The sequence below is a fragment of the Xiphophorus maculatus genome, chromosome 20 (genome assembly GCF_002775205.1).
Source record: "Xiphophorus maculatus strain JP 163 A chromosome 20, X_maculatus-5.0-male, whole genome shotgun sequence".
NCBI classification, from domain to species: Eukaryota; Metazoa; Chordata; class Actinopteri; order Cyprinodontiformes; family Poeciliidae; genus Xiphophorus; species Xiphophorus maculatus.
The window spans coordinates 25179364-25323248 of record NC_036462.1 but is presented as its reverse complement, the minus strand read 5'-3'; the positions used below and the strand labels follow the sequence as shown (position 1 = coordinate 25323248).

The 143885-nt window shown below is 39.2% G+C and overlaps 7 protein-coding genes and 1 long non-coding RNA gene across 10 annotated transcripts; 1 reads left to right on the top strand and 7 right to left on the bottom strand.

Annotated features, from left to right (window-relative positions):
* Positions 1 to 33542: 33542 nt before the first annotated feature.
* myorg (myogenesis regulating glycosidase (putative)) lies at positions 33543 to 41871 on the bottom strand. 2 transcript variants are annotated; one of them, XM_023325111.1, is made up of 3 exons: positions 41769 to 41871; positions 39026 to 39391; positions 33543 to 38175 (listed from the first exon to the last, which is right to left on the bottom strand). In XM_023325111.1, the coding sequence occupies exons 2-3, from the start codon at positions 39286 to 39288 to the stop codon at positions 36384 to 36386; spliced, it is 2055 nt and encodes a 684-aa protein (XP_023180879.1). In that variant the 5' UTR covers positions 39289 to 39391; positions 41769 to 41871; the 3' UTR covers positions 33543 to 36383. The 2 variants fall into 2 exon arrangements, with proteins under 2 accessions (XP_023180879.1, XP_014323873.1); XM_014468387.2 differs by lacking the exon at positions 41769 to 41871 and having other exon boundaries at positions 39026 to 41759.
* Positions 41872 to 42549: 678 nt separating this feature from the next.
* Positions 42550 to 45914, bottom strand: LOC111605911. The gene is made up of 6 exons (XM_023325608.1): positions 45888 to 45914; positions 45573 to 45735; positions 43963 to 44240; positions 43835 to 43885; positions 42998 to 43123; positions 42550 to 42886 (listed from the first exon to the last, which is right to left on the bottom strand). The coding sequence occupies exons 2-6, from the start codon at positions 45690 to 45692 to the stop codon at positions 42796 to 42798; spliced, it is 666 nt and encodes a 221-aa protein (XP_023181376.1). The 5' UTR covers positions 45693 to 45735; positions 45888 to 45914; the 3' UTR covers positions 42550 to 42795.
* Positions 45915 to 46569: 655 nt separating this feature from the next.
* Positions 46570 to 51920, bottom strand: LOC102219549 (nicalin-1-like). The gene is made up of 16 exons (XM_005797935.2): positions 51839 to 51920; positions 51444 to 51600; positions 51128 to 51318; positions 50901 to 51045; positions 50210 to 50307; positions 50018 to 50095; positions 49767 to 49870; positions 49202 to 49290; positions 48964 to 49103; positions 48703 to 48881; positions 48434 to 48521; positions 48282 to 48320; positions 47792 to 47964; positions 47652 to 47705; positions 47492 to 47570; positions 46570 to 46835 (listed from the first exon to the last, which is right to left on the bottom strand). The coding sequence occupies exons 1-16, from the start codon at positions 51857 to 51859 to the stop codon at positions 46779 to 46781; spliced, it is 1692 nt and encodes a 563-aa protein (XP_005797992.1). The 5' UTR covers positions 51860 to 51920; the 3' UTR covers positions 46570 to 46778.
* A 4018-nt stretch (positions 51921 to 55938) lies between these two features.
* On the bottom strand, positions 55939 to 70119 carry LOC102219800 (protein FAM219A-like). 2 transcript variants are annotated; one of them, XM_005797936.2, is made up of 6 exons: positions 69884 to 70119; positions 64278 to 64374; positions 63052 to 63145; positions 62339 to 62419; positions 59318 to 59393; positions 55939 to 57525 (listed from the first exon to the last, which is right to left on the bottom strand). In XM_005797936.2, exons 1-6 carry the CDS (start codon positions 69941 to 69943, stop codon positions 57367 to 57369), a joined length of 567 nt encoding a protein of 188 aa, XP_005797993.1. In that variant the 5' UTR covers positions 69944 to 70119; the 3' UTR covers positions 55939 to 57366. The 2 variants fall into 2 exon arrangements, with proteins under 2 accessions (XP_005797993.1, XP_005797994.1); XM_005797937.2 differs by having other exon boundaries at positions 55940 to 57525; positions 59339 to 59393.
* A 384-nt stretch (positions 70120 to 70503) lies between these two features.
* Positions 70504 to 91526, top strand: dnai1 (dynein axonemal intermediate chain 1). The gene is made up of 20 exons (XM_014468368.2): positions 70504 to 70650; positions 70768 to 70821; positions 71474 to 71611; positions 71944 to 72024; positions 72331 to 72454; positions 73746 to 73801; positions 73947 to 74102; positions 74250 to 74309; positions 74407 to 74526; positions 74697 to 74781; positions 74869 to 74986; positions 75337 to 75380; positions 75474 to 75721; positions 76287 to 76376; positions 76552 to 76639; positions 76769 to 76848; positions 78251 to 78399; positions 82027 to 82126; positions 89022 to 89204; positions 91336 to 91526. Exons 1-20 carry the CDS (start codon positions 70636 to 70638, stop codon positions 91429 to 91431), a joined length of 2085 nt encoding a protein of 694 aa, XP_014323854.1. The 5' UTR covers positions 70504 to 70635; the 3' UTR covers positions 91432 to 91526.
* On the bottom strand, positions 83960 to 86296 carry LOC111612334. Its single transcript, XR_002754557.1, has 3 exons — positions 86120 to 86296; positions 85754 to 85871; positions 83960 to 84789 (listed from the first exon to the last, which is right to left on the bottom strand). It is a non-coding gene; the product is annotated as an uncharacterized LOC111612334 (long non-coding RNA).
* A 15768-nt stretch (positions 91527 to 107294) lies between the features above and the next one.
* Positions 107295 to 110075, bottom strand: tmem233 (transmembrane protein 233). The gene is made up of 3 exons (XM_023353389.1): positions 109610 to 110075; positions 108515 to 108649; positions 107295 to 108310 (listed from the first exon to the last, which is right to left on the bottom strand). Exons 1-3 carry the CDS (start codon positions 109793 to 109795, stop codon positions 108299 to 108301), a joined length of 333 nt encoding a protein of 110 aa, XP_023209157.1. The 5' UTR covers positions 109796 to 110075; the 3' UTR covers positions 107295 to 108298.
* Positions 110076 to 110995: 920 nt separating this feature from the next.
* On the bottom strand, positions 110996 to 143106 carry LOC102220933 (RNA-binding protein Musashi homolog 1). Its single transcript, XM_005797941.2, has 14 exons — positions 142956 to 143106; positions 142339 to 142379; positions 141460 to 141541; positions 140302 to 140386; positions 128469 to 128510; positions 128002 to 128094; positions 121859 to 121907; positions 121172 to 121254; positions 120346 to 120463; positions 118721 to 118801; positions 118176 to 118232; positions 114312 to 114365; positions 113984 to 114138; positions 110996 to 113893 (listed from the first exon to the last, which is right to left on the bottom strand). The coding sequence occupies exons 1-14, from the start codon at positions 143018 to 143020 to the stop codon at positions 113852 to 113854; spliced, it is 1047 nt and encodes a 348-aa protein (XP_005797998.1). The 5' UTR covers positions 143021 to 143106; the 3' UTR covers positions 110996 to 113851.
* Between the last annotated feature and the right edge of the window lie 779 nt (positions 143107 to 143885).

The following is a 143885-nucleotide window of genomic DNA, read 5'->3' as shown; positions in this document are numbered from 1 at the left end:
GAAAACAAATTGCTTTTACCACACACACAATCTCTCTCTCTCTCTCACCCCTACACACGTACACACACATCGTTGAACTTTATGTAATTAACGCCTGAATGGACCATGTTTTTCAGATGCGCCAGTGCTGATGTGGAAAATAAGAGGGGATTAAAGCAGCCTTCTGTTAATTCCACTGCCTGCTTTTACACAAAAGACAGACCAGAGATAGACAGTCAGTTCTATGTAGTTAATAGGGTAATTAACACTTACGTCCTCTTAGCACTGTACCATTTTCTATGATACTGTGACACAACACCTTGAGGCCAGGCAAGACATTAAGGGATTTTAATACAATCTTCATTGTTGTTAATATCCAATTAGAGAGGTCTCCAACACCTATATGTTATATAGTCCTACTTAGTGTTTCAACAGGTTACTTCATTAATAGCTAAAAATGTATCCAATACTTTAACATCCCAAACCAGGCTTGCCATTTGTATATATAAAAAACAAACAAACTTCTACACAGCATTTCATCTTTCATGGTGAGGTTTGCCGAAAGTTCGATCTGTGAGCAAGGTTAAGAGTGACACGTGAAGGACTTGCATGAGTGAGATAGAAGGGAAAGGTCTCCCTGATCAAACACAGAGAGATGGGTGACAAAAGAAAAGCGTGGTGGAAAAGACAGGGAGGGGAAAGGAGGTGAAGCAGGGAGAAAGAGAGAGGAAAGAGAGCTATTTGCTGGGCGACAGAGCCCCACAGCAGACGTGTTGGGAATAGCAGGAAAGCAGCTCTGTGGGAAGAGGCTGAGTGCTGTTACTTTCTATTTATTTCATCACTTTACCCGGTGAAGCTCGCTTTGTGGATAGATGCATTGTTTATCCAGAATAGCTGGCAAACAATAAGTAGGGTAAACTCTTTTATTCTCACTGGTGTATTTTCTCTAAGTGGGAATTTACTGATCAGACCCAGGAATGATTTTGGACTGTCAGCTTCATCTGAGGCTTTTCAGGAAACAACATGCACAATAGGCTACCAACACCAACAACAACAGTCTTATAATAGACACCCTAAAAACATCCAAACGCTTTGTGTTGGGAATCAACCAGATTCATCATTTTCTACTAATATAACAGGCGGCTCAATAAGAAACCCTTCAGACTTCTGCGGTTTTACCGTGTAAACTAAAAGCTCAGGCTTAAATGTCTACACGCTCCTTAGATTGTCTATTTAAAAGTATTCATGAATATTTTATTGTGTGTTGTTCTTCTCTTTCTAATCCCCACAGGTGAATGGTTAAATATTCATCGCTGCATACTGACTGGATTACATAACCTCCTGGAGGTTTCTGGAAGCAACATGATATCTATGATTAATTTAACTTTGTCTTTTGGTGCAGGAAGATGTATCGCTCGATTAGATTGTTCTTCAAATATCTGAAACTATTAGTGAATCTGTTATCCAGGTTGTATTCATTGAATGCTCCGCAAATCCGCCAACAAAAAACATCTTTACTTTTAGTAAATCCGGAAAATGTTAAATGGCCAACACTTGAATATCTTTATCAAGAATAAATTTCCACTATGATCAGTCAGCTACATATTCCTCACACTAATAGTCGCAATTTGTAGCCACATAAGCAAGACTGCCATTCAATCCAGGCCAGGCCCTCTTTTCATCTGATCCAAACCAGGCAAAGCATCTCAGCCATGGACACAACTGAGACGGTTGTAGTCGGGGTTGGAACCAGCAACCCACCAGTTGCAGGATTAATCTTTACCTCCTGAGCTACTGCTGCCCCTGTGTGTGCACATATTCATTCAGGATGTGTGTGAGGTGTGTGGGGGGTGGCACTTGACGGCTTGTGAGTAGAAGCTTTTGTTCAATCTTTGTGTCTTTGCCCTGAGTGTCCTGTAGCATTTGCCAGAGGGGCGGAGGGAGAAGAGTGAGTATCCAGGGTGTGAAGGGTCTTTGATGACACAGTTGGCTCTCTGCTGGAGTCTACCGGTGTAAATGTCTTTCACGGGAGGCAGTGCGGTCCTAATCACCCGCTCTGACGCTTTCACTGCCCGCTGCAGTTACTTCCGGTCTTCTGCTGTACAGCGGCTGTATGTTGGGATGTTCTCGATGGTGAAGTGGTAGAAGTTGTTCAGCAGCTGTTGGAGGAGATGAACATGGCGTGGCTTCCTGGAGAAGTAAAGTCTTTGCTGTGCCTTTCACCACCTGGTGAACATTGTGTATGGAACAGGTGAGGTCAGTGGAGACGAGGACTACAGGAAAGAAAGCTCTCCACCCTCTAAACCTCTTCTCCAGAAATAAAGAGGGTGGTGTGTTCAGAGTGCATGGATCTCTTGAAGTCCCTATCCTGGAGCGATCTCCGGTCCATTTGGCTTTTACTTTTACATTTGAACCGCACCAGAGTTCAACTAAATCAAACCGAGACCTACGTTTCTACGTTTGTCGGGCCGCATCAGAGCACAGTTCCACATTCATACCTTCCCAAACAAAACACAATTTCTAGGCAAAGCTTGATTAAAGTGAACCAAATAGGACTGGTGTGAATGCGCACTTAAAGATGCAATAAGTAACTTTATTAAAAATGTTAGTTTTTTACATGTTTGTTATAACTATCTCTATGCCGTGACTGTATGGCATGAGACTGATAATCTGAAAAGCTTGAGCTCCTGTTTCCCACAGAACATGCTGCTCACACCCTCACCCTTACTCTCTGCAAGGCTACAGCTTCTTCTTCTCAGCTTTACAGCTGAAAAGAAATTTAGCTTAGGCTAGATAGCATGGGCACCGATGATGGCAGATAAATAGTTTTCCTGTAATAGTAAGTTGAGCGGCGCATATATGGAGTTTATTTTCCAGTAAAGTAATATTTTGTAGGAGAGGCTGCAGCTTAGTCCAAAAAACCAGGATAGATTCTAAGATGAGGATGGACGAGTGGGTGAGTTGCGGAGATTTAACTCAGGTGATTGCCAAGAGGAAGATGGTAATTGAAACTGACCCTGAATACAAATACATGTGACCCTTTTCAGCTTTTCATTTGCAAAACATTTTGAAAGAAATGCATCACTTTCCTTCCACCTCACTCTTTATGTACTGCTCGGTGTTGTTCACATAAAATCTCAACAAACACATTGAAGTTTATGGTTCTACTGAAAATTCTGCTAGGCATTTTATGCAAATGCATTAGTAATTTTCCTGAACTGAGTACGCCAGTTTGGAGAATCTGTGCAACATCCTTAAGTGAGTCACTCGGCTGAGAAGAAATTTAGCCTCAAGTGTGAAAATTACGACACAACTTAACAGGCTTTGTGAAATAGCTCTGAAAATTTGCCATTTGCAAAACCGTGATGTGAGCTGAAAGCAGCGTCCCACTGAGGATGACCACAGATGTATGAGACATGATGAGTCAGACATTTAATCCAACGAAAGAGAGCAGCTGAAAAGGCTAAGGTTGTTAACGAAATGGCCACAATACTCACACTGTTCAACATCGGCTGCAACGTGTCTGGGGAGCTGGAGCGTTTTCACCGTTTGAATATGACACATCCAAGGAAAAGCTTATGAGACGAGTGTGACCACTCTCGACTGTGTGTTGCCTCGAAATGTGATGAGTACACACAAACCTTGCAGCATGGCAGTAAGTAGCATAGCTGGGTCCAAATTATCAGCTGAATGAATGCATCTTTCAGACCCCATTATTCAGATTTGGCGATGCGCACACAACAAACGTACCCCACAACAAACTGAGGCATCTGGAGAAACGGAGGGAGAGAGAGAGAAAAAAAAAAGTTCCTTTCACTGAGCTGGCATGATAAGAGCGTTTGTATTTCCACTCCCTTTATCACGTCTCATCCCAGACAATGGATTGGATTTCAAAAGCCAATAAACAAGGGAGATGTCCATTCTGCATGGCAGTTATCACAAACCAGCGCCCCTCTCTCATTTGCTCACCCCTCTTGTCCCCCCTTTTTCTCCTTCCCCTTTCTCTGAAATAAGCAGGAAAAGAGAGATGAAAATTAAAAGTGGGGAGGGAGAGCTGGGAGAGAAGAAAGGGAGCAGAGGAGATGAGACGCCTTCATGCTCCGGCTCTTCTTTCATTGGACTGATAAAGGAAAGCATCAAGGCCACGGGTGGATGTGGGGTTTTTTTTCCTGTTAACTGAATGAGGCTTTTGAGGGTGATAGTGAGGAGCCGCTCCCCTGAGAGATGTTTGGAGGAACGGGGAGTGGTGAGCCAACATAATAAATATTCTTATCTGTTATTGTCATTGTAATGGGACAGGGCAGAGGGAGGGAGGAGGCGACAGAGGATAGCTCTGTTGGTGCCAGGGGACCTGACAGTGTTGACATGTGGAGCTGAGAAAATCAAGGGAGAGGCAGAAAGTGAGAAGGAAAGAGACGGAAAAAGAAAAGATTTTAAACCAGAGGGAATTGGAGTGTAATTATCTGTGGTTCGTCCTGGTAGGGAAAAAAGATATAAACAAGGAAAGGTGACAGCGGTGCTTCACTGTATCATTCACAGCCAGATGTTCGTAACAGGCAGCAGGAAATGTCTTTAACTTTGAATAGATGTCCTACCATTATTGAAAATCCTAACCATTTTCCTCTGGGATTACGAGAAGGAACTTCAGCTGGAAAGTTTAAGTGCAAAGGTCTGAGGATTTTCTTTTTATTATGATGATTACATTTGGCTGGAATAGGCACCAATAGACAAGAAGTGAAATAGAGCTTTGAGTACTTATGATCACTAGGTGACTTCTTGGTGCATCAATTAAAATAAAATAACAAGAAAAAGTGCTCAAACACTACACCTAGAGCTAATGAACATAACTTGTAGTGCAAATAGGGTTTAACAGATTCATATATATATATATATACAGACCAAAAGTTTGGACACACCTTTCTAATTCAATGGGTTTTCTTTATTTTCATGACTATTTATAAGGCAAGAAATCCCACTTATTAACCTGACAGGGCACACCTATGAAGTGAAAACCATTTCAGGTGACGACCTCTTGAAGCTCATCAAGAAAATGCAGAGTGTGTGCAAAGCAGTAATCACAGCAAAAAGTTGCTACTTTGAAGAAACTAGAATATAAGGGGTATTTTCAGTTGTTTTACACTTTTTGTTTAGTGCATATTTCCACATGTGTTATTCATAGTTTTGATGCCTTCAGTGTGAATCTACAATGTCAATAGTCATGAAAATAAAGGAAACTCATTGAATTAAAAGGTGTGTCCAAACTTTTGGTCTGTACTGTATATATACACGTGTATATATGGGTACGATACATTAGATCTGACAATGCAGCGTGACTTTTGAATACTGATCTTTGCTACAGTACATCAGTTTGACTGTAAGTGGCTTTGTCTTTGGCTTGTAATAAAGTAAAAGTAGAAGTTACTGATGATTTAAGATTTCTGTATTTATTCATACAAATCAGTTCAATTTGTAACATATTCTAGGAGTATTCAAGAAAAATAAAATCAGTCCAACTTTGTTAGCTGTTGTAAAAATTTAAATGAACACAAACAAAATAAATTCCAACAAATAATGGCAAATGTTGAAGTTTGAGTGGTTTTTTGTTGTTTTTTTATGTTAAAGCTGAAATCAAAACTTATTACACTACGCCTTGACTTTCCAGTCTAATTTTGTAAAATTTTTATGAAGCTGTGTTGATTGTAACTTCAGTTTATCTCTTTTTTGCAGATGACGGTGTTATCTTCTGCTGCGGGGGCCCGTTGGGTGTTTTCAAGTTTTCGAACTATTACTTGTCTGTATGTTTGTCAGGACACTAGAGATGAAAATGGCAACTGGAACTTTTCTGCTTGGAGTTTGAAGTGGTCCCTGTGCACAAATGGGTACTCCAGCTTTCTAGCACAGTTTAAAAACATCCGTGTTTTGGGACTACAGTCACAACAATTTGTTCTTAAGTGTGAGTATTTGCTTGGATGGTGTTTTGTTTGTTCGGCGTGTCTGTCTAGGTGACTTTCTTCTGCTTTTTTTTTTTAACAAACTCAAGACTACTGGTGAAATTTTGCAGGACAACCATTTATTACTGGTTAAATATTCCTGCCATCTTGTTTCAGTCGACTCTACTTGACTTAAACAAGATGATGTTTCAGTCAAGAAAATTTTAACTTTCCAGTATACAACAGTAACTTTTATAATTGAACAAATGGTCCAGTTTCAGACCATACTACTGAAACCCACATAAGAAGCATCCTAGCATGGAGTTAAAATGGTTCCGGGAATTAATATGTGTATTTATCCACATTATGTACCTTCTTTTGGACATGTGAACCAATCCCTAATGGTTCTGCATGGCTTAAAGCAGTATAGATGAATACATGTCTAAGGTAACTAAAGACCTGCAAATCATTTCTTTCCCATCTCTCTGATATTTTATTGTTTTGTCCCGAAGCGTTTTCTGAGTTGACCTGGTGATAGTGAACGTCGGGGTCATGAGAATTGTGTGGCAATGAAGAAAATTTAAAAGGAACAACCCACTAATGATATCATGAGATATGAGTTCAAACTAACGTAGTCAAACACCATAAAGGTTCACTCCAAGGATCAATGGAGGGGCAGTGGAAGAGTCAGGGGGTAGATCCATTTAGAGAAGCGGCTTCCTCCTCTGCCCCCCCAATGAAAAGTCATTTTGCACATGTTCATACGTTATCATCCTATATATTGATTCATCATTTGTACACACCACTCTGCAAGATGGCGCTCCGGCTCCCCGTGTTAAATGGTCAGCTGTGGACAGTTAGTGTGAGTTATCAAGGCAGGTTTCCACATATAGACTCAACATACTACCGTCTCCAAAGTCCAGTGGACAATTACGGTGTCCCACGTGCAACAATGCATCCTCGGCTAAATGGACTCGCTGTAACATATAGTTTCAGCAGTGGGACTTAAAAGTACATTTTCTTAACAAGTTCTTGATATATGTGATGTGTATTCCATTTAAAGCAAGCCCTAACTCTTGTCTTAATAGACAAGACGTCACGTGGAGCTTTTAAAACACAGAACAACCTCGCAGACTAATACGCCGCCATGTCAAAGCTCCACCTGGGGACTGCTTTCCCTCGTTTTCTGAAAATATTGTGGTTCGTTGGATCGGAGAGAACAAGTCCATGTTTTCCTTAAGTTTCAAAATTTATATTGCAAACAAAATAAAACAAAACAAAAAAATACCTGTGGTATTGATTGTGTGGTCAAACTCCAGAACAAAGAGTCCCGAAACAGACATGAACATGGAGTGTTGTATCGTGTGATTTTCTTGTTGTGTAGGGCGAGTCGGCTGCCAGACTCCATGCTCGGTCTGATCAATTATTTAAGCTACTCTGAGCGTTCTAGGTTTTCCCCGGGATTCATCACGTCCAGCTGGCGGAAGTGTGGCGTGAGGAAAAACGAGATGCGTAGGGAAAGATAAATACCAAAAGAGGCTCGTCAGCTGGGTCGTCGCCTAACGCCACGCAGCAACAGCATGATGGAGGAAAATTTTGGTGCATTTGGTCCCATGTTCTAATGCGTGTGGTGGCGCATTCAATATGACATCAGGCTGTATGTATTAGAGGTGTGCTACTTTTATCTGGAAAGATAGAGATATGAGGAAAAATAGACAACCTTTGTGAGCCTGCTTGCTTGCCTGAGCACAGTGTCTGTGAATAGATGCGAGAAGAAGCTGCTTAGCATTTGTATGCGTGCGTATGTGTGCACATATTTTCTCCCACGCAGTGGCAGCCTGCAGCTGTAATGAATGGGGCCTGGGGAAAGCTGAGAGGATGGGAGGTGGCAGATCATAAATAATCATTTATCCCACCGTTTCCCCCGCTTCGCCGCCTGACAGACCACTGGGTGCAGGCAGGGAGCAGACAGCAACGCGAGCTGAGTCGCAGCTGCACCACCTAGAGCACATATGTGTCCTCGGTGCTTTGGGTCAGATTTTCCTTCACAGCAGGTCCATCTCGCCCATACACCAGTGAAATAGGCAAAAAAAAGAAGCAGAAACTATTAAATAGTAAAGATGGGTGGCCTGTGGGAAACGAGAAAAATAAAACAAAACAGCGCATTGGCGAAGAGAAGAAGTGCAGGAAAACAAACCAGCAATAGAGGCTTCCTAGAACTTGGAGAGAGTATAAAGTAATGAAAAGAGAAATGAAAATTAAATGCCAGCCTATATTGTTATGTGTGTTATTTATCTTAAAGTCAATAGCCTTCTCACCCGTTAACTTTTAATGTGTACTTCCAATTGGAGCCTGAAATTAAACAGTGCTGGAGGAAATCAGCAGCACATAATGACATAGCCCTGAGGGGAAATTCACTCATAAACAAAGGTTTGCTGTTCCTGCAGGGGGGAATGTGTGTGCGTGTGCATGTTTGTGACGATGGCGTGTGTTTGTGTGTGTGTGCGTGGGAGGAGGCGGGTATGGTATCGTGAGTGGCAAAAATTAATCCGAAACAGAGAACCGATACACCAAGCATCTGTGTTGCATTCAATATAATTGGTAAAGCGAAGTGTTATCAGTCAGGCAACAATAATCCCACTGTGCCTTGCAGCAGCATGTACGTCCCTTAAACGTCTCCACATTTTGTCACTTTGCCATGACAAACTTCAATACGTTTTTCAGGACTTTTAATGCAGATCACCATAGATCATATCACTGTGAAGCAGGAGGAAAACAAAATATGGTTTTTAAACCGTAATACAACTAAACGTTTTAATTGCTGTGTCTGGTGGACACACAACATTTGCGATAAGGTGGCATTATGCTGTTGGGTTGCACTTCTTCAGCAAGGGCAGAAAACCTGTTGAAATGCAAAGTTTAATGGGAAGAAACACTTGCTGAAGGCTGCAAAATACTTGAGATGGCAGTAGAGGTTAATCTGCCTAAAATAATTATTTACCAAAATAAATAAGTAAATAAATAAATCCCCACTAATTTATTGCCAAAGGATAATTTAGGCAAAAAAAAATATTTTGCCAATAATGACTTGGGCTCTTATTATTTGAAGGGATGAAACCCAAACATACTGCCCCCTCTGTAGCTGAATTGGTTAAATCAGGGGTGTCCAAGTCCAGTCCGTGTCAGCTAGCATCCTGCAACAATCAGAGGCATTCCTTCTCCAACACACCTGAATCAAATGAACTGCTTATTATCAGGCCTCTGCAGAGCTGAATGACTGCTGGTGAGGGAATTCAGCTATTCGATTCAGACATGTTGGCGCATGGATCTATCTAAAAGTTGCAGGACTCCAGCTCTCCAGGACTGGGGCCGAGCAGAGGTTTAGATCAAAAAATAATCATCTGTCAGAATGACCGAGTCAAAATCCAGGCGAGACAAGTTTTGAAATTGCACAGTCGCTCTTGATTGTCATTGGACAGAGCCTAGGCTATTTAGGAATTGTCAGAAAGTCGGTGGGAAGCTGATGGCGACGTACTCCAAAGGAATTGCAGCTCTGACTGCTGTGAAAGTCTCTGAATGAGAGTTGTATGAAGCATTGGCTCTTAATAATGCACCATTCTCTGTTGGGCCTTCGCATAAAATCTCGATAAATACATTCATGTTTGTGGTTGCGACATGACAAAATGTGGAAAATTGAAAGGGTAAAAATGCTTTTGCAAGCCTCTGTACACCGTCAGTGAAGAAAGCCAACTGCAGCATAAAATTATACAGAATGATTTGTGGAATAAACTTCTTTTTTTGTTTTGCTTTAACATTTAATGAGAATGGTCTAGGGCAAAAACACAAGGATAAAAGTTTTCATAGAAAATCCTATTAATTCAGACCTGTATAGGCTTCAACTGGCACACTGTGTTTTTTTTTTTTAATTATTTTTCTTATTATTCGCTTTTGAATCTAGATTTGATCTTTTATTCTTTGTTTTCTTTTTATCTACAGTCAGACTGACCCCACACAGAGGCATATGCAAGCTCTTACTAATACATAACACCACGACTGAGCTCAACACTCAAAGAGCAACATTCATCGCACCTCCTGCACCTTGGTCCTCTCCAGCCAAGCAGAGTAAAACAGAAAGAATTTGGGCAAGGAGAAAAGACAAAATGGCCGGGGGTTAAAGTGTGCGTTCTGTTGTGATTACACAACAAGTGTTAAGGTGGAGTTGATGAAGAGTAACATTAGATCGCAATGCAGAAATGTTTCCCCATTTTCAGTTCTTTATTACTTAACGCAGCAAAAATTCATATAGCAATGCAACATCTTTGTAAGGTTCTCAATGAAACTCAAATCTAGCAGTGCATTTGAAGCAATAAACTTTAACCTTTAACCCAAGTCTGAATGATGACTACAAATGAGCTTTTTGTTGAAAATGTCGTTTTGTGTTGCACAGCTTTGAAAGAGACGTCAATGATATTATGAAAGACCACAAACGCCAAATCTCATATTTATTTTGTTTAGCTGAATACTGAAATTTAAACAGCGAAAAACTGGACATGTAAGTGTAAGTACGGTAAGTGAAAATTTAATACATAATGTGTAAAGTACTCTTTGTTGAGAATAAATCCAACGATAAACCTTTGGACATAAACTGGGAAAAATCAATCTTCTAAACATTTTCTTTTTTGTGAGTTTGTCGGCATGAATTCTAGCCGAGGGATTTCCTTCAGGCTTTTTCTTAGCGAAACGTTCATGGATTTTGTGTACAGTCACACAGAAAAATATTTTTAGGTAAATGGAATCAAGACAAAGCTAAATGGAGCAGAATACTCAAAGTTGCTGTTTCAAGTTGAGCGTTTCCAACCAGATGGACTCGACACTATCATCAGCCCCTCTCCAAATCCTGAAGAGGTTCTGGAAACTTTCTCTACACACAGACTTTTACCCAGGAAAAGAGGCTTGAGGCCGGTGTTGGGAAGTTTGCCCCAATGAGTAAAGGGTATTCTCTGAGTAACTCCAGGTTGCAACAGGGACGTTTCTGACTGTTGCCTGTGGTTATGAACCGACATCGTCTTCTTGTAGGTTATGGACGGTGTCCTGGGTGGGATGCTGTCAGGATTCTGTGGTGCTTCTGGGGGACTTACTGTGTGTGTGGCCATGTGAGGAACAATGAAGTTACCTGGAAGGGGGTGTTTGGAAGGGATGGCCTCTCTGATCTGAGTGTGGCAGGATCTCACGGCATACTGGAGGAAGAGGAGGATGTGTGGTTTCAGAACCTCCAGACCTCAGCTTTGCTTGTTGGAAATCATGTGGGAGTCTGTGCATGGTTCAACCATCTACTTCATTTATGTCTACCTTCTTAAATTTGCAGAACAAGTACTTACATTTCTGATGTGCGTGCTGTACTTATTTAAAAAATATATATATTTTTTAATATGTTTGACACTAAATAAATGCAGACAGTAAGAGGTTCAGGGGTTATTAATGCATTGGGCAGCTATGTGCCTCAGGAACAGCTCAGTTATAATCGATTATGATCGTCATCTTCTGGATTCAGCTGAAGGGAAAAACATGTACATCTATTCCACCATTTATTGTTTTGATGTGTGTTAACATGTCAGTTTTAGATTTCATAATTCATTTTTAGTTGATTGATGTTTGCCTACCATTCAAACATCAAATCTTTAAGAAACTCTTCATGCTATGAGGGGCAGCATGTGAGTTTCGGTGATAAATTTGAACAAATTTCTGTTTGTAAAAACGCTTCTTGCTTACAAGGATTGTCACGAGATCTGCTTGAAGTCAGTCTACAAACTTATGATTGTGAGGGGTTTTTTTGTTTTTTGTGTGGATAAAATGTAAAGATAAATTATGAGATGCTGTGTGTTGCACAGTTATCCAAGTAAAACAAATACTTAGATACTATCTGTAAGAATTTATGTTTTCATCTATGCATGTTCCTTAATTTTTTAAAGGCTCGTTTCACATTACAGAACAACAGATTTAAACATTTTAGTCGTTTTTTTGTTTGTTTTTGAATAATTTAAGTAAATGAAACATAATTCTGATAGAAATTTGTCTTATTCTTCCTAAACGTATTTGAATATTTATGTGATTTGATTTTCCTTTATACAAAAAATTACAAAAATTAAGGGGTTACATGTCACCAAATAAAATTTATCTTTAGAAACAAACCAACTAAAATAATATGCTTTTCTAACTTATATTGCTCTGTTGGTAGAAATTAAAGTTTTTCCTAGTGGGTCACTGTTGCATCTCTAAGCTACGTTTTGTGTTTAAAACTAAATGTAAGTAATGCACACCGGTTTGTATCACTGCATACCTATTTAGCGGCAACAGGTGTCTGTCACCGAACCCTAATTAACAGAGATTTTGTTCAACGCTTAGCGGTGACAAGAGGCGTTAACCTTGGGCTAAACTTCATCCCGGCCCTTCCGATCTGAATAATGAGACTTTGTCTAATCCCCCGTTTCTAACGCTTGCCCTCGTTTCTCAGTGCTTGGAGTCTTCCCTCCTTTAATTTACCTGTTTCTTAATCTTGTTCCTCTCTGGCTTCTTTCGGATGAAAATCTGCTGAGTAACTCCTACGCTTCCCCTCCCTCTCCTCCTTTCTCACTTGAACTTCTTTCTCCCCCGCCTGCACGCGCGCACACACACTGAGCGCCCACAGTGTGTGATGGGAGGAAACGGGGAGTGGAGAGTAAGGGCGGGGTTGGTGCTGCTGCTGCTGACGTTACGCGGCTCACAGGACTTGCCCGTAAATGAACTCATTTTTCATCCTGCCTCTCTCCCTCCTGCCCCTCCTGTTAATGACTGGCACTTTCCTCATACCGAGCGCCGGCCCTCTGAAGAGCCTGGCGCGTGACAGAGCACCATTCATCTCCTCATGATGGAGGACAGTGGGGTAGGGTAAGAACGGGTGGTAGGGCTGGCAGACAGACACGTGGACAGATGCAGCGGAAGAAAAAGAGAGACAGGGAGGAGATTTAAAAAAAAAGTAGAAAAGGAGCAGTCCACTATAAATAGGACACACCAGCTCAATCCCAAATAACCAATGAATTATATCAATCATCAGTGTGTTTTTGTCATCATTCATAAGAACGATAGAAAGTACAAACTTTTTCCAGCTAAGAAAATGTTTGTATTTTCCGATCTGAGCAAACTGCGCTCCAGCAGCTTGGTGGAAAATCCTTGGATGTTGTTCATGTTTATGTCTCCAAAATAAGAAACTTTGATGTTCCTATTGTGTTATGTGTGTATTTTGAAATGTCAAGGTAAAGAAAAAAATAAAGAAATTTCTGTTATTTGCTTCAGCTAATTAAAACAGTCAAAGGGAGTTTAGTGTGCCTAAAGAATTCAGTCATTTCCAACCACTTTAAGTCAGAATCACTTTGTCATTTAAAAATTACAGAGCACTTCTAATTTGACAATCAGATCAAGTGAATGTTTTTGCAATCAGATTTGAGCTAATCTTATTTAAACCGTGCCAGTTCTGTTTCTCCTGACTTGATGTTTTGGATGCTCAGATTCTACGCAGAGCATAGAATAATCTGAAGATGCCAGATTATCACAGAAGGCATCGATGAGAAGAATGTCACAGGCAGCAGCTCTTCGGTGGAAAATAGCAAAAGTTCATGAGCAAATACTGAAATAAACAATGTAATGGCATCTTGGGCACGCTCCGTCCAAACCTCAGCCTGAAGTGGAAACAATGCTATTACAACTGAAAACAAATAAGCAAAAAATAAACTTATATTACTATAGTAGTAAAAATGTTCATTTTACAGATGTGCAGACATTTTTGTGAAACATATCTACTGTAGTTTCTTCTTTGTGCTTCTCAACACTTTAATAAGAATAAGAGCTCAGTGTGCATTAAACGTATCACTTTTGAACTTATTTATGAGGTAGTAGCCCTTTTAGAACCAGTTAGAAAATTCCACCAGGGAATGGAGCGTTGCGTGTTTCTGTCAACACTCTTATTGGTATTTTGAAGTATTGCGTTAGAAAAATGTATGGAAACCACAAAATTCTAAATAACTAACTCGGTTTTGCAAAAAAAAAAAAATATGTTTTTATGTTCGCTTGAGGAGGTGTTGCGATTTTCCAAAAAAGAGTTAATGCGCTACTGTAAAGGGGGAGACGGAAACACGTTTTCCAAATAAGCTCTGGCGCAGCAGACTGTTAACTCACATGACTGATAAGCGGTTTCTGCCATTAGAATCATTAGAATTGCATCTATTTCTCCACGTCTCTGGAAGCTTGTAGCATCACCAATATGAGCTGACCGATAGCAGCACATTCCTGAAAACCTCTTTCCATTTTTCTGAGCTGTGTGGTCCGTGCTAATTTGCAGCCTCTACTGCGAATCGTGAGCAAATTCACCATTCGCATGACGGTCAGATGAAAACATAGCTAATATCACACAGCTATTTGTGCTACAGGTTAGTTTTTCTTTGTCAGACATTAACATGGTTGCAGAGTCAGTTTGCAAGCAAAGCATCAATGCTGTTTTGGAGATCTTGTCTCTGTTTTCTGATTATGTTGCTGACTTGGAAAAAGAAAAAAGAAAAGCAGTGTCTCCCTCCAACAGCATCACAGCTCTTCTGTTCTCAAAAATGAGATTTGTAACTTCAGGAAAGAGCAGAAAATCTGCAGGTGGTGGAATATACTTATCACAGAGGCCCTGTGGAGATTTCTTGTAAACATTCAGAGTTGCTTTTTTTCTGTTCAGTGATTTTCAACCCGACACAATCTGAATATTTCCGAGATCTAAGAAGCACCGAGGGCGTTTTCATCTGTGTAAAAGTTTTGGGTCTATTTGTACATTTCTTAAACCTCAGTTGTTTTACAGTAATCTTTTCTTTTGAACCTCAACAACTACTGTATCTTCCTAATGTAATATCTTTTTTTTCTATATAGTAGATTTTGTCTCATAATGGCATAGATTAATCTCAATGTATATTATGATAAATGCTTGGAAGCCGTCTGTGACTGGTAAATGGAAATTACCCAGAGTTTTTGTGCACATCTTACCACCATTACATATCATTATAAAAGGCATAAATATGCATGAGTCGACGACGAGCGTCTTCTTCTCCGGTCACGCTCACCGACAACCTTTTGCTCTTTCACAAACTCTTAGATGTTGTCAAGCCAGGTGTGTTCGAAAATGAGAGAGCACTGTGATAAAAAATGCAAGCATGTGGCGAAAAAACACGCCCCACTGTTCAACACAAATCTAATTGCTCTGCCTGTTTCTTCAGCTATCGCATTATCTGTTGGTGGGATGACAGATCACTGAGCCCAAACAATGCTATTAGGATTCAGCGCCAGTGACTCATATCCAGGATTGGGTTTTGCGAGTAAACACCATTATTGTGATACGAGAGAGTTTGATTAATTCTGATTACACAATTATGATTATTAAAGAGGTAATATTTTACCAATGTGTTCTATTGTCTTGATTCTGTTAATGATGGCGTGTGCATGTGTGGGTGTGTGGGTTGGGAGGTGGGGGACTGGAGGGGATAAAAACAAAAGAAAACTGGAATTAAAAATGTAGAATCCACAAACTCTTCTCCTCCTCCTGTCTTCATGCTCTACAGATTTAAACTATGGTTACAAAGCATCGTGCCTTTTTTTTATGCTTCTGCTACAATTACTGTCTTAATACATAAGTCATGGCCAAAAATATTTTTAATGTAAAATTTAGAGGGATAAACTCAGCTCATCGTTGAGATCAATTGACTGAAATTACACATCCAGCAGGCATAACAAATGGGGCCGTGTATCATGTGGTCCGCATGTAGAGACCAACAAGCAGCGCACACTCACGCTCTCTCACAAGGCTCCCCTAACACAACATGTAGTTTCTGCATGAAGAAGTTTATGTCTGTAATAATGTAAACAGGTCCAGGGAGAACATGCAAATAGAAGCACTAACTACCATTTTAAAAGTCTGTTAAAAAGAGCGTAACGTGAAAGTATAAGAAGAGACTTCCCTAAATGCTCAGGTTTGCTCTGTAGAATCTCTGTAGAACATGCTTTTGTGTTTATATGACCATTGGACATGGTGTACTTGGTAAATAAATCTGGATTTTCTTTTTTCTTTTTTTGAAGCACAGACTGTTTTTTCTCCTGCTGAGTGTGACAGATGGACTCAAGCTCAAAGTGACACAGCTATAAAGTAACACCTGGTGGAGACGGGCTGGTCACAGTTACATCTGTGGCCGTCAGGATAGCATGTGTGCACGGGCGGGTGGGCGGGTGGGTGTGTCGACAGGTATGTGTGCCCTGTGGCCAGAAGACGTGTTGGCACATCGTGACCAGTGTGGGGGTTGCTGCCAGATTCAATTCTCTGTGAGATTCACCTAAAGAAGCAGAAAAACACATCATTCTCCACAGGGTGAAGTAAAAATATGCCTGACCAGTTAATATTATATGCTAAAGTCTCATTTATCATCTGTGTTTGTCGATCTGTGATGATATGTGAACTGCACTGTATGTGTGGTAGGTAGTACTAAGTAAAATAAAGTATTTGCAAACATTCACTCCTTTTAAAACGGTCAAATTTTGTCATTTGTTTTGATTTATTTTCTATGCGCTCTTCTCATTCTAATGAGTCAATGACAAGATAATTTTTTCCCGTTAAATTTCTTTTTAAATAGGCTTGTTTTTTTTCAGTGCCTGTTTAAGCTCTATCTATTTCTGGCTGCATGGTTATGAATGGCGTATTAAATGCACCCATTCAAGTTAAAGAATAAACAAAAAGTTGAAAATAATACAGACAAAAACATAGGGAATGTTTTAGATTTCTTACAAGCAAATAGTCCTTTTCAAAAAAGCCGTGTTTTTTGAGCCATCAGAAGGAGATCTGAACGTTGTTAGTTGAAAGTTGCGGTATGTCGAACTGTTCCTAACAATCATATTGACAAAAAACATGTTTCGTACTTTTGCTAAAAGAAGGAAGTAAGAAAACGTCTATAAAACTACACATTTCTATTTATAAAATAGATTTTTGTTTTTGCAAGACTTGTGTTAAGCATCTATATGAAAAACTGAAATTACAACAGAGAGAAATATTTCAACATGTATCATTCTGATTGTGCCTTAAATATAATTTTTTTTCTAAGATAGTCGGTCTTTTGTTTCTAATTTAGTCCTTGCTACTTTTACATAAAGGGAAACAATTGTACACTAGTGCCCAGAAATGATGCCAACTCTCATACAGTCAAAACAACATATCAGTACAAATACGTGCATCACCGCATGTGAATTACTCCTTGCGGTTTGCACAGAGACTGAGTCTGGCTTCTCCTGCTCCGTCTTCCACAGACTGCCCTCCTTACTCCACAGCTAGCCATTCAGAGCTCTTTCATGTCCCAGCAGCCCACAACCCAGTCAGTCAGAAGTCATTACACCCGCTATTAACTCCTGCTCAGCTTCATTAGGCATGCAAATTGAGGAGGGACAAAGACTTGAAAAACTTTACTCTATTTCACACCCTCCACCTCCCCTCTCTTTCACTCTCTTTCTCCCTGCTGCCAAAGTTCCACCTGTGTTCAATTAAGCCTGAGTTTGTATTGAACGGCCTGATGTGCGAATTTGTCTTGTGCCTCATAGCGTGGAGAATCTTTCTGCTAAAATATCTGACAGTGGAGAGATTCGATCTGTTACTTAAAGTTCTACAAAAAAGAAAAAAAACTACTTCTAGTTCATACAAGCTGCTGCATTTAGGAGCCACAAGACACTACTTCTATTAGTTACTGAGAGTTTTTAGCTGTATGTTTGGGATCATTATCCTTTTAGATGACCCATTTTATGTGATGAGGTTATCATTACTATATTATATATTTACTCTTTGCATTATCTTTGTTTTGCTTATTTAGTGTTTAGTGATTCTTCTTTGCTATATATGTATTCACTCTTGGTTTATTTTGCTAGGAATTATTTTTGCATTTCTTGATTACATTGATAGGAATCAACCTTTACTTATTTATTGATTTCCAGACATAGAACGGTTTAGAACAATGGACATGTAGATGGTTGAACTGGAAGCTGACACATGAGACCTCATGGTTTGTGAAGAGGTTAAAGTGTATGGGTCGTTTCCCGTCAAGATAAAGATGCATAGTTTGGGGTTTTTTCCAGAACTGAAGGGACCACCGCCTCAATGTATGTGTAGACATGTGTGAAGGTGACTGACGTACTGTAGCTCATTGTTTCCTCCTTGATCAAGTAAAGCCTTGAAATGATCATTTGTGAGTGTGATTCTGGCTTGAATGTTTCATTTTCTCACACTGGGCATTATGTTCCACTCAACGATGAACTTAGCTGTCTTTAGACTTCACTGTTCCCTCAAGTTCATGGTTTCACAGTAGGTATGGCTTTCTGTTTTCTTTATCTTTTATTTTTCCTACCGATGAGACTAGTGGTCTTGTGTCATCAGTCCAAAGAATATTCTCCCAGAAAACTTGGGTATAATAAGCATGCATTGTTGTGTATTTCTGAATAGCAGAGCTGTATGGATCTTCTTTTGTGGAGTCCGTTATGTTTCAAAATGTCACCAGTAGTGTGATGAGAAGACCAGCTTTAAGGTCATCATTACACATTTTTCCTGTTCATTTTTGTTAAGGCTCATTCACAAGTCAGTTCTACTAATTTCCATGTCTTAAAAGGATTTTTTTTTTAATTTTTTGCAATAGGATTCAATAAAAAGGACTTTTAAGACTGCAGCTAAAAGTTACCAAATAATAATCAGTAAAGTGTCCATCCAAGACAAAAGCAAAGTCTCCAGCTCCAATGTGAGTGCGTGAAGTAAATATTTACATGATGGTGTATCCAGCAAAGAGGTTGAAGTTAGTAGAAAATTTGTCTGAAGGAAGGGTTACCTTGAAGATCTACCAATTAGGAACCCTACGGTGGAATTTAAAAGCACTCTATGGCCCGTCTGAATCTAATGAATCACTGTGTTGAATGATCACTTTTGACTAACCCTGTTATTTAAAACACTAAAAGCAGGTGAGGACTCAGATAGTCATAAATTCTGCAAATGTTCTTACCAGTATTTTTACTTTCTCCAATAGGATTCAGTAGCACATTATTTCCAACAACTATCGCCAGAACAGGTTACTTTACGTTACCAGTCTTCGTTTTGCTCCATGACGGTTTAGCTGCACTACAGGAATGTAGTCGTTGTAATGATGTTCCAACGACAGCATCCATATCAATACCCTAAAGTTTGGGTCCAAAATATGTTGTTTTTGGCCCTAAAGAGTCACTTTAAACTACTACATGTGGTAGATGAAACAGAAACTTAAAATGCTAATATTAAATTAGACTGTAGCTTGTGGGTTGTCACTGACAGCCAATTAAATTAGGAGGATGTATAAAATAGGATGTATGAATCTGATGTGATTTCAGGACATCAGATTCCTGTCGAATTTATTTATATAGCACTTTTAAAAAAAATGTGCCAAAGTGCTGCTCAAAAATTATAATAGAATAAGTTGACGGAGAAAACCCAATCTCCTTTTCTCTTAAGTAGAGTCCGAGGGACTTTCAATAGCAGCTGATTATTTGATCTTAGGTTTCTGGATCTTAAAAACACAGAAAAAACACTGTGAAGGAAATCATTTTCTTATCTAGCCATCTTTATTCTCATAAACTACAGTTATAGTTGCTTTGGTAGTTTACTTCTTCAATAGTCTGGCTCAAGCTATCGGTCAGCCATAGCATGAACTATATTGTGTGTTCTTCGTTCCTTGAGTTTTGGGTTGCTTATTCCTTTAAATCAAAGATTTCAGTGTTTCTAGCGAAGAGTTTTTGGTGGGTTATAAACATAATCGTCTTCATCTGTTTACTTCTACAGAGTTCACTTATGTTTCCTGTGAAGATGACTGTGTTGCCAATAAGTTTCCAAACCTCCATTTGTCCGATTTACAAGAATAGTCCTTTAGTCAACAACCATTTATGTTACTTACTTTATCTCTTTCTGGGCAATTTGGCTGTACAAGCTTTATTGTAATAAAAAAAAACTGCTTTTAAAATTAAAAACTATGGAAAGACCGATTATGATTCTTTCATTCAACATTTATAGGTTTTATAGCTTGAGAACACAGTAGTTAATGTCTTTTGAATTGGTTCCTTGTTTTAACCACAATTTGTTTATTGAAGCTGGGATTCAATTTTCTCTTGGGTCTAAGACTTGAGAGGTTGGCTATAGTGCAATAAAATTTATACTTTATAATGATCTGGACAACCTTGGTCACAAGAAGAAAAACTTATTTGGAGATGACTTTGTGGACGTTATCTTTAATACTGATATTGTCTTATTTCTTGTTTCTGAACTCTTCAGACAGATCTAGCCTTCGCGTTCTCTGGTTCATGTTCAATGTGTTGCACACAGTCCTACCTAACAACCCAATGACCTGTTTGTTCCCATTAAATCGCTGGGTAGCAACAATTAAAGGCTGGAGGGAGCTTGTGGTACTGATCAGGGTTAAAAAAAATAAAAAACAAAAAAACAAGGTTTAGTCACTTTAGGGTTAATAAAAAATCAACCCATACTGTTTTGTAGTCATCCATCAGGCCAGTGCTTCCTAAACTTTCCAGTTTCCTGACCTACAAACAATATTGAAAGAAACTCTTGGCATTGCTGCAACACATTGGCTATTTATATTTGGCATTTCTGTTTTTAGCTCTTCTACAGGTTTATTTTTTTAAGAGGATCTCAACACCAATATTGGGAACCACTTGATGACTTAATTGCTTTTAACTTAATCGCTTTTCACCGAAACTGAAGCACCATTTCGCCGAGCTCTCCGAGTACCACTGAATCTGTCATCTATACTTCAATTTTATACACATTTTAAGAAGTGTATGTTCCCCTTTCTACTTTATGGCATAAAACCCTCTTTAGTAACCCTCTCTATTTTTTTCTGGCCTCCTCTGTCTAAAGCCACCAACATCAGAAGCAAGGCCAACACGGGTCAGGGCCAATCCCTTGCTCTAACGGAGCATAAATGTGTTTTACCGGTGGGTAGAATTACCAAGGGATAACACAGTGTGTCACTCTGTGCCACTGTGCATCACACAACGGGCTCAAACAGGTGGAAAATGTATTCAGAGAACAGGTATGAAATCAACCTCTGTCACTAAAAAAGCACGTCCCACTTACTATCATCTAGATTCGAAATTATATTGTACATTTTGATCAGTAGTTAGGAAATAAAGAGACAACCGGTTAATTGAGGAGATTCTAACAACTTTAGTAACTGAATTTGTTTTTTTATGACTAATCAGATTGCAAGGGTGCTGTGATTTTACCAAAAAACAGATGAGATTATTCGACTTTGTGCAGGAGGATTAAATGGTTCTGATTGTTCAGCAGTCAGCTGAGCCTTCAAGCATCTATTCTGTGGTAAACAGCGCCTTCCTCTGATTCTTATGGGAATTACACTCAAATGAATGTCATGTAAAACAGAATGAACTTAGTAAATCAGGGGTTATGGAGTTCATCATTATGATCTGAACTGCGGCACGCTCTGTTTACTCCAGCATAGGTGCTCTGCATTTGTCAACTTTAAAGCTTCACAAAACATGATTTATACATTTTCTCAAAATGCGAATAGATTATGTGCAGAGCAAAGATTGATCCAAGATTTAATTACAAAGTTGGAGCATTACCAGACCTTCAGCTACACTCAATAAAATGACACACACTCTTCCTTTTTACTGTCTGACACAAAATCAGACTGAACTTTTCCTCTTTTAGGTCAGTGAGGTTTTCCACATTCATTTGTAATTTCTGGTTCAAATCTTTGTCTCAGTCACTTGGGCAAGACATTTCCCCCACTTGGCCTGCTGGTGGTGGTTCAGAGGGCAATGGCATGGCAGCCTAACTTCAATCAATCTGATCCAGGGCTACACTTGCGTATTATCGTCAGGGCGTGAATGGTGGTGTAAAGTGCTTTGGAGACCTCAGACTTGATAATGTGCTGGTTATTTACAATTTTACCATCATTTGGGCCCAAGATTCAACACCCTGGCTGATGTCTTGATATGTTCTTTCCTCGCGATGCCATCCACTTGGTGAAGTTCACCAGTCCTTCCTACTGCATAGCAACCACAGAACACAGTGGTGCCACGTCTGCACTCTATATTTAGAAGTGTGTCCTTAAATCCGTTTTGTCCTTTTACGTCCACTTGCAAAAATGCCCCAAACATTTCACAATTTCACTTTCATCAGACCAAGACCAGTGGACGTGTCCCACTGAAGAGGATCTCAACACCAAAAGGGAAGGTCTTTTTTTCCTCCATCCATTTGTAAACTGCAAAACTGGCTTTTATGTCGCTTTTAGAGTAATAGCTGCTTCCTCTCCGCGTGACCTTTGAGCCGCTCAGAGGTCACCACAGTACACCCAACTCTGGGACACATAACACTTCTCCCTCCTCAACAGGAAATTCCCAATCCCATTCGTACAATTCACCTCCTGATATTTAGCCCGACTTCTGTTGATTTTTCTACGATGTTACATAAGGAACAATGTGCTTTAGGTGTTGCCTCAACATATGTCTACAGAAGTGACTTAATTTAACACAAATGAGTCTGATTTAATGTAAGGCAGTGGGGGAGAGAAAAAAGACTTTGTCTTTTTATATAGTGGATGCAAATATGTTTGAACAGTGAAATCACTTTGAACTACAGTGTCTTGAATAGCGTGGGAGATGTTTATTCCCTCTGGTCCACAGTGATAAAGCATGTCTCTGTGAAAATCTTTTCTTGCTAAATGGCGGCGTGACGTGGAAGGCCCGGAGGCCAAGGGCCAGCCGGAGGACAGGTGGCGAGCTAATCATGTGGAAAATGAGAGCCTGGAAGGCAGTTGTTGAGGTGGGGATGGGAGCAGATAAGACGTGTCCACTTTGTGCTCAGAGGTCTTGGACCAACTGGGAACAAGACCAGCCTCACAGTTCTTTGCTGCGTCTGCCAGGAAACCCCTGTTCCCACCCAATATTCTCATATCGCTATTATCCACCCAGTGTGCCTCAGACCATCACCAAAAGGCTAAACTGTTGTTCTAGTGCGGGTTTTTTTCACGCTCATTACACAAATTACCTGAGAAGTGCCTCATCAACCTGTTCTGCTGAATGAAAGAGGATGTTTGATCATCTATCCATATTTTCTAGTCAACTTACTAACAGGTTTCATCATTTACTACATAAATAAACAATGCTTTTGTAACAAAGCCTTGTCAAGCAGCAATATTAGTCTGCTAAGAACATTGACGGAAAATGTTCTTGACATTTTCCGTCAAGAATGTGGCAAAAATGTCAGTTTTGGAACGTCTTTATTTAAGAGCAAACAGACGGCAAAAAACAAACATATGAGGTAATCTGGGTTATTTTTGCCTTACAATGTTCTTTTCTTCCATGTTTACGCAAACATGAGAATACAGTAATTTCTTAAAAACTAGAAATGAGAGATATGGAAGTAGCATGATGTGATTGAAGTTGCTGTAAGAGTATATTACCAAGATTATTGGATCCTGCCTTCCAAATCATTGAATTCAGCTGTTCCAATCACTCCTCAGGTGTATAAAGTCCTGCTATGCAGCCTGTTTTTACAACCCTTTGTGAAAGAAGTGTCACTCTTGGTATGCAGATGTGAAAAGCAAGTCACCATTAAAGTCAGCAGTGGAGATGTGTTTTTTAGCGTTCACAAATTATCTTTCTCTGGATTAAAAATTGGGATCCCACTCACGTTTATTAAAGTTGAAAAGCAAATACTTTTAGCAGGATGCTCCATTTCACAGACACAAATACCGTAATGTCAAAAATCCCACTTCTGAGAATAGGCTCGCTTGTGACCATCAGTTTTAAAATCACAGGGAAATGGGGTTTTTGTAAATGTAAGTTTTATTTGTGTATTCTCCATGGCAATATACAGATAAGAGGATGATGATCAGCTTATGTCTTTGTTATTTCCCAGCACTGTTTATTTGTTTGTTTTTTCAGAGCTAATATAGATGGGGAAATAGTCCCGGCTCTAACACACTCTGGCCCACACTTCCAGAGCCACAGGGACGAAGCCAGAAAATCCAGGAAACCTGTTCAGACCAAATGGCCACAGCAGCATTCGTCCCCTGGGCTGACTCTTTGACAAACCTGGAAGAAGCTGCAGGGCAGAAAAAGCTGGTCAATATTATTGTGTTTTTTTTAAGAGCGAATATTGCTGCATGTGTTTTGAATAACATCCTGAGGGGGGAAACCATTGATTGGAGCTACAGGTTGACAAGGAAAGACTCCTAAATGATTTCAAATTGTTCCCAAATTGCTGTCAAGTTAGTGTCACCCTCATTTAGAAAAAGGTGTTTTTAGGGAACAGGGGTAATAGAGATGCTGAATTTGCAAGTATTGATAAAATTTGTAGATTTTGTATTTCTGCAGGCTGTGGAAATCTTGCTACAACCTCTATTGGAATAAGATATTGAGCAATTTATTATAATTCAACAATCAATTTCCTCTTTTTGTCATGTCACTCGTGAAGTTAGCTTTGTTTCTAAGAACTCTTTGCATCTGTACATACTCCATTTCACAGACACAAATAACTTCATATGAATACCTCTTAATAACTGTGTGGTGCAGGCAGAGGAAATTAAAAGTTCTAACTCAAAATCCGAAATTAGAAAATGTGTTTCTCATCCTACACTTTCTGCTCATTAATATTTACTTTCTAGGAACAAACCAGAAAAGTAGAGCTGTGACCCAGTTTAAATTTTATACTTAGTATTAACGTTACAAAACAATAAATGAAAATAAAAAGGTATCCAAATAATTTGCCTTACAAATAATGTCTAAAATCTTTAGTTGGAAGGGATGATTCTCTGACCTGCTCAAATATTATATGTGTACATAAAAACAAAAAAAAAACATTTAAATGTGATCCTTCTAATTGAAACAGGTTTCAAAAACAGAGACTCATAAACTTCTAATATTCTATGTGTAAAATGCAGACATCCAGATTGTTTTTTTTACCCCTCCAGGGGGTCTTTTGTGGGCTCTAGTGTCCCTTAAATGACAGTAGGCTGACAGGAAACAGGGGGGAAGACATGCGGCAAATATCGTCGGGTCCGGGAGTCGAACCCGCGACGGCCACGTTGAGGACTCAAGGCCTCCAAATATGGGTCATGCTAACCACTACGCCACCACGGCACGCCCCAAGATTGTTTTTGACACACCTTTCAGACACTCTGCTTTTGTAAATTAATGCAGAAGTGCGCTGAGTAAAGAATTTGGCTGATGCAAACTTTATATGAGATTATTTACTTACTGTATTTACAGACACTAAGGGGTTTGGAGTGATGCTTTGAAATCTAAACATAACCCGCAAAAACATGGAGTTTAACCATCTACAACAAATTACGCTTGGCTTACGTTTAGCACAACATAATGTCTTCACATCACCCCTGTCTGTTTGGTGCTTCTAGCACAGCTTGACATCACTTGAACTCTCTGCAAACAAGAAAAGTGTGGAGCAGTTTTGTATTTCTTTTGCTGCAGTTATAAATTCACAACCAAACCTGTGTGGTTAACAAAAGCAGGTAACGTCTTCTTTCACAACTTAAGTTTAGTAGCATTATCCATTCATGCCAGCATGAATAGACTGTTTGGTCTGAGAACATCCCTGTCACTTAAAGATGGATCAGCAGCAAAGACATGGAGTGTAAAAAAAGAGAGAAAGCAAGGAGAAGAAAAGCTATTTTTCCCAGTCGCCCTATTAATTTGAAGCGAGCCCCCCTCCAACCCCACCTACGATTCTTTTTCTCTTGCAGTTCAAATTAAAGGCTGGAGGTGAGGAAGAGGAGGAGGGGAAGGGTTGGTGACGAGAAAAAAGAGAAGAAAGGTGTTAATTGCTTGCCAATCGATAATTCTATAATTACTTTGTGACAAATGGCTGGCTTGTGGTGCTGGGGTAGCTTCAGAGGAGGGTGGTCAGCAGGTGTGGATGCTAAAAGGGATTGGGAACGGAAATATTTGCTTTTGTGCCTTCAAGCCCACCTGCCCCCAGGGATTTGTGACGGGGAATTTATGTCAGGTTTTAAATGTGAGGCCGAATCTGCCTGGGGTTGCTCCTTGTCGTGGTTAAAAAAAAAAAGAGGGCGCAAGCACACGTGCCATACGTCTCAAACGACATTTTTCCTCCTGTTGCGTAAGTAAATCCCCTTATTTTACAGTACACAACAAAGTCTAAAGAGAATATTCCTCCAGATGATCGCGTTTGAGCCATTAAACTGTCAGAGCAATTCATGAGAGAAGCGGCGCTGTCAAAGCAATCCTGAAGCAAGAGGTTTGAATTTGGCTTGAAGACTTTGAGTCTACTACTGCCTGTCACAGTTCACTATCTTCCAATCACAGTTTCATTATGCCAGCCGGGCGTGAAGAGATGGGAGTCTCTCCTTGCCGTAGGGGGAGCTTTAGGCAGACAGCAGGTGGGCTATCTGGAGACCTGCACAGGTCAGAGCGCCCTGACTCCTAGCGCCCCCTAGCTGCTGCAGACGGGCGGGGGAGGGTCAGATAGGCCAACGGGAGATTGATGGCCCACCTTTGTTCATGTCAAATCACCTGTCAGCGCGCCCCTGGCACTGAATCCATTTTGTTCCAAGCCACCATTAACCTTGCACCACTTGGATTCATTCCTTCTCTCCATGGACCAGACCCCTCGCAACCTTTGTCCACCACAGCCGCCAAGCTAGTTGCTGGGCTCAACTTTTATCTCTGAACTTCCATCGGCGTGACTTACTTTTAAACGGCGAGCAGCTGAACGGGTTGAGCCCAGTAGATCTTCAGCGCACCAGGTCCAAATCGTGAGTGTTTGCGGAGCGCTAAGCAGCACTGATTCATTTTGAGATCTTTCTCAGAGGCTTTTGTGCTCACCAATCTACATGCATTTGAATAAAAACGCATTGTACTGACTATGTGCCGTCGCAGGATTTCATATTGTACGTGTGATCCGTCTGTATATGAAGCATGGTTGTGAGCAGATGTTTGATCATTTCAGAGGCCTATAAAAGGGTGATTGGGCTGCCAGTGGCCGCTGTAATATTGATTGATGGCGGGCAGGTGGGGGCCACAGTTTCTGCCCTCAGACAGACTCTGTTTATTTATACAGTCTGCCGTCTGCCCACCTTACCCACAATGAGGCTACATTCACTGAATTTACAGTCGTCAGGAGAGAAGAGGTATGGTAATGATGCTGGGTAGCCCGGAGGAGCAAAAAAAAAGAAACATTTTTACTTCATACTCTCCACACTCTGATATAAGTTATAGCAGGCTGGATCTAATGTATGTTTTCCTGCTGTAAAATACACAGGTAGTCAGGTGTCTAGGATCTGTTGGGCATATATGATCTAAATCCTAAAAGGTTGTAATATTAGAATAGAATAGAAAAACATTAATTGCATTTGTTAGCTTAATTAAGCCCAAGCAGTGAAAGCGATGCTGCAAAAGTATGATTACCCTAACCTTTTCTGGTTAGCAGCTGGCACAAGCTAGCAGCTATGTTTAGCATTCACCTTTTGCGTAAAATATTGGTCAAAATATCTACATGTACTTTGACCAAATGTATTAATTCTCTTTTGGATTAAGATGCAAAATATGTATATTTTTAATTTGATCAGTTCACTTCTTCTAACTGGTGGTAATATAAAATATAAAAGATTCAAGTCCTGACTTGAATCTGTGGCGGAGGCTGAAAATGTATAGTTTTATATTCAGTGTAAATATTATCTAAATTTAGCTGATCGTCAATAATAGTCTAATGTTTACATAATGAAGTCCTTACTATTTATTAATGCTACCAAAGAAGGGGAGGTAAAGAAAGGTTCAGAACCTCGGTTAGTAAATTTTCCACTCATCCATGTTCTGGACCTTCTGCTTATCTTCAACAGTCTTTTCGGGGTGACTGTGGTTAGAGTTCGTCCCATAATTGGTGGGACGAACCACCATATAAAAACAGCACAGCATGTTTTTATATGGTGGAAGGGAACTGGACTACCTAGAGACAAAACAATGAATTGAACAGCCCTGCCCAAGATTCAGATCTGGGACTTTCTTGCTAGTATAGTTTAATTCTGCATTAAAATGGTCTCATTAATGTTAGAAATAAGTTATGTTAATAAAATGGATGGTGATGCCAAGTCAAACCCATAAGACAAACCTGTCAAGTTAAATCCAAAAAAGGACTGGACAAGTCCAGAATTACCCAAACTGTTTTTTTTAGAGTGTATTTAACATAAACAGAACATTTGTTAACTAGGCCAGAAACTGACAGACGGTGAAAAAAGTTTCTGATAAAATAGTATGCCAAATACTGCCAAGCTATGAGCATCCTTCTTAAACGTGACAGATGAACACGGACAGAGAGGTAGTCCTCTCTATGCTAAACAATGAAGCCTCCTTTCCAGTATTCAGAGCTTAGAAGGAGTCAGTGGTTGGACGCAGGCTGCCTCTCAGAGCATGTCTTCTGTTCCACAGCAGCTCAGGGATCAGCTCATGTCCCTGACAGGACACCGTGCCACAGAGTGTTGGCCTGTCCGCTGAGCACGGCCGCAAGCCTCAGATCAGTGGCGATGCCTGGCCTGCGGGTTGTTCTTTATGGCTGTTCTGCTGAGTAGCTGGCTCTCCGCTGTGCACACGGCGGCTCTCCAGATGGATGCTGGGACAGCGGAGGCCACAGGGCTGAAAATCCCATCAAGCAACAGTTCCAGGCCCGTGCACTGAGAAGATGAAGCACGCCAGCGCAGCAGGGGACACAGGCCAAACCTTCCTACACCTCCATCACGCTCCCACCTTATGTACCCCTCATTCCTCCCTCTCTTCATTCCTCTCTTCCTCCACCACCTATTCCCCCTTTCTTCTTACAAGGCAAAACTGCATGGCCAACCAGCCAGAATATGAAGTGTGGCCCTCGGGGTCTGTGGCCCTCGCTTGTTAAATAAAGGAACTGACTGGCTGATTGATAGACCCTCAGCAGTCCCTGCACCTAACATGTTTCCCAGTTATCCGAATCCTTTGTTGGCCAGGCCTACGTTAGCATTTGTTAAACGCAGTGTTTGATGGATAGCACCAATTTTCCTCCTAAAGCCCAGATGAGCCGCCCAAGCACCTTTTCCACTCCCCAGGTTTGTCCCCAGGTAAACCCCACGAGGACGAGAGGACAGGAATATTCTAAAACAGTATCCATCAAACAGCCTTGTGCGCGGCTGCAGCAGCGACGCCGTGTTTCAATTATGCATCTGCTCTCAGGTGGCTAAAATTTTGTTCAACCTCTTACCTTTTCCGGGCCACATAGGGAGCATCCTGCATGCTGCTTTCACAAAGTCTGCACTTGTACTTTCTGGGAATTAATTTTCTTCTGTTGCTGTTTCCTCGGATTTCATTACATTATAATATACTACAACACATTACTGTAAACTGTAGATCTTGGACAGCTTTACTGCTGCTGTTTCCAACAACAGTAAAGCAGAATTACCACCCTATGTATGTGTGCCTTCACCAGCCTCTCAAGATCACATCAGTCTCACCTTCTGGTCCTTAGTTATGGCGCTGACTGATGGCCAGGATTGTATTATAATATTTATGAAATGGACCGTTGATTTTATAAATCAAAGAAATTGGAGTTTCTCTTATAGCCAGAAATGTATTAACAATGCTTTTCAAGAATATTGTTTCTCTTGCAAATTTCTTCTGTTTTTGCTCTTTTGTCACGTTAAAGGTTTCATCTCATCAGACAAATTGTATTGTTGCACAAATATACCCAGAGTAAATATAAAAAGCAGTTTTCAGATGCTGATTTTATCAAGAAAAAAATAAAATGGTTCAAAAGCAACATGAACTAATGTGCCTCTTTAACAGACCCCTCTTTAATCATGAGTTAACTGTGATTGACCACTTTTCTTTTTTTTTTCCTCAAAAGCTTAATTGAGTTTTTCTTGCAACCCCCGACCCGATTATTTCCAGAGATAAAATCACCTAAATAGAGTTTATCTGGCCTATCAGGCAACATGTCCAAGGCTATAAGGTCTCAAAGAGCTAAGGAAATTTGAGAACCAAAGACAAACAGTCATCAAACATTAAAAGTTTGAAAAGGACCACAAAGTCTAAGGTTAAGGCTTTGGGATGCCAGTGAACTACAGAGAAAGCCGTTATCCACAAACAGAAAAAAACATGAAACCGTCTCAGAGAACTGCAGCGGAGTGACACCCTAGAGCCACTAAGTATTTATAACAAGCTTTAGACAGTATATTTATACCTAGCAGTTGTTTGAGAGGCATGGATTCTTTTTCACCCCACGTCAAACACAGATTTCTACGAAGACTATTACTGGAGCTTTCTGCTTTAGTCGGATGAGAACACAGCAAGGCTGTTTGACCACAAACACTCCAAGCATGTTTGCTTATTTCCATTGTTAAGTATGGTGAACCTGGTTCATAAGTTTCTTAAAAAATAAAATTTAAAAGAAAAAAGAAAAAATTGGTCTAATGTGAATACTTAACTAGTAATGATTAATGTTATCATTGGCCTCATCACCTAAAACTTATGGCCAAACTAAGACTGAAATATCTTCCATGACCATCTCAGTCCTTAGAGAAGATCTGTGATGAGTTTAATAATCTATAGATGATGGCTGTAATTTTTCTTTCTCAAAGTGTTAGATAATGCCACAGCAATAAAAGAAGGATTTATTTTTAAGATCTTTTATATTCCAGGAGTTCAGGTAATTGTAGAGGAATCTGCAAACCCCAGTATAAAAGTTAGAAAATTCTCCTCCGAGGACGCCGCCCTAATGGCAGGGCCGTGTGCTCGGCAATCCACAAAGGCTGCGCAGGAGTGTCAGCGTGATGCAGTGCACCGAACAGACAGGTGAAAAAGATAAACAGTTGTGAGACGAGTCTCTGGAGTGCTGGGTTCATTTGTTACCTACCGAGGACAGACGCACTCCTGTCAGACAAGCCATGGCAACGCCAGATGCGAGGTCATTCCAGTTACGGAGGGAAAATCTTGGGTTAAGGACAAAGATTCTTTCTTCTCACAAGATGGTGCAGAGAGGTTTTATTTCCCCTGTGGTGTTCCATGGTAAATGCCCTGTCTGCATTTAATTTGAAGAGGCTGGATTCACCCCACCTCCACCCTCCACCCTTAAAAGTAAAGTCCTACTAATAGATAAATAATTAGCTCATTTTTGATTGTGTTTTTGCTCAACTCCAGATCAATTTAGCTACACCTCAGACACAGACCCCAAAAGGCTTTTTCTTGGATTTCTTATTTACATTACAGCTATGCAGTGACCCTAAGCACATAAATACACCAGCCATTTTCTTCTTGTGACTCTGCAACGTTAAGTTTACCTTTTCGACTACCCGTTTCTCTGTGCGACATGCCTGCTTCATCATGCATGTCAGACTGAAGATGCTCTCAGACAGAAGTCTTTTATTGAGGATGTGGACAGGTACTTGAGACACAGTGGCTCCTAACCAGAACAACTGGCATCTCTGCTTTGCAGATGGACATGCAGGTGGGCTCACAGGTGGAGAGGGAAGAGGGGAAAGGCTCTGCCAGTTATGTGTCCTGTTTGGCGAAAGCATCTGTGTGTGTGCAAGTGTGTGTGGACAACATCTGGGCTGCGGTCCACTGACGTGTCAGCCAAGGAATTAAAGAGTGAAGCTACACTGCACCCTGCTGGACAACTGCAGCTCTGCAAGGTCTGGTCACATAAACAGTTATTTTCTTTTTTACTTCATATCTCTGGTTAGTTTTGGAAATTCAAAAAGCTGGAGCGGTAAATCTTTAAAGGTTTAATAATCCCCCCAAAATACTGTAAACAAAAATAACTTATTAATCATGTTTTGCGTTGAATCTGTGAGATATTTCGAAAAGATTAGCGGACGTCACAATGTTTAATTAGTGAAGGCAAAAACCTTTGTCTCTCTCTCTCTCTCTGAGCAATGGTCGTGGTTCGCACAGAAACTTTGATCCTACATAAATTATTTGCTCTGCCTGTGAAAAGATGGACAGAAGCAAACAATGCGACTGCAGAAAGCACACCAACAAATAATATCGATCCCAGCAGCACACGGACAGCTAATCAATGAATGTATGTCCTCCCCACACAGGCTGCAAGTCAAGATCAATTCTGAAGACAGATGAGGCATCTGCAGATAAAGTGAACTAGTTCTAAACCATATCCCAGCGCTGCGAAACTGAATAAATTCCCCAAACATATGAAAGATTGACTGCAGCTTTGAGAAATGGAGATGCCAGACTGTTTGAACCGACTTTTGAACAACCAAGTATAATGACGTAACTAAGAGATATTGTTTCCGCAGCCTCTGAGTTTATCCCCCACCGCTTTTTTTCTTCTTCTACATTCTTGGTGTCTGGTCATGCACTTTTATATCACTTGCTCTCTGGCCTCACATCATGAACCACCAGATGATTTATTGATCTCAACAAAGTCTCCAAATAACCTGCATTATTGTTTCATCACCTTGTCATTATTGCCCCATGATGAATCTGGTATAAAAAAAGTTGGAGATGTCCCTCAAGGGCATCTCTCTCAATATGGGACCAACTGGCTCATTATTTTTCATGTCTTGCAGACACAGGAGAGGCTATAGGTGGTTATTGTCTCAGTGATTGCAAGGACAGCTGGCTGATTTAACCACTGATCGGTTTTTGTATTTACATTCTTATGTGATGGTAATTTAAAGCAGCCTCACAATTTAGAACGTGCCTTGCGAGGTCCATCAGGGGTCAATGTTTGGACCTGGATGATGTCTTTTGTTAGTGACTATGTATGTACAAGCTGCGAAGTTTGCAGGTGGATCTCTGTAAATTACATCATCATCAGAAGGTAAATTTATTTCTGTAATTCAAATCATATAGTGGGTCTTTACAGGTAAGTGGATGTATTTCAAGCGTTCGTCTTTCGTGCCGTTTTAAAATTATGGCTGGCAGCAAAGGAAAACTCAAAATACAGTTTGTTGTAAAGGTACTACACAAATTTAAGATTATATATTGGAGAAGCGTGACCATGTTCTTCACAATTATGTTTGTAAAAGAACAAGTCGCTCTTGGGAGCTCAGTCAATTCCAGCATGGCACCATCATATTATGCAATAAATCTGTAATAAATATTTGTCCTTTGTATTACAAAGCAAAGTTGTAGGCCATGTAAAATGACAACGTTGGGTCAAAAAACGCTGGATAATACTAAGACAATACATTTAACCATAAAGCATAAATCAGTTTCAGCATGTATGACTGTATATAACACGGAAATACATTCTTTTAAATAATATTCAAATTTATTAAAATGCAACATGTATGAGGACATAATTTTCATTAAAACATTTAATCTAATTTTCTGATATGCAGAATTTAAGTTTTCTTCTGCCGTTATCCATAATCCTAAAAATCATCTGAACAAAAACCAAAATATATAACTTTAGTATTAAATCATTTAAATTGTTTTTTCTAGTATTTTTTACGATGCACCTGTGAAACAATGTACTTCTGGTAAAAGAAAAATAATTAGGGATTAAATGCAAACAAAAACGATGGTCTCATAATTCTTTTAATACATTGATACAAAATTGCATTAGAATGAATGCAGCCTTTTAGTCACATCCAAACATATATTAAAAAAAATTTAAACATCAAAGGCACACACTGAGATCAAAGAATCAAAAGCAAAAATAGCCAGACCAGTCAGTCTAGCCATAAGACAGAAATGGTGTCAAAGATGAGCCTGGCACAGATGCTAAGTGAGAGCTGCTATAAATACGATGTTTTCTTGACAAGATGTCAAAGGACATAAACAAAGCACACTGAGGTCAGTGCCGAAGCAGCAAGCTGAAGGCTCAAGTCAGGTTAGCACCACTTTAAGGGTCAAAGGCACAAAGCATTAATATACAATATTTCAAAAAGGGTCAATTCACACATTAATAGAGAGGAGTGGGCCAGGTCTTGGTCTTAAATTTCAATGTCTTATTTTATTTCAGCTTCAACAAGGATCAAGAATTCACAATCATTTTTTAAAAGACTAACACAAAAAGAAAGTATGCTAAAAATCCTGTCATTAAGGAGTCCTTGAATTGTGTCATTTTATATATGCCTGAATACGTGAAGCACAAATGAAGTTGGCACTTGTTCACAGTATTTGTCTTATTTTATTTTGGGGTGGGGGAAACACAAGAGGTATTCTTGGGTATCCATTGGAGATGTCAGACGAACGGATTCGTCTGAAGATCCAATCCTGAATCAGATGACTGATATCTGTTTCATCTTTAGTTACCAAAAGACCCTATTAAAAAAGCTTATATTGCAACAACTGATGTTCCACGATCTAAAAAGGAACAGGGTAAATGAGCAGCTTGTAGCAACAAAGTGAAAAACATACAGAAACATTACATTAAAGAAATATGACAAGAAAATATTGTACCATTTAGGCTGGGAATCCAGGTCAGCTAAGCTATTGACTTACAAAATTCTAATTATTTATCATTTAATTGATAAAAAGCTGAATAAACACTTAGGATTCCAGTTACAGCCATCCACAAATACATTACATTATAATGTTTCTAGCTGTTTGAAAGCATTAATAGGGGTTACACACCTTAAACACAACAAAGCCATTACCTGAGTAAAAGCGTTAAATATTTAAAACATCTTCTACTTGTCTAAAACGTCTTGCAAGGCACCATGTTACACAGTGAGAGCAATGTAATGATTAAACCTGCAGCTTCTTGTCCTGATAACTGAAGCGTTAAACCTGGCTTCCTGATAAGAATCAACAAACGACGAGAAGAGCAGTCAGAGTCACGGGAGAACAGGATATCATCGTGTAGCCTGCAATCTGCCTAATGGCACTGATAAAACAGCTTTATGGCAAACAATTCTTGGCTTATATATTCCCTCTTTACCAAATGTTCAATATAAGACTTGAAGCGGCGCTAAATATGATAAATATCTAAAATCTGGATTCTGATTGCTTATTCAATAAGCTTGAGATTATACAGCGATTTAAATGTGTGCTTAGTTCTTTTGCTGCTCTTGGTAAGGCAGAATGGCATAAAGTGGCCAGTACTGGCTAAAGGTAACAGATTTCTGTTTTTAAAAAGTGCCAAATGCTAAGGAATATGGTAACAATAAGCAATTTAAAAAAAAAAACAGAATTCAAATAAAGACCAAACTTTTTATATCTGCTGCAATTTCACAAGTTAAATTCCTGTTCGCAGCTATTTTAGGGAAGGTGAACTTTCTTACATTTCACATCATGTCACCTGCTATACTTGTACAGTGGCAAACTATCCAAACCCCTTAAACGGTTTCACATTTTGTCACATTACAATCACAAACCACAATAAATTTATTGGAATCTTTGTGGCATAACACAAAGTAATTGTGAAAAGGTAGACGAGAGATGCATGGCTTTCAAGATATTTTACAACTCTGAAACGTTTTTCATGCAGCCCCCCTTTACTCTGATGTTCCTTAAGAAAATCTAGGGCCACCAATTGCCTTGAGAAACCACTGTGTCAATTTTTATGAATAAATCTAGGTGTTTTTTGAAGACAATTTGTTGAAGAACATAAGGGAACAAACAGCAACATAAAGACCAAAGAACATATCAATAAACTTGCTGATAAGCTTACAGCAGATTTGGCTTACAAAACTGTCTGTAGCAGTGAGGATCTAAAGAGGGCTGTTCAATCTGTGATCTAAAAATAGAAAATGTCACAAAACTGCAAACCTGCCAAGACATGACTATCCTAAAGTCAAGCAAGTGGAGCATTAATCTGAAAAGTAGTCATGAAATTTTGAGCTGTAAATGAAGGAGCTGCATAGATCAAAAACTCAATTCTAGAAGATTTTTATAAAAATTGTTATGCCCTCTACTAATCTGGACTTTACGGGGCAGCAACAGCAACAAACCCATTGCTGAAGGAAAGAAACATGATGTAATTTTGGAAGTTTCTCAAGTCATTTAGGATACCCTAAACCAAAACAGACACAGGTACATTGGAATGGGTTAGACAATCCAGACCTAAATGGAAATGAGAATCTGTGCCAGGATGCTCTACTTCAAATCTGATTAAGTTGTGCTATTTTGCAAAGACCAATGGAGAAACATTTCAGTCTCTAGATGTGAAAAACAAGAAGAAAAAAACCAAATTACATTTCCAGCTGCAGAATTCTTTTTAAAACCATGCATCCTTTTACTTCACGTTAGGTTACATAACACTGTGGGAAATTAACACATAAAAAGTTCATGAAAATACGTTGACTTTTATGCTTGTAGAGTGACAAAATATGAAAGGTGTTTGAATCTCTTTGAAAGGCACAAAAGGAGGGAAATAGGAGCATAAGATGATCAAGTCTTTCATTTTCTTTCTTGCTAAACCCAAAGAAAGAAGGCAATTTCATCCAGGTCTACCGGATAATCTGTGAGGTGCAGCGGCTCCTTGATGTCGAATCTTTCCCCCTTGTAGCTTCTCCAGTGCCCAGCGGGTAGATATATGTCTCGTTCTTGCTTTCCTGGCTCTAAAACTGGAGCTACCATTAGGTCGTCCCCAATCAGGAACTGGGAATCAATTTTATAGGCCGTCTCATCCCCAGTGGCAATCCACCACAGTGGCCGTATGATCGGGTCCCCGGTGTCCAAAACCTCCCCTGCCAGCTCGAGGACCCGCGGTGCCACAAGACTTTTGTGAATGGCTGTGTATTTCCGAGCAATTTCTACCACCTCATTATCGTATTCCCATGGAGGTATAGAAAACTGCATAGAAGGCATGAAGGCAGACAGCTCCAGCCAGCGGATGTACAGCTCTCGATCAGGTAATGCCCGATCTCCGCTTGTGTGGTTCAGGTAGGCGTTGCCCCCGATCATGTCTGGCAGGATGAACTGATACCCAAGGATGCTGATGGTGAGCACTGTGGGGATGAGAGATTTGAGGCCCAGCTCATAACCCCAGACAGAATCTCTATCAGTCGGTCTGAAGAAGCAGGATATGTTCTGGGATTGGTAACCACTGCGCAGCTCAGCTCGATCATTGTAGTGAACAGCCATCTCTGTGTAGCGCCTTGTGAAAAAACTGGGGTCACGAATGTGATTCTTTGTGCTAAATTTCCAAGGTAAGTAGTTTGTCTCCCCTGCATCAAATTTAAAAGAGGACACCCCATACTTTGAGCGCAGTGAACGTAGCTGGGAGGCAAACCATTCCCGGGCCTCTGGGTTGGTGAAGTCCAAAATGCCGCCAATGCCATTCCACCAATGAACCAACGCAGGCAGCCGTCCTGTTGGCTCTCGGACAAACAACCCTCGCTCTACCAGAGGATGAAAGTTTTCAGAGTCATAGTTAACGAAAGGATGAATCCATAGAGACACCAGAAATCCATCTGATTTTAACTTTTGGAACATTTCAGATGCATTAGGGAACTTGACTGGGTCAAACTCGAAATCTCCATAACGTTTTGTGTAGCGGTCGTCGAGTTCCAGATGACTACAGTTAAAATTGTATTTGCGAATGTTGGCAGCGTACGTCAAAAGTTTTTCTTGATCAATGTCACGCTTATATAAAGCCCAAGTCGACCAAATAGGATGCTCAAACATGACTTTGGCAGGCACTTTGTATGGTTTGTTGAAGTATCTCCGAACCATGTACTTGTGTATGGATGTCACATCCAAACCTACGCAGACTCTGTAGCTGAGTTCAGCACAAGGAGCCTCACCGGGGTTTGGCTTGAAAGGGGTATCATGATACCTTGCTTGGAAGTACATGGTTTTTTCCGTGTCATTCCAGCCAAGGTGAAAAGGCACAGAGTTGTTGATCTTGATGGCAGTGGCGTTGGATGACAACCAGTAACTTTCTAAGATTCCTCCAAATTCTTCCCGGTTTGAGTAAATGTCGCTCGTGACAAAGGGCTTGGGAGCCTGTTGGCCTGAAATAGAAATTGGCCAGTGCTGAATTGCTGACACTGCTCCCCCATACCAGTGCGCGAACTTGTAAGTCATGGCATGCTCAACAGGAATGTTGGGGACCAGTTCTTCCCAGCGCACACGATAGCACTGCACAGTGTCCTTGGGCCGCACTGTCTTTATGAAAAACTTAAGCTTCCTGTCAGTGGTCCGATCACAACGAAGGATTTCTTCCTCTTTGGAGCAGGAGTCCAAGTCCAGAGTCCCGGATCTGTCAAGATTAAAAAGTCATTTGATTTTCATTCTTTTGTTGATAACAAGAACACTAATGATATTGCAAAAAATAGGAAGATCATTAAAGTTAACTTCTATCGGTAATTAATTTCAAATTGTGATACTTGTCTTTTAAGCACTGAAAACACAACATTCAGTTCAGCCAAGTACTCTTGTCACATCTTGTACAGTACATGGAAATACATTTCTGGCTATTCTGTGTTAAAAAAAATTTCATTGTTAATCTAATTTGTGAGTTTGGGATTTTTAGTAGCTGTTTTAGGACAGTCATCAAAAACACTAATCCCCCGTCCTCATACAGGGTGTCAATGAATGTCTGCTGCACTACAGACAATTAACAACCTCTCCCCAGGTTGTGTAGGTAACAATCTGTGTATTAAATGGTCTTATGTTGGTCTTTTGTGATATTAGACTTTACCGAGGAACTGGATCAATTTTTCTCTTTAGCTGTAAGCCATAACATCAAATTAAAAAGTAATTTCTTTATCACTTTGTGTGTCTCCAGAAAATATAAGTAATCTCTTTTAACTGTTGTTTCATCTCCCGTACATGTTTGGAAGAAATGAATCAGTAAAATTTTGAGATTATGCTATGTCAGGAAAAGATAAGCGTCATAATCATTTCACAAGAAAAGGTAAAAAGCATTTTTATTTTAACATTTTGGGCAAAGGTGTGGATCATTTATAAGTTTTGCTTTTTGAATCTAATAAAACAGAGTTTCAGATAATATTCTAACTTACTGAGGTACAGCTTATGTACCGCAGTAAGTTAGAATATTATCTCATATAAATATATACACACAGATGCATTTAAAAAAAATTACCAACCTGAAATCCATTCTGAAGACAATGGACCCTCCCTGGTTGCGGATAATGTAGCCGTCCTTATTGAGATCCAGAAGCTGAGTCTTCAGCAGCTCAGCTTTGCGCAGGGAGGCTATGTAATAACACCAGGCAGTCACGGCTGCGATGACCAGAAACAGGCCGATAACTCCAGCTCCAACCAAGGGTCGAGAATCCTTGGTGTGTTTCTGCTTGGGGATAACATCTGTAATCGTGCCCCCGGCGCCGCCGGGCACCACTTGGTACATGGCTTGTGTTTTTCAGAGGCCAAATCCCTGAGGTGATGTTGTGCAGATCATCAAAAATGTTGAGCAGGGAGCCTCTGGTTGGACTTTAGGCGTGTCGTCACGTCTGTTTGCAGTTTGTCGGGGAAACAAGATAACAGAGGGGTTTAAAAATTTTTTATTTTTTTTAAACTCAACCATCTGAAAATTCTAGGAAAAATGTGAAGCACAAAAAAAAGACAAAAAACATGCTCTATGTTTTTTTTTAATACCGACTCAAAGCCTGTAATACACTTCAAGATCTGGCTTTTACATGCTCTGCATTGCTGAACAAAGTGATTTCACAGCTCTTGAAGGTATTAGGCTATCAGGTTGTAAACTTTAATGATGTATTTGAGATTTAAGAAAACAAATCTTTGTCAAATTGGCCCTAGAGAGACAAAGTGGATGCTGCTGAAAGTAATTCTAACACATGGGTTCGATTGACAACAACTCATTTGTATGGAATGAAGGGTAAAGAAGCAGAAAAGAGGGATTTTAGCCTTAAAGCCCTGCAAAGGCCAATGAGGCAAGAGAGAAATACTAAACGCTGTGCTGTATCACTCCTGATTAAGCAAACTGGACACAACCTGGATCACTGCAGTCAAATGTGACAACACAGGCTGACACTTAAGAGAATAAAGAAAAAGCTACATTACCAGTTTTATGCAAATGTTACTGTTCCTCACAGCAAATCAAACAGCAACATCTATTGAGCAACTTGGTTTGACACGCAGTTAATCAGAACAGACTGAATATGAAAACACAGAGGAATGAAGGTGGTTAAGTTCTCTCTGACTGAATGTTCTGTACTGCCAGCAGAACATAAAAAAGTCTAGGGAATACGGTGAAACATCAAAACTCTGTGAGATTTATTGGAATTTTATGACCCACACATAGTTTAATGTATAATTAAAGTGGGAGGGAAGCAATTTTTGTTTTTAAAAAGGCAAATTAAGGCGGTTTAGAAGCAGCAGCAAAAAGGCCCACGTAAACTCAGGAGGTGCTGCAGACACTCAAACACACGGCGGTTACAGGAATATGCTGAGGCGACACTTCTCTCCAGCAGGGACGATGAAGGATAAATGGATGGAGATAAATAAAGGTCGCACACCTAGAGGAAAACTTGTTAGAAATTGCAAAAGATTTGAGATAGGGGTGGAGGCTCCTGATTCGAAAAATGCAAGATAAAACATACTTTCCTGATTTGAATCTGCAAATGGTATAACTTTCCTTCCACTTTACAATTATGCACACTACTTTGTGTCAGTCTATCACAGACAATCCAAACGAAGCCTTTAGATGCGCCCCTTCTCAAACACACCTGAATCAAATGAATTACTTGCTGCCTGGTCTCTGCAGAACTTCATGAAGTGGTAAGGACAGGATCTGGAGACCCTGAGTTTTAATTCAGTCTGACAATAACAAGTTTTTCCTTAGCTTCCAGAGAATTGCGGACTTTAGAGTTCAACACAAACGCAAAATGAAAGCAAAAACATTCTCGAACCGAATCCTTTCTAGCTGTAAGTGGAAAAAATAAAAATAAAGGCTATGCTGGAACAAAACACATGACGACCTAGACAAGGTTAATTCGAAAACTTCTTGAAACTTTGATCAACCATCATTGGAAGTCATACATCTTTTAATATTTAAGAAATAGGCCATTTATTGGCTAATTTAAATCAATTCTATGAAGCAGAACCCTTTTTTTTTAACAATAACCTCATTTATACATTAGCTAACCAAGCACCAATCAAAATGAGTAATTCAAAATCTTTCACTCAGATGATTTACTGTACTGTAGAGAAGTGCTTTCCCATACAGTCCCTTTTAGTCTCATTTGTTTGTTTACAGTGACCTTATATCTGTCATTTCAGCTGATTTATTATCAGACATGGAGGGGAAACATAAAGAAGTGCTGATCTAGTCGGTGCAGCTGCTCCAGTCAGACTACTTCTTCCAGCGTTTGTGCCAGAGAGAGAGAGAGAGAGAGCTGAGGGCTCGGTGTTCTCAGCGTGTTCCTGCATGCTAATTATGGACGCAGTCAATAACACTGAACATGAACACGCAGAGCTGAATATTATAGACTTAATACACAGATTAAGCAAGCAAGAAATAAATAAAACAACGATCTTCACTTTTGATGTGGCTTTTTCCTCCCTCCCCACATATAATTATGTTTACGGATAACAATAAAACATTGATTAAGAAAATGTCTCCTTTAAAGACACCAAAATATGAGTTATGGATTAACAACATAAACTATTTATTTAGCAGCCAATGTGTGGAGAACGACCCGTTGTTTTATTTATCGACTTAATGGGCGGTGTAAGAAAGTTCAGTAAAGAAAAACAACACAGGATCTGTGCAAAATGCTCGTCTCTCTCATTAAAGTTCAGATTTTCGTTGCCGTTCGTTCAACAACAAAAAAAGAAGAAGAAAAAAGTTGTTTTTTCCCTCCCTACCGATCTGCAGCGATCTCCTCAGCGGCTTGGAGTCTGCTTGCTACAATCCTCAGCAAAATAAAAAAGTCCGACAGAAGAACCCAAACGCGCTGGGTTGACCCCGCCTTCATCTACGCCCACACTGACAAGGGAAATGTAGTCCAGGTGGAGAACTAATCTTTATTTCATCCTGCGCCGCTTACAGAAATGCTTTAAATTTAGCAACCCACAATGGTTTAATTACCACACAGAATTCACAGTTTTCAACATACAAAGTGCAACATAAACATTGAGCATGTTTAATGTTTTCTAATTGTTATTTTCAGATTTTAACAACACTTGCTGTTAATTTTATGTAACTCAGAAATATTTAAACTAAGAAAAACTTTGATACTTTGCTTACCTGTTGCATGCTGAATGAACAATGTTAGAATTTTTTTTTTTTTTTTAATGTCAATATCTATATTTTAAGATTCATTCAAGTTGAGTGGATTGGACAAATGATTCCCATAAAAAAGCAAACTGACATTTATTTAAGACTTGGACTGCTTAAACATGCTTCACCTGCAGATAAACAAGTTATCTTAGCTTTCTATGTCTTTTTTCACCTCGTTTTTTTTTAGGTGTTTAATACTCAATCACATATTAATATTTCAATTATGAGCTCAACTGTCTCGATGTCTTTGTATGTGTAGAGAAATTTTATGCCAATAGTCCCATTAAAAAATGTATTTACTTAAAAAGAAAAAAGTGAACATTTCCAAAAATAATTTTCTCTGCTGAACATATATTGGAAGAAATTTTTCAAAAAAAAAGTATAAATGCAATATAATATTCAGATGCACTGGTAGCACAACAGAGTGACTGCTCTTCATCCAACTTGATCATGACAAGCCAACCCTTTGAAAGACATTGCTGTTTATTTTAAAAAGTCTGCATGCTGCTCTGCAAGGAGTGGTGTGGTTAATTAGCAGAGCATAGGGAAGTAGCTGAACAGACTCTCGTTCTGAATCTCCCCAGCTTGGAAGACGGGAAACCTCCGGTGTTCCTAATAAAGGCTTTCAGAGACAAACTCTGGGTGTATGACGTAGTGAGCAGCCTGGCAGGGCCTCACTACATGAAAGCAGCTGTAGCAGTCGCTGTTGGCAAAGCACAGGATCAAAGTCAGACTTCAGGAACAATATTAAAATCCTCCTCCTCCAAAAAAAAAACCCAAAAACTAAACATGATACATGCAAGAGAATGTGCACCTAAAATCCTGAGTTCTGGTTGAGCAACATTTCCTGTAAGGCGTCCGCGCAAAGCAGAGAGGAGCTGCAGCTGCAGGAGGGTTGCTCGTTTGTGGTCTGGTCTGAAACTGAACTCCTGCTTGTGGTCTGTTGTAAGGCAGAGAGCTTACTGTCATTTAAAAAAAAAAATACAACTGCAATATTGCTTTGCAAAAGTATTTATGCTACTTGATTTGCTACAAAAAAAACTTCATTGTTTTTGTCATTCATTGTCATTTGTGTGTGTGTGTGTGTGCGTGTGCGTGTGCGTGTGCGTGTGTGTGTGTGTGTGTGTGTGTGTGTGTGTGTGTGTGTGTGTGTGTGTGTGTGTGCGTGCGTGCGTGCGTGTGTGTGTGCATGTGTGTGTGCGTGTTGGGGTTTTTTATCGTCCAAAACAAAATAGTTGACACTTGCAAAGTGGAAGGGACATGCGACATGATTTTCTCTAAATTTTAGAGCAGAACAATATGAGCAGTGTGGTGTGTGTTTGTATTTAGACTTTTACAAAAATCCAATGCAATAAATTGTCCACAGAAGTCACAGGATTGGTAAACAGACTCTAATTGTGTAATTTAATCACATAGTGTGAAGACCTGAGAGACCATTATAGCGAACAAACAGGCAGAGTTATAATGACTTAGTTTAGATTTTTATTTGTAACAAAATTTATTTTCACTTCACGATTATACTCTACTTTGTGTTGGTAATCCCATCACAATACTCTGCTGTTTGTGGAAGCAATGTAATGAAAAAGTACAAATATGCAAGGAACTCTATGTCTTAAGTGGTATCACTTCAGTTTAAAGGTTGTTTACTTGCCTGAGTTGTCGTGCTGAGAGTGGATTGACATTCCTCTGATAATCTGCTGTCCTGCAGAGCAGATCCATCAATGTCAGAATGTGTTTATAGTTACCTTTAAGTGAAACGGGGAGCTGATTAATAATTACTTATTAGGGCTCCTCAGAGTGGTGGGAACTTGACCGTCACTCGCAGCAGGAGTCTCTATCTGCTGGAGTTTGTGGGCCTTGATAGGAGGCATGTGATGTGGGCTGTCTGAATTTGTTTTGCCTAAAGGGTTTTCAGGAAAAGCTGAGACAGGATTGTGAGCTGAGAAATGGTTCACAGGGGGGAAAAGGGGCCGGCCGGTGTCCACAGGGGGCGAAGGGTGGAGTAGCGTGCGCGTTGGTCTGTAGCTTGACCGAACACTGCGGGGAAACAAGAAGTCCTGGGGAGGCAAGGAAATAAATATGGGAAACAAAGAAATCTAAAGAAGGAAAACTGCGAACTAAAGTTAGCAAACTCTCATTTTAACACAAACTTTGTTTGGACACTGGTGTTCAGTTTTTATACACCTCGCAAAAATACTGATTGACAGTGGACTCGATGCATTTTGTCATATCACAACCACAAAACGTTTTTGAATTTTGGGGGGGATTTTGTTTTTTCTAAAAGGAGAGCATTAATCAAAGAAGCAACCAAGAGGCCACTTTAGCTCTGGAGGAGCCACAAAGGTCAAGAACTCAGCTAGCAGAATCTGTTGAAAGGACGACTATTAGTTGTGCACAACACAAATCTGACCCTTATGGAAGGCAAGAAGAAAGACGTTACTAGCAAAAAATACACGAGGATTCCAGTGTAAACCTATTGGCCTCTAAATAAATCTTGTTTGTGGCATGAAAGTACGACTGCTGCTGCTGCTGCTGCTAATACAGGTCTCAATCTCCACATCAAAACATGGTGGTGGCAGCATCATGTTGTGGGGATGATTTTCTTCAGAAAGGACATGGAAGCTGGTTAGACTTGACAAAGCACCTGAAAACAGGATCATCCAGGGAGGAAACATGTTGGAGGTTGCAAAAGAGTTGATGCTGGTTCACCTTCCTGCAGGACAATGACGGTAAACAGACGGCCGGAGCAAATCCTTGTGTCCAAACAAACCAGACAGAGTCCAGACCTAAATCCAATTAAGGTTCATTAGGAACGTTTTTTTTTAAATGTTACTCACCGAAGAGAAAATGACCCGTCTTTAGGTGTACATTTTGAAGTTTGTGGTTTTGATGCGACAAAACGGGAACAGTTTCAATAAATAATAATGTTTTTTATTTATACAAAGAAACCGTGTTTTGTTTCTTTATATTAACAAAATGCATGCAAATCAGTCAGCATTATGACTGATTTCATGTTTACAGGTCAATTTGGCGTGTCATAAAAGAAAAAAAACTTTTCCTAAATCACTGTTAGACATCTGTCATGTCCTTATTCTTAAACATTATGGAACATGTAAAAATTTTAAAAAGAGAATAAGTGTTGGGGGAGCAAACATCTTTGCATGATCTGTACTCCTGCACTTCTTTTATTTTCAGTCACATAACATATTGTAAGTACATGATGTTCCACAGAGTCGACTTCACCTTCTGTTTATTTCTTCAAAATAAACAGAAGTCATATCACATCAAACGATGTCTATTAGCTTTTTATTCCTATCAGAGTCAACAAATCCTTGTATGACCACAAAAAAAAGCTCATGCATGCAAAAGCGGAGGGGTGTCCGTCTTACCGGCCGTGGCTGAGGGTTGTTCCTGCGGTGGGCTGAGGTGGGTCGAAGTTCAGCTTTTTTTGCTCTGCCCGGAGATCTGAAATGCGCCTTGTACATTGTGAGGTAGAGCTGGGGACCCATCTTCAGAAACCGTCTGTTTATCCACACCTTACCTCCAGTTTGCCTGAAAGTCATGCAGTATCCTGTAAGCTCCGCCCCTTACCTATATCGGTTCCCCAACACCTCCCCTGCTTCTATTTTTTTACTTCTGGGAAGATTACATAAGTGCTGTAGCAGTATGCATTTAATCTTTTTTCACTGCTGTATGTCACTTACTCTGAATCTAAGGTGCCACAACACCTGTTTATTTTTTTTGATTTTGCATCAATACAGCATCCATCCTCTGCAGATTTAAAACAGATCAAACGACTGCTTTGGCCTGTTGCTGTTGTGAAGAATCTCATCCGTTTTGGACAGGTTAAGATCATCCCTGCTGAAGCAGAACAACTCTCTGTGTGCCACCTGAGCACTCACTAATCTCCCTGAGCTTTAAGCCCCCTGCAGAGACTCGCATACCTGGGGTCAATGCCCTTGACCTGCTTCCATAGCTCCGAGGGCCCCAATCAACAACACAGCCCTCATTTTGTACACCGACAGCCGTTCAGCTGCTTTTAAGTTTCACCGGTCTGAACAGAGCTGCAGAACTAAAAAGAAGGGGAAAAAACCCTGCAGAATTCATAGACTCTACCACAATCAATGACTGTCAGCACGTCACACAAGCATTAATAATTCGTGGAGCACTGCGGGGGCCATTGTGTCTGTGGCAATCTCACTGAGTTATCTGTGACAGGAACTGGCTGAGCGTCCATTGCAGTGGCTGAACCTCGCCTGGGAGCTACGTCGAAGCTCAGCCACACACACACACGTCGTGTCGAGTGATCATAGTAATGTGAGAGAAAATGCATTTCATCGATTGGACAACAGGTTCCAGTTATTCACACCGTCGGCAGGATTGATGACAGAACACTTTTATTTCTTGATTTGCGTCTTTTTTACGACTCTCCTTTCTAAGGAACGTACACATCTTTGAACATCTGACAGAGCACAAAGCAAATGCACACTTCCTGTCTTACTGTGGGAAACTTAGCGCTGGATTGCTTTAATGTTCTGTGAAGCAGACGTCTGTCATGAGCTTAGGAAGCCGTAAAGCCTGGATCCTGGAAGCTGTCACTGATGCTTGGTTTTCACTGCAGCTTTGAGTCTAGCGTACAGATGCCCGAAATTCTGCAAGAGAAAACAGGTGGAAAACGTTACGCATTGAGATTATTTTAATCCTCCTGAATGGCAAGGATTTTAAAACAAAAAAAAACCCAATATCTTGCAAAAATATTGAAACCCCTTTTTTACATTTTGTCACGTTACAACACTGTGATAGACCAACAGAACCGCATAGCTGTGAACTGGATAAAAAGTGAACAGAAGGAGAAGTTGTGAACAATGACGTCGATTTTCTGGGCTGTTTTAGGATTGTAGTCTTCCTGGAGATTTAGCAATAGCAGCGGAGGAAGTGAACAAAACTGTTCAGTCCGTGTTGACCGTGCTTCCAAATATTGTACTAACATCAACATTCACCCCATCCTGCTCTGCAGCTCTCTCTTCACAGTGAAGGATGGTTGTTTACAGCGCAGGCGATTTCTGGTAAGCTTCTTAGGGGCAAACGTAAGCAATTGGGTAAAATTTAAAACCTCAACACAAACCGCGCTTCCAGGACACAATCGTTTCTCACTAGCCAAGAAGCCAGACTCTCTGTATGAAGCAAAGTGTAGCACAGAGGGACCGGTTTTCATCAGGCTATTGGAATCCAATTTCTTTTGTGTATGTATGTCACAGAACTGTTGAGATTGCTGCAGAAACACTTTGTGAAATGTACATCAACTCACCTGGATTGAATAGTAAACAATCCCCAAATATGCAGTGATGCATCCTCCTAGGAACAGATCAAAAGCTGCTGGCTTCACCCTGAAAAAGGTTTGCTTTAGTTTCCGAACCTTTAACCTTTTTCCGCACACACACAAAAGTCCCTTTGGCACAGATGTTTACCTGTACATGACAATTGGTTGGTTCATTTGATCAAAAAAGGTGATCTCAGGGTCCCTGCATGAAAAGGTAATGTTAATCATGAGGTTGCTGTGTTGCTTTTGAGTCTTTGAATGAAACGCAAAGACTACTGTATGTTTCACCTCTTGTCCTGTCGAAAGGTGTGTCTATGGACCTGCTGCAGGTAGTGCTTGAACTCGTACTCTAGTGAGTTGACCAGTAGGATCTGACCAGGCTCCTTGTGCAGCAGCTGGGCAGACCGGGGCACAGAGGTCAAAAAGGACATCATACTGGACATGCGGCTGTCCTGAAAGTCCTGTATTGAGGACAAATATGTGGGTTCACAACGGAGGTATCATGATAATAACTAATGTCATTTAAGTCTAAAAAGATTTTTAAAAAAGCTAATACATTTATGTCAGGGTTAGTTTAGAGATGTTTTTCATCTTACTTTTTATAAAGCTGCTTCTTGATAAAACTTTTCTATTTGCACTTTAGTGGCGACAAATAGTTGAAATCGACATGGCATTTTATTGTTACTGCAGAAGTGCTTTTTGAAAATTCAAGCACGCTGTAATGTCTATGCATGAACACCAGAGGGCAGCACATGGAGCAAAAGAACAAGGAACTCACCAGCTGACCCTTAAAAACTTGAATATCCTTTGGTGAACCCTTAAAACAAAAATAGTCACAGATCAATGTGTTTTTACAACAAATTAAAATATAAATATGATTTTTTTATTTTATTTACATATACATAATCAAAATGGACTGTCTTTATTCACCTTGTCTGAGAGATTGTACATGTACCGGGCCAGAGCTTCAGCTATGATAATGCCGTTTCGCTTAAGTTTCCTAAAATCGACTTGGGACCTAGAAGATGGTATGCAGAAGATAGAATTATATTTCAATGCTTATTTCTGTGTTAGTTTATCTTTATTTTACACACAATCATATATTATAAAATACAAAAATTAGAAAAAAAAATATATTTTTTAAATCTACGTATTATTTAACCAACTAAATAAGACAAAAAAAAAAATGTCAACCATACATTGTATCTAGCATAGACCCACGAAGTTCAGACTTGGGATCTTCCACGTGAGACAGAGTGAAGCCCTGGATCCTCCGCAGGCTGTAGCGCTCGTGCTCCCAGGCCACCGTTGACTCAACCAGATTGATCTTCTTGTGCACCAATCCCACCTTCACCCAGGGGAACCTGGAGGAAACCACCTAGGGGGTAAACAACACAACACCATTAATACCGACAAGACATGTTTACGCTTTCTCGTGCCGTCACAATAAGAGCTGTTACCTCCTCCAGCTGCTCAATGAAGGAGTACAGAGGAGCGTCGGGCTTCGGAGGGCGAGACACGTGCATGTATAGTTCATCACCTTTGGCCAGCGAGTCCAAGCACAGGACAAATGCCACGTTGTCGTGAAGCAGGCTGGACTCTGGAGGAGAATGGCTGGGCTTTGTTAAAACCTTAATGGTGATTTCTTTGGATCAATTTCCGGCTCACAATCTGCACAATCACAGGCTGTAATCTCACCGGCGTGATCAAGATTCTCCTCAATCCATCTCTTCGTGCCGAGGAAGTTGTATTTTCCTCCTCCGGTCAAGGAAAACATTAAATTATATCTAAAATATAAATTAGAATCTTCTTAATGATTTTTGTTGAGTACTTCCACCGATAATATTAATTAAAAAACGTAACAGTTTCCTTCAAAAAGAATTCATGAAGCTCACATTATGCCTCACGGGAAAGCTGAGAATAAATGACAATGGGTCGTATTGTGTTTCAACTGGACTCAAGAAAAACACGCCAAAACCAGACATCCTCTTCCTATTTATAAATTATTTTATTCCATCCATTATAATGTGAATTTTTAAAAAAAAAATAAAGTGACAAAATGTAGGTGTAAATACTTTGTTTTTAAGGTTCTGTACTTGTTTTTTGATCTTCCATTGAGGAATTTAGTATCCTGGTTTGAGGCATTAAATTTGACCAATTGAGGCCATATTAAAACGCACATTCTTAATATTTTCTAGTTTGGCGTTATTTGCAGTCGCAGGTGCTTCGTCATGTCATGACTCGTGAATAAACTCAAACTCACTGTGGTCTGGTACCGGAGGTGCCGTAAAGTTTCTGGAAAAGACGTGCCAGCTCCAGCAGAATGGTGACTCCGCTGCCATTAGAGTCTGCTCCATATGACAGCCACTGTTTTACACAAACACATTCAAGCTTAAGTGCCGGGTTGACCTGAAAGACCTGCGCTTTTAAGCGGGATGGAAGTTTCAAACCAAGGTTGAAACCATTTCACAGGTCAACGCACTGAACCTGTAAACTTGTTAATGGCCAACCCACCGGAGCGAGTCCGTATGAGTCATAGTGGGCGGTGATGATGATGGTGGGAGCATCCTCTCCGGTTCCAGGGAGCACACCCTGCACAGACCAGACAGGAGCAGGACTTTAGGGAAAAGATACTTTTAAGGAAAGCGTAAAAAATCCGTGTGAAACTTCCAATAGCCAGTATGTTATTTCAAGTTGAGCTCCTACCTCCAGTGTGGTTATGGTGTTGTCAGTGATGGCCTTAATGGCGTTGTTGTTGCTCACTAAGATCTGGAAGGCTGTAGCAGTGACCATACTTCGAAGAACTGCGAACAGTAAAAACATTTTCAGTAAAAAGTTTCTGAAAATGAAAAAGAAGCTCTTTCTCTCTGACTACAATCGATTTATTACAAATTTCCCATCCGTCCTGTGGCTTCCACACACTGGGCCCGACTTTAGAAAGGGTTTAGATGTAGTTGGACCAGCGCCCCATTTTTTGGAGGGTATGAGTTTTTTACTCTTTGTTTTAATGAATGTGTGTTTAGCAAATATTGTACTTTGTATAAAAAACTTTTAAAAACTACAAAGTTTTAGTTGATTTCTTTGGGAACAACATGGAGTTTTGGCTACAGAACATAATACCATGCCTTAATACCATACTTTTTTACATAAGCTGTACATAATATTTAATTATTTATTTTCTTCTTTTTTTTCATGGACTACTTTTTTGTCTCGAAATAAAAAGTTTTCTTCTTTCTTTTACTGATTTGTGTCCTGTAATTTGTAAAGAAATTTCTCCTTGGTGGATTGGCTCCAATCAAGTGGCCCACATCCTTATAAATCCGTCCTTGTCCACACATATCTACCCGTCCATCACTGCAGCACACACCTTTATAATAAACATCACTGTCTGTTTTACCTCTGACAAACATGGATGAGGTCCGTGAAGCTGCAGCCTGCCTCACCTCCTCATACATGTAAAGCAGCTGTTCATCCTCAGGAACAACGTAGACTGGAGTAAGAGTTTCTTTCTGCAAGGCCTCGTTCTCACTCACCATGAAGGACTGAGACATGAAGCGAGTGTTTTAACCAATTAGGATCTTGTTTAATCTGCTTTTAGACCACAAACAACCTTCCGGGTTTTACCTTTATTGTCTCGTGCGGAAGGCCGGAGATATTTTGAGGCAGTAGGATCAGCACAGCAGCAGCATTCTGTCTCAGGGCTTCAAAGTATTTCTCCACAGTGAAGTCCTGAACCTTCATGATGACACAACGGCGGGTCAGCGACGGTTCGTCGGCAGAGCGCGCCTCCGCCACAACTATGGCTCCGCGGCAACCTCACACAACAAGATAAAGCAAGGCAAATTCAACACAGTGACGCATGGTGCAGGCAGCATTATGATGTGGGAATGTTTTTTTTTTTTTGTTTGCAAGATGCATGACGACCTTAACTTGATCCTACCATATTTTTGTTGCGCCAGGTTGTACTGCTGCATCCTGTAGGCGGTGAACTCATAGGAGGACATGGCAGGGAGGGCAGAGCCATGCAGGCACTGAACACAGAGCAGCAGCCAAACAGCAGCACTGCTCAGCAACATCACGTCTGATGTGATCCCAGTCTGTAAGATGAGGTGGTTGATTAACACAAGTCTACCAGGAGGAAGCTAAAACCAAACGTGTGTTTGCTGGAGAACTTCAGCAGAACAGAGAAGATAAGAATTGATCACTCTCTGAAATATTCTACTGATTTGAAGAAAAGATGAGAAACTATATGGTCTTGTCTAAAGCTACCAAATGTAGCTACCACTATTAAGTAAACTTATGTATGTTCTACTTAAATATGGGAACATTGCTTACCTTTCTTCTTTCATGAGACATGGTCCTCAGACTTCTTTAAAGCCTAGCATTGTATCTTCCAACGTGACTGCAGACTCCTGTTAACTCCTGGGACTCAGAGCATGTAGGTAAGCCACCATTCACCATCTGCTCCCAGGGGATCAACTCCAGGCTAATCGCGTGTGCGCCACCCCCAACCCCTCACACTCTCTACACCTCCATAATGCTAACTGCAGGTTTACATATAATCACCATCGGCATGAGCAAGTTTGGCACTTTTATCAAAATTATTTACTTTGCAGAAACAGGATCTAGAGTTTAATTTATTGTGAATTTTCTCTATTCTACTTATGGTCAGAATTATACATACAGGTTCAAATATTTACATACACCCCCTATAATAATTGCTTCATAGGGTTTGGATTGTCTTTGAGTTAAGCTGCGAATTTCAATGGAGCTCGAAGGCATCAGTTTTCTAGTAGGGATCTTTTTGTCTTTTTTTTTATTGTGTCTTGTTTCTCAGTTCATAGTGAAATGAAACTTTCATGTGAAGCATAAAAAATGCTATTTCAGCATCTTCCAGTTTGTCACAGGCTTGAATCCTGGTGGTTCCTAATTTGCTTTGTTTCTGTTTTATGATTAGACATAGGGATGCTCCAAAATGACAGAGCATTGCAAAACTACTGTGGAGTGAATAAAAAAAACTGACTTTAAGTTTCCAATATATCACCAATTTAATCATACTGGTATTAAAAAAATTATCAAAAGCTGAATATGTGTTGGTAAACCAGGGAACTTCAGGGTTCCTACACGTTTTTCCTTTAAGATTTTTATATTTAAATATAGAAATTGCTGGAACAATTTCTTAATTGTTCCAGCAATTTTTATTTTAAAAAAGTGTTGTAATTATTGTACAATTATTCACTTTTTTGGAATCTAAATAAAATGACTTTGGTCAGATTCTACTCATAATCTGTAAAAAGTGTCAATTCTTTGGTTGGCATCAAAATCAGGCCAAGTTTAAAAAACTTCTAGTGTTTTAATTTTCTTTGTATTTAATAATAAATTTGAAAAAAGTCTGGAAAAAAACAGGATTTTTACCAAACCCAGTTTTCTTTTTTCTTCTTTTTTTATTTGTACTTAATTCGACTTGGAAGAATTGCAGCCAAACTCCATAATTTTCAGACCAACCTTGGGAACTTTACAAATTCCTTAAAATAAATTCCATATAGCCAGCCATAATTAGACCAAGAATTTAATGAAGGAAACAAAAAACATTTGGTTTCTTTGCTGAGGAAGGTATTCCCAAATCTCAGTGGAATGTAGTTTCATATTCAAGCCAGTATGTATAATTTTGACCGTAAGTTGATTCAAGAAAATGTACAATAAATTCAAAGTCACTGGACTGATTTTCCGCCATTAATAGCCTAAAATAAACAGGACATTCGCGCTGATGATAAGTGGAAGTAAACTTTTGGAAGCACTATCTGTCATCTCTGACGGAGCATCGGTTCGCTTGGCTTCATCTCCTGAAGAGAAATTTCTAAAACGCTCTGAAGAGGCATTAAAAAAAAACGACTGCACGTTTGGGAATAATGCAATACAATGCAATACACGGAAAAGCTGGAGAATACACAGAGCACTGAGATATCCATTATTTATTTTTGATATGTTGCACTATACACAGAACTGTAACACTGTTCAAATCTAAATGGAGCCAGTTCACAATCATGTCATGACAAGCATCTGACAGATGAAAAAGCGCCTGTTTCTATAGAAATTAATTCCCACAAGTGCAAATAAAGGAAAAAAAGAAACACACAACTCATTATTCTGGACTCAAGGAGTAAGTGAAGCTGTGCCTTAACCAGCACGGGACTGGCTTTGAGCATTCAGGGGGACGGCAATTATGACATGTATGCACATCCAGTGAAACGACGATCTAGATGGAAAAGTAGCATATAGGACCCCCCTCTCCTTTTTATTAGTTAAAAGCCTTAAAATCGACTCATCTTTTATTGCAGGAGTAAAATTTCCAACTACAGGCGTCCTGAATGTACTATTTTTAATTTGAAAACTTTTATTCAGTGGGGAAAAACATTGCATGATAAGAAGTACTTAATGCACACTTTGCTTTCTTCAGTTAATCAGTTGTCTTGTAACTTTTGTTAGTGATGAATGACTTCCTGTTTCCCTGCTGTATAAAATGTGTAGCAGGCGGCCGTTTCCCTCATTAAACTGGAAAGATAAGAAAGCTCGCAATTTCAGAAAGACAAATATGTGTTAATCGACACAAGTCAGGAAATTACTACAAGAATATAGCTTCTGGTCCATATCTCCGGTCAGAACAGTTATTAAAGCTTTGAGAAAAAAAAGAATATAGGAAAACTAAAGTCAAAAAGGTTGTACAGGAAAGCAAGTTTACCTTGTCACAATGTCCAGTGAGCAGAAAGAAAGTAAAACAAATTGTGCATGCACTCATATGACCGATTGCCGTTAAGGTCAATAACTGATATTTACTGATACGCAATATATTTCCCCAATCTTTCTACATTGTGAAGCTGACAGTGTTTCTCCGTTACAATTAGCCTCCAGTCCTGCGCTGCATCCCTGTTATCGGATCAATCAAATGGTAATATGCTAAATGATAACACATTAGCTAATAGCAGATGCAATGTGCTTCAGTAAAAGAAAACTATAAGGCTTTTAAAAGAAGTACTGCAGTAATTTTCTGTGGGAGAATATACTATTGCAATAAAAACAAAATCATTTTAAGGCTTTTTAAAAAAATTTAACCAGAGAAGGCGCCATAGTCAAAGAAACCGTTTGTCTCTCCTGTCATCTTTTGTTATTAGTAGCTAACAGTCCTTTAGATTATCTCTACCCGTAACACCTGATAATGTCATTAGGATGGCTTACTCAAACAAAGATCTGCAAATGAAAAAAAGGTGCAATAAAAAACAAACTACAATTTTCTCTATTTTTACACTATACAGTACCATAACTTAATGTATTTGTATATGTACAGTACACACCATCTCCATTCAGTGAGTCAACGACTATCCTGTTGCTTTTGTTCCTGCTGCTTCGTAGATTTTTTTGTATTAAAGTGTAAAAACCCTAAAAAAACAGGATTAGTTTGGACCAATATGTCCAACCTAAAACATACCAACTGAATAGTTGGAATAACTAAAGAAGGTGTAAACAAGTTTAGACTTTCCAAACTTTAAACAAATAAAAAAAAAATGTTTGCACTGCAGTGTTGACACATACTGTGATTTGTTTCCATCTACATTTTTTTTTTTTAAATGTGACCGGGACATGAGGATCATTATTTTCTTTTTTTTTTATCGCCCCGCAAGGGGTCTTTTTGTGGGCTCTAGTGTCCCTTTTTCAAAGTAGGCTGACAGGAAAGGGGGAAGGAGAAGGGGAGAAGACATGCGGTAAACGTCGTCGGGTCCGAGAGTCGAACCGGCGACAGCCGCATCAAGGCTACGTTTTGCCTGAATGTGGGTCGCACTAACCCCTCCGCCACCACGGCACGCCCCAGGATCATTATTTTCAAGGTGTAATATCAGGGAGATTGTTCAGTCTAAGACTTTGAGGTGTGTGATTGGTTCAGATATTAAGTAAAAAGTGTACATTAATTCTTAAGAAAAAAAATGAAGAAGTCCTTTTTGAGATACTTAACTACAAGAAGAATGGCATAAAGTATGAAATGACAACTGTTTCTGGTGCTACAGCCTGTTGTCCATAAGATGCACCCTACAAAAGTATTGGCATGCCTGGTAAAGATGTGGACAAATAAAATACATTTTTAGGACCCTAATATAACACGTTTTACTACTGCTCTCAAATTACTCTTATTAAATATGAATGCATCTGTTTCAGTGGAGTGGCTTCTTTTCTTGTATTTTACATTTTAAAGAGTCCCAAATGACAGTTTTTGAGTCTTTCCGCAAGGAGTTTTTGTCCGATACCCTGGCTTCCTTTCGCAGTTCAAAAGCATTCCTGTCAGGGTAATTAGTCTTACTAAACTGACCTCAGGACTGTGTGTGTGTGTGTGTGTGTGTGTGTGTGTGTGTGTGTGTGTGTGTGTGTGTGTGTGTGTGTGTGTGTGTGTGTGTGTGTGTGTGTGTGTGTGTGTGTGTGTGTGTGTGTGTATGTGCGTGCATGCATGGGTGTTGCACCACTGTGCCACCTGCCAAATAACCACTAGAAAAGCTCCAGCCCCGCTGCAAACAGGCAAGTGTAAGGGATGGGTGCATGATATTCACACGTCGAAGAAACCTGAAGTCGGGGATTAGTAATGAAACATTCCTAGAAAGTGTTTAACTTAAAATACATGTGTATATTAGGAAATTCTTCAGCTACATTTATTTTATATGCATTATTTCAGGTGGTGTCAGCTGTGATTATTTCCTTCATTATGAAATTTGAAAGATTAATTTATTTTTTTAGCACGTCTTTACCAGGGGCATTATTATTATTTGGCCACAGTTCAAACATCAGTAAATAAAACTAAAAACATACAATTCTAAGCCTATGTCTTCATTCATTTCCCTCATTCATGTATACAATCTATGACGTAACCTTCAGTGTGTGAGAATGCTGTGACATGGATTTATGCACGATGTGTGCTGCGATGCTTTTCTCCCCTTACATCTACTAAAATGGCGGAAGGTGAACCTCAATATGACGGACGATGTTCCATTTTACAAAGCACACAATGTTTCTTCAATACACGGAGTTGGCTGTGGGTCAGTAGATTAAAATAAATATCTGCACATCTGGCATCAGGACGTAGTGTAAACAGGCAACATGCATTTTTCTGCTTCTTATAACTAAATATAAAACAGATATAAGCAGGACAAGATCTCAGTATAACAGACTGACTGGTAGCTTAGTGTTGAGAGGGTGAGCACTAGTGTTTCATTCACGCTGCTTTTTTTTTCTGGGCATGACCAAACTCACACACGTCTGGTTCTCACATACAGGGGAAGACGAAGCAGACCAGGTGAAAGAAATGAGAGAATTGGAAATAAAATGGCCTCGTTCAAACTTCTAATGTCCTATACTCCATCATATTGGATCGCAAATTATACACCAGGAGAGGAAGTGGAGTGCCTGGAAAAGCCCACTGACACAGTAATGACAAAAAAAAGCAATTTGGCCAATTCTTTCTTGTCCCTTCTTGTCGTTTCTCCTCTTCTGCAATGTTGCACAATCGTTTTATGCAAAAAACAAAAACTCCCCAAGCAAGAGCTACAACTCGAACAAAAGTAGCTTTGTTTTCTTCGAGGTAAGGTCTTTGCCATGAGTTGAATCCATCCCCGCTGAACCAACATCGCAGACGTAAGACACACAGATCCTGCCATAGGAGGAACATGCACAGCTACTGTACATATTCAGTTTCCTCCGCCCCCATTCTATTAGTTTTGCCTTTGCCTGGTTTTCAAGTCGACAGTTTGTTTTTTTTCCTCCTCGATGCCATTCTGTTCAGCAGCTGGCAAAAAAGAACATTTAGGGATGAAGGAGGAGCGGGGCAGCTACTGGATCTGACAGGCTGTGGAGGGGGCGGCCTGGCAGCACATGCAGGTGGGGTTCACTGCTTTAGGGGGGATCAGATCCAGGTCCTCGTCATCTGGGATCTCGTCAAGCCGGTACCCGTCCTTCAGGAGCTGGATGTTCAGGTCCTGGTTAATTTGCTGCAAAGAAATCATAGAAAAATATACATATAATCGGCAAAACTTTAAGACAGTGTTGCCGAATATACTCTGCTGACCCTAAGCTAAACTTTCAACATCTTTAAACAGCAAAAACAACAACTTAAGAGCAAACAGATCAACAGCAAAGACTCTAATTCAACTGACTCAAGATATTGAATCTGCATTTAAAAACAAAGTGTATAATGAGGTGTTTACAGTTTATTAAAGAACTTCTGATACCACAGATAAAGAAAAAATCGCACTGGAAAAAAGGAAATACAATAATTTTAAGGAGTAGCAAACACTTCAGGAACTACCTCGATGAGAAAAAACCACAAATGACACGCGGGCCAAACTTGTTTTGTTTGCAGATGACACAAATGTCTGTCGTGCAAAATTCGGGTGCGCCTATGTAGAATCTGCTCTCTTACATATACACGCAAATATACATACTGTAATTTCCGGACTATTGGAGTTTTGCGCGTGACATCACGCTCTCCAGAACTCTGCCCACTCCGCTATGATGGACATCATCATACTTCCAACTTTTGTAAATGCCGCCGCCAACCAGGTGTGTAAGGTTCACAGACAAATTAGCTCGACTCGAACAAGTAGAAGCCATGAATAAACTGGCAAAAACAACTTAGGGAAACCATTTCAGTTGCTCTGTTCAATACTCCCGTATTGACGTAGTTGCTAATGGTCAATTGAACACACCTGAATATAAGTCACACCCACTAACTTTAAGAAAAAAAAAGTATGTATTGTACTTGTCTTTAAGCCCTGGGTGTCCACGTTGCAACTTGAGATATTTACACAGATGTATTTTTTTACTCTTTAATGAAATATGTATGCTTTTTCTGAACAGTGTTTGCAACACGGCTGCTTAAAGAGAAAAACAAAATACAGTAGCCTACAAGGAAAAGTCATTGATCGCTATCTTCATCTTACTCCTATGCACTAAAACCACTAAAGTCGTCCTCTTCAGTGTCAGAATGGAACAGCATCACACACACTTCCTCAATCCCTCTTTCACTGTCACTTTCATCTTGATGCAAATTTGCTCGAGGCTCACGCAGCAGTGCAGCTTTTCGAAACACGCTGGAGAAAATTCATAGATGAGCCACATTCCAGTGTTAAAAGCACATAAAATGAAGTAGTGGCATGTAGTCCAGACATGACGGTACGTATATGTTTTAAAAGCCACTACTGAAAGGTTTGTATATTTCAGTAACACAATTCATAGTGTAAAACAAAACCTGTGCAAAATTTCAATTGCTACTAAAATGAACAATATGTACAAATAAAGTACTTACTGCTCATAAAGTAAGTATTGTTTATAGATGTTAAATGATGAATCTGCTCATTTTAAACTGACAAATTAGATTTTTTTTTTTTCCGAACATTTATGTTCGGAAAAAAAGACAGGTAACAACGAATGGGTCGTTTCTTTGGTCTTTAAGTAAACAAATGACTGGAGCATACGAAATGAAATAAAACATAAAAGCAACAACATACAATCAAATTATTACGGCGATGAGTGGACGCCACAGGCTAAAACCAGAAGATGTGCTACATACTAAAGAACAAAATGGGACAAGATTTAAAGGGATGAAAATCATGAAGCAGGACTGACATGAGCGCTGTGTGGAAACAGACAAAGTATTGTATTTAAATGAGTGCACATTTGTGACCCAGTGTGACAGAGGAGGAAGAAGGTGATGTAAAACATGGCGATGGTTGTGGTTTTGCCAGATGGTGCTGTGAAACAATATAATATTTGTATAAATACCTGGTCCCTCAGACATCTCACCTCGGCTGAGGAGTATCCTGATGAAGAGTATCTGGACATGTCGAAGTCATCATCACTGAAAGACAGGTAACATCTTATGTGAGACCCCAAAAAGATACAAATGGCACCAGACAGGAATTACTACATAATAAGAATTTTTTAAGTTGGGGTTCCTAAGAAGGCTTAGACAGAAAAGAAAAAAAATAAATACGTTTTTACGGTAACATTTTGTGCTCTAATCTTAAACTCTCACTGTCTGCTCTAATTGCTCTGTCATGGTTATTTTCCCTGTAGGTAGCCCTGATGGGATTATTTCCAACAATAAAGTTCCATATTCACTCCATGGCTGCATTAACAAGATGAGCAGAAAAACCATTGTTCACTGATAGAAACAGAAACTGTAGTAGATACAAACTGTATCATGTTTGTAACAATATTGTATTTAATTACTTTTTCAAAACATGTAGTGAGATCAGAAACATTTTCAACATTAGACTGATTAAGTAAAGATGTTTGTGAAGAAAGAATAAAGAAAAAAAGGTAGTTTATATAATTTTTTTGAAGTAAACAGTACACATATGACTATTCAGCAATACTTTATGAAATTTTCCATCACCTATGCACCCCCGTACACTACAAACTACAATCCACTGTTTGTTCTGACACCTTTCTGTCAGAACCAACATTTTCTTCTTCAGAAGTCAGAGCTACAGTAGCTCGTCTGTTGGATTGGATCATGCGGGTAAACCACTTGTGAGTCAGTAAGCCTTGGTGGTCCAGGATCCTGTCGTTCACCAAAGCTCCTTCCCAGGATTTTATTATTGACCATTTGATACTGGAAACGTCTCACATTATCTTCGGTTTTGCTCTAACTCAGTCATCTAGTCAGCAGTTTGGTAACTAGCAGCCTCGCTCAAATCCTTATGCTTCTCCATTTTTCCTGCTAATAAGACATCAACTTTTAACAATGAAATGTTCACCTGCTGCCTAATACAGCAGACAGCACATATTTACATAGACTGTATAAATAGACACAATCTTTCTGTCTTACTATCAGATATCAAATCAAATACAAGATCCTGAAAAAAAAGAAAACATGGTTTTTGAGAAGTAGAAAACCTTCAAAAACTACCCTGATGAAAGAACATCACAAATGGGATCCCACAAGGCTCTACACCCGGGCGAAACGTTTGTTTGCTGATGGTACAAATATGGCTACATATGTTCATGACTTTGCAGTTCCTTGCAATCTAAAAGTTGCATACCGATCTGTGTGTTAGTCTATGAATGTGTATGCAGTTGTTAATTTGAATGAGCGAATGTGGCTAGCATATATTGTTTTGAGTTGTCAGTATGACTAGAAAAGCACTATAAATTTAGACAATTTCAGTCCATACAGTGAACTGAAATACTCATACCTCATACCATGAGGTAAAAGGAAGAACGTCTGTGGATGTATTTTAACAGAATACCTGAAACAAGCCAAGTTCTTGTGAGGCTTCTTGGGAAATACATGAAAAAAGCCAAGGTATTTAGAGGAGAACTCTACAAGTCTGGTTCATCCTTCAGTTCAAGGATGAACCAAACTTTTAGATGTTTAAACAATTGTTGTGAAAATGGTACATGAAGATGGTATTATGAACATTTAAGTGAGAAAAAGTTATTGCTCCAACAGAAACCCGAAAAGGTCAAATTACAGTTTGCAAATTGACTCAAACACAAATTCCTTCATATATGGATACATGTCCTGTGGTTTGACATAGCTAATACAGTTTAAGGGTTTGTCTATAATGACTATCATTAAATTTTGAAAAAAAAGAAAGAAAACCTGAAAGCCTGTCAACACGGTGGTATTGTAGTACATTTCACAAAACAGACAGCATCATGAAAAAACTTTATGTACCAAGCCATGTATGTAGGCCAAGGTAATACTAAACAGCATTTAATAACAAAGTGTCCATGCAATTCACATTTTTATCTCTCTGTAGAATCTTATATTAGCGATTAGAGAGGCTAGCATTGTGAAAACCACTATTCACTAGAGAATATACTGTAGATTCTCACCGAAACTTGATATTTTCTAAAGGGGTCTCACATTTCCAAATAAACTTCCATAATATAAAGAAATTGAGAGTTTAAAAAGCTTGAAACACCAACCCTCCTTTTTGTACTTTAGTAGTATATTTTTAAAGAGTTTCTTACATTTTTATGGCTTTTAAACACTCGACAGACAGACATCCAAGACGCAGTCATTGAGTCTCTTTGAAGCAGTAACTTGGTAGTGGTGTGTTAACTGTCAAAAAAAAAATCTAACTGAAAATAACCCAATTCTGGTGAACTGCTGATTTCTCAAAGCATCTCTGATCTTAACACACTAGGATAAGCAGAAGAATACAAGAAGAAAAGCATGAAAGTCAAGAGTAAACAAGGTTTTAGAGCCTACAAAAGATACTCTACTGGGCTCAGACATGCAGAAAGAAATTCAAGGCAGCTAAATTTGGTCAGAATGATGAAAATCTGAGAAAAAATACAACAACATCACAGAAATGCAGCCAGTTAATCTTTTTTCTCACAAACAAATATGTCTATCTTGCAGAAAATGGGTCAAGTTGTGAACAAGCCAGCTAGTCAGCGAGTGAATGACGTAAACTCTTTGGATCAATACAGTTTTAAAGGGTTTGGCATACACAAATGAAAGAAGGGGTCCACAAGTGTTGGGACTCATCTGGTAAATATACAGACCTGCTGATACGTGGGGGGTGGAGGAAGGGCTCTGATAGAGCTGCTTCTGCCTGTCCAAATCCTCACCCTGCTGTGCTCTAATCCCGAGCCCTGGGAGAAGCTTTGCCCCCTTTTTTAGGACAATTTCTGTTAAGAATACTGTCAAGTCGCTCCATGGATTAGCCCCATATACACAGAAGGAGGTCTGCAAAGTTTAGCCAGATTCTCTTAAGGGCACCACCCTATAGTTTATAAAGTGACTTGTCCAGCTATAGGTTATTGTAGGAGTGGAGTGCTTACCTGTCAGTGTCCAACGCAACTAGAGGCTTCTCATCCGGGCTCTGGTCTAAAGAGGAGTAACCTTTGTTTGGCACGACCAACCTATAAAAGAGCACAGCCATGTTCTGCATTAGAAATGAAAATTTGAAAACACATAAAAAAGCCATCTTAAAACAATCATTGCAAATATTTACGTCATATAACTGAGAAAAACAAAAAAGCACCGTAGTTCGAACCATGAGATTGTCTCTTCCCAAAATTAATCGGTAGCATTAATTTATTAGTTATTAGTCCATTAGTTTGGTGTCCAGCAGAAAGGGCAAAATTATCTTTTAGCCTCAGACATTTTGGGTTCACACCAGTGGGCAGCGTTTCTCATATTCCCACTAATCCACAAGAGAGTGGGATTAGGTGCATGAGCCACTTGTCAACGCCGCAGGCTGCGCTGGGTTTATGCTCAGTGGTTGTGACTCCTTCATCACCCTTCATGCATTTCTTTTTCTTTGAGGAAGCCTTGCTGTGTCCTGATTGAATAGGTTGTAACATTATTAAATCTAATGGCGTCTCCGGCTGACGTGAAGCAATTAATGCCTTACGGTCATTAATACAAAGCAGGATGCACTGATGTCATGATTTGCATTTCAGTTGTTTTGCAGTATTTTGCTGCGTTACTCAGCATGCTAATAACCTGCTCAAAAATTAGAGCGGAACAAAGACACGAAGGAAGGTGCTACCTTGTCCTGGCGTTTTTCTTGGGTTGCTGATTGACAGGACTTCCCACGGTGCCATTCTTCACTGAAGCCTTCCTGGCAAGGTCCCTCTGTTTCTCTAGGCAACAAAGGATGTGAAGTCATCAGTAAACAAATCCGCACAGCAGGACACATTTTCTAGAGTTGTATCATTTGGAAGGGGGAAAAAGTGTTAAATAAGTGAGTGCTTCAGTATTCAACTTGGTACTGAGCACTGGCAACCACTGTTACCTGCTGCTTTTGGGCTACAATACATTTTCGCTTCTGTTAAAATATGGGGTTAAATTAGGGTAATGTAATTTTTAATCTTACTCGGATATAATAGAAGAAAACTAAGATAATCTGTGGATGGTAATCAATACAAATTATAAAGTTTCTCAAAAAAGTTCTAAATTTTTTAACATTTTCTTGATTTGTAGTAAAATTAAAGCAAAACATCTGAAATTGCTGTAGTTGAGTTTAATTTAATCTCAGAATAAATCCATATTTCCTATTCTCAGAAGTTTGTTAGAGAACATTAGTGGATTAACAGCATAATGAAGACCCATGAATGAACACAGGAGAGAAAGTCTGAGAGAACGGTGCAGGAAGCTTAAAAAATGGATTTGGTTGTTAAACAACATCCCAAATATCTGCAAACCTACAAAAACATGGCTGTCTACTAAAACTGACTGGCTGGGAAAGGAGAGCATCAATCAGAGTAGCAGCTCTGAGAATGACAGCTCAGGTAGGGAGAATCTGTTGACATGATAATTATTATTATTAGTAAAACCAGCCTTTATGAAAAAGCAGTAAGAAGAAAGTCTCTGTTTAAAGAAACGCATAAGAAGTCTCATTTGAATTGTGCCACAGCCTACTTAGGGGACACAGCTGAAATGTGCATTAGTTTGGTGTCCATTTTAGCCCATTTTTTTTAACATGCAAAAAAATGGGAGCCAACATCTAAAGACTAATCTTTTACACCTCTTGAATTCAGTGCTTTTAAAAATAAATTCACTAATACCATCTAAGAAATACTATGTGACCCCAGTTCCTTCACTTTTACAGACTGTATGTATAGAAGTAAAGCACTCCTCATACTGTGGTATCCCATTTCCTTTTTATAGCTCCTCACTCACCAGTTTGTTAAAAGCCTTCCATTTATTATGGCTGCTTATTGGTGACCCCTGTGATATAAAATGTGTGATGATTTCCAAGGAGGGCAGCAATACCTATCTGGACTTGCAGTGGGGAGGGCTTGTAGTTCATGGCCACGCTCTCTCCTTTAGTGTCCGATGCCACCTCCAAAGTAGAGGACGCTGCTGGGTCCTAGGAAAAGAAGAAACAACCACTCAATGCAGAAAGTTAGCTAGTAACACTAACACCCACGTCAACAGTTGGTGTTACCTCAATTTATCAGTACAGAACCCTGTTTTTAAAAAGTGTTAGGTAAAACATCAGTACATTTTGAAAGTATAAACACAGACGTTATAATGGTTGTTGTTGTTAATGAACATGCATTTCACCAGAAAGTAATGGCAGACAAAAATCCAGTGTGTTCTAATGTTAACACTTAATTTTGCATATGCAAGATTCCTAACAGGGCAGTCCTGATAACCAGCTGGACTGCTCCAGTCTTACTTAGAACAGAGGAAGCAGCGTACATAAATCCCACTGACATATTAACATCTTGCTGAGTCAAAACATATGGGCATGTTTCTAATTAAGTCTATCTTTATAGAACTTCTGAATCCTATTTGGCCAAGATTTATTCCCTTTCAGAGGCATCTCCAAACAGTTTGATGATAGAAGGCCAGTGATAATTTGGACTTGGTACAGTAAGACCAAAAGCCACATTAAAATATCAGGGGAAATATTATGGTAGGGTTATTTTAACAAAAATAATTTTAACAAAAAAAACCTTTAATAAACATGAAATAAATGTCATTAACCGATTATTTGTTCTTGATTGAGTCGTTTCGGCTCCTCTGACTCCCCTCTCATCGAACTGTTGTTTTTCGAATGCTGAGCAACTAAATATCGTTTTTTCATCAATTGTGTGAAGTGACAATACGCTCAAAACGTGTTTCAGAGGATACTGCGATTTCCACTAAAGCCACAAATGATATTTCCCAGTAGTGTCTGCTGAACATCTAAAGGTCAGAGAGATTCAGCAGTGAACATCGAAGTCGGACTCAAAAATTTTAAATCTGATTTATCACAAACCTAAACAGCTGGGACAAACAGTCTTCTTCAGGGCCTGTTTGTGTCTCTACTTGAGCCGTGCGCAGCAGCCTCGACTGAAGCATCAATAGGCATGAATGTTCAGCCTATGCTGGTTGCTCGGTCTCTTTTGTGCATAAACGAGTGGTGATGACGTGGCGAAGCGGCCATGTAAAGGAACAGAGGGGGCTGCTGTTACAGCCATGGCTTCCCCAGACTGGGAATGGGGGGAGCCAAGATGTGTTTGGCCTGCTTCAGTCACAGAGGGCGCATTATGTTGATTCTATAGGCGTCTCCTTGTTGCACTCCGAAGGAACTTCACAAGTCACATGAGTGCTGACTGTCAGGCAGTTTCAATAACTCCAGCAATCTTCTCCTTTATTCCAAAGATGTTCCTCCGAGCACACATAATGTGTGGAAGATACTCATTTTAATAAAACCTACAATTTAGGATTTATAAAATAAAAAAATTATAAACCCAGGCATGTCTTTGTTTCATAAAAAAGACATCGAGCTACAAGCATCCCTGAAATTAAGTCAACAAACCGTTGCTTTAACTGTAATGAGAAATGCTACCCCTATTTAGGCCAGTATCACAAACCGACGGAGCTCATCGAGTCTCACGAGGGCCTGATGAAAAATTCATGAGAAATTAAGCAGGGATAGTGAAGAGCTTATTTTGCATATAAATTTTTATGTTACACAATTTTTTAAAAATGGTCAAGAACAAACTGGCTGCACAGCTGATTTTAGGTGCAGCAACAAAATAGAAGACTTCACAATACATTATTATAAGTGTCAATATAACATTACAGAGAAATCTGGAATGTTTCACAAGTAGTGGATGGAGGTTGATAGACATTTACTGTGCCTAGCATAAGCACTAGCTATATCTTAGTACTTCCCAACACAAAACTCTTTACGTAAATTTTATGTTAAGGCAAAAAAAAAAAAAAAAAACATTACATCACTGTAAAATGAAAGGAAAATGGTAGGTTTAAACAATTAATAATTAAAATATTTTGTTTAAACATCTGTCATGACAATAAGAGCTAAAACCTTTTTGGGGTATGTCATTATCAAATTTGCTCATGTATAGACTGACATTTTTACCCATTCTTCAATAAATTACTCTCCCTTTATCAGATTGGATGGAAGTGCTTATAGACATTACTTATTAGAATCTTTAACTCGTGTTCTAAACTGGATCTAAGTCTGGACTTTGACTGGGCCACTCTGATACATGGATACAGTATGTTTTGTTGTAAGGAGAGTTTGATAAAGATCATGTAGAGGAATCAGGCACTAACTCTACATATAATCCTGTTACAGGAGCCTTTTCTTCTATACTGTATTGTGTTTATTTCCCCACAACCAAACCTCACAATCAACAGAAAAAATATATTTATTTATACTTATTTATTCATATTTAAAGAATTAAGTGAGAGTGCCCTGCAAAGAGATTTTTTGACAGATTCGAGGCTGATATGTTGAATGAGATATGATTCATGACTGATAAGATTTGGATGCTTATAAGCATGGCCTTATCAGTTGCTCTTGGCCAACTGAGAGTCTTTATTAACTCTGATGATTCAAACGCGTTTCCATACCAAGTAGTCTGTCATCTCTTTGAATCCAGAACTGGAAAACAAAAATAAAGGCAAGCTCTATACTTCTCCAGACTGTATAGAAACCCTATTGTGAATGCATTTTTAAGGTTCAGCGTTGGACAGCAGTCTGTATGTCTCTTCTACCTGGCGATGGGATGAGTAATCCATGTCAACTTCATTAATAGCCTCATCTTTATCCGTCAGTGATGCTTTTTTTTTTCCTTACATGGGAGACTTAACGAAAGCTGCAGCTCTGAACATGATGCCCACAGACAGGTAGAAAAAAAAGAAATCTCAACACAAAAATTAATCCCACTGCATGAAGCACGATTATTTCCTTTCAGATGGCAGGCCCTTTGCTTTAGATGATGAGGCTTACCGTTGTGTTGTTTGTTTGTTTGTTTGTTTTTTTCATTATTATTCCTTTAGCGCTTTCCACCAGAAAGATATAATAATGTTGGAGGATGAAAAAAGGAATCCCTTGATTTTTTTTTCTCTCCAAAAGAAACTGGTGTGAAGTAAAACATATTTTGTATTAAACCATCTGTGCCTGATATTAATTTATTCTATTCTATTTCATTACTAGAAAGCAGGCACACAACGTAAAATGAATTTAGAAGTCTTTGTCCAAAATTTTTTTTGATAATGATAACTTGGAATTCCTCAAAAGAATGATTGGCATGAAAATTGAGTCCTTTGAGGAATTGCGGCGTGGAATAAAAAATACTCAAAGGGGATCTAAAATAGCTTATTAAGCACAGAAGGGGCTCGGGTTTCCTCCGTTAGCATATGCGGTGCAAGAATATAACCTGAACTATGGATAGGGCTATGGCACCTGGGGCAGCTCATCTTATTTATGTACATTAAAACATGATATATAGTCCTGACCTACAGCATAAATTTACATACAAATACTCTCCCTCATGACATTTGTGCACCCATGCAGTGCTTTGCAAAAGTATTCATACCCTTTTAATGATTTCACATTTTGTCACATTGCAACCACAAACGTCAGTGTTCACATTAATTTAATTTAAAAATCCAAAATGTGGGTAATTTAATCTCAGCCTAAATTCAGCGGTTCACTTGAACAATACAACCTTGATTATAAAGCCAGATAAAATATAATTGTTTACATTAAAGCATATTCACAAGACCCAGTCAAAGCCCAATCATAATTCCAGCTGGGAATTTGAAGCAAAGCTTGAAAATATATGTTCATAGAAAATCTCCATCCATTCTGATTGATCTTAGGTTTTTTAGCAAAGGAGAATTTCCAGAACAGACAAGAGTGCTGAATACAAACCACACTATTCAGATTTTCATTTGTGAAATAAAAAGTACGCCATGTATCTTTTCATCCCTTATTATAATTATGCAAACGCCCAATGAAATATAGTTGGAGCTTATAAAGTGGAAGAATGTTAAAAGGGGAGTGAGAATACTTTCACAAAGCACTGTATACCCCTCAGTGTGTCACATTTATCTGTTTGTCCTCCTGTTCACATGTTGAAAAGCTACATGGCTGCTGACACAGCATGAACTCTAAGCAATTGGTAGGATTACACATTGCAGCCACCCACTGACCAATCCTAGTGAAGGGTGATATATCATGTGACTACTGAAACAAACGAATGCTATAACAATCTTCTAACAATTGCAACAACAAATAGTACAATATGATTATGAAAAGCAGGGGCACATGAGCATAAACCATGAACCATTCCAGGATTTGGTAGCTGTACTGAAAGTTTTCCATGCTCTATAATGTGAAGTTGCTTATAAAATGTTTTATATATATATATATATATTTATTTATTTTTTTTGCAATTTTGTTTTTCAGAGAAAAGCAACATAAAAAGGGGGCAGGCGATGATTACTTCACTCAATGTTTTATGTAAGAACTATTTCTGTGTGAATTTAGCAGGTGCCAAGTGCATTCATGCAGCCTGGGAAGCACAATGGGGTTATTAGCATCAAAATGCATGACCATGTGTGCCACAGCACCTGCGATCTTGTTATGGTTAGTGTGGAAGCGTAACCGGAGCAATTCTTTGAGAGGTTTGCATAAGACAATATTAAAAAGGATCCGGTGTTGTTTGAGTGTGACGTGATTATTAAAAGAATGCTAAGTGAGAAAACTGCAGCTGCAATCAAAAAAAATCTGATTCTGGATATCTAAAGTAATCTGAGAGGATGACATGTTCACCGTGTTGGATGGTGGGATGCATCTGATTGCTTTGCTAGAGCAGTACAGAATAAGAACAGGATGAGCACAACAAAATTATTTATAAAATATAACTATAATAGCTAGAATTTATAGAGTAACTCTGTTAGGTGTTCAGATTGAAGTGCAAATTAATTAATCCCGTTTAAGTTTATTTAATTATGTAACAGCAGACGCAAACTTTTTATTTGCAAAACGAACTGTGAAAACAGTTAGCTATTATTTCACCAATTTGGAGATTAACCAATTGGTGTAAAAAATTTGGAAATATCATTCTGCATTGCATCGCCTAACGAGTCCAGCTCACGGCGAGGACCCACTTCACGCGATCTTTTGGTCTGGTACCCATCCCGGCCAAAATAACACGTCAGTCGATGACGAAATGTGAAAACACTAAGCTATGACAGCATTGATGTAAACAAGCGAATATGACGTGGGCTTTAAAGACTCACGATTTTTGACTAAGTGCGTAGTTAAATTACTCAGATACAGAAGGTTGGACGTGCGCTTACTCATTAAATACTACGCGGACATTTTTTATTATTATTATTATTAAATAGGAAAGGTGGCAATCGGCATCCTTTTTTTATCTATAGTTGGTCGCTACATCCACCCATCCCAGGTTCCACTGTATCCCAAAGCTGCAAATTACTATACGTTGGCTCACCAATATGATATCGTAACACATCTGTTACATAGAAGAGAGAAGAATCTCTTCATTTGAATTCAGTAAAGATTAATTTGCATAATACGATGGGTTTTGTCTTTCCTCTCTTACCAAAGGCTGTGTCTCTCCGTTGACAGGAGGCACTTGGAACCTGTCGATTTCTTCCATCATTTTGGCAAACTGTGACAAGACAAATTCGGTAATTTAAAGATAAATGATCAGTTTAAACTGAACTAATGTCGGTTAATGATGCTCAGTCCGTCGGGATCCTGCGTTTATCAGCATAATAGCGGCTCCTTTTCCTCCATCCCGCTTGACAGAGGTGACTCGACAGCAAAGCGCCAGTAGTACCGCCCTACTTCCGGGTGCATGGAATATTCATGAAGATCTTGTCCAATCACAGAGGACAACACACGGAAATACGCAGCTCTGTTATTTACTCCGTTATAATCTAAATATCAACCTGGGATGTTTTAAAACTCACATATTATTTTTCAATCAATGTGATGATATTACATTTTAACTTGATATTGAAATGTAACGCTTTTAAAAAAAATAAAATAAAATGATGTTAAAGAAACTATCAAATAAAAGCCATGGAAACTATATGACATGTTAAACTTTTATACCTTATTATAGGGTCTATGTAATCGTAACTGTTAAATCCTAACAACCGCCAGTAACGGAAAGACTGGCGGTTGTCATGGTAACCAGAACACACTAGCCAGGCAGCGTCCTTTAAGCGCGTTCTCCTTTTGCTTGTGACCGTTTGAAGAGTTTGTCTCATTTTTATTGACAAAAACAGACGTAGACATATTTTCCCAAGCTTTTGAAACCGGGGTCCTACCTCAATTCCCGCGAATATGGCTACTAGAAGGGTATTTGTTACCAAATCTTACTTAGTCTAGCTGTGCTACTAGCAAAATCGCAAGACTACTGCGCACGTACTCGTTGACTTTACATTTTTACTCTCGTCTTGATTTGTTTTCCAACAGGGCTCCAGTGTTCACAAATTGTCCGGCCAGAAGTTATCCAGAGCTGTATTAAAGGTGCGTTTATTTCCCAAATATTAGAAGTAAACAACTGAAAGCGAGTAAACCTAAATATCCATTTGGATAAATAAATGATTTACTTTATCATGAAAGTGTCTTGTTTTCACGGCCTTTGAATTTAAACTTTTTGTTACTTGCCACGAACTGCAATATATTTAATTGTAATGGTATCAATCAATCAATCAATCAAATTTTATTTGTATAGCACATTACAGCAGCAAGACATTTCAAAGTGCTTTACATCATTACAAACACAGAAACACAATGCAATATAGAATCAATAATCAAAACAAAGCATTAAGTCAAGTTCCATCAATAAATTTGTAATTGATTACATTTCAAATACAATTCTAAACAGGTGGGTTTTTAGTTGAGATTTAAAAGAAGTCAGTGTTTCAGCTGTTTTACAGTTTTCTGGAAGTTTTCCAGAAAACTATGTGTATGTGTAGAGTAGACCAACAAAACCTGGGGCATGGTTGTAAAGTGGAAGGAATAACATTTCAACTACCAAGACTGAAATTTGTTGTTGGACCATGACAAACTATCGAATAATCCGAGGGATATGATTACTTTTGCGATGCATTTGTACACCAAAATATAAATTTCTGTTTTCTACAGACATGGATCTATTATTTGCTTGACATTCTAGGATGACGATGACACATGGGATGCGACTGATGGCTTGGACGACTCTTTCCATTCCAAATCCAATGCGGATCATCATCATCATCACCATCATCACCACCATCATCATCATCATCATCATCATCTGGACCTCTCAGAGGCTGTAAGAGAAGAATATAACTGGATGAATGATGAAACAGGCCTGTAAACAGGACACAAGTCCTACTTAAGACAGAAACAGATCACATATATTAATTTTTAAATTAAACTCTAATGTAAACTTTGTGGTTGCTTGTTTTCAGCAGTGAATGATGGATAACTGGTGTCTGTACAAGAAATGGATGATATTGTCATGCGGAAATGTCTCCCTCTCTCTCTCTCTCTCTTTCTTTGTGATTTTCTGGCTTATCAAATTATCTGCCCTGGGTGATATTTATTTTACATTACATTCATGTAATTTTGTTTTTTTTGACCTGTACTGATTTATTTATGTAGGAGCTGAAAGAGGAAATTACAAGAGTTCTAAATGCAAACAACCCACATGCTCCCAAAAATCTTGTTCGCTACAGCTTCAAGGTAGGGAAGTCATAACTCAGCATATAAAATTACATAATATAATGTACATGCTACCATTATTGCAAAATTATAGCCACTGTCAATCCAAATAAGGCATTTTAACATCGTCGTATGAAAACAACTACGCTTGTTGGCTCTTTATAAAGACACAAAATTAAATTGGTATATTGCCTGAAGTCTTTACTGTGATATTTACTTATCTTATGTCTTCTGAGCAGATAACTAAGGTATTTTGGGGAAATCACTCAGTTGTATTGAAATTAATTTATTTTACTAATATTCATCATTTTTATTTGTCTATTTTAGGAACATTTCTATAAGCCAGTGACTGCTGTGGATCACTTGGCTGTCCACTTTGCTTTGGATGGGAACCTATTGCATAAAGACTCTGAGGAAGCTCGAAGACTTAGCCTCTTTCAGCTTCCTACAGGTATGGCAGCTGTAAAGAATCCTGGAATTTTGATCTGGACAGTTAAAGGACATATAAAAAAAAAGGAATTCTACTTCTTATGTTTAATGATGTCCAGGCTTTTATTGTCTTTTCCCCCTATCTGAAAAGTGGCAAAAAACATGAAAGAAAAAAACTTGAGTGATCATTTTAATTAAGGAATATAGAAGTGAGTTATCAATGCACAACAGAATAACCACCCAAGATAAAAGTAGTGATAATTTCTTCAACTTCAGTTTATCAGCATGTTTTTATATTATATGGATAACAAGAGATCAAGAAAAATCTTGTGCGAGGTTGGTAGCTTTAGGAGTTAGCAAGCCTTGTCCGCCTGTATTTCAACTAACTAAACTAACACTGCACACATGGTAGATGGGAAAGTTATAAATGCATAGAGGGCAGTCAAAGGTCCTCTCAAAGAAAAAAAACAACAGCTAAATTATAACACGGAAAAATGCTTGAATAATGTTTGGGCATTTGTTGATTTATTTAATGCCTCTATCTGCAGGCATTTTGTACTCATAAAGGACATATACTGTATAAACAAAAAACAAACATTGACTGACTCTATGTGGCAGTCATGGGATGATCTTAGGTAGGTTCTTATACCACAGATTGGGTTGTTCTAGTGCTGGGCGATAAATGTATTTTTATCAATAAATCGAATTTGCCCATTACAAAAATTTAATTTTTGGAAAATCTGGATTTATTGTCATCATTTCATTCCTTGGGTTTTCGTAGTTAAGACTGATGTCAGCCTACCCAGGACCTATTTTCTTATTTGAACACAAGAAGTTTTGCATCTGGTCAATTCCCAGAAGGGATGATTAAAATAGAAGTGAGTTTTTGAAAATAATCTCTGTCATTTGTAATTTCCTTTTAAGAGTCGAAAGAGAGAAAAATAAATAAATAAAAAATTGGAAATTGAATTTGGTACTTCAGTCAATTTACAAGCCCCCCCACCCAAAAAAAAAGTGTTAAATTGATCTGCTTTAAAAAACTATAGAGATTATGTGTTGTTTTTGGGGGACTTTTGGCTTGTCTGGGCTTAGCAATGTTTGTCCTTTTAAGAATGATAAGGTTTTTTTTTTTACTTTAAGAGGGTTTTTGTAGCTTATGTTGTTTCTTTATTCTCTGGTGTAGTGAATATTTGGAGCCACTAGATGCCACTATTAAGCTAACCAACAGTTTGCAGAATTACACAATGTACAGAGTGTATTTTGTTTGCTTTATGAACTATAAATTTAAGAATAAATATGCCATATTTGCCCAGGGCTTGTACCAGTGGAGAGTAAAGTAGAATCATCTGAGGCGCACGCTGAAACCCCGGTAAAAAGAAGAAAAAGTCTGTATATAGGCACTTAAAATGATTTAAGACATTGTGGAAAAAAATACTGTAAATACTTGAGTAAATACTCAAGTTTGACTTGTGTATTTTGAACTTGAACCTCCCTCTGCTGATTTTCCACAACAGACTACACCTGTGGAGGATGGAGGCGACAGTGAAGAAACTGGAGATGAGGACAAACCACGTAGTGCTTCCTCAAAACGTCGCAAGAGGGAGGCAAAAATTACAAATCAATTCAACTTCAGTGAAAGAGCAGGACAGACTCGCAATAATCCTTCAAGGGTATGAAAAAGCAGTAACTATTGTGTGTAGTTAACATAGGCAATGTTTACAAAGTAGGCACTATAATATTGGTATTAACACACTTTGTCGTTGCTTATGTATTGATGTACTATGTATTAAGATAAAGAGGTTTTCCTTTTTCCTCAGGAAAGAAGCTGCCAGACTGAACCTCCTCCCCGCGTCACCTTTTCTGGCTCTGTTAATCAGGTATGTTGCACACTTGTGTTCTGGTGTGTTGTGAGAGAGAGTGTTTCTCTTTGTGTGAAACACTGATTGGTTGACTTTAATAACTGATTGCTTGCAGTGGGAGATCTACGATGCATACTTTCAGAAAATGCAGAACCAAGACATAATTGAAAAGAGAAAGAAATCCACAGTAGAGAAAAAAGATGATTTTGATGTCAAGAAAAAGATGATGATGGCGGTAAAGTTTTTTTTTAAGCTTTCCTTCATTAATATATCATTGTGTACATTCAATATATACATTTAAATTATGCAGTCTACACATTACCAAACCAAAACTAATATATTCAACCTAATTGGTTGAAATAGTATTTCCGGAGACCCCAAAACTTTGCTGTGTTTCTATTACAGAATGAGGAGCTCGCTAAAGTGGGCGAGGTAGCCATGATCATTGAACGAATGGTCATCCAAAATACAATGGATGACATAGCACAAGGCATGACCGTTTATATGTGAAACACATTTTTAACAACACACTTTGCTCTATGTTGTTCTCTAACTGCATTCCTTTTGTAACCTTCAGATTTTAAGTACTTTGAGGATGCCTCAGATGAGTTCAGAGACCAGGAGGGAACTCTTCTGCCTTTGTGGACGTTTCAGTATGAAAAAGCCAGACATTTGACTGTCACTGCCCTCTGCTGGTGTGTTGATTTATCAAATCTGTGAAACATGAAATCTGAATAATGGATTTGTAAAGTTCCGATTCCCTGTGAACTCTATCACATTTTATCAGTATGCAACTTCTCCTGAGCCACCATGAGTCTTTGTGCTGCTTTTCTGATTAATGCCAGACTGAACCTCCTCCCCGCTAATTTAGTGGATGCCTATGTCTGATAGGTGCAGTTGGTTCAACATTTTGAATTTTCATTTCAAAAGGTTGAAGTCTGGATTTTATTCATTAGTAAAGAGGACCATTAATACATTTTCAGTTTTGTATCTCATTACTGTCGCAAAAGAGAAGGATGATTGATAATTCATTATTATTCGATAGGAATAACAAATATCAGGACCTGTTTGCTGTGGGATTAGGATCATGTGAGTATTAATTGAAGTTGTTATAACATTATTATTGAATCATTTTTAAAAACTGATCCTTTCCAAATCATCTTTCTTCTCTGTTGTGGCTAGATGACTTTGGTAAACAGGAGGGCGGCATGCTGCTCTTCTTCTCACTGAAGAACTCGGCTTTTCCGGAGCACATCTACTCCACAGCCTCTGGGATCCTCTGCCTGGACATCCATCCACAACTCTCGTATTTGGTGGCAGTGGGTTTCTACGATGGCTGTGTGGCTGTTTACAACTTGAAGGAGAAACAAGAAGACCCTGTTTACAAGAGTACCGCAAGCACCGGAAAGCACACAGATCCTGTCTGGCAGGTAACATTAGGTTGGGGAGTTCACTGTTTGTGTGTTCAGTTAAATGTTGAAGTACTCAGCTTGCTTTTTTCATGCTCAGGTTAGTTTTTCAGTAGATAAAAAAAAAAAGAAATTTAGTTTCAAACAAACAAGTCAGGGTTTCCCCCAGTGTATTTTTAGCCTGGCGAGCCACCAGGGTTTACTTGTGCTCCCACCAGGCTAAACATTGCTTATTTTTTTAAGTCTCTTTAAAATTGTTGCATTTTTTCAGGCTTTATAGTTGGTGTTCAGGTATGAATCTCCCAATCTTTCAATAACGAATAATTATCAAGTGATATTTTCAAATTTACTGTCAACTTTAAACACTTTTTAACTCAAAAACACGACAGGCCATTGGATGAATGACTGCCCTGGCACCCAACCACCGGGCTTTGCAAGTTTTCTTGTGGGAAACTTTGTATAGTTATTTAGGTTTGGGATACATTTAAATAGAGACATATTTTTGTCAGTTTGAATGCTGAAGATAATCCAAAATCTTCAATCTGTTTATGTGTTTAGTCTTCTCACACAGACATCTTGTATTCAGGTGCGCTGGCAAAACGATGATATGGACAGCAACCATATGTTTTGTTCAGTGTCATCTGATGGCAGAGTTGTGACCTGGACACTTGTCAAGGTTTGTACAGTCAGTACATACTGCAAGTGCAACTTGATTATTTGAATGATTATTTCTCGCTTTTGTGTATTCACATTTTGCGATCATAAATTCATGTGTTTGTTCTTTTTTTTAACTATTAAAGTATTTGTTATGTATCTGTATGTTGCTTTCTAAGTGTATATTTGTATGGCAGAATGAGCTCATGTCATCGGACATCATCAGACTGTCTGTGAAAGGTGCTCCATCTGATGGGTCAGATGGTTCACAGCTGCCTGTCATCTGTAAGACTCCCTCACAGACCTTTATGAGAGTCTCTCTGTGATAATGTTTTCACTTTGATTTATAAAATTAGTTTATTAAATGAGACTCAGATATGTGACAGTGTATATCTTTATGCTTCTTATGTGCAGCTCATGGTACATCACTCGACTTCCACAAACAGATTGATTATCTGTTCTTAGTTGGCACAGAAGAGGGGAAAATATATAAGGTATGTGTGAAGGATTTCAAAAGCTGATGTGTCTGAATAACACTTCTAAAATTACATTACAGATTTTGTTGATGTGATCCACTTCGACAGGCAGACCTTCAGGAAAAAAAGAAGTCACATCTTAATTTGACGTACAGTAATAAGGCTATCTGAACTTGTTCTCAAGCCAAAAGAAGTTTATGTGTAAAACATGAATGAAAGTGAATTCATTTTAAATGAGAATAAAGCATCATTCTCTAAATGTCACAAAGCCAGGGGTGGGCAGTATTTATCCAAAGTGCCACATGTGTGTTATGGTTGTAGAATCATTAACACTAAACTCTAACTCTAATTATTTTTTTATTAACTCCTCTTAACAGTAGTCCTTGGAGATGAGTGATGAAATGAAAACATGCCATACTGACCCACTTTAACCTTTTGGTATCTGTGTCAGTGGGCTGCATCTTAAAATTTTGTATAGAAATTAATTTCAACTCAGACACTATAAAACACACATTTGAAATATGTTTGATACCTTACAGTTCTACTAAGAAAGCAAAAAGACTCAGGATCACCTTTGCTTCACTCGGCTGTTCTTGCTAACTTGTTGACAGACACTTCCCCGATATGTGTGGAATTAGATCCTCCTTCTGTCACGTTGGCACGGACACCTTAGAGAGGACTGATTAACAATCTTTCACAGAGCTGCAGGACAGCAGTCATTTTGACTGTGTTTGAAAATGCAGCAGCTGTGTCTACAACCTATCAAGTGTTTACCTAAGATTGTCTTGTTAATTTATCCCTGCAATCTAACTCTTCTATTTTGTTGCTTTCACAATCCCTAAATCAAATTTAGAATAAGGCTGTGAGGTTTATATTTCACTTTAAGTTTCAGTGCAGCAACATTTTTACCAAACCACTTTAGGCTAACACCACAGTGGAAGCATATACACAATAATAAATAACAAGAAAATCATTATATAGTTATCTGCATAGAATAACAAATAAGGTTCACATGTCCCTGATAAAATACCATAATTATGATAAGTAAAAAGGAATTATAAATAATTTCAACACTCTTTCCTATTGTAATGTGACACACATTCTGTAGAGGTTAACTAGAAAACAAGAATTAAAAAATATGGAAAAAAATAAATAAATTAAAGTATAATGTAAAATCCTAGTTGAACTCTGTTTTCTTTTCAGTCTATATACAGTATATGCCATATCTTGATTTGGTAATATTTGAGTGAAGACATTTCCATTTTTTTTTTGTTAGTGTTGTAGATGTTATAAACCTTATTTTAAGGTCTAATATGCAGACACCGAATGAGCTGAGTAACTTATGAACTGTCTTGAGAATATGGACTTCTTTTCACTTTGATTTGTAGGTAATAATCAACTTTTTCCTTTTATTCCCTAGTGCTCCAAGACTTACTCCAGTCAGTTCCTGGAGACATATGATGCCCATCGTATGCCAGTGGATACTGTTAAGTGGAACCACTTCCATCCCAAAATTTTTATTTCTTGCAGTTCAGACTGGAATGTCAAAATCTGGGACCACACCGTCAAGTAAGAAACAGAAATCGAGTCATTTGACTTTTCTTATAGCTATTAACCATAAAATAATAAACTCTACCCTAATCAGTAATCAGTACACGTAACAGTCAAATGAACAGCAGGAGGAACTGTATGTTTTTTTTTCCATTTGTGATAAGTATGAGTCTGTCCCCTAAAACTCTTGTGAATTTAATCTAAATTTATCCTAACTTATCATACAAACTACTTCTCAGTCCAACTCCCCTAAGAACCATTATAAAGGGCATAACAGAGAAGCATTGTTGTGATGATGAAGACAGAGTGTTGAATAGAGAAGGCGCTCTTCAAGAGACAGAAGCCAATTTCAAGTAATCAAATTGTGAAGTCAAATTCTCCTAAGTCATGTTTGATATGTACAGCATTTTTATAACAACTGACGTTAATATAGTTACTTGATTATGCTATAAAGTAGCACATTGTGCTCGGACAGCATAATATCCCCTAAAGCTTTCACCTTACTAATATAATCTGCTGAAAGTTTGGTGCAAGGTATCACGGATGACCTTTAGTGGTCTAATAGTGTCCATGCCTCAATGGCTAGTAGCTCTGTACCCTTAGGTGACAGTATGAGCACCTACGAGGCATGGTTTGATCTGTAAATAGAGACCTTTTATCTTGTATAATATTTAACTTTAAATTTAATTTAAATAAGCATTCAGTCCTTTGTAGTCTACTTCCTTTTAATCCTACCATTCCAGAATTACTGGGACTAAAGCCTGCTGCAGCAATCAACTGGACAGTTAGCGGGCTTTTCCACTGGACTAATCACCAGACTATCAGAGACGCCATTTATCAACACATATATCATCACTTGTCTGTGACACTGTTGTTTATGTGGTGCTAAGACACTTGCCCACCATCACAAGAGCCAGCGTACCATCTGTGTCTGCTGGCTTAGCTGAACTTTCCATTGACTAAAATAGGCAGCGCTGAACCTGTTGAAAGAGTGTGTAGGTGTTGTTCTGTGAAGTATTCGTGTTTGTTGGAAGAGGTTCATTTTCACAGGAGATTGAAAGCTCTGGGAAGTAACATGACTGCTATAATGACTAGTGTTACAGTCTTTCTTTGAAACTCAGGGTTGGGTTGAAAGGAGATGTCAACACTGCCTCCATGTTTAACATCCAACGGACAAGCCTGTTTTTATTGTCATTTTGATTAGTTGAATAATATAAAACTTAATATATATATATATATGCATTTTCTTTTCATTTTGCCAATGAAAGAATCACACAAAAATGTGTTCTTGTTAAATAATGGTTCAACAATAACCTTAACACTTTTAATGGTTTGTTTGCAAATAGTCAGACACTCAGTGATATGTAATAGTAATTCCTCTGATCTTTCCATGGTTTTGCAGTGTGTTAGTCTTTATGAGCTTCTTAGACTCATCGTGGATCAAACATAATTTTCTTGGCTCATTTGATTAACCCACACATCCGCCCACATTTTGACTGCACAAGCAGCTTGACTGAATAATGATAGTAATCATTTGCTCATCATGAGAGACACTATTTCAAAGTGTGATCCTTAACATCCTAAAAATACAAAACTTAAGATTTCTGAATTCCAACACGTTCACTTCTCAGTTCACCATGGAATTAAATACTGCCAGGCCTTGTAAATAAATGAATGAAGGAATGAATGTGTATCTCCCTGATGATTAGACTTCAATGCAAAACAATGCAGTGTTTGTGGGCCACAAGGGTTACAACAACATATGCCTTCCAAAAATCAGTGAAAGTAGAATACATTATGATTAATATCAGTGGGTAAGTGGTGCATGTGCATTTACCTTATGCAGAGAAAAAACAATAGGTATACTGAAAATTGCTCCATCTTCTGACAGCTATATGTGAGTAGGTTTCTGTTTTATACTGTGGAGAGACTAGACTTTAGTTAATTTGCCCTGAATTCCTCACACACAAATATAAAGTAGTTTTAAATATCATAAATAGTTTTTTTTGAGGGGGGTATTTTATCTTTCAATTAAAAAAATTCCACCTGAAGGCGTAGAGGAAAGACAAGGAAATATGTTGGGGGTCTTTTTTCAGGATTCACTTAATTTATAAATAAAGTTAAGCTGTGTGCTGTTTATTTCTAGTACAGGTAAAGCTGTTCTGTGAAGGTCTCAGAAGTTTCTCAGAGAATGCTATGAAATAAACAGCATTTTGAAGATAAAGGAATGCTGTAAGCAGGTCAAGGATGAAGATGTGTAGAAGGTTGAGAGCACAACCTTCTGGCACTCCTGTGCATCCTATATTTCTATCATATAAGGCTGACAAAACGTGAGATGGTTGAAGGAGTAACAACACACTTTGGCACTGTACATGTTAGTGTGGTGGATTATATATATATACAGTACAGACCAAAAGTTTGAACACACCTTTTAATTCAATGAGTTTCCTTTATTTTCATGACTATTGACATTGTAGATTCACACTGAAGGCATCAAAACTATGAATAACACATGTGGAAATATGCACTAAACAAAAAAGTGTAAAACAACTGAAAATACCCCTTATATTCTAGTTTCTTCAAAGTAGCAACCTTGTGCTGTGATTACTGCTTTGCACACACTCTGCATTTTCTTGATGAGCTTCAAGAGGTCGTCACCTGAAATGGTTTTCACTTCGTAGGTGTTGCCCTGTCAGGTTAATAAGTGGGATTTCTTGCCTTATAAATAGTCATGAAAATAAAGAAAACCCATTGAATTAGAAAGGTGTGTCCAAACCTTTGGTCTGTACTGTATATATATATATATATATATATATATATATATATATATATATATATATATATATATATATATATATATATATATATATATATATATATATATATATATTATTAATGGCTCCAACAAACTTTAATTTTGTAAAGAACACCTAAAACTGAATGATATTTTAAATATAAAAAACACAACCAAAAGCAATTTAAAAAGGAATATAAAAACCATACAAAGCCAAAACTATAAATAAAATGAAATATGAATTCCATGTTTGAATTCAGAAATTTTAAGTTTTGTATTTTTACTATGCACTATTTCAAAGTGCGATCTTTAACACTTTGACATAGTGCCTCTCATGTCTCTAAAAACAAAATTGCCCCTCGAAAATACTGACTATTGATTCATTGATTTATTGCCTTTTGCGACGGGCTTAGACATGTAAAAACTAACGAGTCAAAGTAATCAAAACTAGCGTTTTGTTAGTGTAGCTATTTCTTTTTTATCTTTATTCTGGTCAGTTATATTCCAAGCTTTTAAGCTTTGAATTTTTCAACGGATTCAAACATAGCACACTGACCTGAATGTGCAAATGAAATGTGTGCCAAGAAGCATTGATTGCACAAGGTGATATGCATTCTTCAGGCAATGCATTTTGAGTCTTTCACTCTTTTATACATGTTTCTGGATTCTATTCAGGAACAAGAATTTGGTCATGTGACAGGGCCTCCGTTTTCACTTGCTCCTGAGTGCATTCCCAAAGGGATTATCAAATATATCAGTTCTCAGAAAATTAAATGCGCAATTAAATGTATGTTTAAGGTGAGCAACTTTGCCTGTATTTTACTTTAGCTTTACTTTTGTAATTATTTCAGCACTCCAATGTTCACCTTCGACCTCAACTCACCCGTTGGAGATGTTTGCTGGGCTCCTTATTCCTCCACTATATTTGCTGCTGTGACAATAGACAGAAAGGTAAGGGCCTTTTTCAGTTCTCTCCTTTTCCTTTTTCAAAATGCAGCATGGTAAAATGAGCAGAACTTCTAATCATTTTCTACCTTTAGAATTTAGAACATACAAAACATTCTTCTTTTAAACATGATCCCGTTTTTAAAAGAAGCATGTCACCAGTTTTAGACTTTCATCAGAGCCTGAAGCGTGCTTGCCTCCGAGATTGCACAGATGCGGCAACACGTATCTGCTGGGTGTCAACGATAACTTGACATTTATTTGACTGAACATGTGAAGCACCACAGCTATACCATCTACCATCTGCCACTCACTTTTTAATCTTCTTTATATATTGGATGAGTCTCAAATCAAAGTTAAGTAACCTCAGGAAATCGAGTTGGTTCAGACTCTGATTTCATGTAACAAAGAAGCTTCCTAGTTATTGATTCCAGGCAAAAGTAATTTCAGTGGGTGTCATGTTGCTTATCTTCACATATTTTTTCTGTATGGCTTCAAGCTGTCCCCATCTGTTGGTCCTCTCAGTCTGCGCAACACTATAAAAGTCAAGGTTGTTATGTCTGACACGTTTCCTTTGCAGTGCGCCAAGTGAAGTCTAGTGAGAACGACAGAGAGGAAATGTGAGCTGAGTAATTTGAGAGACACCTTATGTGATCCTTGGTGTGTTTATATCATGTCCTCTCAACTGCCAGGATTTGGTCACCACAGGCACCAGCTGTGGCATAGGATAACTCATTATACCACACAACCAACCTTTTGCCCTGCCTGAGACGTGGAACCAGGGCTGCTTTCGGGACAATTGTTCCCGCTCTGCGTTTCTAGTATATGTGGTAGAAATTTACCAGAAAATGAACCAGAATAGCAGGATGCTTTTCCATTTATTAGAAGCTTTGGCAAGGAGGTTTTTGGATCAACATTTCAAATTGCAAAGAGGTATGGTTGAATCTTTGCAACCATACCTCTGTCTCATATTTTATGTTAGCTTTAATTGTGATAGACTACTTTAAAATTTGTTGCAGTTCCACCTTATTGTAGACTCTGGGGTGTGGCAAAAGAATGAATAAAGCATATATTTTAATAGCCATTTGAAATGGCAATGTTTTTGTGTGTTTTAAGTTTGTGACGTTAGTAGTTTGACAGGAAGAAAGGTGAGGAGAGAAGGGGAAGACATGCAGCACAGGATTGAAGGTTGATCCCTGTGTTCAGTTGTATTTTCTCAATTTCATCAAGACTGAGTATTTTATTTTGGTCAGATTAAAAGGAATGATATAAGACACACAGAACTCTCACATTTATTGACTGGCATTAACCTCCATGTTCTCTCAGTACAGCGGTTTTGTTGCAGCACATTAATCAATTTCTGTAGCAACTCTCGAGTAGAGCTTTGAGTGACTCATTTAAGTCGTGTGCTCCTTGATGCATGTATACCAATAATGACAACCTGGCTTTCAGTTACTTCTGCCGCGCCACAAAATGTCAGAGGAACAATGGTGTGAGTGTGTGGGTTTGTGTGAGCTTGTGCACATGTGTTCATGAGGATAATGCATTGACTGGAGGCTGAGGTGCAAGAATGACACACAGTTGTGTGGCGCAAACAAATTCTCTCTGTCCCTGATCCTCCATCTGAGCTGCCTGTTTAGAAAAGTGTCTGGATGACATAATGAGAAAGTCTGGTCATCTCTGCTGGTGATTAGTCTTCAAGCTCTGTGTGTATACTGTTTCTGGTGGATGTCCTCTCAACCTTCTCTGTAGGAACTGTCACACACATTTTTCAGTCTTTGTAGTTTCCTAGAAATTAAATGAGCAAATCCCAAAAGACAAGACGATGTACAAAGGGTATTATTTTTGGAAAGTCTGTTTTTATTTACATTTGAACAAAAATGACAGGTTGAAAATTATTTATATCCTTCTCCAGTCTTGCTTTGCGTTGCAACAAACTAACATTTGTACTTAGATGCAGCCTTTTTGCATTTTTAACCATTCGTCTTTTTAATAAGGTCCAAGTCATTGAGGTTAGAACGTCTCCTTGCCATTAAATTTAGCTCCTTCCAAAACTTCATTATCATAGATAAGTGGGGACTCTGGCTAGATCAATCAACACATTAGTATCACATTCAGTCTTTAGATGCCTACCTAAACCTACAAGGAGTATAGATCATTTTGACCCTACCTCTAAGAATTCAACTTTTTCAACTCGTCATTTTCAAAATGAAAATATTTCCAAATGGCAACACTTTTTTCTCAGAGAAAATAGCAGTGCAAGCAATCAAAGGTTAGTTAAAAATATCATGTCAACCCAACTCCACATTGTACTTATATTTTTAATATATTTGTTTACATTCTTGGTGACTTCACATAATTGTGAACCTGAAGAGGAACATTTGTGATGTTACTGTACTATATACACTGTCTATAAAGTCTTTCTGTTTTAGCCAGATTTTATAACTTGTAAAAAAAGATGACTTAGAAAAGGAGTCCTCATTACATAGGATGATAGTGTAAATTAAATTCAGCCATTTTCTCTGTTGAAAATGTGCATCACTATTGGACTGGTCACTGCGTGGGCACAGTAGTTTTCTAAAAAGCAGATGAGTTTCTACAGATTGGTTTCATAGACGTCCAGGTCCAGCTTTTGGGTCAATTCATAGCCTCGTTTCTCCTCTGTTTCCCTGCAACACAGTACAACAACGGACGCACTGATTGGTGGCTTGATTGGATGCTTTCACCTACATTTTTAATGGGGTCAAAACACCCCAAAACATTATTTTAATGCCAGACCAAGAAAAAAAGATGCAGTGTTAAGTGGTCAATCTAATCACCACTCCTCTTTACAGAATTAAAAGAAATTGACTTTTTTGATCAACCAGCAAGTTAGTATTCTGCAGTGTCATGCAATGCATTAATGCAGAGAGCCAAGTTAAACTTCAAAAAAAGAAAGATTACACTACAATTTGCCAAAGTTAAAATTTAACACTCATATATCTCTATTAATAAAAGGCTTTGTGAGATTAGATTTGAGCTTTATTACATTTTGCTTAGTTATAAATGTTTGTACATTTATAACTAAGTACATTCATATGAATGAAGCACATATGAATGTGCTTCATTCATATGTGCTTCATATGAATGAAGCACATTCATATTTAATGAAAGTGCTTCATTAAATATCGTCGGTTATACAATGCAAATTACATAAAAATAAGTCATTTCAAAACAGCTGTTCTTAGCCATGGGACTCTACCACAGTATAATTATGAGTCTAGGCTTTTTGTTAGTCAGAAAGAAGAGTGCTCAACAGTTAAATTTGAAACATTTGTTAAACAGAAAATGTATTAGAAGCAGAAAACCAACAAAAATAGGTTTCAATGATAGCAGTGTATGTCCACATTTTCACAGATTAAATATCTCAACATTTCAGAAATAATTTGCTCTATCTGAATGCGTCACACATCTGAGGTAGAGCCCCAGAACGCTTCGCAGTAAGGTAACAATCTGAAATTTCTGACCAGAGTAAAGACTTGTCTTTACAAACATCCTTCTAACATCAGAACGTGATTTTTTAAAAGTCTCAAAGAAACTGATTACAGAGCAACACCATCAGTGTTTGAGAAAAAATAACTGTGATTTACAAACCTTTTTATACTTAGTAGTTTTTTTCCAATCAGGAGAATAAAGACAATGACCAGGAAGCCAACGGCAGCTGACACACCAATCAACCAAGGTTGAAGAGTCCTTTTTGTTGATCTTACAGCTGATGACATAAATCCACATAAATGAATTTGTAAAATCATGAAGAAAATATATAATATTTTACTCAACTTTACATTTTAGTAAAGTTCATAATCTACACCAATTGACTTATTAAATGTTTTATTTGAAAGATAACTATCACAGCACAATTCGTTCTTGATCCCCAAGCAGTGCTGAAATAATCTCCAAGAGGACGAAATGTTTACTTATGTGTCAAGATTCCAAGTTAATTGTAAAAAATAGTCTTACTGTTTTCAGCTGAGCAGCTGGTAGCACACAGGAGCACACAAAACGCAAGCACGTTCATCCCAAACATGGTCGATCGGTTGTTTTAACCCAAGTGACCAACACAGAATGTTCAGCTCAACTCAGCTGCCGAGAACATGCACACGATGTATGTCGTCTCTCTATCGCTGCATAACTGTGTTGTAGTCACAGGTCAGAGTCTACAGCAGAATTATCTTAGGAATCTGGGTGTGTTATCAGTTTTAATAGTCATAAACACTTTATAATCACCTCTTTCATCTCCTTACGACATGTGGGGACCACAGAAATGCAGTACCTAAAGTCTACCAGAGTATAAGATAGATACATTTTATTTTAAAATTGATGTCTTAATTACTTATTTTAGTGATGTAATTTGTTTTATTAGGTGTGCGGGGCTGGACCATAGAAGGACAATAATTGATGATACAGTCGTGTGGAGTAATGCTATTGCATTATCATTTCCCGTGACTCAGCATTTTCCTTCCTTCTCAAATGTACCAGCCTACCAAGAATGTTGCAGATTCTGAGAGTGTTTATTTACTCCAGTTTGGCTCTGTTGAGTTGTAGTGCACCAGATGTGATCTCAGCATGTGCTTTTTCTGATAGTACCAGGCTCTAGTAGGATGTTTTCAGTATTCATGGCTAAAATTCAGGTTGTTTTGCTTTACAACGTTCCAAAACGGTTATCCAGTAGACGCAAAAAGTATTTACACCACCAGGTAAAATGCCAGAGTTTTGTTATCTATGAAAATGAGACTGGATAAATTGAAACTATCACTTTAACTTGCCTGCAGTCAGAATGCAGAATTCTGATGAACTCCAACCAAAGAGAGTGAATTCTGAATTTTTATTAACATTCATTTTACTAAAGTAACCTTTTACGAGTGTACACACTTATGTAACCCAATTGCTGCAGCGTTGTTATTTTTCTATATTTCCATTGTGAAAGGTACGTTTGTTTATTAGCTGGAATGTAAAACAGAAATTTTACCTTTAGGTTACAAGTTTTGAAATGACTTATAGCCTCACTTTTGAATTTCAGTGACTTTTAGTTGACTGTAGTTTTTATTTCCACCGCATGTTACTGGATGGGTTGTCTGGAATAATAAGGCTGTACTTGTATATTACTCAAGAGCATACTTTTGATAGCACTGTGACATTCAGTTCTGATGCAGTATGTGGCTTGTCGGATGGTTTAACTTGTTGGCTTGACCATGTTCTGAAAGTTAAGTGGGCAAGGATTTGTCCTTGTGTGGACTGGTTCTTGGATCCATTTCTGATCCCTTTTATCAAGGGAGGCATTTTTTTACTATCTCCACTTGAAAGATCAGCCTAAACAATAAATTGTTGTACCCCCCTTCGCTCTCCCAAAGATTTAGTTCTGGATGGCCATCCCTTCAAATGAAGAGAATCCAGGCAACATGAATTTGGTTGATACTATTGTATCTCATGATTAAGTTGTTGTCATTTTCCTGTCTGTAAAAAAACATAATAAATAAATGCAGCCAAATGTCCAAATAAAATTACTTTCTGCTATCCTCATAATGTGCCACACAGTAATCCATGCATCTATGTAATTACTGAGAATTACAGAAAAAATACACTGCGGACAAAGAGCTGCTTGGCACGGTTCTAATCTGCTGGCAACTTTCCCCAGATAAAATTCAAATAGCAGGCAGGAAGTTACGTTTTATGGCCGTAGGACATTGCAGGTGACCTGTCCAGAGTGTTCTTCGCCCTCGCCTAATAAAGAGCTGCAGAAAGGCAGCATTCAGCGAGGATTAGCAGGGAAAGATGGATAGCGGTGTGATAGTTGCATAAACAAGGAATTTCCTTTGTTAGAAATAAATACAGTGCAGTGCTTCATTGTCTTTGAATATTGAGCAAGTCTCAAAAAGATATATCTTTTCTTAGAGCTACAAGACTCTGGCACAAAGCTTCTCTTTAAGATTCTTGGGAGGGAACATTTTAAGACCTGTAATTTGTAGTTTTATGCTAATGTGAGCCAAGGTAATTATAAATTCAGTGAAGTAAACTGACTGCTCCAAGTGGCTTTGTGAATTACAAATGCAGTCATATTGCCCTGCAATTACTCATGACTAATGTCGCATTAGTCTTTAGATTTGAACATCAAAAACACTGTTGTTAATAGCTGCACTGATAAGAGTTTAGAGAAAGTCGTACCTCGTTGGAGCTTGATGATTAGTTACAAACGAGGGTTCTTTGCATGAACACTTCACTAGCACAGGCACAGTAATCTTTCTCATAAAAAAAATGTAGGATCTGCTTTGTAATAGTAGTATTGTAATTTGATGTCATCAGATTATCAAAATAAATTAAAGGTGACAGTTATGACATGATGTCCAGTAGATGAGGAAGTCTAGGAACATGGAAAACATCAACAGCACCAACATGCCCACAAATATGGAGAGTAAAGACTCAGAATTACGAGTCCCATGCACTTTGAACTTTTATAGGTTTTGTCAGTTCACAAAAACAAATGTCTGTGTGTTTTTAATGTCGTTTTATGTAGCAAACTAACGAAAAAGTGGTTTGTAATTTTTTAGTAAGAGGAAAAAGCTGCATGGTTTATGAAATTTTCTACCAATAATAACCTGAAAAGTATAATGGTATACATGGTAGGGGAATATTTCCACAAGGCACAAGTAAGCTGGTCAGGAATTGATGGGAAGAAGATACAGACTAATCCTGCTGAAGAACTATTTTTGAAAGGCAGTGTGCTCTTCTTGTCACCACATTAGCAAAATACAAGTTTTTCTGTGCTTTAAGATATTTCTTTTATACATTGTTATCGCTAAATGCCAATACATTTGATGAGATAAAAAAAAAAGTGAAACGAGTTATAATGACTCATCTTTCTCAGGTTCACGTCTTTGACCTGAGTATCAACAAATTCGAAGGGATCTGCCATCAGATAGTGGTTGCCAAAAAGACCAGGCTGACTCACATTGAATTTAATCCCATCTATCCTATCATCATTGTGGGGGATGACCGGGGGACTGTGACCAGCCTCAAGCTCTCTCCAAACCTCCGCAAGAAGCCCAAGGTGAGTAAAATCAATAAATCTCATTTGCTCCACCACTCGTAAGCAGTGCAATGGTAACAGTGTAGTTGGATATCCAGGGAAGCGCTGCTACATAGGTTTTTATGATTATTTATTGTTGGAAAATGCAAAAGATACTCATATTAGTTTTGCATAGCTTGTGGAATTCTGCACACATTAGTTTTTCCTTTTATCTCAGAAACCGTCATGTCATATATGGAAACAGTCTGGATTTCTTTATGTATATTTAATATAGTCTAAGAGGACAACTTGATTCAGCTCAGCAAATAATAAGATTAATAATAATTTAATCTTTTTGTAGCATGCTGATAAAAAAAAAACTTCAATTATTCATAAGTTATCAATATTACAATGGTTTTGTCAAATGTTGTTGAAAGTGTGCAAATAGCATCATCACCTGCCAATTTAATTATCTTAAAAATATGTTACTTGCTGTCATGAACAGAGAGTAAATCGTCTTGGCTCATACGCCAAATGTTTGCAAGAAGTTGTGTCTCGTTTCACCTGCTGTGTTGACGCTCAGAACAAAAGATGTTCATCAAACTTGCATAATTATATCGACCGTGCTGCCAAGTACAATCGGCTACAGCAGCGATTGATAAATCTGAAAAGTTATTAACAAGTCAAACCGATTAACCAGACCGTCCTACCAGCTGCTGAAAACAGGTTTACTTAAACGGTCATGGAAACCAATAAAAGCTGCAGTTGTCTTCAACCTAACTCTGATTTAATTTCACTATGGAATAATCTCCCTATCGCGTTACAAAGTTATCTGAATCGCTATTTCTCTTGTTGACAGAAAGAATGCCAATTTGAATAAATTAAAGAAAAACAATTTGGTCAGCGGTGTATAATAGCATAGCAAAATGTAGCTGGGCTAAAAAACAAAGTTCCACTTTAATCTTCCTCTGCTAGATGAGTCCCTGAAGCCTCTCTTAAGCTGAGAAGTAATCACATCAGTCCTTCTGAACGCAGGAGGAAAGCAAATGGCACACTGAGTCACAACACTTTAATCAGAGCCCATTAACAGTTAGCTCTGCCGCGCTTCCACTTTTCCTTTGTGTTGTTTGCATCAGTGCGTGTAAACCAGACAGAACTTTAATGACTAGAGAGAAGCATTCATTGCATTCATTTTCACAACACACTTCACTGCACATTGTATTACGCAGACTCCTCCAAACATCCTGTCTTAACCACAGAATTATAGGAACACAACTTAACACGCGGCGCGCGCGCGCACAGAGACGCAGTTCTCCTTCTCCTGCAATTTCTGACTTTACGCCTCACAAGTCCATTAGTGATATAATTGCACAGTTCAGCATCACTGACAGTGCTTAGAGGATTTTAAAGGCCAGTGTGGCAAAAATAAATTAATAAATAAGCCGCAAAAACGCATTTAGCAAATAGTCTTGATAGGATCGCCTGTCCGGACCAAGATGGCGAGCACAAAACGACATTAAGGCTTGAAAATTGCCACAGCTCTCAGTTCTTATTATAACCATTCATGTAGCTCATATTTTTTATACTCAATCTGAAATAAGTTCTGATTATTGGTATCAGTAAGTTTAAAATATAGAGTATTGTGATCACAGCTGTGTTGTCACGTTCTGGTTCATGCTGTTGTTTTGCACATGTAGTCACCTTGGCCTCAAGGTCTGTGATGTTTTTATGAGGGATTAAATTAATCATTCTAAAATATATTATACTTTATACATTTTAACCTTATTTCTTGAAAAAATGAAGAGGCCACGTAAAATGATCAGTTTCTCTGATTTAACTTTTTATATGTTTGAGTAACATGAACACATGTAGAACTATCGACAACATGTCTCCGAAACTGCAAGCAAAAGTTTTGAATTTATTTGCAGAAAATGAGAAATGGTCAAAATAAGGAAAAAGATGCAAATAATGCAAAGAGAACAAGTTCATGTTCATTTAGAAACAGCAATACTAATGTTTTAACTCAGGAAGACTTCAGAGATCAATATTTGGGCTCTTCATTTTTCCAGAGCTGTACATGTTTTATTCTGTCTTTGTGTCCACCACTGTATTTCCTTTACTTCCTGGTAAGAAGAAGAATTTAATTGTTAGTTCCTTGTTTTTGTGTGTATAGAGCAAGAAGGGCCAGGAGCTGCCCAAGGGGTCAGAAGCAGAGGTGTTAAAGATGGACAGGCTGCTCAGCCTGCTGAGAGAACCAGAGCTGGACTGAAGTCACACCGACTCCGCTTCAATTCAGACAATGCAGCTTCTCAGATGGTGGCTTTTTTTTTTTATATGTTTGCAGCAAATAAAATGAACATGTTGCAATCTGTGTATTTGATCAAATGTTCTCTTAGAGTCTTACTTGATGAAATTCAAATGAGAGCTGGGCGGCTTTCTGAATGCCCCAAATTCTTTTTGATCTTTTTTCTTTCTTTTTTTGTTGCTGTTCTGCTGTTTCTTTTTCTACTTTTGATATATTGAGTAGACACAAGTACCCTCAGTGAAAGTTGTAAGAGGAATGCTTGTCACTGTGTTATATTGTGTTCAGTTATATCGCCTGAATTTTCTGGGAACTGAGGACGGTTGTTGCTGTTCTGCAAAAGGATCCCTGTCTCATTTGGACTAAAAGTGTGATTTCAGATGCGTAACGGTCCTCGATAAGAAGACCGATTTGCATCAGAGGCATCTGGGAAACAACCTTGTTGTAAGTCATTTAGAGTAATGCAAATGTCCATGCAATCTTTACTCCCCAAGGAAACACTGACATGTCGGAAATGTTATTGTGTGCTTCTTTATTACTTGTCTTTTCACAAGTTATGTAAGCAATATTGACACTGATGCGTCTCCATAAAATCACAGAATGTGTTTTTTGGGGTTTTTTGCCATAAAAAGCTGAGACATGTTTTTGTTTCATTCAGAAAACGTCAAGAAAAGCAGAGTTCAACTGATTTGAGTCACTTGTTGTTTTTCTTGATATTTGTTTAATTGAGACTTCAGTCTGTCTTACCTGAACATGCTGCATGTCTTTTCATGTAATTTGTCGACAATAAACATATTAAAACTGTTTAACACAGAGAACTGTAGCAGACTGGATTCAGCAGATTTCAGAGGACAATTCAGAGTTGATAGGAATCTCTAATTGGGTTGGGATTTGTTTGGGAGTTGTTAAAGAAAAACCTAACTGTAGCTTTCCAGCTCATTTTAGCTCTTCCATACAAATTTCTCAGACTCTTTGGGTGGGATTTTTACATTGACCAAAAGTTTTCACTCCTTTTCCACTGCTTTTTGATTTGCATTTTACAGGCTTTGCTTCATTCTGCTGCTTCTGGCTGTTGCTTAAATTTCAGAGACCTATGGCTGACAACTGTAGCTGTATGACAGTCTCATGATTGTCTTAACATCTTGCTGCTCCTCACTGCTGCTACTCTGGGCAGCAGTGATGATACTCCACAGTAACATGTCCTGACCTGGATAACACCATCGGTTGTTGGCAAGCTCTGCTAATCCACCTCATTTGTTTTTTGCTGCTTCTTTATAAACCGCTGTGTGGTTAGAAAGCCGGGCATAAAGACATTGGACTCTGGGATATGATTATGGCCCATTATGATCAATGAAAGAGATGGTTTGAACTTCCTCCTTCTCTCTCTGCTCTTTGGTTCTGCTCGTCATCCATGAAGCCTGCTTTTCAATTCCTCTGAGTTTCGGGGTCGTAGTTCAGGTATTATTTCAGCTTTTGAGATGCTAATCAGCTGCTCCCAGTTGTTTAAAAAAAAAAAAACTCTTGTTGCCTCGGTTACATGTGATAATTGTCTGAAAGTATAAAAGTAAGAACAAAATCCTTCCAGCAGCACAGCATCAAAAATCAGAGGATGCTCCAATCATTCAATGCCAACCCCTCGCCCCCAAAATATGAACTAAAGTCTACAAAAACAACAGATCAGAACTAATGTAACAAAGTTACTCGAACATGCTGCCACAATCAGCGCTGCTATTCTAGAATCTCCTCTAAGAATATCTTTTCTTGAGCACGAGAAAAGAGTTTTCTGTTCTCCAGTCCAACAGAGCACCTTGGATGTACACAAATCTGCAGCAAATGCTTGATACTGACATGTACTAAAATCAGCCAAAATCTCCTGACACCTTGTTCGCTCATATCACTTATACATGTTGGAAACAGTACAACCAGGCTGCAGGGGATGCATTGTTTCATACAATAATAATCCACTAAGCGAGGGAAGGTGGAGTGTTGCAAGACATAAATCGACGTAGAAGATTGCGTACCTGTGGAGCACAGCCAGACAGCTTATCTTGGCTTGTACACGCTGTCTCGGGCACCGGTCCAGTGATGATCTGGAAGCCGTTTTATTCTCCAATCTGCAGGGAGGACTTTGCTTTGAAACATCTTTATTTTGTCTATCTCGTAATTCTTCCCCATCTTTATAACCAGATCATTTGGTGAAGTTGCACCCGGGAGCTCTAATGTTTCCAAGGTGGTCTGAACTCCCTCAGTTTTTCTCGGCCACCGGGAGCCTTTCTGCCCTTCATGTCCTCCACCACCATTCATTCATTAACAGATCCACAAGTTAAGAATAAGATGCTTGCGATGCCTTCTACTTCTTGCAGATACAAAGCTGCTTTTATTAATTTGCGCTAGTTTTATCAATGAGAAACATGTGCTGTATTATTTAAAGAACTAAAACTGCATGAATCACATTACAGAGATTGTTGAAATCGTTGAAGCGAGGGTCTGTGTAAATGTTACAGTCACTTAAAATCTCTTATTTGCACTCTTAACTCTGTCAAGTTTGCATTGGGCGATTATTTTACTGGCGCCAATGATTATTTACATTGGGAATAGAAGCTGGTGCACTACCAGAAATCTTCCTATACTGAGAACAGAACATGTGAAGCATTTCCAGTCAGAGAATGTGTTTGATATAAAAATAGTTTGTTGTTTTTTTGTGCTATCAGGCGGTTACTGAGTGGAAATGCTTTGCACAAGGAGGGCCCAAAGTGCGATTCAAGAGCCACTGGTGGTTCTCTGGATGATTTTGTGTTGCCCCCAGCTGCTAGTTCAAGTATGACATAAATTTGGCCTGCCAGCACAGGAAGGTTTATGCAAATTGACTTTTTTTTTTTTTTTGTCGTTATTCTTTGGGGAGATATTTTCACTGATGTGAATCCTTTCAATAAACAGAGGAAAGTAAAAACAGGGAAACTAATACTCTCTCGAAGTGGAAACACAAACTACAAATTTTATATCGACCTTTTGACATGATTTTCACAATAAAGAGGACTATGAATATTTACTGGGTAGAGTGAAGCCGTTTATTAAACCTGGTGGAACTATCTTAAAATTTATCACTGACGCACAACAAATACATTCAAAACATGCTTAACTATCTGTTTATTTTGGGGAATGCTTCAATTTTAGAAAAGAAATAAGAAAAAAGAAAGTCAGAATGTGTTTCAATCGGTTTATTTTTAATAGGTTCAGCCTTGATATCAGGAAAGACTCCAGAGGATTGTGAACTGTAAGGTTCATATTATAGTCTTTTAACAGTGCCACATGCTTCGTTACATGGAAAGTTACAGGATACAGGATAAAGTGTGTACGTGCTGCGGGATGAATATATTCGCCGCAGTGCAAGAAACATCGACCGAGTCCCTCTGGTCTCTTCCAATCATTTCCTCCGTGACTCAGTCCAGGATGAGTGGCCCATCGTCGCAGCCAGAAGCAGATGTCAGAGCGAAGGACGCGTCGAAGTAAATCTCTCCTGTTCTGATCGAATTTTACCCGGGATTGTTTGGATGATAATGACATGCACACATTGCACATAATCTCCCATGTCTTGTTGTTCACCAGAGACTATCTTTCTGCTTCTCTCCTGCCACACTTTGAGATTAGAGAACATGTTTCGAAAACTAACCTTTCCCCACCACCTCTTGTGGCAATGGTAATTCTGTACGTTCACATTGCCGTTCTGTGATGAGCTCTGTCACACCAAAGACCAGATTGGTTGAGGGATAGCCGGGTGAAGGCATCAGTCAGGGAAGACAGTCTGTCTTTTCCCTCTCACACTCAATCCTCGTACGTCTTCAAGCAGTCTCTCACTTGTGGCTACATTTGACTCATCGTTCTGCAGTCAAGAGGTCAACAGGTACTTGTGCTTGTTCATCTGCTGGGTTTCTGCTTCGCTCGGCGCTAACACGGGCAGCCTCTCTGGGCTGGAAGGGACGCCGCAGGCTCGGTAAACAATCAGGCAGAGCAGGAGGAGGAGGACGGCAACCAGCGTGTTGCAGGCGATGGCCACCAAGGCGGCTGTGGATAAGCCTGTAGAGTTTTCCACGGCTTCCATGACGAACGCTCAACTGCTGAGATTCGGTTAGAAAGAGTTTAATCTGCAGGATCGTATATTAGGTCCAACATGAATAAGGTATGCAGCATACCTATTTATCATCATTAATATTACTTTATACGCATTTATCTTACGTATAAAAAACCTGATGTTTAGTCTTTATGCATATATAAAGAGAGTTATTTAAAAAAAAAAAAAAGAAACAGTCTCGTGATTAGCTCTGCAGACTTGGCATAACATTTAGACAAAGCCACATTTGAGAGAGTTTGTCTGCATGTTTCCCAGCAGAGGGGAACGCTTGCTCTGGTTTTCTTGGTAGCTCCTTTAAGGCGACGCTTAACAAGTCAGGAGAAATTAGCCCTGCTGCCCTCTCAGGGTTGAACAACAGGCTGCACAAAAAGGACTCCGGTGCATTTCATGAAATGCAGTCAGCATCTGCGAAAAAGAAACAAACAGAACAATGAACATAGATTATTACAATTAATATTCTAAAAACCCAGTGGCCATTTTCAGTCACGATTAATATGTCGATATTTATACGTTCACGTCCCTTCACTGAATTTGAACGATATACACATCAACAGGTGCTGCAGCTTCTCCTCACTTTGGTTTTGTACAGTCAATGTGTTTGTACAAAACCATTTTATCAACATTTGCTTGTCATTTCTTCAAAGAAATGTCACACTTTTTATTTCACAATTATTCCCCATAGGACCCGGCAGGTGAAAAGTCCTCTAGGACTCCTTCTGTTTTCACTTTTTGTTGCACCTGAGTGCTTCAAATTTATTATTAAAACAATTATCATTTTTATCATGTGAAACAAGTTATTCAAACAAAACCTGCCCCTGTGGGAAAAGAGACTATAAGTCAAGTCAGCCAGGTTTTGAATGGCCTAATCAAAGCCATTCAAAACCTGGCTTTGATTAGCCAGTGCATTTTATTCATATATCACATGCAGGATGAAAACCACAAAGTGTTTCACAGTTACATTAAAATGACAATAAATGTAAAATATAAAATAAACAATGTAAATAAAACTCTGCAGCCAATTTTTTTTGTGCAATTAAGATCTTGTCTAAGTGTCTTCAGCTGCTTTTTGAAAAAATGTAGCGAGTCAATTCGGTATACGGAAGTTTGCAGTGTAGAGACTGAATGTAAATAAAATTCAATAGATTTTTGTTTTTACGACTTCTAGATAGATAGATTTTCCTCCAATCTACTTAAGTATAACCCTTGTAAATCATCATTCCGTTCAAAAATAAAATAAAATAAACTGGTCTTGATGGTTGGCCACACGCAGCCAATGCCGTCGATGGTTCACAGGTAGTTTAAATGAAACGCTTCATGAAAACCCAATCAACCCCTGCAGAGCCGCTGTTGGGCTCTTGCAATCACATCAGTAGTCACTCATCAACTTCTGAATTTTCACGCGCATATGTTTGCATGTTCAACAAAGCAACTTGATGTGGACTGTCTGCTCTGGGTGCAAACATGTGTCTCACATTGAGGCTGTGGGTTATTATTAATGATGGAAAGCTTTAAGAGACGGTTTGATATTATTTGGCCGTTCATGTAAATTGTCAGGAAATTAAAACCAGAAACTTTCTGTGTGAACTGAAGTGTAGTTTGGAGTTAAATTCATGGCGCAACTGAACTTTAGTTGTCTGAAAGTCCATATGAATATCCTGGCACTGTAAGAAAATGCTTCACACGTTAGTTTTGTGAGGCACTGAGACGCAGTGCAAACACGAGTCACAAACTGGACGTAAGTTGTTATTAAATGGATAAAATGAAAACAGATAAAGTGGCTTCTTTATTTAAATCTTTGACTAATTTTGAGCAATGTAAACAATCAAACAATTATTGTTCAAAAGTAAGTAAAGCACTCTACTAGGCAGCTACACAATGATTTCTGTTTACAACTTTCACCAAGAAAAATCGCCAAAATTTCCTCATTTTATGGGTTTTGCGAATGACACATTCCAGTTGGTGAGTTTTAGAGTAAGTTCATATTCACACTACGGTTCTTAATCCATAAAGGGAGTATTCTCCCTCCAGGTGGGAGCTCAGGCTGTGCCTCAAGAGGAGACGAGTGTCTTGTTTATGGGTGATGGTTGGATGGAGCAGGAGACAGACACACGTGTTGCAACCAGACTTAGAGGTTCTGGAAAACGCTCCATCATCTAGAGGAGCTCGGAGTCGAGCCGCTGCTCTTCCGCATCGAAAGGGATCCGTTGAAGTGCTCCCTTCGTTAAAATGCAACAGTTTTTTTTTTTTTTTTTGGAGTATCCAAAACAAAAGTGCCTCATCATTACTTAGATGATGATTTGGAAAGTCCTTCTTTAGATTTCTGTTTCAAGTGGATAACAGAAACATCTCTAATTAGCCGACTCCGCTGATTCTTAATATTTTATGATTTTGTCTGACGGCTGATATGGAATTGAGAGGCCTTCTGAGTTACCTCTTCAACAATCTGTCTTTTAAAAACAACTAATGCCACTAAGGATGTCAACAGTTTCGAATTTATTTAATCATACGCAGCTGGTTTCTAATCCATTTCAGCATCTCCCACCACAAAAAGTCAGCCTCCAGTTCCTGCCTGTTAGAGAAACACTCCCGCGGTCTCCTACCGTCTGCGCCTTTTCACGTGGAGAACAGCTCCGTCTTCAGCTGCCCGTCGTCCTCTTCCTCCTCTCTCATCTCTGCCGCTTCCTTTGCTTCCCCATCTGCTCCGACGCACTGCACACATGACGAAGCAGGACCGCACACTGGCAGTGCGAGAGCTTTCCGATAAACAAGGATGCAGCGAGACGGACAGAGAGAGGCAGAGGGAGAGAGAGAGAGAGAGAGGCAGAGGAGGGGGCTGTGCAAGTGGATGTCAGCGGTGATATCAACCGTAGGAGCGAGGAGAACGCTATGGATGTAATTACACAGGTCTCCTGCTGCAAGACAGGAGGAAGAGATGTGGAGGCTGTTATGATGGGAAACAAGCAGCGCTGGTTGGCAGATGAAACAATAACTCTTGCCTCGCTCGGCAGCGTGAACGTAAAGGGTTTATTTTAGACGTCCGGGTCCCGAGAACAGAAGGAAATTACAATGTGCAGCTATGGGGAAGAGCACACCGAAGTCTCTATTAATGTAGCTTTTATTAGTTTACAGCAGGTCTGTTATCGTAATGAGAATATGGAAGCAATCGGAGAGTTTGTCCAGGTATTATGGCTGTTTTTTCTTCTGTGCTGTTGTCTCATCCTGTCTGGTTACATTCCATAAATGTACATTTCTAAAAATAAAGTAAAATAAAAAAGAAAGAAAAATCTTCCATTCTACATTTTGTACCATTTTGGGTAAAGTTGTATTGTTTTGTTTGTTTTTTGGGGCCTGTTTGAACAAAAACAGCTCTTAGACCGTCTGGTTAGGTCATTAGGCCTGTTCTGTAGCTGCAGAGTCACCAATGCAAGGTTAAGCAGCAAATCCCTCTGAGCTTTTTCACATTTAAACCACAAATATCACATTCCCTTGACCAGATTGTGAGTTAAAAGTTAAAGAAATGTTGTTGTTTTTTCTAGACTTATTTATTTACAAATAAACCAATAAAAAAGAGAAGAAGAAGCTCATTTACTCTGAGTAAACATTTATTTTGGGGATATCAATCAATGTCAGCATAAATGCAGTGGCCTTCAGCAGACAGGCCTGGGAGAAGGTTTTGAACGTTTCTTGGAGCTCGGTTTGATCCGCCATCCCAAAATACCACTGTTTTCGGTATTTTATGGATGGCAATACTGAGCCCTTTAATACAATCATAATGGAAAAGTTAATTAGCACTGCATTTAAAAGTAGAACAGACTGTGTACCCAAAAGAACTCCAAGAAGAGAGGAATAAATGGCCTTTTCAGGCCATGTCTCTGTTCTGAGGGCAATAAAGGCAAATCGCTCTTGAAATCTCTCTTGGGATATTTTAATGAAAAGCATTTTAGGTGCTTTTCAAATAGGCAACAATTAGTCTGAACTCAGAGTCCAGCTCTCTGAGGAAATAAAAAGAACTACTTATGTCTCAGGTTTGTTTGGAAGAGGGGGGAAAACTAAGCATACCGTTCATAATCACCACGCTGGATGTTTGTGGCCATTTGTGTCGCATAAAAGATGCAGACGTTTAACAGAGTAAAAACATATATAGCTGTGACGCAGCAAACTGCAGCAGGCCTTCGTGCAAATCATCTCGGCTGAATCCGCCAACAGCACAACTTGTATTTGCTGCACGTCCGTGTTTTCAGAGCTGATTCTTCGTTTTATTGCGTTTCATTTCTGGGAACCAAAAGCAACACTTGAACTTTTAGCTTGAGGCCCCTCTAGAGGCCAAAAATAGTACTGCAACACACACAAAAAAAGTCATTTCAGTTTGAAGGTCTAACTTTAAACTTAAAGCAGGTTTATTGTCTGAATATATTAGAAATAGTGACTTGAGTCAAAAACATTGTTCAATTTCAGTCCAGCAGTTTAACAAAAAAAAGCTGGAATTTCGTTTTTTTTCTCATTTTCTTTTTTTTTTTTTACTTTTCTCTCTTTTACTTTATATGCACTTGCAACATAAATAGACAGATAATGATAAATAACAAAAAAATCTAACTAAATCCAAATTGAAATCCCATTCATATGCATATGTGTTTATGGAACCCTGAAGTGTGTATTTTTAGACGTATTGCATAATAGCCTCATTTTTGTTCAGTGCACTTTCCTCTGTCTCTGGAGCGCTGTACCAGACTAATTTATGCAGGTCTTCAGTTAAAAACTCCTATGGCGATTATCAGAGCTGATTAGTTTGTATGTTGCAGATGTGATGTTCTTGCTTCCTGTGTTTGCTGTGTGTCTAAGTGAACGGGCAAAAACATGACACATAAATAAATGCGCCTCTTAATCTTTGACGAGCTTTGACTTTTATAGTTCAGCGTTTGAATGTTTTCCAGACTGTCCTACAATGTTCTGTTTCCAGGAACATCTGGTAAGATGTTATGCATAACTTTATGAAATCATCTGTCTGATTTCAGGCAGCATTTTCTGGGTGTGATTCAAGGGTTTTGTTTGTTTTGTTTCAGCTCCAGCTATTCTCTCCTCATAAATGAGTTTTTGTGAAGCTTTGAAGTGTGTTTGGGCTTTTTGCGATTCCTTCTCCACAGTGATGCAAACCATCAGAGCGTTACATGCCTGAAAGGTGCAAGGCTTCTTGTTTTCCAGGGTAGTATAAAACAATAAATAAATAAAAAAATAAAACAAAGATTATTTCTCAGTTTGACACCGTACGACATCATTATCTCTATTTTTACACTTGCAAATATCTTTGTTTCAGTGCCATAAAGTCTTAATAAATGCGATATATTTTTTTTCATGACATCCAAACAGAAAACGCTGGTGTTTTTGAGACCATCCTGAGGTTCCTCTCCAGAGGAGTCATTACCACTGACATGTCTGGACGCATCTCAAGAGTGTGTGGTCTTTGTAATTTTTTTTCTGTCTCTTTTTCGTTAATAACAAGGTTTTTGGTTGGCTGTCCGTCTGTCTGGTGCGCTTGTGTGCCTTCGCAAGATAAATGTCAGCAGTCATTAGTATTCTGAGTTACCATGGTACACATAACAAGATATACAGATCATCCATAATTTTCTAATGCACACAGGCCAAAGTCGTGACCCAGTTTCGAACCACATGTGTGTTTTCAAAGGGCATCCCTGTCACACTGAAGACAAATGGCTGCACGTTGGGGACGGGAGGGGCTCCAGCAAGGTTGTATTTGGGAAGAAAAGCAGCGAGGGATAGCAACTTTGCAAAAATCATACCATCCAGCTTGATAAGATGATCACGTTACGTGCTTTTCCGACGGATGACAGGTTTTTGTCACTTTGACGTCATCACTTTGCAGAAATATTTACACTGCTGATACATTTTTAATTTTACATTTCGGCACAACAAGCTTTAATATTTTCATTTGGATTTTTTTTTTTCATATATGCACTGTAAATAACAAGATCATCTCTAATTTACAATAAAGGTCCTCATTTTACCGGATTTTTATGGCAAAATTCTGCCGTCATTTTACCATAAATTAGAGACTTTTTTTAGTGATAACAATGCATTACTTTGTTTTGGCTTATCACATGTTATTAAAGTTTCTTCTAACACAACCTGTGGATACCTTTGCTAAGATTTGTACCTGTATGTCCACACAGGGATGTAATACTGGTCTATTAGACAAAAATAAATATCCACATCCTGACAAAAAATGTTCAATTAAGTAAGGAAGGATATAATCTATCTGGACTGAAACATAAAGGTCAGCGACGCCGGAAAAGGGCAGGATATTCAATGTGTCTTTAGATGTTTGGGAGAGGAATCCTTATAAGTAGTATGATTAGAGTGGCTCTCATGCTGATCGTCAGCAGCACCGCTGATTAGTTAATCAGAGATACTGGCCTCTGAAATCGCTAACGAACAGTGGCTCATATTAGACTCTTTATGAAAGGTCGTTAACTCCTGAATTACGCCAAAGAAATCCCAAGTGAGTGAGCCTAATGTGGAGAAGAGAACGGCCTCTGCAGTAAAGCACAAGGAGTAGACGCGGGACGGACCTGAGAAGTCCTGAAGCGTTCTGCTGCAGCGAAGGAGGAAGAGATGTGATGCTGCGGGATGCTGACATGAGCCCCTCCCCTCCCCAAATCAAATCACAAAATTGTACATTTACATTTTTTTGTTTTCACATAAGAGGATTTTTTTAAAAAAAACAAAAAAAACAAGGAATAAAAATGTAATAAAAGCTGCAAAGAAGAGTAAAAAATAAACAGATAAACAATAAACAGGATGCTGACAAATTGCAAGGATGCATTCAAAACTGAAGGGTGTTTAGTCAGATTTAAGACTGTAATATTCTTTATCAACATGTCTTCTACATTTCTTTTTTTTTCCACAGAATGAGATTGTTGATGATAAGTGATCCCAGGCACCTTTATGCTCTCTAAGGGCAGAATAATCATAGAAAAGGGAGAACCAGACTGCTACAGGTGCAGCTTTAATCCACTGAAGATGATTTAGCTCATTTTACCTACAATAAGTACAAAACAATCAGAGTGCTCATCGTATCTTTCAGACTTTAGATTGTTCAAATTTATACATCTCATGAATGTATGTCTCACAAAATCAAAATCTCTCACATTAATGTAAAAAATTAGCATTAGCTCCTCTGAGCTGTTTTGATCTTTAAAACAGTCTGCAGCCTGCCTTAAGGCTTTCATGCATAGAGGTCACTGCAGTGGACAGAAATCTAAAAGCCCATTTCCTTGTGTTTCTTGTGGATTTTTCTGTTATAAATGCACACAGAGCATTGAAGTGGACACTAGTGCATCATACAACACACTTTCGACTACTGGCCATCCACTTCTAGTGCAAGAACATTTTTTGTTAAATCCTATATGGCAGACAGATGAAAAAGCAACTCAAGAATATCCAGTCCCTCCTTTTACTGTAAAGGACTCTTGCAGGTAAATATATTGTGGCATCAACTTACCCCTAAAGAACAATACTACTGATGTATTTTCCAAATAACAACTTTGTATTTCGAGAAAATTACAACTGATCACATAGAAAAAGAAAAAAAAATTTTTTTTTACAAATTTATTTACCCACTCTATTTTATGCTTTTAAAAAAAATCAAAAACACTTTGGAAAAAAATCCTGACATAAAGGACCATAATTCATGCATTAAATGTTAGATGAAATGCCACATCGGCTAAATCTGAGGACAGGCAACCGTTTGTTGTCAAATACGTTACGTAAAGGTTTGCGTACACACAGTTTATTTAACCATACATGAAACAGTGTTTTAAAAAATGCAATAATGCACACATACAAGCGATACAAGCCGAATACCTGAGAGCGCTTTTGATGTCTTTAATCTCGTCTAACCTGGATGCATTTCATGTTCTCTGCCTGCTCTGCCTCATTCCCACCATTATCACATTTCATTTATGCAGCTGCATGAAACTCCTGAATAGGAGGAATGTTGTCATGAGATATGTGTATATGGAGAACGTGGTGCTAATGGAAGGAGCTCGTTTGAGAGGCCTATTTCAGCACGTCACATGAGTCATGGACGGCTCTCAAAACACACAGTCAGTGCTGTTGCTAACAACGCTAACAAATCACAAGGATGGCTACAGTTGATTTGATGTCGTCTATCAAAGAAAGACATCAAGTGGGCTTTTGAGGCGAGCGTGTAAAAAAAATTAAATAAAATCAAAATAAAGCTGATTTTAATTTGCTTCGATTAATTGCATTTGTTTGATTTTTCTGTCTTCCCCCTCCACACGATACGTCAATCGGTTTGCTGACACAAAGTCTACCTTGATCCCTTGATAATCTGCCTGAATTCTTTCAAGTCGCCTAATCCTGGCCCTCATTTTTCATCTCATGCTCTCGAGTTCTGCTTTGGTCCGACATCAAAGAGTCTGCGCTACAATCGTGTTGCATTTCCCTTTCAACTGTCAGTAGATAATAGAGCAAAGATTACTGCTAAAACTGACTCGTACAAGTGCATTATAATGACTGCATCAAACCTAATTCATCAAGGGGAGCTGCTTTTGACTTCCACCTGCACGGAGGAGATATGTTTTCACTGAGGGGTTGTTTTTTTGTTTGTTTGTGGGCGTGTGTGTGTGTGTGTTGCATGTAGGTGTTATTTGTGTCATCAAGGGCGCTCTGGGCACAATTTTTAGCTCAAGGAGGGCTGAAACGACTAAAAACAACTGGAAAGAGCTGCTTTAAATAACAACAATGAGAAAACTGGAATGAGTCATGAGATAAAACAGACTCGGAGGATCGTGGAGCTCCGCTAACCTCATCTGAATCATCACTTTTATTTCCTCCTACCTTTTCGGCTTCTTTTTACGTGTTCCAGTCACCTCGCAGCAGGGCCGGTTTTGTTTGGCCGTGTGATGGAGTGGGCAGTCGGCTGCATGGAGACCAATCTTCTATATTTAACTGGTCATCTACTATGACATATCAAACGACAGCAAAGAGTCCAGGGGAGGTTGTTTGCAAAACGGCAGAAGAGAAATATTTCAGACTGACACGACCGTTTCTCTGTGCTGTGAAAAAAGTCTTTGCCTACTTACAGATTTCTTTTGTTGTTGCTTTTTTTTGTCATATTTGTCTGTTTCTCATCATTAGATTAATGTTATTTTCTGACAAACATGACCTTAGGAGAAAGAAAAAGCAGTGGTTGGATGTCAATTTCATTAAGTGTATGGTTCATCAATATGAGAGAAAGATGCACAAAAATCTAATCTATTGGATAAAAAAAAGAAATTCATAAAAATACCTCTGCTGGCCAAAAAACATCATAGAGGTCTACATGCACAAGTACACACTCTGAAAGCCTGGGATTAAACTTAGCACCTTCTTGCTGTAAGTGGACCATAACCCAACTAAACTAAAAAGGTTTAAAATCATTTATTTTATTTACACTTTTCAAGAGCATCTCTCTTTGGTTTCTTTTACCCGTCTAAAGGTGGATGGCTGGAAATGTGACATTAAATAAAATAAGATTTATTAAACATATTTTCAGTGTTTTTATTAAATTTTTGACTCCAATGTATATTTCAATTGAGATTATTTAGCAACTTTGTGCGACTTTTGGTAGTTGCTTTCCTTACTGAGGAGCTGGCAACACTGTCGCTACAGCAGCTAGCTTGTCTGTGTTGCCCTGCCTTAGCTAAACACAGAGCAGCTGAAACACTTATCAAATAATTTTCCAATATATCAAGCGAATCATAACGTTTGTAAAGTAGGAGAACAGCTTTTGCTTCTTTTTATTATTTCTGATTTGTGCACAATTAACTGGAACTCCCCTGATTTATCACCGAGACACATAAAGAACCTAGCATAACCATGCTAACGTTAGCCTAGCACTTCAGCAGTCTGCTTCCCTTGAAGATATTAGCAGAAGCGAATCTTGAACTTTTTGAAGATGGTAGTTTGACACCTGTAGCAGCTTTCTTTAGAAAGTTAAAATCATATTGGAGCAGCATGTTAGAGCTGTTATAAACATGGTTGGTGTGTGAGCTAAGTAGGGTGCAATATCAAAGCAATAGCCATGAAACATGCTATTTTACTGCATAACCATGGCATAATTTTGGCAAAGAATCAGACTAGAAGTCCCCAAATGAGTTGAATCAGTACAGGTGTTGAAAAAAAATCCAGACCAGAACCTCCCTAACATGACTGACAGGACTCCCAACAAAGACAGGAACTACAGACCTCCATCAGGGTTTGAACTCTGCAGGTAAAAACTTCTGTCACTCTGAGCAGGTAGGTGAGCTGAGGATGAGTTGATCTCAACACTTATGGCAAAATCAAAGTGACATTGTAGTTTTTCTTTGTAATTCCAGAGTGAAGTAAGGAAAGGAGTCCTTTTGGGTACTTCAAAAGATTTAAAGCGTTAGATCTTTTAAACCGGTTATTCAGACTTTGATAAGCTTTTTAGTTCAAAGGTTACTTCACACGAATAGTGATGCAAGTTTTTAGACTGTGTAAAAACTCTTAACATTGTAAAAAAAAAATTAAAAAATTGACAATCAGCTGTATGAATTCTGAGTATCCTTAAAATAATGGATGTTCCAAATCCAAATCAAGGCTGAATTTACTACATCACTTAAGTATGACCTCCAGGTGTCCAAAGAATGAAACTAGTGTAATTAAAAAACACGGAAGTGTTCTTGGAATACAAAAGTAATATAAGATGCATTTTAGAAATAAGGTTTTCTTTCACTGAGCTGCTAACCGAACTGAAATAAAATCCAAAAACTGCATGTTGTTATAGTGATGTGAAAAAGCATTTCCACCTTAAAGTCAGATTGCCTTTTTATTTTGTTTTGTTTGTTATTATGCCTATATATTTCAGATCATTCACTAAAAATTTTCAAACATAATCTGAATTTTAACAAAAAATTAAATAATAATGTTATTTATTAAAGTAAACAGGTTGTTCAATAACCAATTTGGATATACCTGAAAAAGTACAACTGCTGGGCCCTCCACAACAATAAAATAGATCACCATCACCAATTATCACAAGTACTTGGTGACAGTTGTACGTTCAGGAGCCTTTTCACATAGGGCCAAGTGATTCGGTCAGTTGTTTTCCCTTGAGAAGTTAAATCATAATTTGAAAACACAATTTTGTAATTACTTAGAATATGTCATGATGTGTTGGTTGAAGAGGACCCAAAAGCAGAGAGGCTGAGAGTAGATTTGAAGATTTAATGACAAAATATGAACAAAGGCTAAAAAAAAAGAAAAACATGAGAGAACAGTGACCCAGAGGAGAATAAAAAGCATCAGGGACAAAGTCATGAGAAGCATGACTTGGAACAGGAGCTAGCAGGAGGAACCAGCAAGGGGTGAGAGGAAAAGAGGTGTTTTAGTACTGGGAGAGTGAATGACAAAACAAAGGACCTGGGCTGATTATCTAACAGGTTCCAGGTGTGAGGGGAGACAGCAGAAGGCAGGCTGAGGAGATCACACCGGGGAATAAAAAAATGAATCTTGCTTTAAAAAAATAACTAAATGTAAGAAAGATGAAAAATAACTAAACGTGAGAAACATGATTAAACTAAAGAAAACTAGACACAAGAAATAAATATAATAAACTAGAATCACTAAGAAAGCACTGAACTAAAGTAAAACAAAAACAAAACTAATTAAACAAAGAGACTAAGGAACACAGAATATTGAAACTAAAATCAGACCCCAAAACAAAACAATCCAGGATCTGACAGGATGTCTTTGTCAGATGTTAAAATATGCGTGATCATCTGCAACATCAGGTTTGATCAAAAACAAGAAATGTATTAGAGTGCAAATTCTTTTTTAATGGCATGGTGTATTTGAATAAGTTGAAAGTAAACAAAGGTTTTTGCTGAAAATACATATTTTTGTTATAGAGAAAGTCATACTTTATCAAGAAAAGTTATTTACCTTGAAATATCAACACACTCAAATACAGAGACCTCCATAATCATTGGTACCTCAGGTAAAGATGTGTAAAAAGCCTTAAAATAAATTCAACCATAAGTGCAGGAGTATAATTTCATACTGCAGTTTTCAGAAAAAGTCCTCCAATTCATTGGTGTACTGTACTTACTATGCTAAGTCTCCAGGACAATAATCCTTGGCACAAATGGAAGTGGATTTTTCTTTTAGGATAATTAGAGTGTCAAAAAGGACTATTAATAAATAATACATGACTTTCTGGCTCTCTTCAAAATAGGAAACACAACAGAGCATTCTGTTTGGGTAGAGCAGATAAATGTTGATCTTTTTAAAGTCAAGGAATGACTTCAAGAAACTAGCTATAGGTTAGAGCACTGTCTTCAGACTGAATTTGTGCTTAATGTAGGAAAAGATACGCCACTGTCTTAGCCTGGTAGAAACTAAAATTCTTAGATTTCCGTTGCTTCTAGAAATCTACATTTGAGTAGAAATCAAGTGGGGTATCTAGCGTAGAAATATATCACATTTATATTGATTGTTCAAATGAAAAGAGGAAAGATGGGGGGGGGGGGAATGAGTTATAGAAAGCAGTAAAAATGAGTCATTTCCCGTCAACGGGGGGAAAGTAACACGAGCCGGTCCAGATACCATCCTCCAGCGGTTTCTGTTGCTTTGTCTCATATTTATTCTCCCTTCCTCTCAGTGCTAATGATCCATCTGAAAGACACACAGACATACAATAAAACACAAACATCAAAGAAAGGCATGCCGAGGCATTTTGCAGACCGAGTGAGTCTCCGGCACGGACATGCTGTTACTGACTCTGACATGTTACAGCATTTTGTTTGCTCAACGCCGCCGTCAGAACAGATGAGAGCGAAACGTTGCGTTGCGCTGATCGAGCCAGGCTGTCTGACTTACTGTGGTGAAATGAACGATGCAGGTGATGGCGATGACGAGAAGGCCGATGATGATTGATGCCATGGCGACGTATAAGGCGCTCCTGCCCAGCCTCCTGGAGCCATCGTAGTCACCTTGATAGTAACTGTTTCTAGACTGGGAAATGAAAGACAGGCGCAGGCAAGGCAACTTTATTCATACAGCAACTTTTGGCGCAAGGCAACTTAAAGTGCTTACACAGAGAATCTCAGCGTACATTAAGATAAAGCACATCAAAACAGATTTATCACACACAAACTTGGTACTGTAAACATACATTTTCTTCAGTATTGCAGCCTTTAAATTTCCATTTTTTATTCATAACTTCTTTAAATGAGGAAGAGAAAAAAAGACCAAATATACTTGGACATGTATAGTGACTTGCAGAAAGCATTCACGCTCAAATCTTTCCCTTTCATCACTCACTACAACCTCAAACTTTGGAGTGTTTTATCGGAATTTTCTATGATTGACCAAAATAAAGCAGAATGTAATTGGTAAGTGAAAAGAAGTAAATACAAATCTGCAGCACGCGAGAACATCGTCATGCGTTTCAAAAATGTCCTGCCTTAGACGCTCCTACGTCAGACTAAGCTGGAATGTTTTGTGAACGCTGTATACACAAATGGGTGCCAAACTTTTCCTATCATCAATAATCAATAATCATCTATTATTTTCACATTTAAATAGTACTGAGTGTTGGTCTATAACAAAAACAAACAAAAAAAAAACACAATGAGAGACATTAAATATTGTGGTTGAAATGTGGCAAAGGTGAACGCAGCATCAGTGTTTTACTTTGATGGACTGAGATCCTGTCGTCGTTAGAATCAGTAAGAGGATAAAAACAGGAGATAAAGTTGTTTGACAGGCGGAGCAGGTGTGTGTGTGACTGTGTTGCACCTCAGGGTCCAACAGATTCACTCCCAGGTCAGAGGGCAGCGTCACCGCAGTATTTTAGAAACACCCTTTCCTTTACCGTGTTTCTCCTTTTCTCCTCTCTGACATGGTATTTTATGTGAAAAAGATATATATTGTTAAAATCCAGCTCGGTTAGTCTGTGTAGTCCATACGTACCATGACAGAGAAGACCAGGGCCACTATGTTGACAGGGTATGCCGGACAGAAGCACGCCAACATGGTCAAACAAAGGTAGCTCCGGAGGGGAGGTGGAAGTTCCTGCTCTTTCAAAGAGCCACGGTCAAACAATGTGCTCCCGTTTAAGGAGCTTTTTGTTTGTGAGTCAAGCACACCAACTGCCATTGACGTCCCGAACACGTGTAGTATTTAAAAAAATTTAAAAAAACACTAAAACAGCCCAAAAAAAATGCTGATTAAAATCATAAAATGTGACTAAGAAATAAGCCCAAAGAAGGGAAATCCAGCTTGAGGAGTTGAAGTCCCAAAGCTCATCCAGAAACCGACGTCTACAGACCGAGTCAGATGATGTTCTTTGGATGTTTTTCCATTTCGCCTCTGTAGGTTTTTCTGTTTGTAGGCAGAGATGGTAAAAGGAGAGAAGTGGAAGATGATCTGTGACCCTGCTGGCCTCAGTCCAGCTCCTGACTGTCAGTGAGGGGATCAGGCTGTTTACCACCTCTCATCTGGCTCCTCACACAGCTAGCAGCCAGCCCTCTGTCCTACTGTACCCCACCGGGTCTGACATATGGGGGCTAATTTTCTTTTTATTCTTGTCAAAGTAAGTAACAGCACAGCGTGATTTTCACATAGGAAGTTGTTTTCCACATCTACTTGATGCAGATTCGGTTTTCACCTGCAGAGGAGCAACAGTTCAGCTTGTGTGTCCCACAGTACCTCACATTTTAGAGCTGGATGTTGCTAATATGTAGGTCCTTCCACAATAATTAGGAAAACAGTGTGTAAGAAACAAAAAATGTAGTCTTGATTTTATGTACTTTTAATGTGGGAAGTCTATAAAGCAAAATACGATTATTCTGTCGTCATGGTAACAGTTGTGCTTGATAACAAACTTGTCAAAAAAATGTTATTTTGGGTCTGACTGATTTGACCAATTTTGTGTAATTTTTTTTGTCATAATTTTCCAATCAACAAACAAGCTTTAGTTTAGTAGTGTGTTCTCTTCTCTGTCCTGTTTTGAAGATGTGCCTCAACATTTTGTCCTTCTAGAAACACGGAAAAGCAGTAAGTCATGTGTTAATGACTGAATTGTTTGAAAGCATCTTAAATAAGTAAAATATATATTTAAACAAATTCTGTGTGAGATTATGCCACTGAATTAAAAATGTATACGAGGATTTTTACACATTTTGGAGAAAGTAAATCTACTAGCTGTTTCCGAATGTGTTTTTGTTTTTTGGTCACCAAATCTGAAACGCTTTCAAGTCACTACATTTTAAACACCTTACAAAACTGATGCCCAAATCAACTGACCACAGCCTGCCAATGGAAAATGCAATCAATAATCAAGAATACTATCACAAGTTGCTTTAGAATAATTTATTAGGAACTTCAAATTGAAATAGTCAGAAAACAAAAAAAATAAAATAAAATAAAAATAAAAAAAGAAAGCTTGGCGAGAGACAGTCTGAATTTTTACCCAGGCTCACACAGAGCTCCACACCAAATATTGGCCCTTTTTCATACATCACCAAAACAAAAGGCATCTTTAAAAGCAATATACAAGGGGAAGAAACATCTCAAAACAGAAAAATATAGTTCACTTTTTCCAGAAAATAAGTCTTAATGCCGCAGAATTTTCCACTTCTTGTCTGCTATTACCAATAATAGTACTATTTTCATTTGTAAGGTAAAAAATAACTTATTGCTTTATTGTACGTTTAAAAAGTTACAGTGTTGGTGTCCAGCAGTAGTTTCTATTTCTTTCTCTCTCTCTTTTTTTTTAAAACCATGTCCCAGCCTGTCTGACAGGGGAGCTACTGGCTGCACCAGGAAAGTTTTCTGTGCCAGAAAAAAGTGGAGGCTGAACAGGCTTGTGTTTGCAAATCTGCTCCAGCTTTCCTGCTTTTTCTGCCAGCCAGAGTCTTCTTGTTCATAGCCTCCGTATCAGAAGCGGCTGGGAGCGTCACCCTGTTCCGCTCCTGGCTCCCTGGGCTCTGCCTGTTCACCACCACATGGAGCAGCAGCATCAAACTAAAACAATAATATGTTGGTTGCAGAGAAGCACAAATTCAGGAGAAAGTCAGGCGAGCCAAAACGGAACAGGGTGATCTCTCTCTCTCTTTTTTTGTTGTTTTTTGTTTTTCTCAGTACCAAAGAAAAAAAAAGGCAATCAAAATGCTCCTCCGCTGCCAGAAGTAGTTCCATATTACACTCTGGATGTATGCGCACAAACACGGACTCACACGCGCTCAGACGCAACCACATGCACCTTCAAACAGTGATAAAGAGGACAAAACAGGATCGTGGTTAGTTTGTTTTTTCTCTGTTTTTTTTTTTACAACTGTGTTCTCTGAGAATGTACTTCATTTGTCGTCACGGTGGAAAACACCGCATAAAAAGAAACATTTATTTCAATAAGAGAGCAGAAAAACAGAAACATTAAGAGAACCGCTCAAAAAATATATATATATAATATTTTCAAAAAGAGGAAGTCAAGCCGAACCCCTGTTCCCCCCCTGAATCCCTAGTTTCTCCTGCTTTACGGTTGTTATTCTTTCCACAAGACTGTTGTGTTTCGCTGAAATAGGTAGCATGAAGATGCAAGAGTCAAACTTGCACATCTGAAGAAGTAAAGTGGAAAACAGACGACTTTATTGATTAATGGAGCAAATATGCCTAAAAGTATCCTGAAAATGTACTTGAGGAGAACGGCACTGCACTTCCATTTTCCTCCTGCTTTAAGGTTATCCTGCCATAAGTGTGATGTGTTGAACTAAAACAAGTGTTGTGAATATGGAAAAATGCAAACATGCATTTTTTTTTTAAGGAAGTACAGAAAAAAGGGGGCGACTTTGCGAACATGTCAACTCCTTGAATTGTTGTGAGTAGCAATCCGCCACAAAGCGTTTCCTACAGCTTTAAGATTGTTAGTGATTTGTCACAGAAGCCCAGCTTGCATTTTTGAAGGAGTGAAGCGAGAAAAAGGGACGACTTTCTTCATTGCAGTCAAGAGAAGTGACAAGTTTGTTACTAACCAAACGAATTAAAAAAAATAGGCCAAATTAGATCCTAATGAATGTACTTTAGCCCTGCACTGCTTCTTCTATTGCTTTAAGGTGTTACTTTTCCTTTATTCCTGATGTCCATTGTGTTCAACTTAAGTTGAATGAAGATGGAAGAGTCAAACTTTGGACTCTTAGTAAAGTAAAGCAAAAAATAAAGGGATGATTTGGTCAATTAACGGAGAAAATATACCAGATGAACTCCTAAACGTGCGCATTTCAGCACTGCGCTGAAGTGACACAAGAGCGTACTGGCCCCACAGTATGCACATTTAACCATATGCATGCTGTTAAAGTAGTGAGATGCTCGCAGACAGTAGCACATGACATCCAGTCAAAACCAACCAATGAGAACCCGCCATCCACCCCGCCCTCCCTGCCTCTATGTACAATATCTTACAGGAAGACATAAAAACATTGCTTTAAAACCAATTACAGAGTAAAATACCTTACAGATTATCGTTATTATGTCAATATTAATAACAATATTACAAAGGTTTTTGTTTTTAAAGACTACCAAAATATACATTTTTGTTCTGTTTTTTTTTGTTTTGTTTTTTCATCTGTGTTTTCAGTGACAGTTGCAGCGTAAAAAAGGACTTTTTGTCAGGTTTGTTCTTCCTTTGTTAAAAAATGCCCGCATCTCACACGTCTTTTTCTTGTTTTTTTTTTTTTTTTTACCACATCAGTAACAGCTTCTGAAAGATTTCATGATAAAATAGCACATCACATTATAATAAAATCATTTAAAAAAATGAATCTAAACAGTTCCTCTTTGTCCTACTCCAACAGCTTCTCAAACATTTTTTTTTTTTTGCAAGTTCCTCCTCTCAGCTTCAATAGGAGAAAGAAATTGTAGTCGAGGAAAGACGGTGGGATGTGCGGGAACTAGTGTGTTGCACTACATGAGGACGAGAAAAAAAAAGAAGAGAAGAACCGGGGACATTATGTCGAAGTGAGATTAGTACAGCAAAACAAGAGTTCTGGTTTTTAAAAAGATCTTCAGTCGGTGGGTGGAGCCACGTGGTGCCAGGAGAGCCCAGTAGAGACCTGTAGCCAGCCAATCAGATTGCGCTATCAAAGGGCAGCCAGCGTTCTGATTGGCACAACAGCAGACAGAGGAGGAGCCCTCCGATCCTCTGTGACCTGAGCCTCCTCAGTGGTAGCCATTAGTAAACGCAGTGGCGATCAGAGGACCCTGAGGACACAGGGACAGGAATGAATGCGCTCTTTGTTAGCACATCTGTGCACGCTAGCATGTTTTTGAAACATAGCAGGCATGACCTACCCCTAGACCATGGCCAAACCCTGTGCTGGGGGCGGGGCTAGCGGCGCTGATGTAACTGCTGACTCCTGAGTCTTGGTTGGCTGCAGCGTACAGGTCGGCCATTGGTCCGGGGCTGCTGGTGCCCAGAAAGCCAGCTGTGCGTGAAGGGGTGGAGCCTGAGAGGCAGGAGAGAGGAGTCAAGCTTGGACACCAGAGGGCTTCACACACACATACACGCACACACACACATGCTTCTAAAAATATGCCTTTATTTGTCCAAGCAAGCTTTTGTGCAAGCATTCTATCTAAAGCAAGCATACAAATACAAGAAGCAGAGTCGCAGGCCTACCTCTGACTACTGCTGCCGCTGCCGCCATTGGTCCGTATGCAGTGAGGGGAATGGCTGAGGATTACACAACAAACCGTGTTACAGCACAAACGTCTCACTGTGGACCGCTCTCCGATATCACATCATAAAGCAATAATCTACAGCTCACTGTGACTGAATCTACATCTGCTCACACATCTGTCACGGCATTTCAATCCAATTGCTGCACGAGGTTTAAAAATGCACCCAGGATACGACGTCATAAAGCATCTGGCTCTGGGTTCACCGGCTATGAGGGGGAAAAAAAACAAACAAACAAAAAAAACGCCCAGAGTCACATGTCCGAGTGAGAAGTTTTGAACCTGAAGGTTTAAAAGCGCAGCTTCAAAGAGGTGCTTGCAAATCTGGGTCATTTGTAGAAAGTAAACAAACCTAAACGTGTCCTGCTGCATCAGGAGACGGCAAAATACCTCTCATTCACAAGATCTTTATAAGAAATTCATTCCTATTAGGCATGAGAGTAGAAACACAGGTCTGCTGCATCTTCTGCAGTCATTATATCACATTTGATTTAGTTTTTACCTGCTACTATTTTAGTTTCTCTACACAGTTCCTCAGTCCTTTAAGGTGGTTCCATCTACAACACAGGAACTGGGAGGTAAAACTCACTAACTCTGACTGACAACAGGCATTAGCTAATATTGAGTTTCGCCCAGTGACCTCATTTCATCTGAAAATCAACTATTGGAACTTAAAAAACACATCAGTCCTTGAACGGAACTGAAACAATTAATTGGATTAATTATGATGAATCGATAATTGAAATAATTTTCGACTAATTTAGGAATTGATTAGTCGTTAAGTAGTCTACAGACTCTAATGTAAACATTTTGAATTTAAGGTTACAAAACCCTTCTTTAAATGAATCTGCTCTACCCAGAACTCCTCAGGTGTCCTAGTTTTAGCTTCGCTGGGTTCAAATTCTGTAAAACACTTTTTTTAAAAAAAAAGAAAAAAAAGGCAGAAACACCTTTTGCTCTTATAATTTGGTTAATTAAAAACAAAAATAGTCAACAAATCACGCCTACACTGTATTGATGTTGAATGAAGAGCTAAGGAATGGAATATTATTGCATTTTTGACAATAAAATGTTTATCTTCTTATTAAAATTTAAGTTATTTATTTACATTTTTAAAATATATTTCTAATGTGTTGTAAAATAAGCTCGGGTGTTTCTAAAAAAAAAAAATATTAAGAATTTGCCCATTTTTTTATCCGATCAATCGTCAGAATAATCGATTAGTAAAATAATTATCGGTTGCAGCCCTAGTTTGGGGTGTTGCTTATTGTTGTATTCCAGCAAACTTTGAAATAAACACATTTAGGTTCATGGTCAAAAAGTTACAAAGTGCTACAGAAAAAAACTGAAGCTTTATTTCAGGTTTCGTAGGCAGCGTGTTCGGCAGCTGCCAGACGTTCCTCCTAATGATAGCTTCTTAGTCACACGGGATTCAGCTGATCCTGAACGGAACCAAATCGGCAGCGGAGCTTTCAAGAGTTATAAATACCAGCGCTGCCATCTCTCCGACTGACCATGAGTCAACCAAATGTGAAGCATCACTCTGTTCATTAGGACAGACCAGGAGAAAGAGAGACAACCGTTGGAAAATTTGAGCCAAGATCAATATCCGATATTCATAACGGCTGATAACCGATATCCACTGATATTATATATTGCCACCCTCCTGAAACGTATCGGTTAATAATATCGTTGCGGTTTTACGCATCAAACCAATACCGATATGTTAGTAATCGACTGACATCGGCTCATACTGAAGCTAATGCACAATTTTCTCTACTTTTTCAGGCTAAAATTGAATCATTCTGATGACTTTAATCTTGTTTTTTTTTTTACATCCATGTACAAATATTTACGAAACCTAAATAGTAAAATCTTGTATGGTGGCTGCCTTCCTCTCTGTACAACACTTTTTGATTTAGTATCTGCATGGAAACTTCACACAGGATAAGATTAATGGAAAACTATTTTTTTTTTTTCATAAAATTGGAATTTGCCTTGTTGGTATTATTTTGGATCAAATCAATTTACTGTGGTTTTGAGGTTGAACTAAAATAACAAAGCTACGTTATTTTCTTTGGCTCTTGTACTTAAGAGACAATAAACACACATTGACTAAAATAGGTTTTATATAAAGAAAAGCAGGTTTTGACCACATTTCAGCCCTTTAACAGCTTGTGGTTGGTTGGTACTTTGTAAAGATCTGGTTGATCTGCTTGTTGTAAAAGTAAAATTTTCAATGTTCTAAATCCCTAAAATAGAAATACAACTGGTTTTTAATTTAACAGTGAAACACATATTTTATGTAGCAGTTATATAATTAACCCTGATTTTATTTAATTTTTTCTTAAAAAGTTTTACAGCTCAAGAGAAATTGAGGGAACTGTTTAAAATCTTTGAATTTAAACAGTTGCAGACCTCTGGCTTGCTTAGGCTGCATCAAAGTGTTGGATTTTATTGGGTTCTGGTCGTTTCACCATCTTAAACCTTTGCAGTTTAGGTTATTTTGCCGCCGATTTTCTCATACACAAAAAAACAGCTCTCTGCCACAAGACATCAATTTATAGCCAAATGTTTTGCCAAACTGTTGATGGAGCAAAGTGACCTGGAACCGACTTCAGGAAATACACGCGAGCTGAACGTAAAAATGTTGGCAGCTCTTTGAAAGTCTCATTTCTTCCCTCGTTTTCACCGTGTTCTCCAGAACAGGTCAGTTCGGTTCGCTATTTTATAGTCAGGAGAGCGTTTCCACCTCCAGTTGGCGAGGCCAAACCCAAAAGCCTGTTGTTGGGTCCAAAGAGATGGACCGAAGGGAACCCAGAAATGATGCGGTGCGGGTCGGTTGTGTGAGACGTTTTTACAATGCAAACAGGCAAAACGGCAGAATTGAAACATGAAAAGAGTTACATTCTTTGGGGAAGTGGGCCTCTACTTTTTAAAAGCCCTCTCAATATGTCGATAATATCTATCAACACTGCTTGATCGTAAATATGTAACACTTTTACCCAAAAGTTGAAACCTCCAAGTTTTTAGATGGATTAAACAACAGAAAAGTCCCCGGATGTCCAACATGGCTCCCTAGCATATAACATTTTATAATAAATAAATAAGAAAGATATTTTAACACTTGCGAACATTTTTATCTCATCTAATCTTTAGCAAATAGTACCAACTAGATTGCGAGTGTTTGAAAGTGCAAAACACTAAGAAGTACATTATTAGTTCACCTTCCAAACAAGTTAATATGACTTATATTTCTTTGCAGAACCCCATGTACCACCAGCAAGACGCAAGCCACAGTTTGAGAACCAAAGCCTCTGGAAAAACAGAGGCTGTTGTTAATAGTTATTAATACTAACACACTAATCATGCCATCCCCCAACCCTTAAGACAGCTGAAGTGTACATTTCAAATCATTTTGTCTTTACTTTAAAACAGGAAAACGCTGCTTTAAATCCATTGTGTTCTCGCACACACAGTGTTGATATCGACCTTTGTTCCTAATGTAAGTAACTAATAAGGATGGCTTGAAAAAAATAAATATTCTGAATGCATCAAAATCTGGCAAAAAACCTGTTCCTAAAAAAGCTGGAGTTCAGAAACTGGCCACAAAGCTCTGACTGGAATCAGAAACTACTACAACTACATCCAGCACCAACTTTTCCTACAAACAAGGTTCCTGTGATGTTTTTCATCTCTATTTAGCACCAAAGACTCCGAGGGCAAACAGTTTGGTTTGATGTTCTGCTGCTAAATGGGTTTTTTTCCACTGCCTTGGCCTTTAGAAGAGAAAGGAGCCACTGACCTGCCAGCTCAGGGGGGTGGGATGATGTCAGAAGGGGGGTCCGCTCTAAGTGGAACTCTAGAAACAGAGAAGGTCAAGAGAGAGAGCTCTTTGTAAATACAGTCACCATCCACCAGAGAAACTACAAAGCAACAGACACACAAAACAGCAAGATGAAGGCACAAGTACTGAGAGTAAAAAAAAAAGAAATCCTTTAAGGATGGCAGGAAGTCAGGAGCGAAAGGAAAAGGAGGAGCTATAAATGAAAGGGAGTTACATAAGTAGATCAAATAAACAGAATCACCAAATAGGAAAGAAGAAACAGATGCACAAAGTTAAAGGAGAATATTAACAACTCATATTTAGGTTCAGAAAGAAAAAAAGTGAACTTTTGGACCAACAAACAGGAAGACAAATCACTTTTATCCAGATTTGGTCTCTAGCTTTTGGCAAGACACAAAAGCTAGAGAAAACATGGCTGCTGTTGTTCATCGCCATATGCTTTCAGAAACCTTCTGAAAAAGTTGCAAGGAGCCAGATGTGTTGGACATTTAAAACAAATGTACCTGGGAACTGGTAAGTGTATCCGGGTGCTATTCCAGAGTAGCTGCGGCTGGTGTAGGTAGTAGTCTGAAAACCTGGGTAGCCTGTAAAAAAAAAAAAAACAGAAAATAATCTGCTTGGTCAATCTCTCGTGTAAAAACATTAAGGTTTAAAACAGAAAATATCCTACTAATACAAAAATATTTGACACTAATTTCACTGGATTTCCAATCTTAAACTATTGCAAAGCTTTATAAAATGCTTACAAGCTATTGTTACTGACAGCAGAGTTATCTCAAATGGCCAGTAGGGGGAGTAATACAGCCACACAAAACAGTGCTCCTGCTTTTTCTCAATGAGAATATCTTCAAATGCGTTTTCCTCCCATAAAAGCCCTTCACTCTGACTTCTGTGTTTGACATACATCATTAATGAGACATCACAAACATGAAGTGAAGGCGTCGATTCAAGACAAACTGGCCAACTTTTTCTGAGACGGTGTGTTCATGAAGCCTCCACAACATACAAGAGTACATATTTAGTCCAAAGTAAATCATTTACTCATGTTTAAACGTACCGTTAGCATTAACCAGTAATTCAGAGTCATTCATGCAGCTGAAGAATGTGTCTATTAGAGGTGTAAAAAGATATGAAACTTTGTTTTGTGTCTGCTTTTGGCCTCACACCCTGCCTATATATATATATTTATATATTGTTGAGACTCTTGTTTTTTTTGGGAGGGGGAGGTTAACATTATTGTGGAAAGTTAACCAAAAGTTAAAATTGATTATGTTAATGACAGTAAATAAAACAGACGTTTTGTCAGGCCCGTCGACACTGAAAAAGCTCCGCCACTTTTAAATTGTTTGTGTGGCGAGAGAAAAAAAGAGCAACAAACGAACACTTTGTAAACCCTGAGAGAATACCATGAGTGGGTAACGATTAAGACAAGAAGCACTACAGTTCAGCGTTCAACTAAGGTGCTACATCCAGTTTTTAAACTCAATGGATCATTTCTAGCTCACAAAATATAGGGGCAACAGATGAAATAAAAACTGTAAGCACTGGGAGCAAAATATAGATAGCAAAAAGGTAACCTTTATCCTTTACAATGCTAACATAGACATATGCTGTACAATTTCCTAACAAAATAAAGGAGTATTTCACAGTTTTTAATGAGACTGGACTGCATCTGTAGTTCATAATCAACGGTTACAGGGACTGGCTAACTAACCGTTAGCTGCTAATTATGCTAAGCTTGACATAGAAGTTCAATTTCAGCACTTTTTCAGCTAGACTTGTTTGATGATGTAAAGTCCAAAGTCTACAAGAGTCACAGACAACATAAAATCAATTTGTAAATGTTGTGAGAATGCTGTCTAAATGTCAGCCACTAGCAATAGTCAAGTTAGCATCTGCTTTTTCAACCATTTTGAGCATTATGGGTACCAAACATACAATCACAATGTATTCTTAGTAGGGTTAGGATGAGGGAGATGTTTCAAATTATTAGGAGGTTTTACATTCTTGCAAGTTTTGAGGCAAATATCTACAAAAATGTAGCCATTTTCAAAGTTTCACTTCAAAAACTCTCCAGTTATGGCAGGTTACATTTGTTAATTTCTGTATTTTTAGCTGTGGATCATACCTAACATGCCGATGCCCAGCATGAAGGTGTCCATCCCATAAGGCATCACTCTGGAGCGGCCCCTGGCGGAGCCTGTCGGCGTCATTACTTCTTTGGGCTGGGCTTTCTTACACTCCACCTAAACCAAGGTAAACATTAATGAGTGTTTATTAAAAATTACACATGTGCACAAAATAAGTTTGTAACTTTTATATAGACATGCACCGGTAAAAACCGCTTAAATTTTCCAACATGCTAGAGAAAAGTCTGTTTGTAAGATGCGAAAGAAAATGCAGTAGTGAATCTCCTCCACTTGTTGCGGCACACTGCTGGTCATCGGACAGAAAAAAGGCCACCATTATTCCCCTCCCACTCACAAAACATATACATTTGTCTGTTTGGAAATATTTATCTAAAAAAAAAAAAAAACTAAGTGCATCAGGGAAAAAGGAACTAAACCAATAGCTCCAATTTAAGGTGACGATATTTTAAAACTGCAGCAACGTATCATCAGCATGCAGATTGTGGGCTCTAACAAGCAGACTTCCATGGATAATTTACCAGCTAATATAGGAAGGATATAAAAACATGTAAATATTCTGCACAATAAAGACTTGAAAACTACTCTGCAGAGAATTGAGCAAGTCTTTCTTATATATTTATTATTATTTCTAGGTATGTAAATCAAAATAACGACTAAAAATAGAGATTTACAACAAATATATAGGTAACATAATATGTTATTTTAGGAGCACTAGGACAAACTGCTGCCTATCAGTCTTAAGCAAAACCAATTAGCTGAAAATTACATACATCCTCTGTGTGGAAATAATTCTCAGCTGCGTACCATTTTGTTGTTGATCTCGTGGAAATGGATCTCACAAACTTTCTCAACCACGTCTTCATTTTCAAAAGTGACAAAACCGAAACCTAAAAGAGACAGATAAACAGAAACAGATTAAAAAAGTAAAAATAATAATAAAAATACAGAACGACATCATTGGCTGCTCCTCTTCTAACAAAGCAAGCAATCAAATCAACATTTTGCTCTGCATTCATCTTGGTAACACAAAGCGCAGAGCGGGGAGGTGACCTCTGCATGCCACGGTTGTCAATCAGAAATAAGAATAATAGAGAAGGGGGTTAGAGTGGGTGTGGTTTCTTCAAAACTGATCCCAGATGATCATCAGTTTCACTACTCTTCTTTCTCTCTCCCCCCGTCCCCATTTGCCTTCATCTCCTCTTGCTTGTCTCGTTAAGTTACATCATCGCCCATAGCCATCTTGACTCTGTATGGCGACCCTCGGAGGGCCCTGCCCTCACCCACGGAGCGGACAGAGATAAATGGAGCAGGAGGGGAGAGGCAAGAGCGGAGGAAAGACAAAGTGATGTGATTGGAGGAAAAACGCAGCCGGTTTTGCAGCGGTTCGCCTAATGACTCTATCACGCTGCTCCTCCTTTCATTCCCAGGGCCCCATCTCATGATGTCAACGCATCTTTACATAAGGTGCAGGTTTGTGTGTGTAACTGTTACCTCTGTGTCTGTTGGTCGTTTTGTCGAACATGAGCATAGCGTCGTCGACCTGGAGAAACAAAGCAGAGAAGACATGAGCTTGGACATAGTAAGACTAGCACGTCGTTACCCAGCATGGGGTGCCATTGTCCCTCTTCGGCAAAAGAGTAAGAAGGGAAAACAGATGGAGAGGGTGGACGGGGGACAAAGGACCGGGAGGGCTGACAGGTGACGGAGGAGGCGACTGCGAGGAGAGGACAGATGAAGAAAAGACGGCAACAATTAAATAAAATAAAAATGGATGATTCAGAATTAAATCAAGAGGAGTTGGTAGAAACTCTTCCCTGTTTGTCTTTCTTTCACTTCACTTCTCATAAACTTTGTCCAGCTCTCTCCCAGCTCGTTCTTTCCCTCTCGTTTGTCCGCCCGCACTGTCTTTCTATCCCTCCCTGCAAAGTTTACTATTCCCATGGAGACTCTGTAAAGAATTTCAATTAGAAGAGCTCGCACCCCCTTCCCCTCCTTTCTACCGCACAGCTCATTTCATTGAATAGGATGGAGATGGAGAGCAAAGGGGGCTAGAAAACAAGAATGACCGAATGTGAAAGGAGGAGAAAAATAAAGGGATAGTTTCAAAAAATCAGTCGAGGATAAAGTTGGGTTGAAGGGTGGAAATTCTGTTAGAGAAGATTGTGAATTTTAAAATGCAAAGCAAAGTGATTCAGGGCCTTTGTCAGCACGCTCCTCTTTTATTCTCCCTCCTCTCTTTCCTTTTTGCACTCACTCCACTGCCCTATTCATATTCCACCTCCTCCTCCCCACCTCCTCTCCTTGCCTCCCTCCCTCACTTGTCCTTCACCGGCAGCAGGAAAGTTTGCAGCTTTCCCCGCGATCCGATGGCATAAGGAGAAGGAAGGAACACAGAGAAGCCAAACAACTGGGCGAAATCAAACTTTTCCGTCTTCGAGTGTGCGGCGCAGCGCGGACACGTGCCGAGCGTGACCACACGGCTATTTCCATTTGTCAACATCAGGTGAAACTCAAGCCGGTGTAACATGAGCAGCAGAGGCCTCTGGATGATCCAGCCGTCCAATTTCAGGCACTTATCTCACATGAAAAACAAGACATGCTCGCTTTCAGGTGGATGAGCACACGCGGTATCAAGGTTGCTCCAACAACCTTCCTGACTGTGTGTTCTCTGTCAACGTATAACCTGATCACACACACACACACACACACACACACACACACCCACAAACAGAGCTCCTCCCAACCTCTATCTCTGTCCTTCATTCAGTTTTTATCCTCCACCCACTCCCATCTCTCATGTCTTCCGCCCTTCCGGTTGTCCAAACTCAATGACACAGCAGAGAGCTGTGGGGACGCTACGTAGGCAGCTGCATGCTAACAGGCTAATCATCCACTATGACTGTACATGTTGTGAACACGCAGGCAGGTTTGTCTCTTTAGGTTTTAATCTATTTCCTATGTTTTAATTTTTTTTATCGTTCTGTTTTTATAAATAAATCTGGGTGGTTAGCTTGTCAGAAACAGAAAAATCAGGGTTTTTTTCTTTCTTTCTTGTAAATCATTAAACGCTACCAGGTCAAACCCGGATAAACACTCTTCAGTGTGGAAGCTCTCACTTAGGGAATAAGATTCAGTGTTAGTCGTTTTGGCCAGTATGGCTAAGGTGTTTAAAATTGTTTAAAAATTAAACTCAGAGAAAACACAGAGAATTAAAAAGCAATTTAAAAGAAATTTGTTTTCATGACTTTTTGAGGAATGTCATATAGACCGCAAAAGAGAGTACGATTTTCAGTAGATAATACGAAGGTTGAACAGAGTACTGCACAGTGATGTGACTGGCGCTAAATAAGCTAATCCTTAAATAAACAGTGTGTGTGTTGTTTTCTATGGGTTCATTGAAAACATAAGCTACAAATAGTAAAATGTCTACCCATATTCTGGAAAACATTCATTATTTTAATCCCAACAATCTGGTTCTATTGAAAACATGTATGAATCAACACAGTCACAAAATCGCAATACCTGCCTGAAACATTAGCTTAAGCACTTTGCAGTCCAAGCAGTTCTTTGTGGTACTGATACTGAGCACAGTGGCACTCCATTACAATAAACCTACGATATGTATTCTGCATTAAACCCCTTTTAAAAGTCTCAAACGATCTCTATTCTACAATATAATATAATGGATGCTGGAAAACAGTACGTAGCACTGGCAGCATGTATGAAGATATGGCAATGAAACGCTAGGTTTGTGGGCTTTGATGTGTATGTAAATAATAACAATAAAAAATATATTCTAAAGTACAAAAAATGCCAGTGCTTCAAGTAAAGGTCTGCAGGCATGTAAAGCGCTCAGCCATGTGTGCGAGCTCAGAATACACCCAAAACCAATAAGAAAGTTGCTCTCACGATGTCCCCTTGCCAGGGTGCCGTAAAACAATCTGATTGCATAGCAGTGGGAGTCTGAGATTGGTGCAGCAGCAGCACAGTCACTAGTTATTCTGGAGAGTAGAAAAGTTAACGTCGTATTCTCAAATTCTGGCTTCTCAGACGTACAGAAACGAGGGTCAACCAAGATCCTGAGCAGCCTTTCGAGCCCAGGCTTAAAAATGCTCCATTGCCATCGAAGCGTACGGCTATTGTCCAAAGAACAAGTGTTTGCTGACAAGTCCATTAAACTTTTCTGAGAGATTATGAAAGGTGGCATTCACATTTCCCCCCCCTCCCCGCTGTCTCTTCACATCTCCCTCTTTGGTTTTCGCTCTGGCTCTCCGGCCATCTCTTTCTAAACAGGCCAGCAGACAAAGTGTTCAGTCAAGCCTTCTAATCGCCAGCTCACATGGGTGAGCGGAGTCCCAACTTTTTTTCCCCCCGCCCCGTCTGCCACAACCACGATGCATTTTCTGTCTTATCCACTTCTTTCATTGGTTAAAGCTCTAACATATCCACTCATTTTGCTGCAGGAGTTAAAAAAAAAAAAAGCTGGACAGGGGTTTGGGGTTTAAATCAGTTTTTCCTTGTCAGGTAGCCTAGTTTCAGGTATGCAAAGTGGAGAAGGCAGGATAACGAGGTATAAAAACGGATTCCCTGGCTTTACCTGAACTAAAAGCTATATGAACAAAAGATCTGAAATTCTAATTATGAAATGGTCTGATGGTTAGTACCAGTTTAAAACACATTTGGGTTGTCAATAAGTTCTATTTTTAGCTTCAGCCAAAAAGAAGAGGACTGTTCTTGGCTGAGGAGGATTACAAGACCTCCACCTCAGGATTTGGATGAATTTTTCAAACAAACATGCATGTTGCAGTCTTCTTGGCCTGGAAACGTTCACCAACAGGAGCTGAGACTTGTTCAGTTAGAAAACCTGCACAAGCAAACACCTCTAACTCTTCGGTTTGGTGGAAAACGGCGAAAAGAAAAATGAAATCGACGTTAACACGCACTCGCATGAAGTTTGCTTTGAGATGTGTTGCTGCAAAAAAATAAATCCCAGCGAGAATCAAAGAGTTGCGTAAAAATGCATAGTGCATTCTGTGTTTTTCTTGCGAGGCGGAGCCACAGTATAAAAAAATAAACAGGACACTGGGCGCTGTAACATCTAAACCTGCACCTTGCAGCCAGGCTCAGATAATAAACAAGGAATACTTCTTGCTCAGCGGGAATGCGCTGTGGGATTGCCGCTATCCATGATGCGGCTCTGGTCTCACATGTCCAAACAGTCCAAATATTCCCTCGTCCCGCGGAGGGACTGTTGTCTTAGATATGAGTGTGTGTAATCACCGAGGAAAACTGATTCAGCACAAAACCGCAAACTGCCATTTTAGAAAAGCTCATCCGTGTCAGCACGGCCTACCTGAACGGGTGTGATGGTCACACGTGGAATCTGCATCCATGACTAATAATTAAGGCGTTTAAATTTGAACCAGCACCTGAAATATGGTAATAGCGCAGGCATGAGTCAGAGGCCAAAAGAGAGAGAGAGAGAAAGCCCAGCCAGACACAAGACAGAAGGAGCTTCACGCTGTTAATTTCTTCCAACCCATTAGGCCAACAACCTAAAGCGGTGCTCATTTTCAGATTGTCCTGCTCACCGACAGCAGCACAGGCGCACACTTAATGTTTGTGACAACTGGATCAGTGCCTGTGAGCCCCAGTGTCTGTCTGTGTTTCCACAAATGTATGCAAGCTCGCCTCCCTCTGCAGCCATGACGATGACACTGTCACACTTTCATGCGCGCGCACACACATCTTTCAGTTCATGCAATTGCGTACTTCTCACTCTTTTTTTTTGTGGAAGGGATGGGGCGGGGGGGGGGGGGGGGGTAAAAATACACTGGATTACAGTGGGACAATGGGCGAAGGCCGGTCACCACAGCAACAAGCAGAGAGGGGCAGGAGCAGGCTGTTTATGTGGAGCGGGATGGTGTCTGAAGAACTGATTTTTGGGGTAACAAGGAGGAGGATGGCACAGCTGTTGTTCTTGATAAGTTAGTACAACTCAGCGTAACTCAAAATGCAATGCATTAAACCTAGATTACATGTATTTTTGTCCAATGGTGTTTTACCACTTTAACAGTTACTTATGCTCCTCACCATCTCAGCATCCCTCCCTTTTTCTCTGCCCTTCAACCTTCCCAGAGATCCCCTTCCTCTGTCTCCATGGGGGGCTACTTCTTCCCTTTCAGTCCCCTGCCATCTCTCTCTTCTATTCCCCTCCTGCTCTCTTCCTCCTTCCTCCCTCTCCCCCGGTCACTCATCTGTCTCCACAGCATGGGCTTCTTTGACCAAATTTCATTCAAAGAGGTTACAGAAGGACAAACGCTGAGGCTGAAAACCCCCCGGCAATTTGATTGGAAATGAGCAAAACAGCAAAACAAAGGAGGTAAATGAACACTTTCGAGTTAAGGCAGTGGCAGATTAGCAAAACCACCAATGAATGCAGAGTCAGGTTCAGTGTCAACCAGCGTTTTTGTTTTTTTTGCTCCTAATTTTTCCAAAGGAAACTGTTTGGAGCAGAAAAGGTTTGCAGAAATCTCGGGTTGCCCAGAGGCACCTGTTCGTCTGTATGGTGAACCTTCACATGTGTGAGAATACACAGAAAGCCTGCAGTCTGCCACAGGTGATTTGATTAAGCAACAAATAAAAGCTGATATGCTTGTTTTAAAAAAGCGCCATGAGTTGTCTACAGGACGCTAACACCTCAGCTAAGAGCCTAAAAACATAACTAGCAAGAAGGCAAAAAAAAAATTTATGAAAAGTTAAGAAATAGTGACAACAATAATGATGAGACCATTTATTTTAAACCTTTATCCTTAAATAATTAATAGTTTCAAGTTGAATTGTTCAAAAATGGTTAAGTTTGAGTAGTACTGTTAGCTAAGCTAGCTAACGGCTAGCCAAACGAGAAGAAAACAAATAACATAATTTGTAAAATGAGTCTCCAAAAAATGAGTTGCTAATGAGACAGAATAGAACTTGAACATGTGTTTTACTGTACATAATTCCCCTGCTATTACATATAAAAAATACATAGATATTCTTTGCTAGCTGTATCAAAAAGTAGTAAGAACACATCACAGTAAAAGAGAAGATGGACAAATTTTGTTTATTAGCTGCCCACTGATGGATGTTTGTAATCCCAATTGGAAATAACACTTTTATTTTCTGTTTATTTGATCATATAACTGATAAATCTAATATCTACCCGACTAATTACAATTTCACAAGTTACATAACTTTCAGGCTGACAAATTTGCAAAGCAAGTGTTGTGTGAGAGAAATTGCAGAAGCGATTTTAGTCCCAATCATGGCTGTCTTCGTCATACTTCTCTGCATGCAGGCCTTGCATGCAAGTTTATGCAAATGTGTGTTACTCTAGCCCCTTCGACGTCCTTGCAGATTCAGTGCGGAAGTTAGACAGCGACTGCGTATGCCCAACTCATTTTGTGCAAATAACTGATGGATAGAGCATTAATTCCTCAACTCTAATAATGAAAAAATAAAGCAGAAAAAAATGTAACAGCGAGGGCAATGATATGAAAAATAAAACAAGCTTGAATTCCATTCAGATGTTTGCCTCCATGAAGGATAACACCAGACTGTGGCCTGAACACAGCATGTTTGTAAAAACTCACCTTTCCAAACTGATCAAAGTATTGCTTCACATCTTCGATGGTCGTATTGACTGAAAGTCCTCCGACAAAGATCTTCTTTGTCCTGGTCACAAGCTAGAAACACAATCAGAACGGGAAGACATCCTTCATGAGACACAGACCGTACAAAGGCAGGTGTCACATTTCTGTTTAAGGATTTGCCTGCTAATTCTACGAGTTTGATGTGTGCTCAGATCTGCGTCAGTTCATGTGTGAATCCTATGAATTCATAAGGAAGCAGGAACTAAAATGCATCTGTGTCATTTCAGGAGGCAGGTCAGGGGTCAGGGAGCAGAGAACGGGGTCACGGTGTCAGGCTGAACAAGTGAACTGCAGCTCTTTTCTGGTCTCGGGCCTGACTCTTATCCTAGCCAACCAGGATGTAGGGATTAGGAGTGATATATGACATCATCACCTCGCTGTTAACTCATTTGTGAGGGGGCACTCACCTTAGGCTGAGCCCGGCGGGGAAACGCCACCTTTGGGTCGATCTGCGGGGGAAAGATTTAAACCCAGTTATAAACGCTGCTGGAGCAGACATAAAATTAAAGATTGATGGATTATTTTAAAGTACAGCGTAAGGCACTGAAGTGATAACCCTTCCCCTCCTGAGTTTGCTGTTTGTGCTTTATAGGGCTTTTCATTTATGTTTAGGCTTAATTACATCCTTTAAAGATCTGCCTCCCACTGAATTACAGCTCATCCAACTTAATGACAAAATGTCAAAATGAATAAAATATACCGAAAGCTGCATTAAGAATTACATTCCTACCCAAAACAAAAAGCAACAACATTATTAACTATTAAACCAAGCCTGTCTGCTCATGTGTGAAAAGTAAGACAAAACTTGCTGTGGACAAACAGTAAAAACAACAAAAAAAATCTAGATGATCTTCAAAACTATAGGGACAATATTCTGTGGACTGAGCATTTTAGTTCATTAACTAAATGTCACCATGTTTGGTGACCACCACCAAACATGGTGACATTTAGTGGTCACATTTAGTGGACATAGGTCCTCTGCCACAGACAGCGAGTCTACATCTGAATGCCTCAAAATAAGCAAAATGAAGGTTCAAGAGTGGCCTAGCCAAAGTCCTGGGCTTTCATCTGACTGAGATGTTGTGGCATGACCTTAAACAGGCTGAATTTTAAAAAATATTAACAATTAAAACCGTTCTGCGAAGAAGAGTGGGCCAAAACCTGTTCGATGACAGCTATTGTTGCCCAGGACGGTAACAACAGTTAGTAGATTTAGAGGGTTGATTACTTTTTCTCACATGATCAGGTTGTTTTGGATAGTTTTTCATTTACAAAATGAAATCCTTATTATAAAGAAGTTTATTTCTACTTCTGAGGTTATCTTTGATGCTAAAATTTGTTTCAAAATCTAAAACATTTAATGTGGCGACAAAGCAAAAACAAGAAGAAATCTTCATGACAGCAAATAAAATCTTCACAGCTTGGTATTAACACAAGAAATGCAAACTATAATGTGGCAAATTGTCAGGGCTTTGACCTCACCCACCATGAAAATCTTTTATTTATGCAGCAAAGTCACTAAGTCTGGTTCTGCTCTATATTCTGTTCAGAAGCAGCAAATTCTTGCAGTGGTAAATAAAAACCAGAATTAGTCACAACACACAAGTCTGTAAATCTGACTCCTTGGGAAGAAGCACTAAAGTCCTGAAATAGAGCGTATGCTAATCTGTGAATATGTATAGTAGCCCCTTGTTTATGCAAGCCCCTACAAATCCAAACCCAGCAGCCACACAAACAGTCAACGGGAACAAATTAGTCAGCGAGACGACAATTCATACTTTCTCCGAATTTTCTGCTGAGACACAGCCGGACCGCCACGAACTAGACAAAGCGGAGCGGCCTGAGATCTGAAATGAGCATTTAATATTCGGAATACATTTAAGATGAATGTGTTTTTTTTTTGGTTTTTTTTCTAAGTCTCACAAATCCTGACAACCACCATTTTGGATTAGTCAGATTTGACTGTATCCAGAGTCCCCTCCTTCCCCCCCACTCCACTGGAATGTCTCAGCAGTGGTCAAGGTTGCAGATAAAATTAGAAATAAATGAGCTTTGAATGTGCTGGCATTTTAATAATGTTAAATATGCAAAGCCCAGCCTGGCATTTTATATTTGCGCGGAATCTCGTGTTATTCACACTCACGCCAGCTGAGAGAGATGATTTTAGGTCACAGGACCTTGTAGTGTATAATAGTCTTAGGGGTTTCCATCTATGTCGCAATAATTGGATCTGTGAAGCAAAGCCTCTTGTGTCTCACATGGCCGCTATTAAGCGTATTGAATTGCAATTGGCAACTATAGTCTGCCCAACAGCCAAAAATAATTAAATATAACGTGGACAATATAGGCATCATTAAATAGGTTCCTCCTTCGACGTTTCTAAAAAGAACCTTTCATCTCTGTACAGTGATAATTGCTCGCTTCTGATGGCAAATACATCCTTTGAGGGCCTTTAAGTGCTTCAGATTTACCAGCACTCGGCGAGCACAACGCTGTGTAACTAAGATGCAGCTGCAGCGCCCTTGAAAGGGATTGCAGAAGGACTTTGCACCTTGAAGTGGGACGCAAAGATGAGAAGAGTCATGTCACCTCCAGCTGGTCTGAGCACAAAGAAGAAGGTGACAGAAGCCGACGGCGACAAACGGCAAACAGCAGCACGACAACGGAGCGAGGTCACACACACACACACAAAAAAAAGAGGCAACAAGCAGTTTATTATAGCATCTGCCGCAACTGAGATAAATGTAACCTTATAAATCTGTGTGACTCTGAGATGGTCTTTAAACAGCATGCAGGAAAACATGTTATTCGTACTTAATCAGTGCAGAGCAGAGTACGGAGCACCTGCACTCCAAAAATAGCTTTATATATATATGTAGTATATATATATATACATGAAAAAGAAAGAAAAGACAAATATGTTTATATATTTATTTTCGGTGCAAAGTTGGGGGCATGTTCGTGGGTTTGGTCTGACCAGGAAGTGACTTATAAGCCTCTGGTGTTCAAATCAGCCCACCTGCTCTTAAATGGTCAGACATGACTAGAAAAGTGAAGCCGCCTGAGGCCATAAGAGGCAGAGACACAGACGCACCGTAGGTTGACAGTGATCAGAAGCCGAATCACATTTGGCACAAAAATAAATCACAAAAATAGTAGGGAAAAACAAAACAAAACACTTGTTTGACATTGTTTTGTGATTTCTTGTAATTGTGTCTGCATGACATTTGTCAAATGTCTGGATTCGCTTTGACACCAAATATGTTTTACTGACTAAAATCATTAAACACATCACATCGCACTCCACCAATTTTTACTGGAGAGATGTCAAATACTTGAAAATAAAAGAAATCCTGTTAAATACAAAACATTAAAGCGGAAAACTTTTTTTTTTCCCCAAGTAAAGCATCCACATCAGCAAAAAAATGTTTCGTTTTGGTCAAATCTAAAATAGAATCTAACAAGTTTCACGGGCATAGAGTTTTGGGAAGTATCTGTTTTAGTGGATTATACATCTGTCAAATTACTCTTTTAGTTTCGCTGATTATGGTCAGCGATCGACCACTTAGAAACTAAAAATGAGATATTTTTTCCAGTAAATCGTCAGTACCTCAGAACCACCAGGTCGCACTGAAATGAACACTATTGAACGAGGAAGGCAAGAGATGATGCCTCAAAGTTGGCTTTTTTTAGCATCAGTATGTTTGCAGATAAAAATAAGTAAAAACAAAACATGTAAAGCCATTTTCAAAGAAAGCTGTATGTGTCCTTTGTCGCAAAACAATTATAAAGTCCAATTATTACCACCGTGGTCCATATTGTAAGTCATGGAACATGCTGGGATCAATAGATGTTAGAAATATCGCAGTGGAGTATCTGCTTACTCTAAACTAAATGAACTTGTGGGAAAAATCTTGTGATATTGTGCATTTTTACATCATGAGGCATGTGAACAAGCAGGTAAGTTTATTTGTGAATTTGTCTTGTAGAGGACTAAACGAGGCATTCCTTCATTATTTATAGATAACACCGTCCCATGACCATGAGACTCAAAGAGAAACAGCTCTGTTACCTCTGTATTTTTTTTAATTTATTTCATGCATTTATTCTTCATAGTTTTATCATCCTAAAAATGTTTACATTCTTTTAAATTTGTTCCGAAAGAAGAACAAATATATATTTGCCATTACGTTTAGTTCTCAAAGCGAGTTGGGTAAAAACAGTACGGGTAAGTCACAGCTGTACCAAATCATCGCTGAGCCCAAAAAAAAAAAAAATCCAGTGTAGCTGGAAATTAAACAAAAATCAAGAAACTAGACCTTCAGGAAAGTTGGAAAATCTGCATCAGCCAGTAAAAGCCTGATTGATGCATCTTTACATCATTAGAATAGTTTTGCTACCAAAATATAAAATATTTGAAAATCCTGTCTAACGCAGCACAATAATATCAGGTAGCATTTATTACATTAATGTGACATGTATATATTTTATATTTCCCATTTGACCAAGCACCTCCAAACCTGTAGACTACGACAGGTTCTCTAACAAACACCCCAGTGTGATGGTTACCAACTACTCTAGGTTAGACCTAAAGCCACGTCTGCAATAATGCTACTACAGCTACTATCATGCCATGCTGTTAAAAATAATCATTCCACTTGAGTAGAAAAACACAGAATACATCTAAGATGCAATTTCTACATCTGGCTGTTCTCTGAGGGAGGCAAAAAAATAATAATAAAATAAATGAAAACTAAAGCATCTATCAGAGTGGCGGATTAGCCTCGAGGAGGACAGAAAGGCCACAAAGCGAAAAGAGGGGTGGGGGAGATGTAGCCAGGTCACTGTTTTCAACACTCAGAAATAACTCTTCAGAGGCTTGATGTGTGACGAGAAGCAGTCAGGCTTGTGAAATTGTAGATAGTAATAAAAAAAATAATAAGATGTAACAGGAAGGGGAAAAAAGTTGCCTGAGCCTGACAGAGAAGAGTTACAACCGAGTGTTCGTGAAATGGTCTGACTAACATCCTGCTTCATGACATCCAACCTCCGCTCAATCTAAGCAGCAAAGTGACAGCAGGGCCTAAATTATGATTTAATTCTCTCTTCTTTTTTTTTTTTTTTTTTTTAGTGGTTTAGCTTTTAAAATCTACACTAATCTACAACAAATAGTCACCTCGCTTGGCGCTGCGCATCCACCAGTGTAACAAACTGGAAAAAAAACAAAAATAGTACAAAGGACAGAGGGTCAAATAAATAGACGGAGAGGCAGAAAGCAGAAATAGACGTTGAGGATGAGAGAAAAGACAGGAAGAGAGAGAAGGTGTTCATTTGTAAAACAGTCAGCCCATGAGAAAGTGGGCATGTCCGGCGCTGCGGTGCAGCGGGGCCGTCCCAGCAGGCAGCCCCTCTGATTTCATTAATTAACAGGACAAAGACTGCAAAACAGATGGGCCCCGCAGAGGAACCGGGGCTCCTGAGTGACCCTCCCAGTCACGCATACGTATATGCTCACATGGATTTCCATGCAATGCAGCGCAAATGTCACACAAACACAAGCATGCACTTTTAATCACCGACTGAAGCGGCTTTATGACGGGTTTGCCTCTTCTGGACACTCTGGTCGAGTCGCCAACCAAATGGCAAACAGCCACACTGATAAAAAGGCACCACAGGCCGCCACATCATGGCAGCACAATCAATACAGACTAAACAAAAAGCTATAAACACAAGAGGAGAGGAAAAAGGGGGAACTTGGCATGTCGATGAGTGAGGGAAGGGCACTTGGTTTGGGCCGAGGCCAGCAGGGTCGACCTGCGCAGACGAACAACGGTGGAGTAATTAGTTAACGAAGGGTAGGGATGGGTTGCCGGCGCTAATGAGGGCCGGCAACCCAACCCTACCCTAACCCCGTAACCTTCCCAACCGGGCTGGGCGCTGAGCACGTCCTGGTCCCACCTTAAGAGCAGGTCTGAGCTGTATCCACAGATCTGAGGCCGACGCATGAACCTCGGAAGGCCAATCCAGTTTGTTTCCTTCAATCCGATTAGTTGCTTTTCAGATCCATACTGATTACGGCACAGGAGCTGAGCCTTCCCCCTCCTCCTCTCCTATTCTCTTCCAACCCCCCAGCTCCAGTTTTGTCCACGTCAGCATTAACAGCTAATCTTCCAGTCGAAGGGCCACCGCTAGCATTCAAGCTCTAGTAACCAGGTGTTGGAGCAGAAGCCCGCACAAAGTCTTGCATCTTTATGTTACAGTCACAAACTGTGTGTCTTATTGGATATACCAAGACAAGGTGGTGCATTATTGTGAAGTGGAAGGAATATGATTTGAAAAGTGATGTGTGCTTGTGTTTTTTAAGCCTCTCTTTATTCTGATTCCTCTACATAAAATCTGTAAATAAAAAAAATAAAAGATGTAATCATTTAAAGTATGTGAAATTTATGTTTATTTTGAACTATTTTCATTAAAAACTGCAATTTTCTGTATTTCCTCGTCATGCATTCACAGCCAATCATTTTCTGCTTTTCAGTAACGTAATTGCTGATCTAGATTCTGATTTTTATCAAACTCAGAGACATGCGTCAATGTATATGCTAGTTGTTGTACCAAAACGTGAACACCAGAGACTAGATTTTAGTGTTGATGGTTTCTAGTGTTGTTGTTGTTTAGAGAGAAAGAAAAAAGCTGATTTTCTTTTTACCCTTTGACCTGCCAATCAGCGTTCAGAGCCAATCGGGAGATAATAGGATGATGAATTGGTCCATCACTATTTACAAAATTATATGTTGAACCTATCCCTCTAATTGAATAACAACATTAAGTGATCACACATTACTGACTCATCGCCACTGGACGCACTGCCCATGAGGCTCAACAATCCATCACTCATAACACGCCCAGCGTTTATGGGTAACTGGAACCAGAGACGGTCCGTTTTCTGGGAACATGTGCTCCCGTCTCTTCCTAATCCTGTAGCTGGTTTCAGCGAAGCATTTCGCGGAGAAAAACAAACACCGTACCAGCCATGCCCCCTCCGCGTCCAGAAAAACACAACTGCACACCACGGGCCCGAGGCAATACTTTGCCCCCGACAGGAAATCTAACCTCCAACCAGAAACAGCAGCCTCACCAGACCTCTCTCCCTGAAAACAATCAGCAACCTCCTGTTTGTTTTACGGATTTATAATGCTCTGCTGATATTTCACCTGTGACTTTCAGCGTTTTTAAACAAGGATTAAAAACAATCCAGGACATAACAGCACTGTAAATGTTTAATAACCTTTTTAACCACTGGCATGGACCTTGCACCAGCTAATGCAGTTTCCCTCTCGCCCTGTGAGCCTCGCTGCTTCGATAAACAGCCCTCTCATGCACCTTCCCTTGGCTCCAGCGTTGCCCCTTTGTGGCTTTCGCCAGGCTTGGCGTTAGAGGGCGAAAACAACGGAGCATCGAATATTCTTCCTCAATCCCGAGAGAGACGTCTTGTTTGTTGTTGTTTTTTTTAACTGATCTATTTTTTTTCTGTGTTGCAGGAAAAAAAGAAAGTAATACGTTGATTTTAGCAACACTGAACATGATGTTCATCTATTTCAGATCAATTATTTTTTTATGTGGTGTGTCTGGAAAAAGGCCACAGCTGAGAAAACATGTAAACTCCTGCAGCTGCATTTTGCGAATACGGTCTGAACGAAGAACAAAAATCAACGTTTTCCAGCTCTGAGTAAGAAAAAACAAACCAAGATCAGCATCTGACCCATTAACATTATTATTATTGTTTAGCCAGAGGCAGTCTAAGACTGTATGGTGCCCCAGGCAGCATCTTTTTTAGTTTTTGGGGGGAGATTAACCTCACAACATTGGAAGCTCAAAACATTGTCCTGAGCCGTATGCAACAAAATTTTGTTCTGTATACACCCTGTGCATGCAAAATGACAATAAAGTCAGTCTAAGTCTAAGAGATGAAGAACTCAAGGGGGGGCGGGCGCATTTAGTTCAGCATATAACCCACACCACCACAGCCATTGTTTTATTGGGCATTTAACACCTGTACTTCATTGTTCACCAGTAGGAAAACCAGAGCATATGCCTGTATGAGTTGTTCCTGTATACCTGTGGCTCACTGTAGTGGAAAAACATCACTAAAAAAGTAGCAATCAATAAAAAAAATATATACGGATTATTAGGTATGACATTTTAACATTACTGGGATCTTCATGTGCAGATTTGAAACGAAAATATAGTAGAAACAAATACTGCATAGGATAATATTTCTTTATTTCCTCTCCCTGTTTTTTAAAGAATTGCATTTAGAGCATAAAAAGTTTGCTCTAGCTGTCTGTTCAGATTTCTAGCCTGCAGTCCACAGCTTTACAGCCAACTGTAGTTTAACAAACTCTAATAAGAGAAAAGGACGGTCCTCCTTTAAATTTCACTCTCAATATGTCCACATTTTACAAACAGTCAAATTAGTTAACAAAAATTCTTTTAATAAGCAACGGGGAAAGTTGATCTTGTTTTCAGCCAGGTGACCAGCAGTGGACGGCAGCAGACGGTGGAGGGGCAGTAATACATCAGGAAAGATATACCAGAATATTTCAACAGTTTTGAAAGCCTTTTAGCCCTTGATTTCTAAGATCATGAACCTGCCTAAACCCACCCATAAATTCATCTTTACATAAAATAAATGTTGCTCACATTAGTCTCTTCACAACAAATGGCAGCAAATTTTCTTATTTGGCCTTGCAGCCGCTTCTGGTGCACACTGTTTTAAAAGCAAAATCAGCTAGAGTTGGAACATCAGGAACCAATTACATCGTTGTGCTTATGAACAACCACAGAAAATGGCCAGTTATTGAGGTTTATTTGTAGCTCCACTGAGACTGAAATAATAAATAATCCAGTTCAGACACAGTAGGCAAAAACAAACAAAGGGCATTAAATTATATCTGTTAACATCACATTTTATTATAAATGTATTTGCCAGGTTTTTCAAACTTTCAAACAAATTTTTTAAGTTTTTAGTATTTTCTTTCAAAATATTATGTTTAGAGACCTAAATAAATGTTTTTTTTTTGTTTTTTGTTTTTTTAACTTAACCTGATTGGGTTTTATTTAAACAAAAAAGCCCAAATTTAACCCTCTTGCTGCAAAATAAACGGCTTTGGTGTTAGAAATAGAAAATTAACAACTGCTAAATTTAGAACTGCATTTTGCAGAACCTATTTACAGCAGTAGAGGGATGTGTGGTGCTCCTTCCTTAGGCTATACAGAAAAAAATATTTACAAGCAGGTAAATTTGTCATTCTTTCAAACAAACAAAAAGCCAGCTGTCCAGCAGTCCACAGCAATAGGTGGTGAAAGAGTAATGCTGTGTTGATCTATGCGTCATACAGCCCCCTAAATAAGCTAAGCTGACTTTTAGATTAGACCATCCAGATACTTATTTGCTCCTACCGACTACTTTTCTATTTTTAATTTAGTTCAGTCCAATTATATTTGATATCCTGAATATTCAGAAATAAGTGTTTCATTTTAGTTTTATTGTTTTTCATGCATTTCGTACAAGTAATTCAGTACAATATACACATCATTTATGGATGCCCAACGAAACCTGTAATTGGTATGTAATTGTTAAATATTGCAATAATGTTTTTCATTTTAACAACACACTCCACCCTTGTCTGAGCTTTAGCATCTCAGCCACTGACAAACATAAAAAGGTGCTGGCATGAAGGGCGCTAAATGGCTTTTCAACTGATCAAAAACATTACTGGCATGCAGAATGTGAAGGCATTGCACCTGAAACATAATCTCCCTCCAAATATTGCATGCAAGCGCTAAGACTCTAAGACCTGGAAGTTACTCATCAAAACTGCAAATGGACATATAATAAACCGCTAACAAAACTGAAAGCGAAAGATGTTGGTTTGCATGTTATTTTGTGGTACGAAATACTGTAGATATGAAGACATTTTTACTTTTACTATTTATTCTTACCCGCTAAGCAATAATCTAACTTTGGATAGTCATTGTCTTCTATTTTATTGATTTGCAAAACTTTTTTTCTGTGTCTACTCTCGGCAAACAGAACACACGGATCTCTGTTTTAGCAACAAAGTTGCTGTATTCTGCAGACTTTAAAGAACAGGTGGACCGAGGGCTGATTTTGAGTAGCAGTTTCTGATTAGCTGTGGCCCTATTTATTTAGAAATTAAACCGAAAGCAAAAAAATACTTAGTCAAGTAAAGATAAGTACTTTGGTTCTGCCTAACATTTTCTATTTTATGTAGATTTTGTCTGCGGACACTGGCTGTGCTGGTGGGTCAGATTTGTTCCCACCAGCACAGGTGGTGGGTATTTTATGTGAGGTTTGGACTCATAAAATCAGTCCATGGGCCACAAAAGGCCCACAAGCCTCACCTTGAACACTTCTGATTTAGATCGGTCGAATAATGGGAAAACTCTGAGGAATTGAAAAAAACATAACATCTTAGGCATATATTTTTTTTTATCATTTTACCAAATGATAAAAACGTTAAAGACACTATATTTATGATACAATAATGTTCATTCATATCCTCACATTCCTATGCCGTGCTTGGGGCCTAAAAGAGCATTCTGTTCGCTGATATGCTTATGAATATAAAAAAAATAGTGGGAGTTTTAATGAGAAGTAAAAGAAAATTTCATCTTTTCAGTATATGACTTGCCTATAAAAGCCGGTCAAAGAGGAAATCGGCAGATTCCAATCTCTGACTGACTGCTGAGTCTCCAGTTTTCATATCGTTACATCCCCGCAAAGTATTTTGGTTTATAACAGGGCAGCATCTAATCCCCACCAGCGACCTGCCAAGCTGAGCTTCCAAAATCACACACACACGCGCGCCCACACACCAACACACATAAACAGGGTTCTGACTTTCAGATACTTCAGCAGCACCTAGTTTTAAGAGGTAATACGACTCAGTTGCTCAGAGCCTACTTTGAAGCGAACACAGCAACAGGCGTGTTGTAATAAATCTAATAACGGTCATAAAAAAAATAAATAAAAATGATAAAAATCTTCAAATATTTGCAAGCTGCAGCTTTGAAATAATGAGATGTATAAAAAATGAAAGTCTGGCATGACTTGACATTATCTCTCCGTGTCAGAGCTGTGCCGCCTGACTGGGTCCAGCGCCTTAAGTTAATGCAAAATAGCTGAGAAGTTGTTATGGAGACATGAATCCCATTGGGTTGTGCTGCTACAGCACCGTCTCCAGAGGCTGGCGTCACCCCCAGCAACAGACTTGCTCCAACAACTGCACCCAACTCTACCTTTCCTCCACCCCTGGGCTCTGCTGCCATTCTGTGCCACCAATTTTCACTCTCAAATGATCCTATTGTGCATGCATGCGTGTGTGCGTTTGCGTGTGTGTGTGTGTGTGTGTGCGAGTTCAAGCTGACGAAGACACACCCAGTCCCCGCTCCCACACTCAATCTACATGACCAAGACAGCAACATTCACACCTTCATGGATATTCAAATCTCAGTCAGCAGCTCAGAGTCACACCAGACACAAGCCGCTGGGATTCACACGTCCTCTCATGCCATTTCTTTCTCCGCTCCCCTGATATTTATTAATAAAACCAAACACAAGCATGACCTTCTTTCTGGCAAAGGGTCTGTCCCATTTACCCACATTTAAATTTTCATACTCCATGAGTGTAGGAGGGGGGATTTATTTAATTTTTTTTTCTTTACAGGAACATCTCAATTCCCTGCAAAATCTCAACAGTTGCATCCATGTTGAAGAGAAGACCTCACAGGCTGAATCTTCCCGGGCTGGGACTCAACGCTAACAACTTTTTCCTTCCCTAAAACTCAGCTGAAACAACTTCTGTGCGCTCTGTGCTGTGCATAAAACCTGCGAGGGGTGTTAGCAGGGGCTCCCGCTACCCCATTCAGGTCCCCCAGGTAACCATGGCAATGAAGACCAAGAAAGAACGCTTTCATGTTGGCGCCCTGAACCGGGATTTGGAGGGGGGAAATGAGCAGACAGGAGAAGAAGAAGGAGGAGGGAAGGGTGGCTGCTCCAAAATGCACTCCTAAACTTTACAAGCCATACAGTGGGAGGCAAAATGCACAGAGAGGCAGGAAGAATAATAAAAAGAAAATGTTTTTAAAAAAAAAACACAAAACATGCTGATAGAAAAAGTTAGCTAGCCATAAAGCGCTTCTAAATAGAAAACTCACCGTTTTGGAATCCAATTCATGTCTGTTTTGTGCCAAAACCTTTTCCACACCGGCCTGATCTGCGTATGTAACGAAGCCGAACCCCCTGCAAGAGGAGAGGAACGAAATAAACTCACACATGCAGCCATCTTTGGTGGAGAAGCTCAGTGGTCCCGCCAAGGGGGTCCTATATGAGTAATTTTCCACAAGTATGAACTCAAAGCTAGAGAAGGAGCTTCAGCTAGTAGCAATCACTCCCCCTGTTGCTACCACCAGACAACGTAATAATTACTAAAGCTACTAAATGTGGTGATTTGAAAAGAGAGTCACCAATCATGCTTTTCATGGATCATTTTCCTTGAGGTCTGACCTACTGATTCCTGACTACAACACATGATAGTGATGTAAAATCTGTAAAGTGTTGCAGGTTCTTTGACAGAGATATTTGTGGGTGGAGAACCCAAAAACTGTACTCAAGTAAGAGTAGCACTGCCTCAAAAAAAAAAAAGTAAAAAGTAGCTGTAGTAAAAAGAAATTACTCAAGAGTGAAAAAGAGTATTTGGCGAAAAGGCTGCTGAGGTTCTGATCATAAGATCAATCATTTAATATTTAAAAATCATCAGCTGGACCAAAATTTAAAATTATGTGAATGTGATGGTAGTTTGAGGACCAAATTCAAAATGATTCATACAAATAACATCATAACAAAAAAACAAAAATTTCACTATAAAACGTATGAAACGTTAACAGAAAGTGCAGGTGTGTGTCTGTGTCTGGTGGGTTTTTGAGTTAAAACAAGCTTGCTCTTCACTCAGTGAAGTTACTCACAAGGGTCCAGAAATTTTTAGTCCAGTCAGAGTAGCGATGCTTCATAAATAAGTGAAAGTAAAAAGTTCAGCATAGTAAGAAAAATACTCCTAAACGTACATCAAGTAAACGTAACTAGTTACTACCCAACTCGGCATATAGATATATATATATATTTAAATTAAATTATGTTATGTCTCTTGCATCAACTAGCCCCTCGTGCCCGCAGAAAATGATCAGTGGTCGCCATCTGGTCACACACCCCCGGTTCAAAAACTTTCTAGGGGCGTCCCTGGAGAATAAGCGTGGATAGCAGGCATGAGGCATCCAGTGATAGGACGGCGGGGCGCACACGCCTCCTTTCCCTCTTACCTCGACCGCTTGGTAACGGGATCCCGCATCACCATGCACTCCTTCACCTCGCCAAATTTGCAGAAGTACTCTCTCAAGCCTTCTGCGGAAGACAACGAGGACAGCGAACTGTTAAATAAACTCAGGAAGGGGGACAAGTTCTCCCTGCAGACACCCTCCCCATACACACACACACACACACACACACATGTGTTGCTGGGGTGGCCGGAGAGAAACAATGGGGTCGGGGTGGACCACGTTGTGTTTGCGTCCCTCCAGACCTCCCAGATTACAGCGAAGGCCACACAAAAAAAAAAAAAAAAAACAAGATTGCAGGTTTAGAGCAGCAGGATCTGTGGGATAATAACACGGCTAACTAGAATAAACCGTGAGCATGCGTGTCTCCAAGAATAAATGACTAACGATGAGAGGAAAACTGAGAGGAAAACAACGGGAGCGTGGGAATAAGCAGGAGCACAACTTCGGCTTTGCCTCCGAATAATCGATAACTTTTATCATGTGCGTATTTATCTTAATAGAGGTGAAAACCTCTGTTATTATAACTGCGCAAACGAGCGCACATGCGGGAGGAACCAAAAAAAAAAAAAGAAAGAAAGAAGAGGGAGTGAGGGAGGTTGTGGGGGTGAGGGGGGCAGGCAGACGAGTCTAGTTGTACGTGTGCACGATTTCCAGTGTTAATCTCCTGCGTCTCTGCAAGTCTTAAATCCTGAGAGCTGATCCTCGGTGAACAGCAGCCTTTCTGTGTTTGAACTGTACACGGGCTTTCTGTGCAACTTCAAGAAGCATGGAAGCTGCGCGTTTTCACAGAGAGAGGGAGGGAGAGGGAGAGGGAGGTTGTTTCATCCAGACAGTGTTAAAGTAGAGTGCGGGACAGCTCACCTTGTGTTGTCTGCCAACTCAGACCCCCGATGAACATTTTGCTGAATGAGAGAAACACAAGCCGCATGTAAGTCACACAGCACAAAGCGCCTCTCCCCCCAGCACATTTACGAGCAAATCTGGAGGGTTTCTCTGTGTAATCTAGCATCAGTAAAGTAAAGAAGAAAAGCATCGGCCATGTTGCGAAGTCACCCATCGGCCGGCCGGGCCGTTATAATCCCCCAGAGGAGGAGGAATAAATAATAATGGTGATAATACGAGACGGGGATGATGGAGAAGTTGCAGCGTGGCCATTTGGAGGAACACCGCGAGAAATAAACAAACAAGAAGGATGAGGAGGAAGGGAGGCAGGCAGGCGGAAAGAAGCGGTGCGTCTGTGTCTCCTCCGGTGAGTGGATCCATCCCACACACACATACACACACACACATTCAGAGAGAGAGAGGGGGAGAGAGAGAGAGAGACACACACACAGACATACACACACACACACACACACACACACACGCAGCGTGCTCGTCTTTTGTCTCGGCGCGGAACTCCACTAAAGTCCAAGGTGAACTCAAAAAACGGGTCCAGAAAAAGCAAACGCGGCGGCGCTCCGGACCGGCTCGTTTACCAGGGGTCGTGGGGGGAGTTGTCCGTGCCGGAGGACAGGCTGCTCTGGCTCCCTTCCGTATCCATTCCGCTCTCCTGCTGCTGTGGTTCCCGCACTGGTGAGGCGAGGAGAGGCAGTGAGGCTTCCACCGCTGCTGCTGCTCCAGACTCAGGGGCGGGCAGGCTCGATGAGAGCAGCAGCAGCGGGAGGAGGAGGAGGTGGAGGACGGGGGGGGGGGGGGGGGGCAGCCGAGGTGGGGGTGGGGGAGGATGAAAAGAGGAGGGGAGAGTGAGGAAACACACGAATGTGCAGGCGAGCTCGGGGAGAAACTCCGCCCTCTACCTCAGTTTCTCCCGTAGCCTCAGACCTCCCCTCCCCTTTCCTCTGCCCCGTCCCTCCCGCGCATTGGCTGGCTGTGTTCATGCTGCCTGCCAGTGGCGCTGCCTCTGTAGTGTTTCCCCGCCGTTCCTGTCATTGGCTGATCACAGCAGCATGGTCCATTAAAGAGTATTGAGTGGAGCGGGACCCACAGTGTCCTCTGCCAATTCGGTAACCTGTAGGCTAGTGGAATTACAACAGCAAATGGAGGACATGATTATATATATATATATATATATATATATATATATATATATATATATATATATATATATATATATATATATATATATATATATATATATATATATATATATATGCAGCTGCATTTTACTTTTATTAAAAAATAATAATAAAAAAAGAAATAATAATAATAATATGGTTGTACATTCATTAGTAGAAATACTCGGTCAAAAACAACCAATCAGAGCCAGGAGGAGGGTCTTAGACCTGTATATCTCCCCTGTGTAGGTGCTGCTCAGACCCTCCCCCTTGCATTGACCAACATATATGATGTGCATAGATGTTTTTGATAATTCCACTTGACACAATGTAAAGTTTCTTACTGGTTTC

What these genes read in the sequence shown, in the direction of transcription:
- myorg (XM_023325111.1), bottom strand. Translation starts at nt 39,288, where the DNA reads ATGTACCAAGTGGTGCCCGGCGGCGCCGGGGGCACGATTACAGATGTT. An exon ending in GTCTTCAGAATGGATTTCAG is followed by an intron (nt 38,176 to 39,025) that starts GTTGGTAATTTT and finishes TAATCTTGACAG; the next exon opens with ATCCGGGACTCTGGACTTGG.
- LOC111605911 (XM_023325608.1), bottom strand. Translation starts at nt 45,692, where the DNA reads ATGGGTCCCCAGCTCTACCTCACAATGTACAAGGCGCATTTCAGATCT. An exon ending in CTCTCAGCACGACAACTCAG is followed by an intron (nt 43,124 to 43,834) that starts GCAAGTAAACAA and finishes GCCTTACAACAG; the next exon opens with ACCACAAGCAGGAGTTCAGT. An exon ending in ACCAGAACTCAGGATTTTAG is followed by an intron (nt 42,887 to 42,997) that starts GTGCACATTCTC and finishes CTTTGCCAACAG; the next exon opens with CGACTGCTACAGCTGCTTTC.
- LOC102219549 (XM_005797935.2), bottom strand. Translation starts at nt 51,859, where the DNA reads ATGTCTCATGAAAGAAGAAAG. An exon ending in TGTCTCATGAAAGAAGAAAG is followed by an intron (nt 51,601 to 51,838) that starts GTAAGCAATGTT and finishes CTCATCTTACAG; the next exon opens with ACTGGGATCACATCAGACGT. An exon ending in GGAGAATCTTGATCACGCCG is followed by an intron (nt 49,104 to 49,201) that starts GTGAGATTACAG and finishes ATTCTCCTCCAG; the next exon opens with AGTCCAGCCTGCTTCACGAC.
- LOC102219800 (XM_005797936.2), bottom strand. Translation starts at nt 69,943, where the DNA reads ATGATGGAAGAAATCGACAGGTTCCAAGTGCCTCCTGTCAACGGAGAG. An exon ending in CCCACTGCAAGTCCAGATAG is followed by an intron (nt 63,146 to 64,277) that starts GTATTGCTGCCC and finishes TTTGTTGCCTAG; the next exon opens with AGAAACAGAGGGACCTTGCC. An exon ending in TGAGATGTCTGAGGGACCAG is followed by an intron (nt 57,526 to 59,317) that starts GTATTTATACAA and finishes ATTTCTTTGCAG; the next exon opens with CAAATTAACCAGGACCTGAA.
- dnai1 (XM_014468368.2), top strand. An exon ending in TTTCTGGCTCTGTTAATCAG is followed by an intron (nt 74,310 to 74,406) that starts GTATGTTGCACA and finishes GATTGCTTGCAG; the next exon opens with TGGGAGATCTACGATGCATA. An exon ending in ACACAGATCCTGTCTGGCAG is followed by an intron (nt 75,722 to 76,286) that starts GTAACATTAGGT and finishes TCTTGTATTCAG; the next exon opens with GTGCGCTGGCAAAACGATGA.
- tmem233 (XM_023353389.1), bottom strand. Translation starts at nt 109,795, where the DNA reads ATGGCAGTTGGTGTGCTTGACTCACAAACAAAAAGCTCCTTAAACGGG. An exon ending in CCCTGGTCTTCTCTGTCATG is followed by an intron (nt 108,650 to 109,609) that starts GTACGTATGGAC and finishes TTCATTTCCCAG; the next exon opens with TCTAGAAACAGTTACTATCA.
- LOC102220933 (XM_005797941.2), bottom strand. Translation starts at nt 143,020, where the DNA reads ATGGATACGGAAGGGAGCCAGAGCAGCCTGTCCTCCGGCACGGACAAC. An exon ending in AACTCCCCCCACGACCCCTG is followed by an intron (nt 142,380 to 142,955) that starts GTAAACGAGCCG and finishes TCTCTCATTCAG; the next exon opens with CAAAATGTTCATCGGGGGTC. An exon ending in CCCGCCGGGCTCAGCCTAAG is followed by an intron (nt 128,095 to 128,468) that starts GTGAGTGCCCCC and finishes TTGTGTTTCTAG; the next exon opens with CTTGTGACCAGGACAAAGAA.